The sequence below is a fragment of the Glandiceps talaboti genome, chromosome 10 (assembly GCF_964340395.1).
Source record: "Glandiceps talaboti chromosome 10, keGlaTala1.1, whole genome shotgun sequence".
Classification (NCBI taxonomy): domain Eukaryota; kingdom Metazoa; phylum Hemichordata; class Enteropneusta; family Spengelidae; genus Glandiceps; species Glandiceps talaboti.
In genome coordinates, this window is record NC_135558.1 from 12,974,405 (window position 1) to 13,085,437 (window position 111,033).

General features: G+C 36.0%; 6 protein-coding genes across 8 annotated transcripts; 4 read left to right on the forward strand and 2 right to left on the reverse strand.

The window, feature by feature from the left end:
- Positions 1 to 499: 499 nt before the first annotated feature.
- LOC144440608 (galactosylceramide sulfotransferase-like) lies at positions 500 to 2,985 on the reverse strand. Its single transcript, XM_078129994.1, has 3 exons — positions 2,961 to 2,985; positions 2,097 to 2,175; positions 500 to 1,541 (listed from the first exon to the last, which is right to left on the reverse strand). The coding sequence occupies exons 1-3, from the start codon at positions 2,983 to 2,985 to the stop codon at positions 500 to 502; spliced, it is 1,146 nt and encodes a 381-aa protein (XP_077986120.1).
- A 630-nt stretch (positions 2,986 to 3,615) lies between these two features.
- LOC144440609 (uncharacterized) lies at positions 3,616 to 16,764 on the forward strand. Its single transcript, XM_078129995.1, has 2 exons — positions 3,616 to 3,729; positions 16,402 to 16,764. Exons 1-2 carry the CDS (start codon positions 3,616 to 3,618, stop codon positions 16,762 to 16,764), a joined length of 477 nt encoding a protein of 158 aa, XP_077986121.1.
- Positions 16,765 to 18,474: 1,710 nt separating this feature from the next.
- On the forward strand, positions 18,475 to 18,936 carry LOC144440610 (uncharacterized). Its single transcript, XM_078129996.1, has one exon. It carries the CDS (start codon positions 18,475 to 18,477, stop codon positions 18,934 to 18,936), a length of 462 nt encoding a protein of 153 aa, XP_077986122.1.
- A 44-nt stretch (positions 18,937 to 18,980) lies between these two features.
- LOC144440611 (uncharacterized) lies at positions 18,981 to 19,343 on the forward strand. Its single transcript, XM_078129997.1, has one exon. The coding sequence runs from the start codon at positions 18,981 to 18,983 to the stop codon at positions 19,341 to 19,343; it is 363 nt and encodes a 120-aa protein (XP_077986123.1).
- Positions 19,344 to 19,859: 516 nt separating this feature from the next.
- LOC144440612 (uncharacterized) lies at positions 19,860 to 20,747 on the forward strand. Its single transcript, XM_078129998.1, has one exon. The coding sequence runs from the start codon at positions 19,860 to 19,862 to the stop codon at positions 20,745 to 20,747; it is 888 nt and encodes a 295-aa protein (XP_077986124.1).
- A 15,865-nt stretch (positions 20,748 to 36,612) lies between these two features.
- Positions 36,613 to 69,694, reverse strand: LOC144441128 (galactosylceramide sulfotransferase-like). 3 transcript variants are annotated; one of them, XR_013481227.1, is made up of 4 exons: positions 69,555 to 69,694; positions 69,153 to 69,262; positions 38,543 to 38,673; positions 36,613 to 38,067 (listed from the first exon to the last, which is right to left on the reverse strand). XR_013481227.1 is itself a non-coding variant. In XM_078130661.1 (3 exons), the coding sequence occupies exons 1-3, from the start codon at positions 69,588 to 69,590 to the stop codon at positions 37,023 to 37,025; spliced, it is 1,212 nt and encodes a 403-aa protein (XP_077986787.1). In that variant the 5' UTR covers positions 69,591 to 69,691; the 3' UTR covers positions 36,613 to 37,022. The 3 variants fall into 3 exon arrangements, 2 of the variants coding, with proteins under 2 accessions (XP_077986787.1, XP_077986786.1); XM_078130661.1 differs by lacking the exon at positions 69,153 to 69,262 and having other exon boundaries at positions 69,555 to 69,691; XM_078130660.1 differs by lacking the exons at positions 69,153 to 69,262; positions 69,555 to 69,694 and adding an exon at positions 45,941 to 46,081.
- Between the last annotated feature and the right edge of the window lie 41,339 nt (positions 69,695 to 111,033).

The following is a 111,033-nucleotide window of genomic DNA, read 5'->3' on the forward strand; positions in this document are numbered from 1 at the left end:
AATTTAGTGTACATGTGTTCCCTGCTATATACTGTACAAAGTATAGTCATTGTATACAGTGTGACAACTTGTTGAATCGTGTGTTTTGTGTCACAAAGGAACCGCCAATTTACAGACGCTCCCTTATTCTTACCATAGGGGCGCTGTTCCGCAGAATATCAAGGTTGGAAAAAACAAAAGTATTTAAAAACAAACAAACAAACAAACCCAGTATTTTTTATTTTGATATCGGAGCTGAAAATTTTGGTTGGTCGGGTAATGAGAAACATAAAAAATAGGGTCAGCCTTGGCAAAATACGTATACGACTAACGTTGTTTTCAGGAGGTAGTGAACATGAATTGTTAGATTTTGTAAAGATATGGACATTACGTAAAATAATGATGCACTCCTACTAGTTGAGGGATTTCGGCTTTAAACCATACTTGAATAGTCATAGTTCCGTGGTTGTTGGTACTTGTTCGTTGGCACTTTTCTGATAAATAGGTCACACTTATGTCTTCAATGCTGCCGTTCAGTTATCAATTTCATCCACTCTCTCGGCACTAAAATTGATTGTCTGCATTCCTTAGACGGTGCTGACCGTGGGATATTCAGTTGCTGACCATTCCCATCTGTTGCATTTGTACTTTTTATACAGTTATCACTAAAGTTCCTCAGCTGTGATCGAAATTCAGAAAGGTCAGATTGAAATGTTGGGCCATATTCTGCCACGCGTTTCCAAAGAGTCTTATTAAAGTTCAGGTAAAGAAGAAAATCAGCTCGATTCAATTGTCGAATCTTGTCCTTAACATCAGCGGAGTATTTACTGGGTTGTATCTTTCGTACATGTTGAGATATGTAAATAATATCTGTCATATTCCAGCAAAACAATTTCCTCATCAACAAAAGTGATTCATCGAAATATTCAGTTATTAACACCAAATCTAGTTCATTCTGCAATTTTTGAATTGTCTCATTAATGAATGTCTCGTTCGTATGCTTACTTCTTTGTAAACCAAGGTCTTGGAACTGTGTGTTGGTACCTGACTCAACTCGTTTGTATCGACTTGGATCACGGGCAAATTCAAGAAAGCAAGCATCATTAACCGTAGAATTAAGTTTATTTTTGAGACGACAGACACGTTTGCTCAAACCGAAATGCCAAAAGTAGGATTCAAATTGTGTTGCTGGATCCCGTAAAATTGTAATATATTTAGTATTTGGTGTCATGAACAAGTCTAAAGCAGTTTTATTAAATGTTAAATGAACTGTGGATATATTGAATATGAATCTACTAGTGTCATTAATGTCAACATTTATGGGTGGCCCGAACAGTTTCTTAGGACTGTCACGATTAATCGCAATGCTCCTGATATGACCGACTCGCAGATGATCTTTTCTGTTAAACATGAAAGACAAATTCCTGTTGTATCCATATCTGTCCAGTATTGTGGAAAGTGTCGTACTTCCTGTCTTATGAGTCTTCACGAAGACAAAGTTGTTGATTGGATGACATTGGTAGTTGACTGGATTACGTGGAGATTTTGTGATGGATTGCCATCTGAAAATAGATCACAATCAGAAAATGAAATTACAAGAACATAAAAGAGAAACAGAGCCAAAGGAACAGATTAATAGGCAGGGATAAAGAAAGTAGTGAGATAGTGAACTGATTTTATAAAGATATATAATGCTATTAAATAAGTTCATCCGGTCTGTAAAACAACGTTACTTACGAGCAACGTTTCGCCTGTTCAGGTGGACAGGCTTTGTCAAGCCATCACAACTACGCCACCTAGCGGTAAGTCTTGCAAAACGGAGAGTTTGATAAAGTATGTCGACCTACCCTACTATGTTATTTGAAAGGTTGGAAGACGTGACATAATCCAAATACATGTTCCACTATTATCAATGTTATGAACACATTTTTCTAATCTTTTAGGATAAAATTGCAACTCTAAAGCACATCGTACTATGAAACATTTCCACTACACGGTACGATCACCAACATTTGTTCATTATTTGCATTGTGCTTTTAATGTTGACACACACACACACACACACACACACACACACATATATATATATATATGCTTAAATTTAACATTAAACCAACCTTGTGACATTATTTCCATTTGTCCGTACAAAGGCCGGAAGCAATATGTAATCGGTTGGAAGTTTGTTGATGGAGAACCCTACGAAAATCGCAATAAGTACAGATGACAATAGAACCAAGCGGGACCATTTCTAGATGGAAAAATTACATGACTCAGTATATTAACTTACACAATTAAAGAGAAGGAACCCTATATATATATATATATATATATATATATATATATATATATATATATATATATATATATATATATATAGTTTTGGTAGTTCTGGAACTCTTTCTTGGTTGTAACTCGGAGTTTCACGCATCGTGCGATCATCAGACAACTGTTTTCTACTCGCTGGGTGTGCTGTATATATAGAGTGCAGACAATAGAAATATCATCACTATTGTCTATGTGTTGGTGGGTTGGTGCTGTGTGTGTGAAGGTGTTGGTTGTTATTGTGTGAGGTATTGGGTGCGGACAAGTAGGTGTTGGCGGGTAGTTACATGTCAAGCTTTGATGTTCCGTTAGTTAACGGGTTTAGTTTAGGTGATAGATGCTCTATTGAAGTTGGACAAATAAAACTTATTCTCGTGTCGGCATTTAGTTTTTTGATAAGCTAATTTTCTTAATGTGTCAATATCATTTGCATTGAATTAAGACAACAACAAACTTTAGTTATTCATTTATGGTGCGCTTATGATTTTTTCACCCAATCATTTGAGTATTGTACAATTTATGTTTTTAAGAATTCAAAATTGTCATAAACTATTGATTCAATTTAGAGAAGAGAACGGGCAAGCTGAAGGCAATGCAAGGAGCATCCATCTTCTCCCTGGCTGACTACTTTTAAAATGATTCTAAGTTAACTCCCTTACTTCCCTTAAGTCCAAGTGATCCCATCTTCAAGGTGGAGATATGAGAGTGATTTGAGTATAGTTACACGATGTACCAGCTAGATAAAGAGATCAGGGTAAACTTGGTGGAAAAGTAACACTGATGGAGAATTAACGTTAACGTTAGAGGTCAACCCATTTGTTACACTAGAGACCTTGGCACCCACCACTTTTGTTACAATAGCACTATGGATAATGCAAGTTCAAGAGTATGATTTCGATGTGCAACACAGACCGGATACAAACATTCGCCATGCGGACGTATTACGGGTATAAATTGTGGTTCCGATTACATTCAATTTTAAAATAGGTGGGGTATGCAGACTTTTTCTTTTATATTGTCTTTTAAAGTTGATGGCAGTTTCCGCACCCACTATTTCTTGCGAGACTTCACGATTTTCGCGATTTTATTATCATTTTTCTTGAATACCCCCCCCCAAAAATTAGGGTCGGTTTGGGATATTTCTCTATCTTGAGCTTTATTTGTATACAGGTCTACACCACATGGCACGACACAAATGTCACCATTCATTTGCAAGGTACTGTTTGGGATCGAGCCCAGATTACCGGTTGATAATGAATTAATACCACAGTTTGGTATGTCACACAACGCGAATTTATATTATTCTTAGAGGAAATGACACGGTGTCCCAATTTGGCTGTATCATTAGCGAAAGAGAATATAGAAAATGCACAAGGAAACATGAAAAAGAGATATGACAAATCCACACAAGTTGAGAATACATTTAAAGTAGGTGACATAGTATATCTTCACCATCCAGCTGTGAAGCCAGGTTACGCCAAAACATTTCACAGATCCTTTTGTGGACCGTATCACATTATGGAACACATTTCACAGATAAATTTTAAATTGCAACATGTCGAAGGCACAAAACCTTATGGGGAGTCGAGTTGTCAATTATTTGTTGTTTCTTTGATTACATGACATGAGACTCGTTTTGGCACACTGTCTGGAAGTTGCCGTCTGAGAAATGGACTCTAGATTGAATATTTCAATATTTGTTGGCGAATTCAGACAAAAATCTTCAGTAAATGACATCAACAGATATCTAAGATTAATGCTAGATCTAACTTAACTTGACTCGATCGGTGTTCGCCACTTGACTGCACTATGTATGTGGAATTGTATACATGACGTTAGTTAGTAGGTGCTACTTCTCGGCCCGACCCCTACCCGAAGGTATTCGGGAGTTACCATACAACTGCCGACAGCAGACCATGCATGAACGGTACATGTCTCAAACAGGGAAAGGAAACAACTAAATTGGATTAATAACATTTGGCACAGCATGTTGGAAGTACAGAGACATGTATTACATTCCATTATTTGAGAAGAACAGTTTTATGGCCACTTTAAATAATAGTTCATATCCACGGACAAATTTCCAGTTCCCCTGGCATTTCATGTTCACAGAAAGAGGCCATAAAGCTGATCTTATCAACCCTTGGTGTGTAATACAAGTCTCTGCTGTTCCAACATGCTTAGCCAAGTGCTATTAAACCAAACCATTTGTTTACTTTCCCTTTTTGTAACAGGTTCCGTTTGTCCACTGTCTGATGTCAGCAGTTATAGAAATCTCAGACCACTAAAAGAGTATTGTGACATGGTGTTTGCATATCAATACGACCGTACGTAGATGGACAGTTTTCTGAGACAACACAAGGATTTAGTTAATCTTGAACATGTTGAACTGAGTCCTCCTGATTCTGTCAAAGTTTCGATAAATTGCGTGTAACCAACGAAAGTCATGACAGTAATTTTCAAGCTCAATACTTTCTTAGATTGGCCACTTACGTGACTAAACGTTTTGCTTAGCTGTTGGAGAGTTTAGCCGTTTCAAGGTTGACACAATCGATCGCCTTGTACCTAGATAATCACTTGGCCATTAACTTGAAGTGATTTCGCAATATTTTGTATAAAAACAAGTTCAAATTACAATTTTGTCACCCCAACTTATTTCTTTCCCTGTTACAATTATGTGAGTTTGTCTAGAATACGTCCAATGTTTTTTTAATGTCACGGCCCATCATTTTCACATGAAGTTCACTTGTCCGTGGGGCGAACGGATTGATGATTTCACTTGTCGACACAAAGTTTACTTGCAACGGGCGTTGCTCAGCATGAATATTTTGAAGGCCAGTCTCAACCATCAACTAAACAGTGTTCGACATAAATATGCTAAAGAGGATCTTCATTAAGACATTATTACGTAATTTCCACCCAGTTTTAAGACTGAATACGCAGGATTAATAAGTTATACAATGGCGTAAACTTCACCAATCCAATTGATATTGGCTGATATTGGCTACTGCTAAAAATCATACTTATTCCACAACCAGTGTAGCTAGTAAGGAGAAGGATCTACTTAATAAGTTACACCTATATTGCATCTCATGGGTTAGAATACACGTCGCCACACTCGTAAATCTGTTAGGGTCAAACTAGTCTACTGAGTCCAAAAAGGTTAAATGGTCTTACCTGTCCTCTACACCTTCTTCGTACTGCTCTAAACATATACATATTGTTCCCTTATTATTATACCAGATTTAAACTGAATGCCTCCCGTAAGGGAATCACTAATTATGCAAATAACTCATTAAACTAAAACAAACTATGGTAACAGGCTTTGTTTTTTGGACAAGCGTGCTTTCTTAGATTAATGTATGTAAGAGTGTATGATACTGTTCAATGCAGTCTTAAAATATAGCCTAATTACCGAAAATCATTAATTATGCAAATTATTCATTAACACTGTAAGGTACATCAACTAACTTTATAGGACATACACAATTTGTTATGGTTAATGTATGTACTGAATTGTATTGAAATTGAAGCATGCAGTCGTAAGATATAGCCTAATTACCAAGAATAATTAATTATGCAAATTATTCATTAACACTGAAAGGTACACCAACAAGCTTTACAGGACATATGCGATTGTTATGGTTAACGTGTGTACTGAATTATATTGGAATTGAAGTATGTATTCTTAAGATATAGCCTAATTACCGAAAATCATTACTTATGCAAATTATTCATTAACACTGTACGGTGCATCAACAAACTTGATAGGACATACGTGTTTTCTTATGGTTAATGTATGTACTAAATTATGTTGAATTTGAAGTATGTATTCTTAAGATATAGCCTAATTATAAAAAATAATGAATTATGCAAATTATTCATTAACGCTGTAAGATACATCAACGAATTTTACAGGACAAATGTATGTTGTTATGTTGAACGAATATACTAAATTATATTGAAATTGAAGTATGCAATCTTAAGATATTGCGTAATTAGTTGATTTCATTAATATGCAAATTTCTCTAATTAAACATTAACAGATCTGGCTCAAAACCTAATCAGGTCTAGCTATTACCCTAAAGATTATATATCCCAAATTTCATTACAATTGAGCCAGCCAATTTCTAGACAATGATGACACAGACACACAGACAGACAGACAGACAGACAGACACACAGACATACATTCCCCTTTTAATACCTCCCGTACCCTTACGGGAGGTAAAAATAGTGGATTACGTTCACGTGTTCTGTCACCTTGTTCATGTAATTTCTTTTTGATGGTTAATTCTTTGTTTCTGCTTTTTTTAGTTATTCTCCATGGGAAACTGATTTCTAACATTGCGTTAAGGGGGTCTTAAACAACTAAGTTATTTCGATGTTCTAGTCGAACTCATTTATTGAAGGAATTCATGCAGCCCTCTACATAAAAACCGACCATAAAATTCGCGATCCTTTGAATGGACCGCACTGACGAGTATGTCCCATTGGTTCTCTTTAAACATTGAACGATAACTCTCTACATAAAATTTCAAGGCTGGACACAAACGTTCCTACCAATTATAGTCGAACTACAAAGACCTTTCGTACACTATCTTCGTCATTGTCATATGCTTGTCGGGCTTAACATAGACCGTGAGAATGGTACCAGGGACAAAAGATACGCATCATTTAATTTAATTATATATATAGGTCAACCACAGGCAGAAATAAACTTTAAGTTGCGATTTTGAGTTTTTATCACAAATGTGAGTAGTAGACCTTGTCAGCATGGGCATTTCTTGTGGGGTACCCATGGTTCAATCCTGGGACCTTTATTGTTTTACTCTTTATATCTATGACTTGACGGAAATAGCTACCTATCTACACTGCACAGTGCTGTCTAGTTTGAATTAGTTGTGGAGTGATCGAGGGTCCTCTATTTTGATTAGTTGGTTGACTGACAGCTATAAATGTTTTTTCTTCGTCAGTACTACTGATTTTATGTGTTGGCCCTTTAGAGGGTGGATGGGTGTTCGCTAAGTGTCCCGCTCCGCTGTGAGAAGGCACAATTATTACACCTGGGTAAAACCCTTTTAAATCACTTCTCATGCATATTCATATTTGATTAGCCAATCACTGCTGAGTGTAGATAACCCATCTAGTTTTAATAGCGAGATACCCTTGATAAGCCTGCATCATGTATTGTCTTTTCCCATTCCGAGATGGTGGGAACATACATGTACAGGGCCATACAACGATGAGATTTAGTATTCAACAAGAAATTAACATTGTATACCCTGCAATAGATATCTTCACCATCCAGCTGTGAAACCAGGTTACGCCAAAACATTTCACAGATCCTTTTGTGGACCGTATCACATTATGGAACACATTTCACTGATAAATTTTAAATTGCAACATGTCGAAGGCACAAAACCTTATGGGGAGTCGAGTTGTCAATTAGTTGTTGTTTCTTTGATTACATGACATGAGCCTCATTTTGGCACACTGTCTGGAAGTTGCCGTCTGAGAAATGGACTCTAGATTGAATATTTCAATATTTGTTGGCGAATTCAGACAAAAATCTTCAGTAAATGACATCAACAGATATCTAAGATTAATGCTAGATCTAACTTAACTTGACTCGATCGGTGTTCGCCACTTGACTGCACTATGTATGTGGAATTGTATACATGACGTTAGTTAGTAGGTGCTACTTCTCGGCCCGACCCCTACCCGAAGGTATTCGGGAGTTACCATACAACTGCCGACAGCAGACCATGCATGAACGGTACATGTCTCAAACAGGGAAAGGAAACAACTAAATTGGATTAATGACATTTGGCACAGCATGTTGGAAGTACAGAGACATGTATTACATTCCATTATTTGAGAAGAACATTTTTATGGCCAGTTTACATAATAGTTCATATTCAGAGACAAATTTCCAGTTCCCCTCGCAATTCATGTTCACAGAAAGAGGCCATAAAGCTGATCTTATCAACCCTTGGTGTGTAATATAAGTCTCTGCTGTTCCAACATGCTTAGCCAAGTGCTATTAAACCAAACCATTTGTTTACTTTCCCTTTTTGTAACAGGTTCCGTTTGTCCACTGTCTGATGTCAGCAGTTATAAAAATCTCAGACCACTAAAAGAGTATAAATACATTGTGACATGGTGTTTGCATATCAATACGACAGTACGTAGGACAGCGTAATGATGGACAGTTTTTTGACACAACACAAGGATTTAGTTAATCTTGAACATGTTGAACTGAGTCCTCCTGATTCTGTCAAAGTTTCGATAAATTGCGTGTAACCAACGAAAGTCATGACAGTAATTTTCAAGCTCAATACTTTCTTAGATTGGCCACTTACGTTTTGCTTAGCTGTTGGAGAGTTTAGCCGTTTCAAGGTTGACACAATCGATCGCCTTGTACCTAGATAATCACTTGGCCATTAACTTGAAGTGATTTCGCAACATTTTGTATAAAAACAAGTTCAAATTACAATTTTGTCACCCCAACTAATTTCTTTCCCTGTTACAATTATGTGAGTTTGTCTAGAATACGTCCAATGTTTTTCTTAATGTCACGGCCCATAATTATCACATGACGTTCACTTGTCTGTGGGGCGAACGGATTGATGTTTTCACTTGTCGACACAAAGTTTATTTGCAACGGGCGTCGCTCAGCGTGAATATTTTGAAGACCTGTCTCAACCATCAACTAATCACAGTGTTCGACATAAATATACTAACGAGAATCTTCATTAAGACATTATTGCGTAATTACCGCCCAGTTTTAAGACTTAATGCGCAGGATTAATAAGTTATACAATGGCGTAAACATCACCAAACTAATTGATATTGGCTGATATTGGCTACTGCTAAAAATCATACTTATTCCACAACCAGTGTACTTAATAAGTTACACCTATATTGCATCTCATGGGTTAGAATACACGCCGCCATACTCGTCAATCTGTTAGGGTCAAACTAGTCTACTGAGTCCAAAAAGGTTAAATGGCCTTACCTGTCCTCTACACCTTCTTAGTACTGCTCCAAACATACACATATTGTTCACGTACTATTTTAAAATAGTGGATTACGTTCACGTGTTCTGTCACCTTGTTCATGTAGTTCCTTTTTGATGGGTAATTCTTTGTTTCTGCTTTTTTAGTTATTCTCCATGGCAAACTAATTTCTAACATTGCGTTAAGGGGGTCTTAAACAACTAAACTATTTCGATATTCTAGTTGAACTCATATATTGAATGGATTCATGCAACCCTCTACATAAAAAGCGACCATACAATTCGCGATCCTTTGAATGGACCGCACTGACTTGAGTATGTCCCATTGGTACTCTTTTAACGGTGGACACAAAAGTTACTACCAATTATGGTCGAACTACAAAAACCTTTCGTACACTATCTTCGTCATTGACATATGCTTGTCGGTCTTAACAAACACCGTGAGAATGGTACCTGGGACAAAAGATACGCATCATTTAATTTAATTGTATATAGGTCAACAACAGGCAGACATAAAATTTAAGTTGAAAAATGCGATTTCGAGTTTTTATCACAAATGAGTAGTAGACCATGTCAGCATGGGCATTTCTTGTGGGGTACCCATGGTTCAATCCTGGGACCTTTATTGTTTTACTCTTTATATCTATGACTTGACGGAAATAGCTACCTATCTACACTGCACAGTGCTGTCTAGTTTGAATTAGTTGTGGAGTGATTGAGGGTCCTCTATTTTGATTAGTTGGTTGACTGACAGCTATGAACGTTTTTTCTTCGTCAGTACTACTGATTTTATGTGTTGTCCCTTTAGAGGGTGGATGGGTGTTCGCTAAGTGTCCGCTGTGAGAAGGCACAATTATTACACCTGGGTAAAACCCTTATAAATCACTTCCCATGCATATTGATATTTGATTAGCCAATCACTGCTGAGTGTAGATAACCCATCTAGTTTTAATAGAGAGATACCTCGATAAGCCTGCATCATGTATTGTCTTTTCCCATTCCGAGATGGTGGGAACATACATGTACAGGGCCATACGACGGTGAGATTTAGTATTCAACAAGAAATTAACATTTTATACACTGCAATAGATAGTAAATCCGGGCATATGGTAAAACCTCCACCTAGTTAGACAGGAGAGAATGTAATTAGAATAAAGTGTCCCTCCTCCTGGTACGCCCAATTCTTTTTGTTGAAATTTTGTTTCACTATTACAATATTCACTAGCCACTCTCAACTCAACAATAACACAAGTCAATTTGCTCAAAAGCTAGTAATTAAAGCATATACAGGGCCAAATACATTAGCTTTGGGTGGCCGATACCAATGATCATCATCATCAGACTACCCGCTATGGGAACTTGGTACATACAATAACCATAACAAAGCAATTGTGTTTGATGTACTTTTTAAAGCAGTTTTTAATTCTGATGCGTAATTTAAATAAATGATCATTTTGGTATTAGGCAATATTTTTAGAATGCAAGCATTAAATTTCAGATAATGTAGTACATGCATTGATGGTAACAACGTGCATGTGTTCTTCAAAGGGTGGGGAGTTAAAAGTTGTTTGATGTAGCTTATAACCTTAATGACATAATTAATGATTTGTCAATATCTTAAGTATGCAAGCCTCAATTTTCGCATAGTTTCATATACTTATTTATTTCCAATTAGCAGTGGGGGAGGGGGTTACATCATGTATGATAGCCATAACTCAGAAGTTGCCATGATAGGAACACAAATCTATGTAGAGGCATTCAATTTACATCTAGTATAGTATTGACCCACATGGAATGTAGTCTATGATTTCCGTGTCAGAAAAACGATATAACGTGGTCTGAAGAAAATCTTGTTGTTAAATTCCAATATTCTCAGTTATATGTCACCATGGAATCTCGCATTCTGATTGGTCAAGAGACCATCATAAGCCACATTAGTTTATTTTATACCATCAACCATATTCTTGGTTTGTTGTATCGTATGGTCACTGTATTAACCATTAACCAATGAAACCAAATCTCATAGACAACACAAACTCCAGATATAATGTCACCAGTCTTGAGTCACACCTTTGTGGCTACTCTCGTCTTTACGTCTAATGCTAACTATACACTACATACAAACTTGTTCTTATCTTATCTTATGTTCATTATCACACGAGCACTCAGGAATAGCTGACCAGACAAAAGATTTGGGGTTCGCTAATTACCTCTCCGAATGAGATGGTTACTTCTTTTACTTTTCTACTTCTACTGGCCTTTATTGTCCAAACGTATACTTTAAGAAAAGTCTACATTTCTATTTTTAAACAATGATGTCATAATACCTTCTATGCGATTGGATGTAAGTAAATGATGAAGTCATCGATGATAATTAGCTTAAAATGAGATCGTCAGCCAAATTAATGTATTCTTTGACAAAACAATGAAATTATTTTTACACTCAACTGATCAGAATATGTCAATGCCTAAGTTTCTCGTCAGTCAATCGATAAGAGCCATGATTAAAAGTATTTAGTTTGCAAGCTCAATTTTAGCAGTGATTTTAATATATATTTTTAGACAATGGGTCGAAATTGCTGCAATAGTAACTTTGTTTTGGTCTCTGACAATACAACAGTATTTCCTGTTCCCAAATTTAGTGTACATGTGTTTCCTGCTATATACTGTACAAAGTATAGTCATTGTATACAGTGTGACAACTTGTTGAATCGTGTGTTTTGTGTCACAAAGGAACCGCCAATTTACAGACGCTCCCTTATTCTTACCATAGGGGCGCTGTTCCGCAGAATATCAAGGTTGGAAAAAACAAAAGTATTTTTAAAAAAAACAACAAACAAACCCAGTATTTTTTATTTTGATATCGGAGCTGAAAATTTTGGTCGGTCGGGTAATGAGAAACAGAAAAAATAGGGTCAGCCTTGGCAAAATACGTATACGACTAACTTTGTTTTCAGGAGGTAGTGAACATGAATTGTTAGATTTTGTAAAGATATGGACATTACGTAATATAATGATGCACTCCTACTAGTTGAGGGATTCCGGCGTTAAACCGTACTTGAATAGTCATAGTTCCATGGTTGTTGGTACTTGTTCATTTGCACTTTTCTGATAAATTGGTAACACTTACGTCTTCAATGCTGCCGTTCGGTTATCAATTTCATCCACTCTCTCGGCACTAAAATTGATTGTCTGCATTCCTTAGACGGTGCTGACCGTGGGATATTCAGTTGCTGACCATACTCATCTGTTGCATTTGTACTTTTTATACAGTTATCACTAAAGTTCCTCAGCTGTGATCGAAATTCAGAAAGGTCAGATTGAAATGTTGGGCCATATTCTGCCACGCGTTTCCAAAGAGTCTTATTAAAGTTCAGGTAAAGAAGAAAATCAGCTCGATTCAATTGTCGAATCTTGTCCTTAACATCAGCGGAGTATTTACTGGTTTGTATCTTTCGTACATGTTGAGATATGTAAATAATATCTGTCATATTCCAGCAAAACAATTTCCTCATCAACAAAAGTGATTCATCGAAATATTCAGTTATTAACACCAAATCTAGTTCATTCTGCAATTTTTGAATTGTCTCATTAATGAATGTCTCGTTCGTATGCTTACTTCTTTGTAAACCAAGGTCTTGGAACTGTGTGTTGGTACCTGACTCAACTCGTTTGTATCGACTTGGATCACGGGCAAATTCAAGAAAGCAAGCATCATTAACCGTAGAATTAAGTTTATTTTTGAGACGACAGACACGTTTGCTCAAACCGAAATGCCAAAAGTAGGATTCAAATTGTGTTGCTGGATCCCGTAAAATTGTAATATATTTAGTATTTGGTGTCATGAACAAGTCTAAAGCAGTTTTATTAAATGTTAAATGAACTGTGGATATATTGAATATGAATCTACTAGTGTCATTAATGTCAACATTTATGGGTGGCCCGAACAGTTTCTTAGGACTGTCACGATTAATCGCAATGCTCCTGATATGACCGACTCGCAGATGATCTTTTCTGTTAAACATGAAAGACAAATTCCTGTTGTATCCATATCTGTCCAGTATTGTGGAAAGTGTCGTACTTCCTGTCTTATGAGTCTTCACGAAGACAAAGTTGTTGATTGGATGACATTGGTAGTTGACTGGATGACGTGGAGATTTTGTGATGGATTGCCATCTGAAAATAGATCACAATCAGAAAATGAAATTACAAGAACATAAAAGAGAAACAGAGCCAAAGGAACAGATTAATAGGCAGGGATAAAGAAAGTAGTGAGATAGTGAACTGATTTTATAAAGATATATAATGCTATTAAATAAGTTCATCCGGTCTGTAAAACAACGTTACTTACGAGCAACGTTTCGCCTGTTCAGGTGGACAGGCTTTGTCAAGCCATCACAACTACGCCACCTAGCGGTAAGTCTTGCAAAACGGAGAGTTTGATAAAGTATGTCGACCTACCCTACTATGTTATTTGAAAGGTTGGAAGACGTGACATAATCCAAATACATGTTCCATTATTATCAATGTTATGAACACATTTTTCTAATCTTTTAGGATAAAATTGCAACTCTAAAGCACATCGTACTATGAAACATTTCCACTACACGGTACGATCACCAACATTTGTTCATTATTTGCATTGTGCTTTTAATGTTGACACACACACACACACACACACACACACACACACACACACACACACACACACATATATATATTCTTAAATTTAACATTAAACAAACCTTGTGACATTATTTCCATTTGTCCGTACAAAGGCCGGAAGCAATATGTAATCGGTTGGAAGTTTGTTGATGGATAACCCTACGAAAAACGGAATAAGTACAGATGACAAAAGAACCAAGCGGGACCATTTCTAGATGGAAAAATTACATGACTCATTATATTAACTTACACAGTTAAAGAGAAGCAAACCTATATATATATATATATATATATATATATATATATATAAAACTCGGTGAGTATCAATCTGCTAAGACAGTGCTCTATACCGCAGTGGCAGAGCGCAATAGTTGACAGTGGCAGAGCGCAAAACTATATATATATATATATATATATATATATATATATATATATATATATATATATATATATATATATTAATATATATATATATATATATATATATATATACATGTATATATATATATATATATATATATATATATATATATATATATATATATATATATATATATATATATATATATATATATATAAATATAGCTCGGTGAGTATCAATCTGCTAAGACAGTGCTCTATACCGCAGTGGCAGAGCGTAATAGTTTTGGTAGTACTGGAACTCTTTCTTGGGTGTAACTCGGAGTTTCACGCATATTGCGATCATCAGACACTCTCTAAACTAAACCCGTTAACTAACGGAACATCTAAGCCCGACATGTAACAACCCGCCAACACCTACTTGTCCGTATTATTGCCTTATGACAGCTGAGTGTCTGATGATCGCAATATGCGTGAAACTCCGAGTTACACCCAAGAAAGAGTTCCAGTACTACCAAAACTATATATATATATATATATATATATATATATATATATATATATATATATATATATATATAGTTTGGTAGTACTGGAACTCTTTCTTGGTTGTAACTCGGAGTTTCACGCATTGTGCGATCATCAGTCAACTCTGGTGTCTACTCTCTGGGTGTGCTGTTTATATAGAGTGTAGACAATAGAAATATCATCACTATTGTCTGTGTTGGTGGGTTGGTGCTGTATGTGTGGAGGTGTTGGTTGTTATTGTGTGAGTTATTGGGTGCGGACAATATATATATTTGGTAGTTCTGGAACTCTTTCTTGGTTGTAACTCGGAATTTTACGCATCTTGCCATCATCAGACAACTGTTTTCTACTCTCTGGGTGTGCTGTATATATAGAGTGCAGACAATAGAAATTTCATCACTATTGTCTATGGGGGTGGGTTGGTGCTGTGTGTGTGAAGGTGTTGGTTTTTATTGTGTGAGGTATTTGGTGCGGACAAGTATGTGTTGGCGGGTTGTTACATGTCGGGCTTAGATGTTCCGTTAGTTAACGGGTTTAGTTTAGGTGATAAATGCTCTATTGAAGTTGGACAAATAAAACTTATTCTCGTGTCGGCATTTAGTTTTATTTGTCCATGGTAATATGGTAATATGGTAATAACTGATCATACAAATTTACCCTATTTATTGAAAATAAAATCGCCTAGTGGTAGAGTAGTGTTGCAGATGACAGAATACGATTGTTTGATATTCACAAGGTTTTGATGTGACACGAGGTCACTGTGAACTCTCAGCAGTCATAAGGCAATAATACTTAGAACAAATGTTTGTATTTCGCGAATAGTATTCTTCTGACATGACAACATTGAGAGTTGGTTTAAGATGAACAGTGTCAAATAATGACTTATTATAGTTATGGGGAGAACGATGACGTGATGACATTGATAAGCTAATTTTCTTATTTTGTCAATATCATTTGCATTGATTTAAGGCAACATCAAACTTTAGTTATTCATTTATGGTGCGCTTATGATTTTTTCACCCAATCTTTTGAGTATTGTATAATTTATGTTTTTAAGAATTCAAATTGGCATAAAGTGTGGATTCAATTTAGAGAAGAGAAGGGGCAAGCTGAAGGCAATATTAACGTTACAATAAAATAAAACCAAGGAGTACTGCAAGTGGTACTAACATAGGCAGTTATCACACATGTGATAGCCGTGACACAGTACAGGAAGAACAGACAAGATCTAACACAATTGAACAGGCTAGGAGTGGTTGCAGTGGCAAAGCTGAATGGATAGAAAGGAAATCCGGTGCCAATGATGTTTGCATTCAAACGTCAGCTGATAACAGCTTTGTACGGGGTCTCGAAAGTGGATCCTGTGCGAGTAGTAACAACAGTCATAGTTCCTGTAGTGAACATAATTTAGCTACGGTAACCAAGCTATTGATAGAACATAATAAACGTGCTGCATTACCACCGCAAAAATACCTACATTTGCAGGTGATCCCTTGAAGTATAAATCTTTTATTCGTGCCTTTAAGCATGGTATAGAGACCAATACAGAAGATTACGATGATCGCTTATATTGTTTGGAACAGTATACCCAAGGTGAACCCAAGGAAATAGAAAGTAGCTGTATACATATGGAACCAAAGGCTGGCTATGAAAGGGCCAGAAAACTATTGGATGATGAATATGGTAACCCATATCTTATGGCTACATCTTACACTAAGCAGGCAGAAGACTGGTCAGAAGTAAAGGCTGAAGATAAAGCTGCCCTCAAAGAGTTTGCACTGTTCTTGAACAAATGTGAAAATGCAATGAAGGGCGAGTTGCATTTAAGGGAACTTGATCATCACAAGAACCTACAGATGTTGGTGTATAAGTTATCAGATGAGAAGTAGATGGCGATCAAAAGCGTATGAAATAGTTCAAGTTAGACCAGTCCAGTTCAAAGACTTGGTAGAATTTGTCAACAGGGAAAAGAAGACAATGACACAAGAAGTGTTTGGTAACCTGAATGACGTACCTCAGAAAGAAAAAGGGAGTAAAACATAGTAAAAGGACAAACCATGATAGCAAGAAACACAATGCCTTTGCAGTGAGTACCAAGGCAGAAGCTACTGGTAGTGCCGTGAACACTAAGGTAGAAACCACTGGTGGTATACAGTGCCTGTGCTGTTTGGAGGGTACTCATGAAATACAGAACTGCAGGGTATTCGCAGACAAGACATACAAAGATAAAAAGCAAATAATGAGATCCAAGGGGCTTTGCTATGGTTGTCTGAAAAATGCTAAACACCTTGTTAAAGACTGTACAAACAAGTTAACTTGTGATACATGTGGGAAGAAACACCTAACCGTTCTACACTATGATGATGTTAAAGACAAGCTTGAGGATCAAGTGGTGTCAACTACAGTAAGGATGGTTGAATCCAATTGTTAGGCTATAGAGACCAGGCAGCTTATGTATAAAGCCAGTGATTATACCAGTTGGGCTGAAGTATAAAGCCACTGGACTGAGTGTTAAGACATATGCATTCATAGACAGTGGGAGTGATACTGTCTTCTGCACAGAATCTGTCAGACAACAGTTGAATGTTGGTGGAAAGAAGATGAAAGTAAGCTTACGCACTATAATAGGAAGCAAGATGACCGATAGTCGTGTTATCAAAGGCCTGGAAGTCACTGACCTTCAGGAAACTTATACCATTAAACTCCCAGCAACATACACTCAGGATGAAATTCCAGTAGCGAAGGATGATATATTGACCAAAGCTGATATAAAGGGTTACTCGTATCTGGAAAGGGTACACTTGCCTACAATAGATGCAGATATTGGACTGCTTATAGGTAATAATGTCCCCGAGGCCTTTGAACCTTGGGAGGTAATCAATAGTCAGGGGAATGGACGGTTTGCTGTTCGCACACAGTTGGGCTGGTCTGTAAATGGATCCCTAGTGGGGGCTGGTATCGATGATGAAGGATCACCGAGGCCAGCTTCTATCAATAGAATCCAGGTTGGGCCAGCAGTTGACCAGCAATTGACTGATTATTTCAATTGCGAGTATAGTGAGTATCTTATAGATGATAAGCCAGAAGACTCAATAGAAGATCAAAGGTTCATGAAACTTGTGGAAAGTGAAACAAAATATATTGATGGACACTATCAAGTTCCACTTCCATTTCGTAATGAGAAAGTTATAATGCCAAATAACAAGGCTGCAGTGGAGCATCGACTAGCTCAGCTGAAGAAACGGTTTAGTAGAGATGATAAGTATCGCACTGAGTATACAGCCTTCATAGAAGACATTGTAAAGAAGGGTTACGCTGAGAAGGTTCCACATGCAGAACTGGATGGAAGAATGGGAAAGATATGGTACCTCCCTCATCATGGAGTTTACCACCCCCAGAAGCAAAAGATAAGAGTGGTCTTAAATTGCAGCGCAGAATACCGAGGAATATCCCTGAACAGGGAATTGATGCAGGGACCTGATTTGACAAGTTCTTTGTTAGTACCACATGAGAGTACACATTTTTGGAGATACGTCTTCACCCAGTTGCTGTAATTATGCCTTGAAGAGATCTGCAGATGACAGAGTATAAAGAAAACTATGCATAGAAATTTCTCCGTTGATGATATGTTAAAAGCAGTACCAACTGTAACTGATGGAAAGACTTTGGCTGCAGGCCTGATAGATACCTGCAGGAAGGATGGTTTTAGACTCAGAAAATGGATTAGCAATATACGTCCTGTACTGGAATCCATCCCAGAAGATGAGAGAGCCAAGGAAATAAAGAATTTGGACTTAGAGCGAGACGACTTGCCCACTGAGCAAGCTCTGGGTACAAAGTGGAATGTGGTGTCAGATACTCTTGGTTTCAGCAATAGAATTAAAGAGAAACCGGCAACCAGACGTGGCATCCTTGGAGTGGTAAGCTCAGTGTACGACCCATTGGGTATGGCAGCACCTGCACTGCTGCCACCTAAGATTATGCTACAAGATTTGTGTAAATCAAAGTATGACTGGGATGATGAGATTCCTGCTAAGTATCAAAGACAGTGGGAAAGATGATTGAAAGACTTATCAAAGTTAGAAGAAAATTTCATGGTTCCTAGATGCCGGAAAACTTCAGTGAAATAGATACTGTTCAACTGCATCACTTCTCAGATGCGAGTGAATCTGGATATGGTGCCATGTCGTATTTCCGGTTGGTTGACAAGAATGATAATGTTCATTGTGCTTTTCTCATGGCCAAAGCTAGAGTGGCGCCTCTGAAGAAAATATCAATTCCATGTATGGAGTTAACAGCAGCTACAGTAGCAGTACGCTTAGATAGACTTATTAGACAGGAGTTGGAGTTAACAGTTAATGAATCTTTCTTTTGGACAGACAGTCGTACAGTCTTGCGGTATATAAATAATGAAACTACACGATTTCACACGTTCGTTGCTAACAGAATAGCAGTGATTCGAGGATGATCCGAACCAGGAAACTGACTACTGATAACCCAGCTGATGAGTGTTCCAGAAGACAGACAATGGACACGTTTCTCAAAAATGAGCGATGGCTCAGAGGTCCCAACTTCCTGTGGAATGCGCAGTGTAAATGGCCAACTGAAAACTGTGGTCACCAGTTGGATTTAGAAGACCCAGAAGTAAAGAGGAGCGTATTGGTACATAGCATATCATCTATGAGTGACGTACAGGACCCAGTACACAGATTGATCGAGTGCTACTCAAGTTGGTACCGGTTGAAGAAAGCTGTGGCCTGGATACTGAAAGTGGGTGAGGTGCTCCAGAAATAAAGACGACAGTAAAGTAAATAAGTTACAAGAGCTAACAGTTCATGACATAAGTTCAGCAGAGAATGCTATCATAAGGTTTGTTCAACGTGAAGCATTCAGCAGAGAAATAGAGAATTTGAAGGGAAGAAAAGATCACCATACTGATAGAAGGAAACCAAGAAACAGTCATATTTATAGATTGGATCCTTTCATGGGAGACGATAACTTACTACGTGTAGGAGGACGTTTCAGTTTGTCCATGATCTCTGAAGAATCAAAATATCCTGTAATCTTGCCAAAAAACAGTCATGTATCTACATTGATACTTTGTGAAATTCATGAGCATGGTCAGCATTTTGGGAGGTCATATATCCTGTCCAAGTTACGTGAGAAGTATTGGATCCCTAATGCCAACTCAGCAGCAAGGATGATGGTCAGTAAATGTGTTGTATGTAGACGTCAGCGAGCTAAACTTGGTGAACGAAAAATGGCTGATCTGCCAGCTGATCGACTACAGGCAAACAGACAACCATTTACTAGTGTGGGAGTGGACTACTTCGGTCCTATTGAAGTAACTGTAAAAAGAAGTACAGTCAAACGCTATGGTGTTATATACACCTGTTTGGCCATACGAGCCATTCATATTGAAATAGCAGATGCATTGAGCACAGATTCTTTCATTAACGCACTGAAAAGATTTCTTGCACGTAGAGGACCAGTGAAGACTATAAGATCCGACAACGGAACTAACTTCGTTGGTGCAAACCGAGTACTGCTAGAAGAGATGGATAAATGGAACCAGACCAAGATAAAGGAAACCTTGCTACAGGAAGGTATAGAATGGAAATTCAATCCACCTTATGGTTCCCATTTTGGTGGAGTGTGGGAGAGACAAATTCGTACTATTAGACAACTTCTACAAGTTATAGTGAAACAACAGAAGTTGACTGATGAAAGTCTGCGTACATTTCTGTGTGAAGTAGAGCATACGATAAACAGTCGTCCAATAACTGTGTCATCTGATGATACCAGAGATTTACAAGCATTGACACCCAACATGTTGTTTAATATGAAAGGAGCAGCACTGCCCCTGGATTAGAGAAGAGTGACTCATGCGCTACACAGAGATGGAAGCAAGTCCAGTACTTGTCCGAATTATTTTGGAAGAGGTGGACTAAGGAATATTTGCCTGCCTTGCAAGAGAGGCAGAAATGGCTCAAAGTCAAGAAGAACCTCAAGATTGGTGATATAGTGTTAGTGAAGGATGAAAATACCTCGCGGAATGCATGGCCGTTGGGTAGAATCGTCAAAGTTATGCCGGATAGTAAAGGTTTGGTGAGAAGAGTTATGGTGAAGACTAGAGCCTCTGTTTTAGAGAGACCATATGACAAGTTGTGTACACTATTAGAAGCAGAGTGCTAATGGTCTGATGGTGATGTGATACTGATGTACCTTTGGTATTGGTGTGTTATATTTGAGCAGTTGGGCCCATCAAACCCACTGTCTCCAGTAGAATGACAATTATCTGAAGTAGTGGATAACCTAGTGTTTGTTCTGGTTATGGAGTTCTGGTAATGATGGTTTGGAAGGGAGAGCATCATGCTTGGCAGCATGATATGACCGAGACAGGAGAGCATCATGCTTGGCAGCATGATACGACCGAGACGTGGTCTGGGCATGGTCGTGATGATGTCAGAAGATTTGAGAATTTCAAGCTCCAGGATTTCTGGAGTATGTCGTGTTCAAGTAGAATTAGATATGCAATTGTTTGAGTTTCTAGTCTACCTAAGTCACGTTCGGGAATGTAATTTGTTAATGCTGGCACTTGCAAAGCATAATTCATAGGCGTCTTAAGTATTAGTTGTGATGAAAATTGCACATTTATTTATGAACAATTTAGGGGCTGGTGTAGAGACGCCCGATTTCAAAGCTACTGTTCTAAGTATTCAGTTGATTAATTGTTACAGTGCCCTCTCTCGCGGTTATTTTTAGTTTATCAGGACAACATAGCGCTGATTTGAACTTGCCGTTGTGAGCAGCTCGGCGTATTTACCAGTTTTTACAGGGTTTATTGAGAGGCATGGTGACAGCAGGTGCTAGTATTAGGAAAACAAATGTTCTGGTCAGGAATAAACGTGTGTAATTCACAAGGGATTTCATGGTGTGTTCGCACGTGTTTTGATGGTTGGAACTCTTGAATGCTGGTATTTGGCAGTCAACGTGAGTATCATAGATCCTTGTCATTAACGGTAAATTCGATTCTATATTCGTGGGTGAAAGTTGCAGCGCCGTGTCTAAGTTAGGCATTCCACGTCTATAGACACCAATTCTAAAGTAAATTGTTATTGTCTCGAGTGACTCGATTGTTGCCGGTAGTTTAGTTTATTAATGTTTGACTGAACTAAACACCTACGTAACCATATGGAGTTCGTTTTATATTAATCCAATCAACAATTCAATGAAAAGGGTGATATGTGAGTATTAAGAATCAATAAATCAATTATGTAAACAATTGATCGTCGTAATATTGTGGCGAGAACGGACTGGCAATTGACTCCATTCATGGTGATCGATCGAAATTGGGGTTAAATTTATAGTTGAGGATGGCTCGAGAAGTGAAAGAGGTACTTTGGACGACAGTACTTCTATTTCTGGTGTTTGCGAAAATGACGAATTAAAATTAAAGTGTGTTGCCTCCCCCATCCCCCATAGGCATACATTGCGTAAACACCACTTCATGCATCCAAATCTTCACAGGCCTTTGTCTAAACGATACTTCACGTATCATTAAGTTTAATTAAGAAAGCGAAATTGCTTACAGTATCTGATTATAAAACACATTCTTTGGTCACAGTCTGTACTTAAAAATAAAGGGGTGGGGGCGGTAGAAGACATAAGTTTGTTCCGTCTATTTTACCATCTTCTCCAATGATAAATCGTGTCTAGGAATGGCTGAATTTTCATCAGGAATACTGATATCATAAATGAAGTTTGCTGATAATGTTTCGATTCAATTATCAATTATTTCGGTACTTTTATTGTGATCGAGCGCGTATATCACACAATTTACGACACTGTTTATTATTATTACATCGATTTAGACATAGAGAAGTGTTTTGTGCGAAATTCACGCCGGGGAGAGTGGCGGGGGGTTATACCTAGTCTTCAATCAAAGTAGATACCCCACCATCACTAGTACTGTTAAGACAAAATATCAATATTTCACTTTTAAGGAGTTACACGTGACCCACGTGACATTCAGCAAATTGTTTTGTTACTTGGGATGACTACCATCAAGTACTGAACTGTTCACGTAATTGGTTATTGTCAGTTTGTCACATAACTGAACGCAACAAAATGATGGTTCAAGTTTTAAAGCCGGCTTTTCATTGTAATGCAAACGAAGTTGTACAACATCCAACCTTATGTAACTCTTTTAAAGAATACAACAAACCAGTGCTAATAGCAGTATAAGGCCACTCATTGTTTGTTTAATACATGTAAGCATTGTCTTACAGTGCTTTGACAATAAAAATGATGGTTGAAATAACAGTTCTTTCCATCTATGTACGAAAGTCAGCGGCAAAATATGAAATAAGACATTTTGGCAATTTTTTCTTCCGTAAGGAAGAGATATATTTATGGGTGGAAGTCTGTGTGTCTGTGTTTTCTCCATAATGGCTTGCTGAATTCAAACAAAATTTTGAAGACGTATTCCATAGGGTAATGGCAAGACTTGATTAGTTTTGGTAAAAATCCTGTGTATATTAATTATTAATGAGCAATTTACATAATTAATGATTTTCGGTAGGCAGGCTATATCTAAAGAATGGACGCTTCAAATTCATTATAACTTAATACACACATTTGCGATACCAAAGCGCACCTGTCTTGAAAATATTATTAATGTAGCTTTTAGTTTTAATAAGATATTGGCATATTTTCGGTACATTGTACACACGATCGTCATGGACATTAAAGGATCTGTGTCATCGTTTTCTCCATAACGGCTTGCTCAATTCAAACGAAATTTTGAAGACGTATTCCGTAGGGTAATGGCAAGACTTGATTAGGTTTTGATAAAAAGCCATGAATATTAATGAGCAATTTACGTAATTAATGATTTTCGGTAATTAGGCTATATCTCAAGAATGCACGCTTCAAATTCATTATAACTTGGTACACACATTTGCGATATCAAAGCGCACCTGTCCTGAACATATTACTAATGTAGCTTTTAATTTTAATAAGTTATTGGCATATTTTCGATTGGCAACAAAAAAGTAAAAAATAGTTTCTCGTCAGGAAATGTCGTCTAAAGTGGTGCGACTTTATCACCATTTTCTAAACCACGACTGGCGCAATTCAAACGAAATTTATTGCATGTGTTCTGTAGGGTAGTGACAAGAACTGATTAGGTTTTGGTAAACATCCCAAGAATATTAACGAGAAATTTACATAATTAATGGTTTTCGGTAATTAGGCTATATCTCAAGAATACACACTTCAAATTCAATATAATTTTATACATGCATTTGCGATACCATAGCGCACTTGTCCTGAAAATAGTATTGATGTAGCTTCTAGTTTTAATAAATTATTGGCATATTTTTGTAGGCCACTAAAAAAGGAAAAAAATAGTTTCTCGTCAGGAAATGTTGTCTAATGTGGTACGACGATGCGCTTATTTTTTTTACATTCTCAACAAATGTCACAGTACATGTTGTGGTTGGCCAGGAGATCACTAACAGGAATGAGCAAATAACAATCAATGAGAAAAAATAACTTATTACATATGTTCTGTTGTATTCCAACAATTGTCTGTAGGAACGACAATCTCAAAACTTTGCCCTTACGGAAGACATTCAGTTTACATCTGGTTTAATGTTGGTTTCCTCGAGTTCTGGGTGTGGTCCTTCTATCCAATGTTTCACAACTTACAAGTTACATGAATCACTGTCATCCACAGAATGGGTCAGTAAATGCCATCACTAGTGAAGTCTCAAAGTGTTACTCTCATAAACACGAGTACATATTCAACGGCGACAATATAGACACCCAACACTGTTACAGAATTTATCCAAACGGTGACGACTGTGTGTTTTTTTTAGAATATAAATCCCCACTGTCGGGTGTGTACACGTGGCGTTGTCCTTACGACCTGAGCAAAATATCAAAACACCTTCATAAAACACGATGGTTTTCCGTTTGAATCATCGAGCACGTTGTAAAGCAAGGCAAAGAAGTGAGACTTACCGCTTTTCGCCACTTCAGCATACTGAAATCATTTGATGGTATTGACGGCAACAACCCCATTGAATTGCTTTCCAGTCGCTCTAAAACTACACTCTCTTGTTAATTAGCGAGCATTTATTAGGTTAACTACACTAGTTGAAATGCTACAAGACAATAATTGTTCAAATACGTGGGTTCATTTCAACTGTCACTTTGGAGATGCAAATTAGTGAAAACAACACGCAACAGCTGCATAGCTAATTGAATTGCCACGAGGCAGATTTTTTAGGGTCAGTTGTCATGTCAGTTGTGTATAAACAGAGAAACCGGTTACGTTGGCAACAGTGGCAGGTTACTGAGATTAAATCATCAGTATTTCTGACTATTTTCCATTGATAAAAAGATAAACAGCTATACTGCATGTAACATATCTATAATAATTATTATTATCATTTATTTTCAAGAGACCTATGAACGATTAAAATAAAAATACTGGTTATCATTTGAACCTTAGCAAAGTACTAGAATGTACAATAATTTATGTGCATCTAACTAGGTGGGTCAACTTTACTTGTTTTACCAGCAATGTCTTAATACTGTCAGTTCATGTGTACACAGTCGATATTATCCCACATAAGTTCATCAGGTCGAGTAAAACACAGCAGAAAATATCGTTCTTATTACACGACCAAGGCATCTGATCATTTATGAGTAACTTTTTACCTAGTTGTTCAGATTAACAGGCTTTGTCAAACTGTGCGTTTTGCTAGCTTTACCGCTAGACGGTGATGATGGTAGTTTGGGAATTGCTACAACCACGACCTCTAGTAGTTTGAGGTCGACATGAAATGCATGGTTACTTCCAATTCAAGCCAAGTTGTATGCGAGAATATATACCCTGGTTTTCCGTTCTATGCCATGGCAACACGTGTCTATGTCACTGGTAGGTGGAATATGAGTCAAAACGTCCAGATTTGCTAATATTATCCCCCTTTTGTTTTAAAATTTATCTTGTACAGGTATAATCGCATTATTCTCCAATGTTTTTCTTCGTTCAACCGGAAAATACTCGTGACAAAAAGGGTATCTCTACGAGTCACAGACTAATAAAGTAATTCTAAAACCTTATATCTAATAACGCTTATTTCATCGGACGATAGAAAATTGGTGAATAATATCTGAATATACAATAATTTATGATTAGAATATATATCTAAAGATGAAGTATTCTCATATTTTGAGATTTCCATTTTTATAGGTAATGATTGGGTCGGACATATTTCATATTTGTAGCAACTTAGGACGTCACTTGGTCGTATGGCCCGTGGAGAACTGTATTGCAAGGCCATTTTATGAGAAATGCAAGTATTACCCTAATTTGAACACTGAACATTACAAAATACAACATAAATTGTGTTGAATATTTCAATGCATTCTAGTATATTACTTAGCTGCGTGGATTATCTGTTTATTTTTATTTTGCAGTTCCACTAGTCTTTTCTAATATGGAGTAGACTTTTCAGTTGTGTTACCTATGTTTATTTTATTTTATTATTGTTTTTTTTTTTTGGGGGGGGGGGTGAATTTTTTATTTTTATTTTTGTTCTTTGTTAAATCGAAAGTACCTAAAGTATTAAGAAATCCCTTATCGGATCAGTTTTTAATTGATCACAAGAATTCCATGTACATGTATAATGTACAATGATGTTGATTGAACCTAATTTTTGAGGTGCAACACATAACAATTCTTTCCTTCTATATTTTATTTGTATTGTTGATTTGTCTCTGTGGCCGCTACATTATAAATGTATGCATAATTTCTCATGGTTATCGAGCTAGTCTTACCTACATTCAAAATGTCTATCATTGATTGTATCTCAATGTATTCTGATCTTAGGACCGTACCGAGAATCCGAGGTTGCATAGTTCTGATATTATATTATATTATATTATATTATATTATATTATATTATATTATATTATATTATATTCACTTAACGACATACCCCTAAATTAAGCATTTTTAAGTTAAAAAATGGTCCAATCTATATTAAATTTTAGTATATACAAAAAATATAACATGTCGTACCAGATACCCCCTAAATTAAGCCTTTTTAAGTTAAAAAAATGGCGTAACATCTGAGGGGCCAAAGGTCCATACATTTACATAACAATAGACTCAGCTGTGTATGACGATGAGTCATTCAATTCTAATGACCTTTAAGACAACCATTTGAACCAAGGCAAAAAATTAGGTTAATGTAAAATTACATTATTACATTGTTTGTTTTCTAGTTCTTATTCTTTATTCTTACGTCTTTTTTGGAATAGGAATAAGACCATTGGTTACTTGTAAATTAGTGGTTACCATTTCATATTTAAAATACATTCTGTTTGGAACTTTATGAGATGGAACCAAGCCATATGAAACAACATAAATTGTTAAGGGTTTTTGAGGAAGCTCTGTTATCATTCTTGCTGGAAGCCAGCTTTTAAATCCACCATCGGGTCCCTGAAATTCACCAACAGCAGCAGGACCATAGTTTGAATTTAATTTTTGAACTGAAGTTAACAATAAGATTTCATTCATTGGTACTTCTCGCCATTTTAATGTTTTTTCAGCAGCTTCCCGCCATTTTATTGTTTCGTTTTCAGCAGTTTTATAAAAAACAGACATCTGGTTTAACATATTCTGAATTTAAACTAGAAAGATCTTTAATGTCGTTGTTAATATCTTCCGCTGTTGATTGACTGAATAATCCAGTAAAGTCTTTTTGTTTAAATTCTTTTGTCATTGTACTTTTGTTAGTTATTTGGTTTTGTTCGTTGTCAGTGTGAAATGTTTGTATACATTTATATTTTTATTTGTTTAATATGAAACCCACTATCCAAATAGTTTCGTTATTGGTCGAGACTATACACTAGAGAACAAGCTAATTATTTTTTAAATGTGTTTTTATTTTTAAAAATATTTGACGCCAACGTAAACGCCACCAACTAAATTTCATATCTTTATATTTTTTATTCCATTTATCCCAAAACCGTTTAAGGATTTTATTCTGTGAAACTGTCTTTATTTTCAACTCTGGTACTTTAGCTGCTTCCCGATACTTTTTAAGTATAATAGAATTGCTTTTATGATAATGCTAAAGTTGAGTGATCGATATCGTGTTGGCTCTGTATGAACTTCATTGAGTGATGAAAATATTATAGTAACAGTTGATAAAAGATAATAATTGAGATTATACCTCTCAAAAACCTATTTATGTGATTTTTAGGATTAGAAATATTTTTAATTTTCACTTGTTCATAAAAGTTATTATTTAGTGATTTACTAATAGTACAGCAGTCAAAGCAGTGGAACCTTCCATAGATGTCACCACAAATGTTTTTACAAATATCGTCACGAGGTATATTAAATCGTCTACATATATTACAATATATAACATCATACATGTTCATGTCTGACATTGAATCACAACAATCAGAGCAATGAGATTTTCCAAAGAGTGTACCGCAAATGTTTGAACAATCACGGGTTGCTTTTTTCTGTTTACATAATTTACATACTTCCATTTTATATTTTTATATTTATATATATATTTAATACACTAATAATATTCCACCACCAGCTAAATAAAGGTATTGGTATATCTTCATATTGTTAGAAGGTTGATAATAATCAGCGAACTGAGGTTCATTTTTGAGACGTTCAGTATGAGGATGATATTCTTGATATAAATTTAAGTTTTCGTCAGTCATAATCAGATTCTGTCTCGCATGGATATCTATTTTTTTTGCTTTGCTATAAAATCCATTACTTGTTGTCTATGTTCTAACCATACTTCATGATCTTTATTGAATTTTTCCAAAGCTAAATCATGTCTCTTCAATTCTTTTTCGTGTTCTTTTTTGTGTCACCAGATAGTGTCTGGCCTATATAACCAGCTCCAACAAAGGCAGTTGCATTTAAAACTGCTCCACCAACCATCATCGCGATTGCTGCACCCATTATGTATGTATATCTAGATATAATTATAAATTTATCCTTTATAAGGATCAACTGGTAACATATTCCTTTGTTCTAACATATCTTTCTCCAATACTGCCCCACTCACAGCTATTGCAAGATAAGCAAACTTCTTGAATGAAACACTTGTTTTAGGACTGTCTGGAATAATAAAATCATAGTACGATTAAATTGTGTGCCTTCATTGTCCGGCTGTGGGGAAAACTCAATCGCCTCCATTGGCTCCATTGGCTCCTTCGATTCCTTTGGCTCCTTCGGCTCCATTGATTTTAATTTCTTTTTCTTTTTTGTTTCAGCTGATATTACTGCTAATTTTTCACCACATGCAACTCTACCTGGACTTTTATTGTTTATAGTCACAGTCTCTGCTTGTGTCTCTGCTTGAGTTTGTTCTGTATCACTCATTTTTACACTATATAACACAAAATATTTCTTTTCAACTTACTTTAATTTTGAAACTCTTTTCATTAAGTTAATTTTCAAGTTATTTTCAAGTTGTGTTCAAGAACTTGATAAAGAACTTGTTCAAGAACTTGTTCATGTTACTTAAATTATTCTTTTCAACTTTATTAAAGTCACTTAAGTTACTTTAATTTTTTGAAATTCTTTTTAACTTCCTTCAAGTTAATTTTCAAGTTGTTTTCAAGATCTTGTTCAACAACTTGATCAAGAACTTGTTCATGTTGACTTAAGTCATTCTTTTCAACTTTATTAAAGTCATTTAAGTCATTTTGTTTAGGGCAAGTATGAGTTGCAAAGTTAATGTTATTTAAAATAATGACACCACCACTTGTCAGTGCTAAAAGAGGACCATAACTGTATGCTAACTTTCCAGTAAATTGTTTGAATTGGTTCGTAACAAGAAAATTGTTCTTCAAGTCATCACTTAATTTATTCACATTATGCACTGGAAGCAAAAGTCCTACTAAAACTTACTAAGCCCAAATAAAACTCCATTTACAATGTTGTCACTTACGAGAGAACTGTAAGTGCTTTCATATAGCTTATAATACTTTTTAATTTCTTTATCACTCGCTTTTTCTATATACTCGAAAGTGATTATTTTTCCCAAGAAAGCTTTCGATTGTCCAGCAGCAATGATACATAGTAATCTTTCTCTGTACTTAGCTATTGGAGACACCTGTTCTGGCGTTACTGTTGCTGAATTTTGCTATATAATGTAAAAATATATCTTATTTTTTGAAAATACTAGATGATAACTAATGCAATGAATAACCATAAAATATCATTGATTAACATTATATCAAATCTATACTATAAGGTTGTCTTAATGTAAACACTAATTTACTGTTAGGAGTATCTTTTAATAGTTTGATATATCCACTAACTTCTTCTTTGCTTATTCCATCCCATAGTTTTCAATTATTTCTTTCACATCATTTTTACTTGGTGTGTAGTACATGTAGAGAACAAGCATGTCGGGCAGATTATGATTATGTAATCGAAGACATTCTTGTAATGCGTCTGTAACAGTTGCATAACGAACTCTGTTTTATCCGAACATGTCGGAGCACTGATAAGTATATTGAAAGGAGGTTCAAGCCAGATCATAATAAATTTATGATGAAAATATTTGCAGTTATTCTTTCTTGCGGGTTTGTAGCCTCTCGTTTAATTTCCAGTTGAACCCCATCTTTTGTATTCATGACCTTCAGACCATTACCATGAAACTTATTATCCTTAAAACTTGTCAAATCAATCAATAAACAGACAGTACTAACAAAAAGGAGGCCTCAGTTACTTCCTCTAGTTTATCAATTGCTATACCAGCATAGCAGCAGAACTCAGATGCCATGAAATAACGTGTGGCTTCTTCCCAAAACTTCCTAGAAGATAATCCCTGTGCATACACTTTATTTGCAATACCTTCTATCGTTATTGCGACAGAATTAATACTATGATTAAATAATAGTTCGGAGTCTAACGCATTTTGTAGCTGTGGTTTGCTGAATAATAAGAAAATCACTTTCAAGCTTCTACGTGGTATATTAATGTTTTCGTTAATAATTGTATCTGTACCAGAGAAGTTAATTGTTCTGAAATGTTGGATATGTTCGTAGAGAAAACTTTTACCACTGTTATAGTAACCCTTAATTTCACTAGCTAACTTTGAGTCTCTTATCGTCTCTCATATTCAAGTTGGATGTTTGTTAAAGTATAATCCCAACCATCCGTGTCTTCACTCACCAGGATTTGTTTAACTGGTGCAAGGGTAATCTCCCATTCGATATGACTACCTAAGTTCTAATGAGTAAAGTAGAAAAAAGAAGTAACAATAGAAAAATAGAAAGAAAATAATTCAGCTTCTCAAATATTGTTACTCCTGCCCCTATGGTAAATTGGTACATACATCAACCATAACAGAGCAATTGTGTTTGATATACTTTTTAAAGTAGTTTTTTTAATTGTGATGCATAATTCAAATAAATGATCATTTTGATATTAGGCAATCTTTTGAGTTGCAAGCTTTAAATTTCAGATAATTTAGTACATGCATTGATGGTAACGACGTGCATCAAAGGGTGGGGAGTTCAAAGTTGTTTAACTATGTAGCTTATAACCTTAATTGTTTCATTATATCACCTAATTTCTATTTTAAAACAATGATGTCACAATACATTCGATGCGATTGGATGTAAGTAAACGATGAAGTCATCGGTGACAATTAGCATAAAATGCGATCGTCAGCGAAAATCTAGCTTATCGTATAAACAAAGACAATAAGCTCTCATTCATGTATTCATTGACAAAACAATAAAATGATTTTAATTAAATGTTAATGATACATGCAATACATGGCAATTGTACAAAAAAGTTGATATAGCCACTTAAAAGAAAATAATTTGATAAGAAACTGAGTGATAATAAGCACATATCTAGAAAATAGTCTATGATAATTTTTAGTACTAGTAAGCATACTCAGAAGCAACACACTAATTTTAAATCAGAAAAACGTGTAAGTAGTTGCGGTCAGGTATCCGTATATATAATTGACAATGATCGTTGCAAAACACAAATGAGAAATATGAAAAAAAATTTCACGATGGAAATACCGTTACATCGATTAAGTGACTATTCAATAAGTATATTTCAATCATATAACAATGGCCATTCTTATACATATTGACGCAAATATACTTGTTATTCTCACATATCGCAATTAATGGATCCCTTTACAACATTTGAATTTAACACTGGAAATCTCATGATACAGGTACTTTCAAATATCTACTCAAAGCTTCGACACAAACAATGGTTACTTAAAGTTTCACCACATAAGAATTATCAATTCAACTCAATGATACCACAGCTTAATTGAAACAAAGTTTTATTTTAAGAAAAAGTCAACATTTATTAAACAATGATGTCATAATAACTTCTATGTGATTGGCTGTAAAGTAAACGATGACGTCATCGGTGATAATTAACTTAAAATGGGATCGTATGGGATCGTCAGCGAAATTCTCATTTATCTTATACACTAAGACAATATGCTCTCAGTAATCTATTCTTGACAAAGCAATGGAATATTGTTTACACTCAACTTATCACAATATGTCAATGCCTAGTTTTCTCGTCAGTCAATCTATAAGAGCCAGGATTAAAAGTATTAGTTTGGTAGCTCAATTTTAGAAGTGATTTTAATATATGTTTTTAGATAATGATTAGAAATTGCTGAAATAGTAACTGTTTTTGGTCTCTGACAACAACACAGTATATGGCCAGTTCCCAAATTTAGTGAACGTGTATTCCCTGCTGTATACTGTACAAACTATAGTAATTGTAATAGTGTGACAACTTAATTCAATCATGTGTTTAGTGTCACAAAGCAACCGCCAAATTACAGAAATGGGTGACCGTATTTTGTCATTACTTTTTCATGGCAACTATAGGTCGGTCGGTCGATTTTTAAAAAAAAGCAAAATAAAATCATCTTCTTCATTTTCTCTGCCTAGCCTTTTCTATCTTCTCTAAATAATTGGCATGTTCTCACTCTACTTGAATAACTTTCCTTATGAAAGAAATGCTCTGTTCGTGAACAGGTGCCGTCATCGCCGCCATGACTGTAGATGATGTCGACAGTCCAGATGCTTGCTTATTCTTGCCATAGGGGCGCTGTTCCGCAGAATATGAAGGTTGGAAACAACAAAACTATTTTTTAAAGAACTATTTATTTTGATGTCGGAACTGAAAATTTGGGTCGGTCGGGTAATGAGAAACAGAAAAATATACGGTCACCCTTGGCAAAAGTACGTATACGACCGACGTTGTTTTCACTAGGTAGTGAACATGAATTGCTAGATTTTATAAAGATATGGACATTACATAATATAATGATGCACTCCTACTAGTTCAAGGATTTTGGCGTTAAACCGTACTTGAATAGTCATAGTTCCATGGTTGTTGGTACTTGTTCATTTGCACTTTTCTGATAAATAGGTCACACTTATGTCTTCAATGCTGCCGTTCAGTTATCAATTTCATCCACTCTCTCGGCACTAAAATTGATTGTCTGCATTCCTTAGACGGTGCTGACCGTGGGATATTCAGTTGCTAACCCTTCCCATCTGTTGCATTTGTACTTGTTACACAGTTTTCACTGAAGTTCCTCAGTTCTGATCGAAATTCAGAAAGGTCAGATTGAAATGTTGGGCCATATTCTGCTACTCGTTCCAAGCGAGTCTTATTAAAGTTCAGGTAAAGAAGAAAATCAGCTCGATTCAATTGTCGAATCTTGTCATTTACATCAGCGGAGTACTTACTGGGTTGTTTCTTTCGTACATGTTGTGCCATGCAAATAGTATCTGTCATATTCCAGCAAAACAATTTTCTCATCAACAAAAGTTATTCATCGAAATATTCAGTTATTAACACCAAATCTAGTTCATTCTGCAGTCTTTGAATTGTCTCATTAATGAATGTCTCGTTCGTATGCTTACTTCTTGGTAAACCAAGGTCTTGGAACTGTGTGTTGGTACCTGACATAACACTTTTATATCGACCTGGATTACGGGCAAATTTAAGAAAGGAATCATCATTAACCGTAGACTTAAGTTTATTTTTGAGATGACACACATGTTTGTTCAAACCAAAAAAACAAAAGTAGGATTCAAATTGTGTTGCTGGATCCCGTAAAATTGTAATATATTTGGTATTTGGTGTCATGAACAAGTCTAAAGCAGTTTTATTAAATGTTAAATGAACTGTGGTTATATTAAATATGAATCTACTAGTGTCATTAATGTCAACATTTATTGGTGGCCCGAACAGTTTCTTAGGACTGTCACGATTAATCGCAATCTTCCTGATATGACCGACTCGCAGATGATCTTTTCTGTTAAACATGAAAGACAAGTTCCTGTTATATCCATATCTGTCCAGTATTGTGGAAAGTGTCGTACTTCCTGTCTTATGAGTCTTCACGAAGACAAAGTTGTTGATTGGATGAAATTGGCAGTTGACTGGATGACGTGGCGAATTTGTGATGGATTGCCATCTGAAAATATAGATCACAATCAGAAAATGAAATTGCAAGAACATAAAAGAGAGACCGAGCCAAAGGAACAGATTAATAGGCAATGATAAAGAAAGTAGTGAGATAGTGAACTGATTTTATAAAGATATATAATGCTATTAAATACGTTCATCCGTACTGTAATACAACATTATTTACGAGCAACGTTTCGCCTGTTCAGGTGGACAGGCTTTGTCAAGCCATCACAACTACGCCACCTAGAGGTAAATCTTGCAAAGCGGAGAGTTTGATAAAGTATGTCGACCTACCCTACTATCCTATTTGAAAGGTTGGAAGACATTATTATCAATGTTATAAACACAATTTTCTAATATCTTATTGTAAAATTGCAACTCTAAAGCACATCGTACTATGAAATATTTCCACTACACAGTACGATCACCAACATTTGTTCATTATTTGCATTGTGCCTTTAATTTAATCAACATGAATGTATGTATATTAATATATATAATAAAGGTATAAAAGTGTCTCTGTGAAGAGAACAGTGCTCAATGTAATATTAATAGCCGAGCAAAATGTACTTAAGATCAGAAATTAGCAGATCATAATTCATCTGAGCATCGAAGAAGCGCGAAACTGAGTTAAAGTGGGCATATGGATGAGGATATGGTATTTGTTTACCTCTGCAAATAAGAAAATAGATGTATAGAATGAAACTATGTCATAAAACTAAGTCTCTGGTCGATCAATACATACCACACTGCATCTATTAGCAACGTACGGCTGTATACAAGATTTCCGAGGTAAACAATCTTTTGAATAGGGCGCCATTGCAGATAGTTGTTCACGTGACAAGATGCGCAGGAACTGCCTTCGTCACAAATATAACGGGATCGCGTACTATGCGTTACGAAGCAAGACGAGACTACGTCGCAAATTTTTGGCATGCGCAGCAGACAGTTTATGACTTCCACAATGGCGGACTCAATGGAGGTAAGTCGAAGCAATCATCATATTACGTCGAACAAAATTGAGTATAATATGTCCACATGATGGAAACTCAGCCATGTAAAAAATCGTTACTCTAAGACATTTTGAATTAATGCAACGTACTTTATCCTCAGAAAAAGGGCCTTGTCAACAATACTGAGTAAACATACAGATGAACAGCATATAGCACTATTTAAAGGGAAGATTATTTCAGCCACCTTGCATATTGATAATTAGGTAACCTTGAGGAACGTATATTAGCATCCCAACTGTCAACGTCATCTAACGAGTAGTTTCCTTGTTCTATTTGTTGTTGAAAAAGTCACAGCTGTTGTGGTTAATTTGTATGCCTATAAAGGGTCATAATGTTTTAAACAAATCTCAATGTTGACACCCTTAGAAGCGAAACTTGAGATTGGCCTGCTAAGTGTTAAACGTGTTTAGACATAATTTGTGTATGAACGATGGACTCATCTTATCATGAACCATGCTTCATGAAATCTGAGACCAATTTCAGCTCAGAGCCTCTTGAATTTGTTTTTATAAAAAACAAACATACCATTTTATTACTTACTAAATACTTGCATATCACTGATTCGATCACTTTGCTTTGAGGAGAGTCACAGCTGAACACTGTGAAAGATCTCGACCACATAAAAAAGGCAAACGGTCTAGAGGATTTAATTTGAAGGTTATATTCATTCATTCATTCATTCATTCATTCATTCATTCATTCATTCATTCATTCATTCATTCATTCATTCATTCATTCATTCATTCATTCATTCATTCATTCATTCATTCATTCACTCACGGATACACACACACACACACACACACACACACACACAAATCGGATATAATGTACACTTCGCGATTTCCTTTTGGCTGCTACATTTACTGTCGCTTGTTATCTCATGAGCGCTCGTAACATACAAATAAACGACAGTAAACGTAACCGCCGAAAAGAAATCGCGAAGTGTACAATACATTGGTTTGAGCTTGGACACAAGCAATGCTGACTTTCGTTTCAACACATAAACAATATCAATTCAATTCAATAATATTGCAGACTAATTAAATACGAACAGAAACAATCGTTATACTAAATTTACTCCAGTACAGATATCCAGTACAGATTATTAATTATATACTTTAAGGATATTTTTTACATTTCTATTATTAAACAACGATGTCGTAATACCTCCACCTGATTGGATGTAAAGTAAACGATGACGTCATCGGTGATAATTAACATAAAATAGGATCGTCAGCGAAATTCTAATTTATCGTATACACTAAGAGAATATGCTCTCAGCAATCTACACTTTGACAAAACAATGAAATTATTTTTGCACTAAACTGATCACAGTAAGTGAATGCTTAGTTTTCTCACCAGTCACCCGATAAGAGCCAGGGTTGAAATGATTAGCCTGGTAGCGCACTTTTAGAAGTTAATTTAGTATATAGTATATAAACAACAGGTCAATATAGCTAAAATAGTAACTTTGTTTTGGTCTGTGACAATAGCACAACATTTCGAATTCCAAACTTGAATGTTCATAGTTCCAAGATTGTTGGTACTTGTGCTTTTCTGATAAATTGGTCACACAGTGTCTTCAGTGTTGTCGTTTTGTTATCAATTTCATCCACTCTTTCGTCACTAAAATTGCTTGTTTGCATTCCTTAGACGGTGATGACTGTGGGATATTCAGTTGACGACCCGCCTGATCTGATGCATTTGTACTTATTATACAGTTATCACTGAAGTTCCTCAGTTCTGATCGAAATTCAGAAAGGTCAGATTGAAATGTTGGGCCATATTCTGCCACGCGTTTCCAGAGAGTCTTATTAAAATTAAGGTAAAGAAGAAAATCAGCTCGATTCAATAGTCGAATCTTGTCATATACATCGGTGGAGTATTTACTGGGCTGTATCTGTCGTACATTTTGTGCTAAGTAAATAATATCCGTCATATTCCAGCAAAACAATTTTCTCATCAATAAAAGTGATTCATCGAAATACTCAGTTATTAACACAAAATCTAGTTCATTCTGAAGTTTTTGAATTGTCTCATTAATGAATGTCTCGTTTGTAAGCTTACTTCTTGGTAAACCAAGGTCTTGGAACTGTGTGTTGGTACCTGACATAACACTTTTGTATCGACCTGGATCACGAGCAAATTTAAGGAAGCACTCATCATTAAGCGTAGAATTAAGTTTATTTTTGAGACGACACACATGTTTGTTCAAACCAAACTTCCAAAAGTAGGATTCAAATTGTGTTGCTGGATCCCGTAAAATTGTAATATATTTGGTATTTGGTGTCATGAACAAGTCTAAAGCAGTTTTATTGAATGTTAAATGAACTGTGGATATATTAAAAATGAATCTACTAGTGTCATTAATGTCAACATTTATGGGTGGCGCGAACAGTTTCTTAGGACTGTCACGATTAATCGCAATCCTCCTTATATGACCGACTCGTAGATGATCTTTTCTGTTAAACATGAAAGACAAATTCCTGTTGTATCCATATCTGTCCAGTATCGTGGAAAGTGTCGTACTCCCTGTCTTATGTGTCTTCACGAACACAAAGTTGTTGATTGGATGACATATTAGGTAGTTGACTGTATGGCGTGGAGATTTTGTGATCGGTTGCCACCTGAAACATATCATCGATCATAATCAGAGAATGAAATTGGAAGAATAAAAAACAGAGACAGAGCCAAGTGTACATATTAATAGGCAGAGGAAAAGAAAGAAGAAATGTGAATTCATTTTATAGGGATAAATAATACCATGAAATACGTTCATCTCGTCTGTAAAACTATGTAACCAGGATAGTTCTTGTATCACGATCAAAGGTTACTGGGCTTGACAGGTCAACGCGGTAACGCCTGTAGAGGAACAGTTCGACAACATGTGTCGACCTAGCTTACCTGCATGTCTGGCCATGGTGACATAATCCACATATATATTCCATTATTAAATTACAACTCTAAACATATCTTAGTATGAAACAGCTCCACTTTACAGTACGATCACCAATATTTGCATTATCTTATTTATGATTGAATATTGATATGAATATACTTTAAATACTAATAAATGTACTTTAATACTTTAAATATTACAACCTTATGGTGTTGTTTTCATTTGTACGTAGAGGGGCCGGAAGCAAAATGTAATCGGTTGAAAGCTTGTTGATGATCAACCCTACGGAAAGCGCAATAAGTACAGATGACAATAGAACCAAGCTGGACCATTTCTAGAAGAAAAAATGAGGCTCAGTCTAAGAACTTTCATTTGGAGCGATAGATGGGAATTCCAAAAGGTACATGATTATATATGAGTTTTTGTCAATGTTGCTCGTTCAAAAGTTCAGTCGGGAACTTGTAGGGAAATGATATGATGACAATTATTGAGATGTGACGAAAGTTACGACAGTATTTAGGTGAACGAACTGTTTGTCATAGGGACCGATAGCTAGTGAAAGTAACCAGTTGGTTATTGCGGAGCATGTGCCGAGTTATGTGTCTTTAATAAACTAATTGAAGATTCAAGATTCGAAGAAATGAGCTTTTTAGGGAAAGGACTGTCAACATCACATCAAAGTTGTCTTATGGTTGAAAAGAATATTGAATTTCGCTTGTGTTATCAATAAAAGTGCATCTGATGATCAATCCAAATTATTGAATATTTGATACCATCGTCAGTGACATCAGTGCTGCTCACGGAATCTGCATACCTGTTTCTTTCGATGTTAAATTTGCAATAATTCAAATACCTTTTGTCTCACCTAAATAAAATAACTTTGTTTTGTACCAAATACTAACGATGAATAAACTGAAATCAAATAAATAATATGAGAAAGCATCAAGGGTAAATAGCATCATGGGTAACATAACTATCAACGAGAGCCACTGTAGACGTTCGAAAAGCATAGGTTACTAGTAACATTCTGTCAACGTCGTAAACCACGTGCTTCATCGTAAACAACACCATCGGAATTTTGTTGCTTCATCGATCAGCAGCAATGTGTGCTCTAGCTTGCAAGAATGTATTTTGTCAATCACACTTGTTTAGTACAACTGTATTGATTACTGCTATCAATATGGTTTTCGGTGTTAAAATAGCACCTCCTTAACTTTTGAAATCTGGTATAGAACCCCGATTACACTTGACATGTTTTCGGCCATTTGGGCATTTCCTGGGAGGGTTTATTGGAAAACCTCTGGTGATGACAGTACATTTACGGTACCACTATCTGTGTGACTGTCTCGACAACCTCTGAATATAACATGACTATGTCAGAAGTGGTTGAGCTAAACAATGTCCATAGCACCTACAATACAATTTGAAGGATATGACAATCAATACCATGATAAAAACCCAACCGTTTAGTAAATCGTTACTCTAAGATTTCTAAGACGTTTCCGAGTTTAATTTTGTTGACAAAGTCACAGTTGTCGTCGTCGTCGTCGGCGTCGGCGTCGTCGTCGTCGTCGTCGTCGTCGTTATTTGCATGATTAACATATTATGGTGATTTTGGTTACCATGGCAACAGATGTTCATAAAATGACCTCCTTTTTGAACTCAGCATACAAAACTACCCCAGGTAGGGTGGTTAATATTCCAATAAACCTGATTATTATAAAAAATATTATTTCTATATACTATTTTATAATTATTATTATTATTATTACAAGGGGTTTAAATATTATATAGTAATGGAAAATGTTGGGAGGACTTTAGAGGAATATCACTTATGGTTGTTGTGTAGGAGTTGTAAAGGGTGACGTTTTACACCCACATCTAATTGTTCAACATTTCCCATTCAAGCTTCAAGTCGTAACAATTGGGGGCTTGGTACTTGCCATGTATAAAAGTATAACAATATTATCTTATTTATGACTAAATTGGCACTAGCACTGCGGCCCAGCAAAGATCTCAATTGTCCAGTATTCCCTGAAGCATTTAAGCACTAATATTTGATTGACAGCTACGGTAGCGGTAGTGATGACTCAGATTTTCAGAAAAACCCCTTTGGTCTCTACTTACGATTTTTCAGACAGATTGGTGTGCATTTGAAAAAGTTGAACATGAGTTGAGCGAAGTTAAGTTGTCATAAATTAATGCTGCAAAGTTTAGTGAAAAGAATATCGATTTCAAGTTTTTCTGATATGAGCGCAGTAGTACTGACTGTGGTGAGTGTCCGTGGAACACATATCGCTGACCTGTTGATAGCATTATTTGCTGACGGGTATTAAACTAAAATATACAGAATAACTCGAAACTCTCGATTTTATTTGCCACACAACTTTCATGAAATTAAAGACTGATTTTCGTGAAAGCAAATGCTAGGTCAGTCTGTATGTATTACGTGTAATTTACTTGCAGAATAACGAAGTTAACGATCTGTATTTTTGTAGGTGTACATGGTAAAATGTGCCGGTTTACAAATTACAATGGTTTTCTTAATAAAAAGTGACAAATCTAAAGCCAAGAGATTTGTTACAAAACCCCTTTGGTCTTTATTTATGAATTTTCAGACCGATTGGTGCGCATTTGAAAAAGTTGAACATGAGCAAATTTCAGTTGTCATAAAAGAACACGGCCATTGTTTTTCTATGGGAAATCTGACAAAGTATTCGGAATTAAATGTCAAATTCGCACTCCTACAATCGCTTGATTTAATTTTTCTTAATCTTCACGTTACTTGCGATACAATTTTGGGATTTTAAGTCGTTTGAATCTCTTCTAAAATCGTATGGTTTTGATTTTATTTGATCTCATTCGAAAATGTGATGTCATTTTGCTGGCATGCCATAAAGTAGACTTGACCTGTGTCATAACTTCTGCTACTGTAAAACGTTGTAAGAATATTGTTTCATTTATTACAAATTGTACCTTCATGAATAGCTGATAAGATGTAATAATATATTAATCCGAATGCCAAAACGTACCTGAAATTATAAAATGTACCGCATACATGTGGAGAGCATGTGATATAGGTCATTCCAGGAATGATGATATTGTTACACTGTGTAACATTGTATCACATTCACAAGGTGTTTACGTGTGCATCTGCACAGCACGTGCGTACTAAAACAATGCAAATACAAGGTCACAACCTTGATGGAGACACAACTGTGAAGGTGTGGAAGGCTACTCATCCTCAACTATATCCAGCGGCATTGTGTTCAATTATAACGCAAATAATGGTTTCCTTGAATGCAACGTTGGATGGATATTTTGGTACACGAGTGTCAATGTTGTGTCAAACCGGACCTTATTATTCAAGACCTACATAATCGAATGTTACATCGCTTATCCATCACGACCATGTCATATATTCAACATGTGCATATACAATGTATATATATATATATATATATATATATATATATATATATATATATATATATATATATATATATATATATATATATATATATATGATTTACACTGTCAAGAAAGGAAAGTTGAACTTTGTTCATAGCAAAAGGTATGTAGAGCTGATGATTTCGTTAATGTACATGTTTGTAAATGTCAGCGCAACTGTAAAGGACAAGAATATGTCAAGATGGAGTTGTATTTTCATGCTGAGTAATTTGTATTAAATTGTAATTTCACACAGTATATCTTTATTTATGTGTTATGCTGTCATTATTGCTAACAGTTGCAGGCTTTTACATGTAATATTTAACAGAAAACAAGTGAAGGCCTGTAATTTTCTTCACATTCCCACACACCAGTTTGTTTATGTATGTACATGTAGTACCCTCCTTGCGCGTGACATGTTGTAATGTAGTCGGACCCGGCCCTTTGAAATTTGGGATCGTAATTGGACCTTGTAATCAGCACAGATCGTCTAACATACATGTTAAGCTTTTACAACCACTCAGTTTGTGACTTGTTGCATATTTTATTTGGAGTTAGAGTAACAAAATATGTGGTATTTTAATAGTAAACCCATTCATTTGTAGGTGTATGTCAGATGTTTTTTTTACTAAAACATGGCATTTGTAATGTAAACGTATTTTATGTTTCCATGGAAGCCACTCTCCAATTTTAGATAATCTGTCTTACAATGGATCGCCCCCCCCCTTTATAACCCAACAAAATTCAGATTCCTCCCCCCTCCACATGGTCAGAAATTTTCAAGGCCTCCCCTCCCACACACATTTATTTTTATAACATAAATATAGCCACACACATACACATGTGTACACATACATACATACATACATATACCTAAATAATACATACATACATACATACACATACATACATACATACATACATACATACATACATACATACATACATACATACATACATACATACATACATTGTCTCTAATGTAATTGCATGAACATGTTTACATTTGGAATCTCCAGATTTTACACAGACCTTAACATTATATTGAAGCTGAAAACAGGGTAATTAATGTTAGTTGTTTTTTATACAGGAACTTGTATATACATGTTTTGCACCCTCTTTTGTTAAAAGGCTGTCAAATTTTGACATGATTTTTATTATTTCAGTTTCACTCATGTTTTTTGGTTGATTTATTTTTTAAAGCTATACTCCTACCCTGTTGAAATTTACATGAATACATATACCAATATTATTTTTGTATAGTGTTTATAAAATTAATGGGTCTAAAGACAGACTACTGTACAGTCTTTTGCAAACAGCATATACAAATTTACATACAAAATAAAAAAAAATACATGTAAACTTTTAAAATAGGGCAACTCTGTCCTTTAAGCCAAACACTGACAGTCTTCTATGTATTCCAAGCAAATAAATACACACCATGGTAGCTATGATGCAGATCTATGGAAATAACAGGTAAAATGGTGGCCATTATTGTATATAATTATGTTTCAGTTTGCAACAATTCTTTTGTAATTAACTGTCTCTTTGTACAACTATTCATCAATTCTTCTGGTCTTCCATGTTGTTGCTCTCCGGCCTGATCTTGTATACATATAAAATTCTCTCTCACTGACACAGGTGACCAAAACTCCCTTTCCACTATATTTGAGTCAGATGAATCATTGTCACTGTCAGAATAAGTCAGTATCAGAGCTGGTTGAAAGAGTCGTCTTAATAAGGAACAGCGTAAAAAATCAGGCAGAGAAAGAAGAAGGTGGAAATGAAGCATGCAAACAAAATTCTACAGGCAGTGGTAAAGAACAAAGATAGAATTACTGAAACCATACCTAAGTTTATAAGTTCCCAGAATTATCTACAGAAATCTGCAATAAAACTGAACATGGATGATGTCAACCTTTATGGATTCAAGCTGAGATGTAGTTCAAGATAGTTCTAAACGTTTATTTAAAAGATTAAAATTCACTTCAGGACAGTTCAACATGCCATCAGCCGATGTCGAGTATGATAAATAGTGCAATGCTTTGAAATTGTCCATAGACTATGTCATACTCATGTTGCAGTGATTTTGGGCTATCTATATTACGCAGTCTCTTCCTGTGCTCATTTTACAGTTGGTTTAATAGTTTAACAATGGGCCCGGGCGAGATAAGCAACTCAACACACACTTAAGTTATTAAAAAGACATTGGGTATCTCAAAATGTGTTTTCATCATTTTTATATTTATATATAATCCCATGAAATCAATGTTAGTTTTACGTCATAATGCTCTGAGTATGATTCCGCGGACTAATACAAATTCGAGCCGGTAGGCGAGAATTTGTAGTCCGCGGAATCATACGAGGAGCATTATGACGTAAAACTAACATTGATTTCATGGAATTATATATTTATCACATAAGTAAGTATTTCCCTGTATTTTTCTAAAATTATAAATCGTATTTTACGAATACTGCATCATTCCATCGCACTATATTCTTCATCGCGTATTAAAAAATGGCGACTGACGGCTATGCAAATTACATAATCGCGTGACCTGTCGCGAGGTCAAGCTTACCATATGTATGGTATCGGTCATACTGTTGTGTGGTTTCTCAACCAAAATTATCGGTTATAAACTTGCGATGTACATGTAATATCGAATTTAGTTTAAAACGTAAGTAGAATTGTCTGAATACGACTTTTGTGCCGTCATTTTAATAATATTTTCTCGGGTTGTGTAAGTTCGGAGATCTGAGCTGGACGGAAAATCGGAAGTATTATAATAAGCTTGCCAGCTGATACATCGATAATCTACGTGATTTTTAAATAGAATAAAATGTATCAAATAAAAATAAAAGTACTTCTACGTATCAAACTCATGCCATCCAAGGATATATGTAACGTAATGTATGCATTTACATTTTGAAAGCACATAATTATTACGATAAACTTGATCGTAGCGTAGGGTTGGCAGAAACACTCAAACAGTACGGAGAAAAAATAGTTCGGTAGAACAGGGGTGATATGCTCTGAAATCACCCCCTGTTTGACGTCACACAGTAGAAGATATGCACGTATTTATGTGATAAGTAAAAAAAAAACATCACAAAATTTCAAGTCCCCCCCCCTCAACCATCCTCCAAATTTTCAAGCCCCCCCCCCTCAATTCCACCGACCCCACTGCCCGTTATTTGTGAATGCAGCCTAATGGCATGCGTATAACTGTCTGCAGACACACATTTTCTATGTAATTTTTATTGAAAATGCATAAAATACATAAGATCTGCTGTAGTCCGGTGCGTAGTTTCAGAGGGAGTAATTCGGAACTCTAGTCTGACAAATGTCCTCCAAGGTCATGTTCATAATCTACACCCGGCACGTACAAGTTACATCTGCAAGCAGGACTAGATATGATCACACGTGTACATTTCCCAGTCATTTTTTTCTGAGATTTTGTGCAATTTTTCATAACAGTAGATTTTTGTTATAAAATGGTGACTATGGTATAAAAGTACAATACATTACCAACTTCTGTATAAAATGTATTTTATAGTGAAACCACTAACCACTTTATTACATCGCTAAAACAAAACTGCATAATGAAGAGCTGAAGAAATGAACCACTTCTACATGTCACCAAAATAAAAAATAAAATTAAAAAAAACAACAGCGGAGCTATTCTGACCGATAGGTCGCTTGTTTTAAAGTAAATATGCTTAATTTATGGGTATGTCGTTTCACTGGTCTCGTACCCGCATATTTATTACTACTATATATAACCACGGTTGTATATACATTGAGCTGTTGTTTAGTGAATTAACTGCTGTGTTGACCACATTGACAGCTATATTCATAGCCACGAATTGGGCATTCTAACAACATTATTTGTAGGAAACAAAATCTAATGCCTCAGGCCTTTCAGAAGGCATTCAGTTTAAATGTGTATATTCTTTGTGATAGGCAGGATTAATAATGATGATGTACATAACACAAACTAACTGCTAACAACCAGTGTAGCTAGTATGGCAAAGGACCAATGTACAATTACACATATATCATTATATAGATAGAAAGACACACCCCATACTCATAAGTCTGCTAGGGACGAAATACTCAATTGAATCCAGAACGGTTTAAATGGCCTTACCTGTCTTTCACGCCTTATACGTACTGCTGTAAACAACTTCATATGGTTCACTTATTACTATAAACTAGTGGATAACGTTCACGAGTTCCGTCACCTTGTTCACGTAGTTTCTGTTTGATGGGTTTCTGCTTTTTAATCATGCTTCATGCCAAACTGATTTAATGCATTGCGTTAAGGGGTCTTCAACAACTAAACTATTTTGGTATCGTAGTTGTATTCATTTATCAAATAGATTATGGTATACGATATCTGAAGTGTTTCTAACGTGGCTACACAGGGAACCTTGTACATCCTAGCCCTAGGGTGTACATCATATTGCTACAATAACCTAGTGCTAGGAAGAAGAGCACAGCCATGTACCAACTGTGAGCCACAAAGCCCCGTTACAGAGTTTTTTTTCCACAGCCCTGGTTGTGAAAAATATGCCTGTTGCATGGATGTGGAATACCACCTCTGTGGCACCACTATTTTGCACATCCCAGTGCCATAATTGTGTACTGCTCATCTTGCACACAGTTGTACACATCTATGTATTAAGAGCTATGGTGGAATAATATCCTGTAGTACCCATCTTAAGATTGTTCATATTCGACTTGGATATAGTTCACACAGATGGCACATGGTGGAATAATACCCTACAGCTCTTGTTCATACCCGACTAGCATAGCTCACACAGCTGGGTCATTCACATACATAGAACAGGGTTGTGCATATATATATATGTATTTGTATCAGTCCAATGGCACCATGGGGCTGTACCAGGTATGTGTACAATATCCCTGTAACATCAGTGGCCAACCCACTAGGTGTAACATACCTAGATTTGATAGATGTGTAACTGTTGTGGCAACATCAATATAACATGGATTTTAAACATAACAATGCAGCATAGGTTTTTGTAACATTCCATCACAAACGTTTCCCCACAGCCATGTACCAGCTATGCTAGCAGATAGTTGTAACCTATGTATTTCCTATAGCCATGCACGAGCTATGTCAACACTACTCTAACAGCTGTTTTTCCCACAGCCAGTCGGATATGATTACAATCTGTATATTCTTTGTGATAGGCAGGGTTAATAACGATGATGTACATAACATAAACTAACTGCTAACAACCAGTGTAGCTCGTATGGCAAAGGACTAATGAAGAATTACACGTATATTGATTCATTACATAGATAGGAAGACACACCCCATACTCATACGTCTGCTAGGGACGAAATACTCAATTGAATCCAGAACGGTTTAAATGGCATTACCTGTCTTTCACACCTTATACGTACTGCTGTAAACATCTGCATATGGTTCACTTATTACTATAAACTAGTGGATAACGTTCACGTGTTCCGTCACCTTGTTCACGTAGTTTCTGTTTGATGGGTAATTCTTTGTTTCTACTTTTTAATCATGCTTCAAGCCAAACTGATTTAATGCATTGCGATAAGGGGTCTTCAACAACTAAACTATTTTGGTATCGTAGTCATATTCATTTATCAAATAGATTATGATGTACGATATCTGAAGTGTTTCTAACGTGGCTACACCTACGTACTGCTGTAAACATATTGTTCACTTATTATTATAAAATAGTGGATAACGTACAGGTGTTCTGTCACCTTTTTCATGTAGTTCCTTTTCTGAAGGGTGATTCTTTGTTTCTGCTTTCTTAAGTATGCTTCATGCCAAACTGATTTCAAACATTGCGTTAGGGGGTCTTCAACAACTCAACTACATTTTTGTATTTCGATATTTTAATCGTACTCATTTAATAGATTATGATATGCGATATCTGAAGTGTTTCTAATATAGCTACATAGGGAATCCTGTACATCCTAGCCCTAGGGTGTGTACATCCTAATGCTGCAATATCCTAGTGCTAGGAAGAAGAGCGCAATCATGTATCAACTGTGAGCCTCACAGCCCCATTACATAGTATATTGTTCCACAACCGCGGTATATGGTTGTGAAAAATGCCTGTTGCAAGGATATGTAATACCACCGCTGTGCCACGACTGTTTTGCACATCCCAGCGCCATAGTTGTGTACTGTCCACCTTGCATACAGTTATACTCATCTATGTAAAAAAGAGCTATCATGGTGGAATAATATCCTGTAGCACCCCTCTTGTTCATATCCGACTAGTATATAGCTCACACATGTGTATATAGCTCACACATATTTTTCACAACCAGGGCTGTGGAAAAAATATACTCTGTAACGGGGCTTTGAGGCTCACAGTTGATACATGGCTGTGCTCTTCTTCCTAGCACTAGGTTATTGTAGCAATATGATGTACACCCTAGGGCTAGGATGTACAAGGTTCCCTGTGTAGCCACGTTAGAAACACTTCAGATATCGTATACCATAATCTATTTGATAAATGAATACAACTACGATACCAAAATAGTTTAGTTGTTGAAGACCCCTTAACGCAATGCATTAAATCAGTTTGGCATGAAGCATGATTAAAAAGCAGAAACCCATCAAACAGAAACTACGTGAACAAGGTGACGGAACTCGTGAACGTTATCCACTAGTTTATAGTAATAAGTGAACCATATGAAGTTGTTTACAGCAGTACGTATAAGGCGTGAAAGACAGGTAAGGCCATTTAAACCGTTCTGGATTCAATTGAGTATTTCGTCCCTAGCAGACTTATGAGTATGGGGTGTGTCTTTCTATCTATATAATGATATATGTGTAATTGTACATTGGTCCTTTGCCATACTAGCTACACTGGTTGTTAGCAGTTTGTTTGTGTTATGTACATCATCATTATTAATCCTGCCTATCACAAAGAATATACACATTTAAACTGAATGCCTTCTGAAAGGCCTGAGGCATTAGATTTTGTTTCCTACAAATAATGTTGTTAGAATGCCCAATTCGTGGCTATGAATATAGCTGTCAATGTGGTCAACACAGCAGTTAATTCACTAAACAACAGCTCAATGTATATACAACCGTGGTTATATATAGTAGTAATAAATATGCGGGTACGAGACCAGTGAAACGACATACCCATAAATTAAGCATATTTACTTTAAAACAAGCGACCTATCGGTCAGAATAGCTCCGCTGTTGTTTTTTTAATTTTATTTTTTATTTTGGTGACATGTAGAAGTGGTTCATTTCTTCAGCTCTTCATTATGCAGTTTTGTTTTAGCGATGTAATAAAGTGGTTAGTGGTTTCACTATAAAATACATTTTATACAGAAGTTGGTAATGTATTGTACTTTTATACCATAGTCACCATTTTATAACAAAAATCTACTGTTATGAAAAATTGCACAAAATCTCAGAAAAAAATGACTGGGAAATGTACACGTGTGATCATATCTAGTCCTGCTTGCAGACGTAACTTGTACGTGCCGGGTGTAGATTATGAACATGACCTTGGAGGACATTTGTCAGACTAGAGTTCCGAATTACTCCCTCTGAAACTACGCACCGGACTACAGCAGATCTTATGTATTTTATGCATTTTCAATAAAAATTACATAGAAAATGTGTGTCTGCAGACAGTTATACGCATGCCATTAGGCTGCATTCACAAATAACGGGCAGTGGGGTCGGTGGAATTGAGGGGGGGGGGGCTTGAAAATTTGGAGGATGGTTGAGGGGGGGGACTTGAAATTTTGTGATGGTTTTTTTTTACTTATCACATAAATACGTGCATATCTTCTACTGTGTGACGTCAAACAGGGGGTGATTTCAGAGCATATCACCCCTGTTCTACCGAACTATTTTTTCTCCGTACTGTTTGAGTGTTTCTGCCAACCCTACGCTACGATCAAGTTTATCGTAATAATTATGTGCTTTCAAAATGTAAATGCATACATTACGTTACATATATCCTTGGATGGCATGAGTTTGATACGTAGAAGTACTTTTATTTTTATTTGATACATTTTATTCTATTTAAAAATCACGTAGATTATCGATGTATCAGCTGGCAAGCTTATTATAATACTTCCGATTTTCCGTCCAGCTCAGATCTCCGAACTTACACAACCCGAGAAAATATTATTAAAATGACGGCACAAAAGTCGTATTCAGACAATTCTACTTACGTTTTAAACTAAATTCGATATTACATGTACATCGCAAGTTTATAACCGATAATTTTGGTTGAGAAACCACACAACAGTATGACCGATACCATACATATGGTAAGCTTGACCTCGCGACAGGTCACGCGATTATGTAATTTGCATAGCCGTCAGTCGCCATTTTTTAATACGCGATGAAGAATATAGTGCGATGGAATGATGCAGTATTCGTAAAATACGATTTATAATTTTAGAAAAATACAGGGAAATACTTACTTATGTGATAAATATATAATTCCATGAAATCAATGTTAGTTTTACGTCATAATGCTCCTCGTATGATTCCGCGGACTACAAATTCTCGCCTACCGGCTCGAATTTGTATTAGTCCGCGGAATCATACTCAGAGCATTATGACGTAAAACTAACATTGATTTCATGGGATTATATATAAATATAAAAATGATGAAAACACATTTTGAGATACCCAATGTCTTTTTAATAACTTAAGTGTGTGTTGAGTTGCTTATCTCGCCCGGGCCCATTGTTAAACTATTAAACCAACTGTAAAATGAGCACAGGAAGAGACTGCATAATATAGATAGCCCAAAATCACTGCAACATGAGTATGACATAGTCTATGGACAATTTCAAAGCATTGCACTATTTATCATACTCGACATCAGCTGATGGCATGTTGAACTGTCCTCAAGTGAATTTTAATCCTTTAAATAAACGTTTAGAACTATCTTGAACTACATCTCAGCTTGAATCCATAAAGGTTGACATCATCCATGTTCAGTTTTATTGCAGATTTCTGTAGATAATTCTGGGAACTTATAAACTTAGGTATGATTTCAGTAATTCTATCTTTGTCTTTACCAATGCCTGTAGAATTTTGTTTGCATGCTTCATTTCCACCTTCTTCTTTCTCTGCCTGATTTTTTACGCTGTTCCTTATTAAGACGACTCTTTCAACCAGCTCTGATACTGACTTATTCTGACAGTGACAATGATTCATCTTACTCAGATATAGTGGAAAGGGAGTTTTGGTCACCTGTGTCAGTGAGAGAGAAATTTATATGTATACAAGATCAGGCCGGAGAGCAACAACATGGAAGACCAGAAGAATTGATGAATAGTTGTACAAAGAGAGAGTCAATTACAAAAGAATTGTTGCAAACTGAAACATAATTATATACAATAATGGCCACAATTTTACCTGTTATTTCCATGGATCTGCATCATAGCTACCATGGTGTGTATTTATTTGCTTGGAATACATAGAAGACTGTCAGTGTTTGGCTTAAAGGACAGAGTTGCCCTATTTTAAAAGTTTACATGTACTTTTTTTATATTTGGAATGCAAATTTCTATATGCTGTTTGCAAAAGACTGTACAGTAGTCTGTCTTTAGACCCATTAATTTTAAAAACACTATACAAAAATAATATTGGTATATGTATTCATGTAAATTTTAACAGGGTAGGAGTATAGCTTTAAAAAATAAATCAACCAAAAAACATGAGTGAAACTGAAATACTAAAAATCATGTCAAAATTTGACAGCCTTTTAACAAAAAAGGGTGCAAAACATGTATATACAAGTTCCTGTATAAAAAACAACTAACATTAATTACCCTGTTTTCAGCTTCAATATAATGTTAAGGTCTGTGTAAAATCTGGAGATTGTAACGGGGCTTTGAGGCTCACAGTTGGTACATGGCTGTGCTCTTCTCCCTAGCACTAGGTTATTGTAGCAATATGATGTACACCCTAGGGCTAGGATGTACAAGGTCCCCTGTGTAGCCACGTTAGAAACACTTCAGATATCGTACATCATAATCTATTTGATAAACGAATATGACTACGATACCAAAATAGTTTAGTTGTTGAAGACCCCTTATCGCAATGCATTAAATCAGTTTGGCTTGAAGCATGATTAAAAAGCAGAAACAAAGAATTACCCTTCAAACAGAAACTACGTGAACAAGGTGACGGAACTCGTGAACGTTATCCACTAGTTTATAGTAATAAGTGAACCATATGCAGATGTTTACAGCAGTACGTATAAGGCGTGAAAGACAGGTGAGGCCATTTAAACCGTTCTGGATTCAATTGAGTATTTCGTCCCTAGCAGACGTATGAGTATGGGGTGTGTCTTCCTATCTATGTAATGATATATGTGTAATTGTACATTGGTACGAGCTACACTGGTTGTTAGCAGTTAGTTTGTGTTATGTACATCATCATTATTAATCCTGCCTATCACAAAGAATATGCTAATATACGTTCCTCAAGGTTACCTAATTATCAATATGCAAGGTGGCTGAAATAATCTTCCCTTTAAATAGTGCTATATGCTGTTCATCTGTATGTTTACTCAGTACTGTTGACAAGGCCCTTTTTCTGAGGATAAAGTACGTTGCATTAATTCAAAATGTCTTAGAGTAACGATTTTTTACATGGCTGAGTTTCCATCATGTGGACATATTATACTAAATTTTGTTCGACGTAATATGATGATTGCTTCGACTTACCTCCATTGAGTCCGCCATTGTGGAAGTCATAAACTGTCTGCTGCGCATGCCAAAAATTTGCGACGTAGTCTCGTCTTGTTTCATAACGCATAGTACGCGATCCCGTTATATTTGTGACGAAGGCAGTTCCTGCGCATCTTGTCACGTGAACAACTATCTGCAATGGCGCCCGATTCAAAAGATTGTTTACCGCGGAAATCTTGTATACAGCCGTACGTTGCTAATAGATGCAGTGTGGTATGTATTGATCGACCAGAGACTTAGTTTTATGATATAGTTTCATTCTACACATTTATTTTCTTATTTGCAGAGGTAAACAAATACCATATCCTCATCCATATGCCCACTTTAACTCAGTTTCAGGCTTCTTCGATCCTCAGATGAATTATGATCTGCTAATTTCTGATCTTAAGTACATTTTGCTCGGCTATTAATATTGCATTGAGCACTGTTCTCTTCACAGAGACACTTTTATACCTTCATTATATATATTAATATACATACATTCATGTTGATTAAATTAAAGGCACAATGCAAATAATGAACAAATGTTGGTGATCGTACTGTGTAGTGGAAATGTTTCATAGTATGATGTGCTTTAGAGTTGCAATTTTACAATAAAATATTAGAAAATTGTGTTTATAACATTGATAATAATGGAACGTGTATTTTGATTATGTCGTGTCTTCCAACCTTTCAAATATCATAGTAGGGTAGGTCGACATAGTTTATCAAACTCTCCGTTTTGCAAGATTTACCGCTAGGTGGCGTAGTTGTGATGGCTTGAGAAAGCCTGTCCGCCTGAACAGGCGAAACGTTGCTCGTAAGTAATGTTGTTTTACAGACCGGATGAACGTATTTAATAGCATTATTTATAAAAATCAGTTCACAATCTCGCTACTTTCTTTATCATTGCCTATTAATCTGTTCCTTTGGCTTTGTCTCTCTTTTATGTTCTTGTAATTTCATTTTCTGATGGTCATCTATATTTTCAGATGGCAATCCATCACAAATTCTCCAAGTCATCCAGTCAACTACCAATGTCATCCAATCAACAACTTTGTCTTCGTGAAGACTCATAAGACAGGAAGTACGACACTTTCCACAATACTGGACAGATATGGATATAACAGGAATTTGTCTTTCATGTTTAACAGAAAAGATCCTCTGCGAGTCGGTCATATCAGGAAGATTGCAATTAATCGTGACAGTCCTAAGAAACTGCTCGCGCCACCCATAAATGTTGACATTAATGACACTAGTAGATTCATATTTAATATATCCACAGTTCATTTAACATTCAATAAAACTGCTTTAGACTTGTTCTTGACACCAAATACTAAATATATTACAATTTTACGAGATCCAGCAACACAATTTGAATCCTACTTTTGGTTTTTTGATTTGAACAAACATGTGTGTCATCTCAAAAATAAACTTAATTCTACGCTTAATGATGATTGCTTTCTTAAATTTGCCCGTAATCCAGGTCGATATAAAAGTGTTATGTCAGGTACCAACACACAGTTCCGAGACCTTGGTTTACCAAGAAGTAAGCATACGACCGAGACATTCATTAATGAGACAATTCAAAAACTGCAGATTGAACTAGATTTCGTGTTAATAACTGAGTATTTCGATGAATCACTTTTGTTGATGAGAAAATTGTTTTGCTGGAATATGACAGATATTATTTACTTAGCACAAAATGTACGAAAGAAACAACCCAGTAAATACTCCGCTTATGTAAATGACAAGATTCGACAATTGAATCGAGCTGATTTTCTTCTTTACCTGAACTTTAATAAGACTCTCTGGAAACGAGTGGCAGAATATGGCCCAACATTTCAATCTGACCTTTCTGAATTTCGATCAGAACTGAGGAACTTCACTGATAACTGTATAACAAATACAAATACAACAGATCGGAGGGGTCGTAAACTGAATATTCCACGGTCGTCACCGTCTAAGGAATGCAGACAATCAATTTTAGTGACGAAAGCGTGGATGAAATTGATAACCGAGAGGTAGCATTGAAGACATAAGTGTGACCAATTTATCAGAAAAGTGCAAATGAACAAGTGCCATGAAACTATAAACATTAAAGTATGGTTTAACGCCAAAGTCACCTTCAACAAACAACGTCGGTTGTGTACGTACTTTTGCCAGGGTGATCCTATTACTTTCCCTGCCCTTGATTTTCTGCAGAATAGCGTCCCCTATGGCAAGAAATGCAAGTGTCTGGACTGTCGACGTCATCTACTGTCAAGACGGCGTTTCAGCGATAAGCTTGTAAATTTTACTAGTGCAAATTTTCCCTCAGCCTCTATTTACTAGTATACACTACCAGTCGAAGTTCTCTTACACAGTGTTGTAGAAAGTTAACAACACTACATCTTCTTTATCCTCCATTATCGGCTTGCAGAAGGCACTGTTCACTGTTTGCCAACTCGAAGGGGTCACGTGAGAAACACTTTACAGTGCACATTGCCTGTTCTTACGCCAGGCCAGAAAGGCAGTTCAGTTACCTGACCATACAATTAATATCACGTGCCAACTTTAGGGTGCTTACAAATACAGGCTTAGTAATTAATTTCAGTATTTCATTAGGCGATACCCAGCAGTACTTTCAGCGCTTTGATTTTATTAAAAATAGGGTCAATCCTATCTGAAATTTGACGGTTGCTTTGTGACACGAAACACATAATTCAACAAGTTGTCACACTGTATACAACGATTATATATAAATTTGGAACTCGAAATGTTGTTTTTTTGTCACACACCAAAAAATGTTACTATTTCGGCAATGTCGACTCATTGTATAAAATAAAATATAATTATATTAAATACACTTCTAAAACTGGGCTACCAGACTGATAGTTTTAACACTGGCTCTTAATAAAAACAATAATAATCTTTCATGTATACTGGCTAGCTCTTTTAAGTATATAAACACTTATTTCCCAAGATGTCCACTGAGGGCAAGCACTCTTATCGGTTTACTGACCAGAAACTATTAACATATTGCGATCAGCTGAGTGTAAAAATAATGTGATTGTTATGTTATGGAATAGATTACTGAGAGCATATTGTCTTAGTGTATACGAGTTATTTCACTGACGATCTCATTTTAAGTTAATTATCACCGATGACATCATCGTTTACTGTCCATCCAATCACATGGAAGGTATTATGACACCATTGTTTAATGATATAAATGTACATACTTTCTTAAAGTATATAAAGTATATATTTAATCATCTGTACTGGATATCTGTACTGGAGTAGATATCCTATAACGACTGTTTCTGTTCGCACTCAATTAATCTGCGATATTGTGGATTTGAATTCATATTGGTCATGTGAAGAATCGAAAGTCAACATCGTTTATGTCCAAGCTTTGAGTAGTTATTTTAACGTACATGCGCGATGGGATTTCCATTATTAAATCTAATTTCTTTTTAATGGTATTTTCCATTATTACATAATTTATATATTACTCGTTTGTGTTTCAAACGTTTGTGTTTGACGATTATAGGAATACTTGACCCCGATTACTTACACACTTTTCTGAATTAAAAATTAGTGTCTTGCTTCTGAGTATGCTTACTAAAAAAATTGTTATAGGCTATTTTCTAGATAAATGCGTTTATTATAATTCAGTTTCTTAGCAAATTGTTTTCTTTCAGGTGGCTTTATATATTTTCTTGTACAATTACCAAATATTACATGCATCATCAACCTTTTCCTTTAATTTTCTAAAGGGAACTATGTACTATATATACTCAATGACAAAATATGGCACCACCTGTCTTCGTCATTCACATATTAGATTGTTCACTCTGATTTTGAGAGCTGTTTATTTGAGAACAATTTTACTGTAACTTTTTCTTTGTTGTCAGTTATTTTATTGTCAGTTTATTCACTGATAGTTTCAAGTTTTAATAAAACACTTTACATGGTGTCAGGATATCGGTTAACGAATTCAGAGTTTTCGAAAGTTTCATTATGTTACTATATACTTTTCTATATGATCTCTTTTATTTATGTTATCACCTTCTATCTCCGATCCCCATATTTTCATGTTTCTGTTCTCTTATTACTCAGCTTAGTCGCATGCAAATCTGATTAAAATCCGATGTAGATGTCGGCTAATCGTTCATTGCTATTTTTCGTTATTTTGCCTGAATTGACATTCTTGGTACATGTTTACATTTTTTATCCTGAACGCCTCCTCAAGAAGGTCAATTCAGGCAAAATAACGAGGGTAAAATGGCAATGAGCGATTAGCCGATATCTATATCAGATTTTAATCAGATTGAGTCGCATGCTAGCAGAAAAACATTGGTTCCATCGTCCACATTATGGCATAGCCTTCCATATTCTTTATTGGTAATTTCCTAATTAGTTGCCGAGGGCAACTTCTCAGACAATATTTCTATATTTACTATTATGACATCATGTTTTGATAATAGAAATGTTGACAATTTTCATAAAGTAAAAGTTTGGACAATAAAGGCCAGTAGAAGTAGAAAAACCATCTCATTCAGAGAGGTAACGAGCGAACCTCAAATCTTTTGTCCGAGTGCTCGTGTGATCCTGTACAAGATCGCAAGTTTGTGTGTAGTGTATAGTTAGCATTAGACATAAAGAAGAGAATAGCGGCAAAGGTGTGAATCTAGACCGGTGACATATCTGAGAATTGAGGCTTGCATACTTAAGATATTTACAAATCATTAATTATTAAATGAACCATTAGGGTTATAAGCTGCATCAACAGACTTTGAACCCCCCCCCCCCCACACACACACCCTTTGAAGGACACTTGCATATATTTACCATCAATGCATGTAAAAAATTATCTGAAATTTAAAGCTTGCATTCAAACGATATTGCCTAATTATCAAAATTATAATTTATGCAAATTACACATCCCAATTAAAAACTGTTTTAAAAAGTACATCAAACGCATATGCTTTGTTATGGTTGATGTACACAGTGAACTTTGCATACACCTGTAACATTCAGGTACATGACTGTGGGAAATACCACTGTTACATCAGTGTTGACATAACTCGTGCATGGCTATAGGAAATACATAGGTTACAACTATATACTAACTTAGCTGGTACATGGCTGTGGGGAAAAGTTTGACTCGGTATGCTACACCTAGTGTGTTGGCCCTTTGCTGTTACAAGGATATTGTACACATACCTGGTACAGCCAGTGGACTGATACAGCTATATATATGATATATGCACAACTCTGTCCTAGGTATGTGAATGTTCCAGCTGTGTGAGCTACGCTAGTCGGGTATGAACAAGAGCTGTAGGGTATTATTCCATCTTGTTCATATACACTTGTTCGTATACACTAAGACAATATGCTCTCAGTAATCTATTCCATAACATAACAATCACATTATTTTTACACTCAGCTGATCGCAATATGTTAATAGTTTCTGGTCAGTAAACCGATAAGAGTGCTTGCCCTCAGTGGACATCTTGGGAAATAAGTGTTTATATACTTAAAAGAGCTAGCCAGTATAAATGAAAGATTATTATTGTTTTTATTAAGAGCCAGTGTTAAAACTATCAGTCTGGTAGCCCAGTTTTAGAAGTGTATTTAATATAATTATATTTTATTTTATACAATGAGTCGACATTGCCGAAATAGTAACATTTTTTGGTGTGTGACAAAAAAACAACATTTCGAGTTCCAAATTTATATATAATCGCTGTATACAGTGTGACAACTTGTTGAATTATGTGTTTCGTGTCACAAAGCAACCGTCAAATTTCAGATAGGATTGACCCTATTTTTAATAAAATCAAAGCGCTGAAAGTACTGCTGGGTATCGCCTAATGAAATACTGAAATTAATTACTAAGCCTGTATTTGTAAGCACCCTAAAGTTGGCACGTGATATTAATTGTATGGTCAGGTAACTGAACTGCTTTTCTGGCCTGGCGTAAGAACAGGCAATGTGCACTGTAAAGTGTTTCTCACGTGACCCCTTCGAGTTGGCAAACAGTGAACAGTGCCTTCTGCAAGCCGATAATGGAGGATAAAGAAGATGTAGTGTTGTTTACTTTCTACAACACTGTGTAAGAGAACTTCGACTGGTAGTGTATACTAGTAAATAGAGGCTGAGGGAAAATGTGCACTAGTAAAATTTACAAGCTTATCGCTGAAACGCCGTCTTGACAGTAGATGACGTCGACAGTCCAGACACTTGCATTTCTTGCCATAGGGGACGCTATTCTGCAGAAAATCAAGGGCAGGGAAAGTAATAGGATCACCCTTTAATGTTTATAGTTTCATGGCACTTGTTCATTTGAATTTTTCTGATGAATATGTCACACTTATGTCTTCAATGCTGCCGTTCAGTTATCAATTTCATCCACGCTCTCGTCACTAAAATTGATTGTCTGCATTCCTTAGACGGTGACGACCGTGGAATATTCAGTTTACGACCCCTCCGATCTGTTGTATTTGTATTTGTTATACAGTTATCAGTGAAGTTCCTCAGTTCTGATCGAAATTCAGAAAGGTCAGATTGAAATGTTGGGCCATATTCTGCCACTCGTTTCCAGAGAGTCTTATTAAAGTTCAGGTAAAGAAGAAAATCAGCTCGATTCAATTGTCGAATCTTGTCATTTACATCAGCGGAGTATTTACTGGGTTGTTTCTTTCGTACATTTTGTGCTAAGTAAATAATATCTGTCATATTCCAGCAAAACAATTTTCTCATCAACAAAAGTGATTCATCGAAATACTCAGTTATTAACACGAAATCTAGTTCAATCTGCAGTTTTTGAATTGTCTCATTAATGAATGTCTCGGTCGTATGCTTACTTCTTGGTAAACCAAGGTCTCGGAACTGTGTGTTGGTACCTGACATAACACTTTTATATCGACCTGGATTACGGGCAAATTTAAGAAAGCAATCATCATTAAGCGTAGAATTAAGTTTATTTTTGAGATGACACACATGTTTGTTCAAACCAAACTTCCAAAAGTAGGATTCAAATTGTGTTGCTGGATCTCGTAAAATTGTAATATATTTAGTATTTGGTGTCATGAACAAGTCTAAAGCAGTTTTCTTGAATGTTAAATGAACTGTGGATATATTAAAAATGAATCTACGAGTGTCATTAATGTCAACATTTATTGGTGGCGCGAACAGTTTCTTAGGACTGTCACGATTAATCGCAATCTTCCTGATATGACCGACTCGCAGAGGATCTTTTCTGTTAAACATGAAAGACAAATTCCTGTTATATCCATATCTGTCCAGTATTGTGGAAAGGGTCGTACTTCCTGTCTTATGAGTCTTCACGAAGACAAAGTTGTTGATTGGATGACATTGGTAGTTGACTGGATGATGTGGAGATTTTGTGATCGGTTGCCACCTGAAACATATCATCGATCATAATCAGAGAATGAAATTGCATAAAAAACAGACAGCGCCAAATGTACAGATTAATAGGCAGAGAAAAAGATAAAAGAAAGGTGAATTACTTTTATAGGGATAAAGAATACCATGAAATACGTTCATCCCGTCTGTAAAACGATGTAATCAGGATAGTTCTTGTATTACGATCAAAGGTTAACAAATCCAATTTATTAAACAAACGATCTGAATTAATATCAAAGTGCCGACATCAAAATAGATATGTACTGACCAAATTCCACTGTGGCGCCCATATCACGTGAAATGGAACCTTAGAATTTTTGAACCTTAATAGTAGAACATCACTGACTGTACCGTTAGTCGTCCGATGATTGCGAAAGCATGAAACACTGTGTAACGGCTCCTAGTGTATCTTACTTGATACTGTACTATTATTAGTGTTATTGGTATATATATATATATATATATATATATATATATATATATATATATATATATATATATATATATATATATATATATATATATATATATATATATATATATATATATATACATAAAAATGAAAGAAGACGAGTCTGATATTACATAGTGGAATTACACTACGGACCGTTTCACCCGAAGGATCGTCAGGTGTAATAGTGTGGTTTAATAGTATACATCCTGCTTTATGTACATAACTTATGTGTGTTCACTGACGGCTGTGTGTACACAAAAAGATTGACAACAAAGGTTACGTATTATTAAGTAAGAACTTGTTAGCGTGCCGGCATTTACTGATTAATTCAGTTCTGCTGTTCAAGTTCGTTGATTTGTCGGCAGTTATGATAAAATATTTTTCCCAGAGGCATAGTTGACATCGTTTGGTAACGTTAGAGTATGAGGAAGCCTGCTTGAGAACTGACCAGTGTACGTCGTAATTAGTGTTGCTGTCTTTTAGGTGCCAAATGTATTTACTGAGCGCAGTGTCTTTCTTCTTGTGATCAAGTTTAAATGAAGACTTGTGGTTGTTAAACCTGCTTTTGAATTCTGTGTCACTAACGCCTATGTATGATTTGTGATCTTGGTTAGTGGTAACTGTTGCTTTGTAAACAACGCTTTTTATGAGGCATTTTCCTGCGAGAGGGCACTCCTTTGGTTTTCTGCAGTTCGAAAGCCACGTTCGAAAAGCATAGGTTACTAGCAATATTCTGTCAACGTCGTAGACCAGAAGTGCTTCATCGTAAACAACACCATTGGGATTGTGTTGCTATAGCAGCAATGTGTGCTCTGGCTTGCAAGAATGTATTTTGTCAAAGGAAAAGTCCAGTCAGACTTGTTTAGTACAACTGTATTGATTACTGCTATCAATATGGTTTTCGATGTTAAAATAGCACCTCCTTAACTTAAGAAATCTGGTATAGAACCCCGACTACACTTGACATGTTTTCTGCCATTTGGGCATTTCCTGGGAGGGTTTATTGGAAAAAGCCCTGGTGATGACCGTACATTTCCGGTACCACTATCTGTGTGACTGTCTCGACAACCTCTGAATATACAATGACTATGTCAGAACTGTTTGAGCTAAACTATGTTCATAGCACTTGCAATAAAATATGTATGATATGACAATCAATATCGTGATAAAAACCCAACCGTTTAGCAAATCGTTACTCTAAGATTTCTAAGAGGTTTCCGAGTTTCATTTTGTTGACAAAGTCACAGTTGTATAACAGCCCATTTTGTTTTGAACAAATATCAAACAGTCCTCGAAACGAAACTTCAGATTGGCCTGACAAAATATATTTTAGTTAAGATTCGGTAAAATGTTCCCCGTTTTTAGACATACTTTGTGTATAATTATAAACGATTGACACATCCTGTCATGAACAGTGCTTCTGATGAAGGAGATGGGGAATGGGTTTTGAGGCCTTAGTAAAAGAATTAGTTTTTTATCTACTGATCTCACCCCTAATGTGTTGATTTATCATACATGTACAAAGTATTAAACTGTTACTTTGCATAGCTATAGTACGAACTACATGTCTTATCAAAGATTACTTTTCAGTCTTTCACTTTTTCTCTGATACCTGTGACCATCACCAAGTTTAATACATGTTACCAGGCTACATGTGAAACCCCTTTTCTCTTGCTATTGTTTTACACCATAAACTACCAAGAAAGAAATATATTCCAATGTGAACACAATATTAATCGGATTCTCAGAGAATATATATTATGTGAATGACTGATAAACAAAGTTATAAAGACAGATTTATTTGTTGATGATCTAGTAGCCAGGACTTCTATAGTACTGACAGACGGTGCAAAGTTATGAGGAAAATTAGATTTTACATCTCCCCTGGAGTATCTACTACCCACATTGAGTGACTGTATACTGCGAGTACAGTTTTGTCAGCATATCATGATATTACATTTCCTTGCTGTATTAGAATGCATTTGTTTTCAAGGCTATCACGTTGCCAGCAATATACTGGACAACATAGCTAATAGTGAGTGAATTGAATTAGTAATCTAGTTTAGAAACTGCTGTAGTACAGAAAACATTTTTATGACATTTTTTAATTTCTATTTTGAAACCAACGACATTTATCACATTTCATTATTCAAAAGCTTTCAAAAATATTTTGGTGAAAATTAGCAGTGTAGTCAATGAATGGGGGGTGGGGGTGGGGGTGGGTGGAGTTTTGAGTCAGTGCCAATTATGAACAGGACAAACAAGTGCCTTGAGGAGTGCAAACGAGTACATGTATGGAAAGCCGCAGTTGTGTTAAGTCTAAAGAGAACAATACATTGACTATATGATGTTAACACATCTTTATATGATGTAAACAATCCATTATATGATGCAAGTACATCATTATGTGTGACAGTTATTGACATGGGTTTACAAGTATATTATGTCCATTTATAATATTGTACTTGATAATTAGCTTAATTAATCAATATTAATAGTTCACTCAATCTAAGAGATATCCTAGAACTCTTGGTTACTAAAACATGAATATTTTGTATGTCCGTGAACAGACAATCATACTTCTCATAGGGTTCCTATCTAAAGAGCTTTATACATGTGAAACAATGGATTTCGGTTAGCAATTTACCAGATACACTTAAAACTACTGAAAATGTAACATGTAAAATTAACTATGCAGTGTGTGGTATTATGCTTTGACAATAGAGTGTCTTTTGCAAGAACAAAAAGAGCGTTTCTTGTCAACAGATGGGGGGGGGGGTCATTGCGGGTTTTTTTTGTCAGAGGGGGGGGGGTGGATTGTTTTGTGGATGAATTTCAGGGGGGTCACTATTTTTAAGTACAACATGAACAAAAAGTCACCAGCCCACCCCCTGCCGTAAAAACTGATTGCTCCTTAAAATGTTTTAGACATAATTTGTATATCATTATGAACTATTGACTCATCAACAGTCCTTCTGAATCATCGAATTTGAGACCAATTTGCTTGGAACCTCTTGGGTTTAGTTTTTAAAAACCAAACATACATACATACATACATACATACATACATACATACATACATACATACATACATACATGCACACTCACATACATACATACATACATACATACATACATACATACATAATACATACATACATGCATGCATGCATACATACATACATACATTGAAATTCGTTCATTCATTCATTCATTCATTCATTCATTCATTCATTCATTGATTGATTTAAACACAACACACATAAACACACACTCAGGCAGATATTTGACCATGACTTTATACAGCACTACTGAACAGTGGGTTAGCTACTCTAAAATGATTTTGACCAGTATTCAACACATCCCCAGATGTCAAATGGTTCAACCATTAACAAATTTATCAGGGTTACCTTAGCGTTATCATGCCTCTTTTGAATTCATAGGTCAAAACCATAGATTTTTGTTCCTACACACATCATTGTTGGAATGCAAAATTTTGAGTTATAGCTATTATGCATGATGTGCACTTAATCGGAAAATTAATTTTATCAAACTACACTAAATTTTACATTGTTTATTAAAATATTGCCTAATTATTGAAAAGTCTTAAGATTATATAAACTACATCGACAAGCTTTAAAGGACATATGCACTTCTTTACCATCAGTGCATGTGATCTAAATTATCTGAAATTTAAAGCTTGTATTATTTTAAAGATATTGTATAATTATTACATTTGTGGTTGTTTATGCAAATTACACATCACAATTAAAAACTACAAAGATCAACATTAAACATTTCTGCTTTTTTATGGTTGATGTATATGGCAAATTATATGAAATTTGGAGTTTGCATTTCTAGACATGATATAATTACCAAAAGCCATTAATTATGCAAATTACTTATAACTATCAAAATTATGCAAATGACATTACTGTGCACTGTCCCATACCCCTCCCTTCAATGGGGGCCACAGAGTTGATATCAGACATTCGCTACTTTTTTAGAATGCATATTTAACATACAACATCTGTGGCGTTATTAATAATTATTCGTTTATTGATAAAATACACTGCCTCAATTCTGAAATATATTCCGTAAAATTACAACTATGTACAATTCCACCAAAAAAAGCTAATGTATTACATTAGTAGTTGGTATGTCAACCAGCGACAAAAGTTCCTTTACATATCTTCCAAAAAAATGTTGAATCGATATGGCCCCCACTGAAGACAACACTACCTTGGAAAGTTTGGACAGTTGGACTGAAAGTTGTGGAGGTCGACTTGGTTATGGCAGCGCTGCGTAGGAGCTTGTGTGTCGCACCCCTCGAAATATTTTGTACTTGTAATGATAACATTCAATGCTGTCATGAATAGTATATATTAAAACCAGTTGCTTCAGGTAGCCATTTTCTTTGCAAATTTTCCCTGTCCAAAGCCATAACTCAGACATTCATGAACAGATCTCATTCAAAGTTTCGACAACTAACTTTTACTGGGATTTTTAGTAGTAGAAATCGACTGATTCTTACCTTCAGGATTGTCGATGTTACTTGCCCCCATGTTGAATATGCAATGGACGCTGGGAAAATCAGGACTTCGTGTTCGTCGCAATATAGACTTGGCTTGTAACTAAACGACTTGTACCAGGTGCTATGTAGAATTTTCCCGCAACTTGTATTTTTGTATTTGTCACTTTTTCGATCGTGCTCTAGACTAATATTTGTTACCTACCCCTGATCTTTGCTACTTCCTAAGAAATTCTGAAGTAACTTGCAATGATTCAAAGCCCTTATGACACATATACATGTATAAATGTTCATGGTTATATATCAAATACAAACGATAGCTAAACTGAAAGCAAAGGTAAAATAACCATCAATGAGAGTTGCTGTAGATTTTTGGAAAGCATACGTTACTATGCAATACTTTGACAAAGGAAAAGTCCAGGCAGACTTGGTTGGTACAAATGCATCGATCACTGCTAGCTATCAAAATGATTCTGGGGATAAAATAGCATCCCTGTAACTTTGAAATCTTGTAGAGAACCCCATTGCACTAGACATGTTTTCGGCAATTTGGGCATTTCCTGCAAAGGTTTATTGGAAAACCTCTGGTGATGACAGTACATTTATCACTATATGTTTGACTGTCTGGAAAATCTCTGAATATACCATGACCATATCAGAACGGTTTGAACTAAGCAATCATAGTTTTACTTCCAACAAAATTTAGTATAATATGTCCACAAGATGGAAACTTAGCCATATAAAAAATCGTTACTCTAAGACATCTTGAATTAATGCAACGTACTTTATCCTCAGAAAAAGGGCCTTGTCAACAGTACTGAGTAAACATACAGATGAACAGCATATAACATAATTTAAAAGGGAAAATTATTTTAGCCACTTAAGGTTACCTTGAGGCATGTATATTAGCATCTCAACCAACTTTCATCATATCGTCTAACGAGCAGTTTCCATGTTCTATTTTGTTGTTGACAAAGTCACAGTTGTTGTTCATTTGCATGCCTATAAAGGGTCATCATATTTTGAACAAATCGGAATGTAGACACTCTTAGAAATGACACTTGAGATTGGCCTGCTAAGTGGCTTTTGAGTTTCAACGTTTTTATTTTAGATATAATTTGACTCAAATTTGAGACCAATTTTCTGAGAACCTCTTGCGTTTTTTTTTTAGAAAACCGAAATACTATTTTATTACTTTGTTGATTTGCTATCACTGATTCGATCACTTTTCTTTGAAGAAAGTCACAACTGAACGCTGAACAATCTCCACCGCAAAAGGCAAATGGTCTATAAGTTTTTGAAGGTTACATACATACATACATTCATTCATTTATTCGTTCATTCATTCATTCGATCATGTACACATACACACACATTTTACCATGACAATAGCGCTACAGAACCGTGGGTTGGCTGTGGTAAAATGATTGTGACTGATATATCCCCTACATCGACAGATATAAAATGGTTCAACCCCTTACAAATTTATCGAGTTTACCTAAAGTAGCGTTATCATGCGTCTTTTGAGTATGGGCAAAACCATAGAAATTTGTTCCTACACACATTGTTGGATCATAAAGTTATGAGTTATAGCTATTAAACATAATGTACGATTTCTATGCTCACTTTGACAAGAAGAAATTAGACCCCCTTACACCTTGATACTGATCTCATATAATCACATTTTACTACCATAGAGTCTGATGTAAGCAAGTGTTCTGCGAGTGTAAATAAATGCAAAGCAGCAGGTCCGGACAATATTCAATCTCGAGCCCTTCGTCATTGCACTTACCAACTGTCACCTCTCTTTCTCAGTGTATTGTGCCACAATGTTTCAAGAAATCTATTATAATTCCTGTGCCAAAGAATCCCCTGTCAAGTGTCTGAATGACTATAGACTGGTTACACTTACATCTGCCATCACAAAAGGCTTCGAACGTGTAATCTTGCATCAAGTCTGTACTGTCAAGAACTTTTGATTCCTATCAGTTCGCCTACCGTGCCAACCACTCTGTCAAAGATGTTGTATCTTTTGCACTTCACTCAGTATTAACTCATCTAGACAAATGCAATTCCTATGTACGAATGCGCTTTGTCGATTTCAGCTCTGCATTTAATACCTTTATAACTTTGAAGTTGGTCATATATTAAGCTATCTGATCAAGGAATCGGTTATTCTATGTGCAAGTGGATTTTAAGTTTTTTTGTATGTTAAGCCACAAACTGTCAAAATTAATGGCCATGTTTCTTCTTCAATAGAGCTAAATACAGGTGCGCCTCAAGGTTGTACATGTGTTTTAATGTATTCTATTTTTACCTACGATCGTACTCCTTTGTATGCTAATAATGTTACTGTTAAGTTTGCCAATGATCGGCGATCACAAAGTTACCGTATGTAGCAACACTGCTGGAGCTGTCAGTGTTTTCGCTAAAGTAAAATACGCATATATAATAAGTAGATTGTTTAGAAACAGGTTCTGGAGAGGAATATGATATCCACACATAGCCAAATAATATAAGTACAGCTACTCACACTTTACTGACATAAGGTTCATATAGCCTTATACAGGCTTTCCTACTTTCCATACATATTGGCACAAACTTGGTATTGACCTTCATATGATTATTCAAATAGGAAGAGAAAGGACATGGTTAGTAAAGATAACGTTGTATTAAGTTCGTAATACGTTACGTAGGGCAGGCGTATCCTAATACGTTCCTGATTACTGTCTTTGTAAGTCCGATGAGACGTTCCCAAAATCCTCCAAACCACGGGGCTCGTTGAGGGATAAATGTCAACTGTACTCATTATTTGCGAGGTATGTCTTCACGTCTGGAGATTCGCAAAGTTTACCTAGTTCAGTAGAAGCTGACTGGAATGTCGTGGTATTGTCTGATACCATTTTGCTTGGTACTGACCGTCTTGCCACGAATCTGTGAAACGCTTTCAAGAACGCCCTTGTTGACAAATCTGGGGTTAATTCCAAATGGATGGCACGTCTCACAGCTTACTTATCTGAATATCGATTCAATGCTCATGTCTGCTGGTCTGACAAAGGGGCTATTCAACCATTCAAAATCTCTTTATTTTGCAATCCACTACAACTTTGAAGAAAGGAGTTGAAAGTTCTATTGCGTTTTTGTTGGCTGAGGCCCTCAATACGGTTGAGCGACAAAGGTTGTGATATATGGTGGTGTTAATGGTAACATTATTATTATTTTAAAGAGTATGAATTGTCATGTTAAGTCCTGTGTGAGGATCGCAAATAGGTGCACTGACTAGCTACTTTAAATATCAAATCAGTGTCTGTCAAGGATATTTGATAAGTCCTTTCCTTTTTCAGTAATTTGAACACAGAGGTATTCAACTTACACCCGATTTGGTCGAATTTTTCAATCTATTGTTTGCTGACGATGTTGCCTTGTTTCTCAGATAGAATTGGTGATCTTCAGAGATTATTGTTAAATGTTTTAAGTAGTTATTTTAACTGTGGAAAATATGTGTAAATTTGTGTAACGCAAAAAAGTTGGAGAATATCAAGCCACTACCTTTCCAGAACCTGTTTCTAAATAATCTACTTATTCTATATTCGTATTTTGCTTTAGCGAAATCACTGACAGCTACGGCAGTGGTGATACATATGGTAACTAGGTGATCGCCAATAGTAGGGCTCTCAAAAACCGTGACGACAAAACCAGCCTTGAATCAAAGCTTTAGTATCACCTGACCTTTCTTACGAATGCTTGAGCATGACAATGCGACATTTCCGGAGAAAACAGCGAGGATCGCGGGACTAATAGATATCTGTCCAGAAACAGAGTCTGTCGGGAAACTGCGAAAGTGAGTGTAGAGTGTTACATCCCAGCCTAAGTGATTTCCTAACTACACGCCAAATTGAAATCCGTACGATTTATGGAACACATATTAGCTAGAGACTCCAATTTTGGCACAAATAATGGATATAAACTAACAATTTAGTCTTCAAAATGTTGTGTTGCGTCGAGCAAAATGAACCCACTTTGTCAGCCACGGCAAATTGAACACATACACCACGTACATACCCATAATGATGAACTTGAGAACTTGCAAGGTCAGATAGAAATCTGCACGAAATATAGACCACATTTGGTAGAGACACCAAATTTTGCACAGATAATGGATTGTAAACTGAAATTTTAGTGTTGTGCTGTCTTGTTTCAAACATGAGAACCCACCTTGACGACCAGACAATGGTCGACGCAGACACAACATAGACACACACAACTTGCAAATTTCCTGTTGTGACGTTTCTTCAATATAAATGCGCACTAACCCACTGTATGTGCTGGTGAATACATAAAAAAATGTTAACGTGCAGATTTTGTTAAAACATGATTTTCAGAAATACATTATTGCTTGACTTACCAGTCTCCCCTCCACTGTCTATGGTTTAAGTAACACATGGCGAACATAATGGCTGTTTAAAACATACTTTTTCAACAACCAGTGTAGCTAGTACAGGACAAAGGATTTACGTACAATTACACCTATGGCATTACATAAGTAGGAAGTCACACCGCCATACTCTGTTAGGGACGAAATTTTCAATTGAATCCAGAACGGTTAAATGGCCTTACCTGTCGTATACACCTTCCACTTGCTGCTGCAGACATCCTGATATTGTTCACTTATATAACAGTGGATAACGTTCACATGTGGTGCCAGTTAGTCCATGTAGTTCCTTTCTGATGGGTAATTATTTGTTTAGGTTTTGAAGCATGCTTAGAGGCTAACTGATTTCAAACATTGCGTTAAGGGGTCTTCAAAAACTAAACTATTTCGTGGTGACCCTATAACGAATGACAGAAAATGAATGACAGCATTTCCAGTATGTAAACAGTGGAATGACACCCTTTTCTACATTCAGTTAGTTTAATGACATACCCTGCACTGTTAAACAATTGGAATGACAGCCGCCACTCTATAGCATAAGTGAAATGACAGCATTTACAATGCTTTGAAACTGGAATGACGGCATCTCTAGTATGTAAATGGTGGAATGACACCTTTTTCTACATTCATTTTGTTGAATGACACCCCCTGCACTGTTAAACAAGTGGAATAACAGCAGCCACTCTATAGCATAAGTGGAATGACAGCATTTTCAATGCTTTGAAAATGGAATGATAGCATGTCCAGTATGTATACAGTGGAATGACATCCTTTGCTACATTTAGGTAGTTGAATGACACCCCCTGCACTGTTAAACAAGTGGAATGACAGCCGCAAATGTATAGCATAAATGGAATGACAGCCTATTCAAAGGTTGGAAACTAGAATGACAGCATGTCCAGTATGTATACAGTGGAATGAAATACTTTTCTACATTCGGTTAGTTGAATGACACACTCTGTGCTGTTAAGCAAGTGGAATGACAGCTGCCACTCTATAGCATAAGTGGAATGACAGCCGCCAGCCGCCATATCCATGCGGATATGAGAATAATCAGCCTATAAACACAGACAAGTAAGACATTTCTTACTTTCTGTGTTACAAATGATGCAGTCACCAAGGTGTGAAAAATACCACATAAAGGTTCTCCAATGGCAATATGTTGTGATTGTGTACACAGTAGCTACTAAGACAGCCTACACTTACTAGCATGCAAACCATATACATGCTCTCTGGTAGGTTGCCTATTTTGTACACTGAGATATGTAAAACCTTAATAAATTGTAAAGAGGGAAATTTACTGGTATACATTTATAATAATTGCACTTTCATTTTCTGCCCACATGGTCGCATCGATTTCAAGATAATGAAGTATTAAAATGTCTTTGAGAAAAGAACAATGTAGACGACTATTAATTACAATAATGACAAATACTGGACTATTTATAAAGACGAAGTGTGAACTGACAACAGCTGATGCTATACATTGATATTCACATGTACACAGTACAGTACGTGTGAATTACAAGGCAAACACGATGCTGCAGACTTCTGACTAGCATTCTTCAGCGTCGTCAAAAAAGTATAACAGCCTCATATACCTTTTTATAAATTGTTGACGTTGTGTCCGATCATTAGTTTTCTGTTCAATTTTACTCTGAAAACACTTTTACTTAGTAGTTTGACATCGTACATAGCACGACGATGTAAACACGTAATTTCCAAAATGGCGGGCAGTGACGTCACAAACTATCGCGAGGTCTCACGTATCACGAGATTTCGTCTAAACGCGATGCGTATGTGTGGAAATACGCAACTTTTTAGAGTTTTGAAACTGCAGTTGTCTTTGGATATTTAGTTTGATTGAAACAACTTTAGCTTTTCTTAGAAAACTAATCAAAAACTGATTGAAAAAAATCGATGTGCAAAGATTGAGATTAGAATTATAAATCTGTAGAGAAAGAAAAGTTGGTTTTATCTTTTTCATTGACAACTTTGCTCATACTCCATGTACTTTGAGTGCACCATTAATTTATTCATGAATATTAATTACGTAAATTAGCATGAATATTAATTAGCGACCGGGACTACTCTTAAGCTTAGCAGAACCCTGCACACTAACATCGTAAATGTTACCGTTCATATATCAACTCCATCCACTTTCGTCAGTACAATTCCTCAGTTGGTAATGGCTGTGCGATATTCAGTCGACGTGCTCACCTCATCTTTCATATGGCAAACGTAATAACAGAGAATTTATGAAAGACGCACAGCGAATATTTACAGAGGGGCCTTAGACCATTACCAACCTATGTGTACACTTAGTGATAACAGATAAAGTTAAGAGACAAAATAGTGGAAATAAAACACACTAGTCATTAATAGTATCGTCCTTAATGAGTAAAGTAGAAAAAAGAAGTAACAATATAAAAATAGAAAGAAAATAATTGAGCTTCTTAAATATTGTTACTCCTGCCCCTATGGTAAATTGGTACATACATCAACCATAACAGAGCAATTGTGTTTGATATACTTTTTAAAGTAGTTTTTTTAATTGTGATGCATAATTCAAATAAATGATCATATTGATATTAGGCAATATTTTGAGATTGAAAGCTTTACATTTCAGATAATTTAGTACATACATTGATGGTAACGACGTGCATCAAAGGGTAGGAATTCAAAGTTGTTTAACTATGTAGCTTATAACCTTAATTGTTTCATTATATCACCTAATTTCTATTTTTGAACAATGATGTCACAATACCTTCGATGCGATCGGATGTAAGTAAACGATGAAGTCATTGGTGATAATTAGCATAAAATGCGATCGGCAGCGAAATTCTAGCTTATCGCATACACAAAGACAATAAGCTCTCATTCATGTATTCATTGACAAAACAGTGAAATCATTTTTACACTCAACTGATCACAGTCTTCTTGTCAGTCAACCGATGAGTCAGGAGTTAATACCCTAAGTCTGGTAGCTCAATTTCGTACGTGAATATAATAAACGTTTTAGACAAAGGGCTGAAATTGTCGAAATATTGAAATATTGGTCTGTGGCACGTTCCCCTTCTTCAAGAGAAGTTGCCCCCGGCAACTAATTATGGAAATAAAAAAAAAGAAAATAGAAGAGGTGACATAATGTGCACGACGAAACCATTTTTGTTTCTGCTAGCATGCAACTAAACTAACATGCAAATATGGGGAAATATAACTCCCTAATATTAGTCAAATACTGGTATATAGAAATAACGATTAATACACATATATTTTTAAATAATGAAAGTGTCGAAAACGTCTGAATTCATTAACCGATATCCGAACACCATGTGAAGTGTTTTATGAAAACTTGAAACTATCAGTGAATAAACTGGAAGTAAAATATCTGGTAGCAAAGAAAGAGTTACAGTAAATATTTTCTCTCAATCAAAGTGAGAAGAAATCTAACATATCAACATTAATAATAAAGTGACGTGGTTCCATAGCTTTTTTTAACGGGGTACAGCACATAGTTCCGGTAGGAAATCCAAAGGAAAAGTTAATGATACATGCTATACATGGCAATTGTACAAAAAAGTTGATATAGCCATTTCAAAGAAAATAATTTGATAAGAAACTGAGTGATAATAAACACATATCTAGAAAATAGTCTATGATAATTTGTAGTTAAGAAAATGTCAACATTTATTAAACAATGATGTCATAATAACTTCTATGTGATTGGATATAAAGTAAACGATGACGTCATCAGTGATAATTAACTTAAAATGGGATCGTCAGCGAAATTCTAATTTAGCTTATACACTAAGACAATATGCTCTTAGTAATCTATTCTTCGACAAAGCAATGGAATATTGTTTACACTCAACTGATCACAATATGTCAATGCGTAGTTTTCTCGTCAGTCAGACGATAACAGCCAGGGATTAAAGGTATTAGTTTGGTAGCTCAATTTTAGAAGTGATTTTAATATACATTTTTAGACAACGGGTAGAAATTGTTGAAATAGGAACTTTGGTTTTTGGTCTCTGACAGAAACACAGTATTGGGCCAGTTCCCAAATTAAGTGAACGTATATTCCCTGTTATATACTGTACAAACTATAGTAATTGTAATAGTGTGACAACTTAAGTTCAATAATGTGTTTTGTGTCACAAAACAACCGCCAAATTACAGAAAGGGGTGACCGTATTTTGTCATTACTTTTTCATGGCAACTATTGGTTGGTCGGCCGATTTTTTAAAAAAAGTAAAATAAAATAATTTTCTTCATTTTCTCTGCCTCTTCTTTTCAATCTTCTCTAAATAATTGGCGTGTTCTCACTCCTACTTAAATAACTTTCCTCATGAAAGAAATGCTCTGTTCGTGAACAGGTGCCGTCATCGCCGCCATGACTGTAGATGATGTCGACAGTCCAGATGCTTACTTAGGGGCGCTGTTCCGCAGAATATGAAGGTTGGAAACAACAAAACATTTTTTTAAAGAACTATTTTTTTTTTATTTTGATGTTGGAGCTGAAAATTTGGGTCGGTCGGGTTATGAGAAACAGAAAAAAATAGGGTCACCCTTGGCAAAAGTACGTATACGACCGACGTTGTTTTCACGAGGTAGTGAACATGAATTGCTAGATTTTATAAAGATATGGACATTACGTAATATAATGATGCACTCCTACTAGTTGAGGGATTTCGGCGTTAAACCATACTTGAATAGTCATAGTTCCATGGTTGTTGGTACTTGTTCATTTGCACTTTTCTGATAAATTGGTCACACTTACGTCTTCAAAGCTGCCGTTCGGTTATCAATTTCATCCACTCTCTCGGCACTAAAATTGATTGTCTGCATTCCTGAGACGGTGCTGACCGTGGGATATTCAGTTGCTGACCCTTCCCATCTGTTGCATTTGTACTTGTTACACAGTTATCATTGAAGTTCCTCAGTTCTGATCGAAATTCAGAAAGGTCAGATTGAAATGTTGGGCCATATTCTGCCACGCGTTCCCAGAGAGTCTTATTAAAGTTCTGGTAAAGAAGAAAATCAGCTCGATTCAATTGTCGAATCTTGTCATTTACATCAGCGGAGTACTTACTGGGTTGTTTCTTTCATACATGTTGTGCCATGTAAATAGTATCTCTCATATTCCAGGAAAACAATTTTCTCATCAACAAAAGTGATTCATCGAAATACTCAGTTATTAACACGAAATCTAGTTCATTCTGCAGTTTTTGAATTGTCTCATTAATGAATGTCTCGTTCGTATGCTTACTTCTTGGTAAACCAAGGTCTCGGAACTGTGTGTTGGTACCTGACATAACACTTTTATATCGACCTGGATTACGGGCAAATTTAAGAAAGCAATCATCATTAAGCGTAGAATTAAGTTTATTTTTGAGATGACACACATGTTTGTTCAAACCAAAAAACCAAAAGTAGGATTCAAATTGTGTTGCTGGATCTCGTAAAATTGTAATATATTTAGTATTTGGTGTCATGAACAAGTCTAAAGCAGTTTTATTAAATGTTAAATGAACTGTGGATATATTAAATATGAATCTACTAGTGTCATTAATGTCAACATTTATGGGTGGCGCGAACAGTTTCTTAGGACTGTCACGATTAATCGCAATCCTCCTGATGTGACCGACACGTCCTCGATCTTTTCTGTTAAACATGAAAGACAAGTTCCTGTATATCTGTCCAGTATCGTTGAAAGTGTCGTACTCCCTGTCTTATGTGTCTTCACGAACACAAAGTTGTTGATTGGATGACATTGGTAGTTGAATGGATGATGTGGAGATTTTGTGATCGGTTGCCACCTGAAACATATCATCGATCATAATCAGAAAATGCTTCATGATATCTGAGACCAATTTCAGCTCAGAGCCTCTTGAATTTGGTTTTATAAAAAACAAACATACCATTTTATTACTTACTAAATTATTGACTTGCATATCACTGATTCGATCACTTTGCTTTGAGGAGAGTCACAGCTGAACACTGAAAGATCTCGACCACATAAAAAAGGCAAACGGTCTAGAGGATTTAATTTGAAGGCTATATTCATTCATTCATTCATTCATTCATTCATTCATTCATTCATTCATTCATTCATTCATTCATTCATTCATTCATTCATTCATTCATTCATTCATTCATTCATGTACTCACGGACACACACACACACACACACACACAAATCGGATATAATGTACACTTCGCGATTTCTTTTTGGCTGTTACATATACTGTCGCTTGATATCTCATGAGCGCTCGTAACATACAAATAAACGACAGTAAACATAACCGCCGAAAAGATTCAATAATATCGCAGACTAATTAAATACGAACATAAACAATCGTTATACTAAATTTACTCCAGTACAGATATCCAGTACAGATTATTAATTATATAATTTAAGGATATATTTACATTTCTTTATTAAACAATGATGTCGTAATACCTCCCACGTGATTGGATGTAAAGTAAACGATGACGTCATCGGTGATAATTAACATAAAATTGGATCGTCAGCGAAATTCTAATTTATCGTATACACTAAGAGAATATGCTCTCAGTAATCTACTCTTTGACAAAACAATGAGATTATCTTAACACTAAACTGATCACAGTAAGTGAATGCTTAGTTTTCTCGTCAGTCACCCGATAAGAGCCAGGGTTGAAATGATTAGTCTGGTAGCTCACTTTTAGAAGTTAATTTAGTATATAGTATATAAACAACAGGTCAAAATGGCTGAAATAGTAACTTTGTTTTGGTCTGTGACAATAACACAACATTTCGAATTCCAAATTAAGTGTATGACCCGTACTTGAATGTTCATAGTTCCAAGATTGTTGGTACTTGTGCTTTTCTGATAAATTGGTCACACAGTGTCTTCAGTGTTGCCGTTTTGTTATCAATTCCATCCACTCTTTCGTCACTAAAATTGCTTGTTTGCATTCCTTAGACGGTGATGACTGTGGGATATTCAGTTGACGACCCGCCTGATCTGATGCATTTGTACTTATTATACAGTTATCACTGAAGTTCCTCAGTTCTGATCGAAATTCAGAAAGGTCAGATTGAAATGTTGGACCATATTCTGCCACACGTTTCCAGAGAGTCTTATTAAAATTAAGGTATAGATGAAAATCAGCTCGATTCAATAGTCGAATCTTGTCATATATATCGGTGGAGTATTTACTGGGCTGTGTCTGTCGTACATTTTGTGCTAGGTAAACAATATCCGTCATATTCCAGCAAAACAATTTTCTCATCAACAAAAGTGATTCATCGAAATACTCAGTTATTAACACCAAATCTAGTTCATTCTGAAGTTTTTGAATTGTCTCATTAATGCATGTCTCGTTTGTAAGCTTACCTCTTGGTAAACCAAGGTCTTGGAACTGTGTGTTGGTACCTGACATAACACTTTTGTATCGACCTGGATCACGAGCAAATTTAAGAAAGCACTCATCATTAAGCGTAGAATTAAGTTTATTTTTGAGACGACACACATGTTCGTTCAAACCAAACTTCCAAAAGTAGGATTCAAATTGTGTTGCTGGATCCCGTAAAATTGTAATATATTTAGTATTTGGTGTCATGAACAAGTCTAAAGCAGTTTTATTGAATGTTAAATGAACTGTGGATATATTAAAGATGAATCTACTTGTGTCATTAATGTCAACATTTATGGGTGGCGCGAACAGTTTCTTAGGACTGTCACGATTAATCACAATCTTCCTGATATGACCGACTCGCAGAGGATCTTTTCTGTTAAACATGAAAGACAAATTCCTGTTGTATCCATATCTGTCCAGTATTGTGGAAAGTGTCGTACTTCCTGTCTTATGTGTCTTCACGAACACAAAGTTGTTGATTGGATAACATTGGTAGTTGACTGGATGATGTGGAGATTTTGTGATTGGTTGCCACCTGAAAATAGAGATCACAATCAGAAAATGAAATTGCAAGAACATAAAAGAGAGACAGGGCCAAAGGAACAGATTAACAGGCAATGATAAAGAAAGTAGCGAGATAGTGAACTGACTTTATAAAGATATATAATGCTATTAAATACGTTCATCCGGTCTGTAAAACAACATTACTTACGAGCAACGTTTCGCCTGTTCAGGTGGACAGGCTTTGTCAAGCCATCTCAACTACGCCACCTAGCGGTAAATCTTGCAAAGCGGACAGTTTGATAAAGTATGTCGACCTACCCTACTATGATATTTGAAAGGTTGGAAGACGTGACAAAATCAAATTACATGTTCAATTATTATCAATGTTATAAACACAATTTTCTAATTTTTTAGTGTAAATTGCAACTCTAAAGCACATCGTACTATGAAACATTTCCACTACACAGTACGATCACCAACATTTGTTCATTATTTGCATTGTGCTTTTAATGTTGACATGAATGTACGTATATTAACACACACACACACACACACACACACACACATATATATATATATATATATGTGTGTGTGTGTGTGTGTGTGTGTGTGTACGAAGGTGTGAAGGTGTCTCTGTGGAGAGAACAGTGCTCAAAGCAATTTTAAAAGCCGAGCAAAATATACTTAAGATCAGAAATTAGCAGATCATAATTTATCTGCGGATCGAAGTAGCGTGAAACTGAGTTAAGGCTCAATATGTCCTAATGTATAATCTTTAGCAAATATATATACATATCAGGAAAGAACTTACCCTAAATTAAACTAAATAGTTGAACTAGAAATGCTAAACCAACCTTGTGACATTATTTCCATTTGTCCGTGCAAATGCCGGAAGCAAAATGTAATCGGTTGAAAGTTTGTTGAGGGTTAACCCTACGAAAAACGCAATAAGTACAGATGACAAAAGAACCAAGCTGGACCAGTTCTAGAGGGAAAAATAACATGACTCAGTATATTAACTTATACAATTAAAGAGAAGCAACCCTGAGAACAACGCCTTCAAGAACATCACCGGAAGTAAATCAGAAAGTATCAGAAAAGACATAACTAAAACCTTCAAAGCCATGGGGTTAAAAATAACCACACTCACCAATCTGAAAACCGTCAACTTTCTAGACATAACGCTCAACCTCAACAACGGTAAATATTACCCTTACAGAAAACCCAACGACAACCCCATGTACATACACACGCAGTCTAACCACCCACCCAGCATCATCAAGAACATATCGTCAGCCATCGGCCGTAGAATTTCCGACATATCATCCGACGAACACATCTTCAACCAGGCAGCCCCACTGTACCAAAATGCACTAAAAACCAGCGGCCACAAAGAGAACATCACGTACACCAGCACCCCGACGCAGAAAAACAAGAAAAACAGAAATAGAAACACCATCTGGTTTAACCCACCATACAGCAAAAACGTAGCCACCAATGTAGGCAAACGATTCCTCAACCTAATCGCAAAACATTTCCCAGCAGACTCTAAGTTACACAAAATATTCAACAGAAACAATGTCAAAGTCAGTTATAGCTGCATGCCAAACATGGCTACCATAATCAAAGCGCATAATGCCACCATCTCCAACAGCGAAACTAAACCCACTCAAAAACCTTGTAATTGCAGACAGAAAGACACCTGTCCTTTGAACGGCGAATGCCAAACGGAAAACATCGTATACCAAGCCATTGTCCATGGAAAACAAACAAAAGTATATATCGGTCTAACAGAGAACAACTTCAAACAGAGATACGCCAACCACAAACAGTCATTCAAACATGAAAAACACGAAAACAGCACAGAACTATCAAAACACATTTGGAAACTGAAAAGAAACAATGAGCCTTTTTCCGTATCCTGGTCCATCAGCAAGACAGCCCAAGCATACACCAATAAAACAAAACGATGCAATTAATTCTCCATCAGTGTTACTTTTTCACTAATTTTACTCTGATCTCTTTACCTTGCTGGTACATCATGTAACTATACTCAAATAACTCTCATATCTCTACATTGTACATGGGATCACTTGGACTTTAGGGAATTAGCTCTGGCTACATACAATATCCATGGTTAACTTGGAATCATTTTAGAAGTAGCCAGCCAGGGAGCAGATGGATGCTCCTTGCATTGCCTTCAGCTTGCTCCCTTCTCTTCTCTGAAGGGAATCCATACTTTATGCCAATTTTGAATTCTTAAAATCATAAATTATGCAATACTCAAATGATTGGGTGATAAAATCATTAGCGCGCCATAAATGAATAACTAAAGTTAGTTGTTGCCTTAATTCAATGCAAATGATATTGACAAAATACGAAAAGTAGCTTATCAATGTCATCACATCATCGTTCTCCCCATAACTATAATTAGTTATTATTTACATAATAGTTTATGTTCACGGACTAATTTCCAGTTCCCTAGACATTTCATGTACACATAGAGAGGTCATATAGCCGATCTTATTAAACCTTGGTGTGTAATACAAGTCTCTGCTGTTCCAACATGCTGAGCCAAGTGTTATTAAATAATTCATTTGTTTACTTCCCCTTTTTGTAACAGGTTCCGTTTGTCTACGGTCTGATGTCAGCAGTTGTAGAAACCTCAGACCACTAAAAGAGTATAAATACATCGTGACATGGTATTTGCATATCAATACGACAGTACGTACGACAGCGTAATGATGGACAGTTTTCGGAGACAACACAAGGATTTAGTTAATCTTAAACATGTTGAACTGAGTCCTCCTGATTCTGTCAAAGTATCGACAGATTGCGTGTAACCAACGAAAGTCATGACAGTAATTTTCAAGCTTAATACTTTCTTAGATTAGCAAATTACGTGACTAAACGTTTTGCTTAGCTGTTGGAGAGTTCAACCGTTGTAAGGTTGACACAATCGATCGCCTTTTACCTAGATGCATGTAATCACTAGCACATTAACTTGAAGTGATTTCGCAACATTTCGTTTAAAAACACGTTCCAATTACAATTTTGTCACCCCAACTAATTTCTATCCCTGTTACAATTATGTGAGTTTGTCTAGAATACGTCCAATGTTTTTTTTAATGTCACGGCCCATCATTTTCACATGAAGTTCACTTGGCCCTGGGGCGAACGGATTGACGTGGCTCAGCGTGAATTTTTGAAGGCCTGTCTCAACCATCAACTGAACACAGTGTTCGACATAAATATACTAACGAGGATCTTCAGTAAGACATTATTGCGTAATTACTACCCAGTTTTAAGACTGAATACGCAGGATTAATAAGTTATAACAATGGCGTAAACATCACCAAACTAATTGATATTGGCTACTGCTAAAAATCATAGTTATTCCACAACCAGTGTAGCTAGAATGGCGAAGGATCTACTTAATAAGTTAATTACACCTATATTGCATCTCATGGGTTAGAACACACGCCGCCATACTCGTAAATCTGTTACGGGGTCAAACTAGTCTACTGAATCCAAAAAGGATAAATGGTCTTACCTGTCCTCTACACCTTCTTCGTACTGCTGTAAACATCTGCATATTGTTCACTTATTATTATATAATAGTGGATTACCTTCACGTGTTCTGTCACCTTGTTGATGTAGTTCTTTTTTGATAAATGATGGGTAATTCTTTGTTTCTGCTGATTTCTAACATTGCGTTAAGGGGTCTTCAACAACTAAACTATTTCGATATTCTAGTCGTACTCATTTATTGAATGGATTCAGGCATCTACATAACAAAAGACACATGCCAACAGTTAGCGATCCTTTGAATTGACCGCACTGACCTGGTCACATCCTTTGGTTCTATTTTAAATATTGAACAATAACTCTCTACATAAAGGCTCAAGGCTGGACACAAAAGTTCCTACCAATTAATAGTCGAACTACAAAGACCCTTTCGTATACTATCTTTATAGTCGAACTACAAAGACCCTTTCGTATACTATCTTCGTCATAGTCATATGCTTATCGGTCTTAACAAGGACAAGTGGCGCACACAGCCTTTGGCACTTATACAACCAAACTCAAACCTGTAACCGTTTACTCAGCATACAAAAAATGTATATAGAGGACACATTTATTGCACACCACACGGTAATTGCTTTTTTTATCAAGCTATTTGCTCCCAGTGTATTTACGATAGCTTTTAAGCGAACATATACGGCAGGTTAAAGAAACCGTACCTGGGACAAAAGATACGCATCAATTAATTTAGTTATATATAGGTCAACCACAGGCAGAAATCAAGCTTAAGTTGAAAAAAAAATGTGATTTTGAGTTTTTATCACAAATGAGTACATGTAGTAGAGCATGTCAGCATGGTCATTTCCCAGTACCCCACGGTTCAATCCTGGGACCTTTACTTTTCACTCTTTATATCAATAACTTGACGGAAATAGTTACTTACCTATCTACACTGCGTAGTGGTGTCTACTTTGAATTAGTTGTGGAGTGGTCGAGGGTCCTCTGTTTTGATTATTGGTTGACTGACAGTTATTAAAGTTTTTTCCCCTGTACCTCGCTCGAGATCTTCATGAGGGGAAGGCTTCGTCAGTACTACTGATTTTATGTGTTGGCCCTTTAAAGGGTGGGTGGGTGTTCGCTAAGTGTGCCGCTCCGCTGTTGAGAAGGCACAATTATTACACCTGGGTAAATAACCTCTCATGCATATTCATATTTGATTATCCAATCACTGCTTACTGTAGATAGCCCATCTAGTTTTAATCGCGAGATACACTCGATAAGCCTGCATCATGTATTGTCTTTTCCCATTCCGAGATGGTGGGAACATACACGTACAGGGCCATACGACGATGAGATTTAGTATTCAACAAGAAAATAACATTTTATACCCTGCAATAGATAGTAAATCCGGGCATATGGTAAAACCCCCGCCTAGTGAGACAGGAGAGATTGTAATTAGAATACAATGTCCCTCCCTCAGGCACGCCCAATTCTTTTTGGTGAAAGATATATTTCACTATTACAATATTCACTAGCCACTCTCATGTCAACAATAACACAAGTCAATTTGCTCAAAAGACAATAATTCAAGCTTATACACTGCCAAATTCATTAGCGTTGGGTGGCCGACACCAATGATCATCATCATCAGAGTACCCGCTATGGGAAATTGGTACATACATTAACCATAACAAAGCAATTGTGTTTGATATACTTTTTAAAGTAGTTTTTAATTGTGATGCGTAATTTAAATAAATGATCATTTTGGTATTATTATTATTATTATTATTATTATTATTATTATTATTATTATTATTATTATTATTATTTTAATTTCTTAGAAAACGCACTACACATACGTCACAGTGCGATGTACAGAAACTCTAACAAGAATATGCAAAATTTAAAAATACACATTGCAAGTGGTAGGGTAAAGAACACACAGTCCTGAGGTGAAATAAATGTACAGCAAAGCAAAAAAACGAATCACTGATAATACATATTAAAAAGATAGGTTTTCAAACCGCGTTTAAAAGACTCAACATTCCTTTAGGCAATATTTTTAGAATACAAGCATTAAATTTCAGATAATGTAGTACATGCATTGATGGTAACGACGTGCATGTGTCCTTCAAAGGGTGGGGAGTTAAAAGTTGTTTGATTTAGCTTATAACCTTAATGGTCCATGATATTATTAATGATTTGTCAATATCTTAAGCATGCAAGCCTCAATTTTCGCATAGTTTCATGTACTTATTTTCCAATTAGGAGGGGGGGTGTTATATCATGTACGATAGCCATAACTCAGAAAATTGCCATGGTAGAAACACAAATCTATAAAGAGGCATTCAATTTACATCTGGTATATTATTGACCCACAAGGAATCTAGTCTAGGATTTTCATACATATCAGAAAAACAATATAACGTATGATTGGACTGAAGAAAATTCCAATATTCTCAGTTATATGTCACCATGGAATCTCGCATTCTGATTGGTCAAGAGACCGTCATAAGCCACATTTATTTTATACCATCAACCATATTTTTGGTTTGTTGTATCGCATGGTCACTGCATTAACCATTGAAACCAAATCTCATAAACAACACAAACTCCAGATATAATGTTACCAGTCTTGATTCACACCTTTGTGACTACTCTCGTCTTTGCGTCTAATGCTAACTATACACTACATACAAACTTGTTCTTATCTTATCTTATGTTCATTATCACACGACCACTCAGGAATAGCTGAACAGACAAAAGATTTGAGGTTCGCTAATTACTTCTCCGAATGAGATGGTTACTTCTTTTACTTTTCTACTTCTACTGGTCTTTATTGTCCAAACGTTTACTTTAAGAATAGTCTACATTTCTATTTTTAAACAATGATGTCATAATACCCTCTTCTTTGCGATTGGATGTAAGTAAACGATGAAGTCATTGGTGATAATTAGCTTAAAATGAGATCGTCAGCTAAATTAATGTATTCTTTAACAAAACAATGACATTATTTTTACACTCAACTGATCACAATATGTCAATGCCTAGATTTAGTCAGTCAATCGATAAGAGCCAGGATTAAAAGTATTAGTTTGGTAGCTCAATGTTAGAAGTGATTTTAATAAATATTTTTAGACAATGGGTCGAAACTGCTGAAATAGTAACTTGTTTTGGTCTCTGACGATAACACAGTATTTCCTGTTCCCAAATTTAGTACACATTTATTCCCTGCTATATACTGTACAAAGTATAGTCATTGTAAACAGTGTGACAACCGCCAAATTACAGATAGCGGTGACCGTATTTTATCATTACTTTTTCATGGCAACAATGGGTCGGTCGGGCGGTCGATTTAAAAAAAAAAAGTTTTAAAAAATCATCTTCTTCATGTTCTCTGCCTCTCCTTTTCCATCTTCTCTAAATAATTGGCATGTTCTCACTCCTACTTGAATAACTTTCGACATCTACATCGGATTTTAATCAGATTGGCATGCGACTAAGCTGAGTAATAAGAGAAAAGAAACATGAAAATATGGGGATCGGAGATAGAAGGTGACAACATAAATAAAAGAGATCATATAGAAAAGTATATAGTAACATAATGAAACTTTCGAAAACCTCTGAATTCGTTAACCGATATCCTGACACCATGTAAAGTGTTTTATTAAAACTTGAAACTATCAGTGAATAAACTGACAATAAAATAACTGACAACAAAGAAAAAGTTACAGTAAAATTGTTCTCAAATAAACAGCTCTCAAAATCAGAGTGAACAATCTAATATGTGAATGATGGTGCCATATTTTGTCATTGAGTATATATAGTACATAGTTCCCTTTAGGAAATTAAAGCAAAAAGTTGATGATGCATGTAATATTTGGTAATTGTATAAGAAAATATATAAAGCCACCTGAAAGAAAACAATTTGCTAAGAAACTGAATGATAATAAACGCATTTATCTAGAAAATAGCCTATAACAATTTTGTTAGTAAGCATACTCAGAAGCAAGACACTAATTTTTAATTCAGAAAAGCGTGTAAGTAGTTGCGGTCAGGTATAATTGTCAATAATCGTTGCAAAACACAAATGAGAAATATGCAAAAAAAATTTACGATGCAAGTAATCGGGGTCAAGTAATCGGGGTCAAGTATTCCTATAATCGTTAAACACAAACTTTTGAAACACAAACGAGTAATATATAAATTCTGTAATGTAAAAAGAAATTAGATTTAATAATGGAAATCCCATCGCACATGTACTTTAAAATAACTACTCAAAGCTTGGACATAAACGATGTTGACTTTCGATTCTTCACATGAACAATATGAATTCAAATCCACAATATCGCAGATTAATTAAATACGAACAGAAACAGTCGTTATAGGATATCTACTCCAGTACAGATATCCAGTACAGATGATTAAATATAAACTTTATATACTTTAAGAAAGTATGTACATTTATATCATTAAACAATGATGTCATAATACCTTCGATGTGATTGGATGGACAGTAAACGATGATGTCATTGGTGATAATTAACTTAAAATGAGATCGTCAGCGAAAAAACTTATCGTATACACTAAGACAATATGCTCTCAGTAATCTATTCAATAACAAAACAATCACATTATTTTTACACTCAACTGATCACAATATGTTAATAGTTTTCTGGTCAGTAAACCGATAAGAGTGCTGGCCCTCATTGGACATCTTGGGAAATAAGTGTTTATATACTTAAAAGAGCTAGCCAGTATAAATGAAAGATTATTATTGTTTTTATTAAGAGCCAGTGTTAAAACTATCAGTCTGGTAGCCTAGTTTTAGAAGTGTATTTAATATAATTATATTTTATTTTATACAATGAGTCTACATTGCCGAAATAGTAACATTTTTTGGTGTGTGACAATAAAACAACATTTCGAGTTCCAAATTTAGATATAATCGTTGTATACAGTGTGACAACTTGTTGAATTATGTGTTTTGTGTCACAAAGCAACCGTCAAATTTCAGATAGGATTGACCCTATTTTTAAAAAAATCAAAGCGCTGAAAGTACTGCTGGGTATCGCGTAATGAAATACTGAAATTAATTACTAAGCCTGTATTTGTAAGCACCCTAAAGTTGGCACGTGATATTGGCTAGCGTCAGCAAGAAGTTTCCATTCACAGGAAGCTGTTCAGGTGTTTTTTTTATTGTTCGACCTATACCATTTTCCCCCTTCTTGGAAGTAACCTCACCTACAAATTAATTGTATGGTCAGGTAACTGAACTGCTTTTCTGGCCTGGCGTAAGAACAGTCAATGTGCACTGTAAAGTGTTTCTCACGTGACCCCTTCGAGTTGGCAAACAGTGAACAGTGCCTTCTGCAAGCCGATAATGGAGGATAAAGAAGATGTAGTGTTGTTTACTTTCTACAACACTGTGTAAGAGAACTTCGACTGGTAGTGTATACTAGTAAATAGAGGCTGAGGGAAAATGTGCACTAGTAAAATTTACAAGCTTATCGCTGAAACGCCGTCTTGACAGTAGATGACGTCGACAGTCCAGACACTTGCATTTCTTGCCATAGGGGACGCTATTCTGCAGAAAATCAAGGGCAGGGAAAGTAATAGGATCACCCTGGCAAAAGTACGTACACAACCGACGTTGTTTGTTGAAGGTGACTTTGGCGTTAAACCATACTTTAATGTTTATAGTTTCATGGCACTTGTTCATTTGCACTTTTCTGATGAATATGTCACACTTATGTCTTCAATGCTGCCTCTTGGTTATCAATTTCATCCACGCTTTCGTCACTAAAATTGATTGTCTGCATTCCTTAGACGGTGACGACCGTGGAATATTCAGTTGACGACCCCTCCGATCTGTTGTATTTGTATTTGTTATACAGTTATCAGTGAAGTTCCTCAGTTCTGATCGAAATTCAGAAAGGTCAGATTGAAATGTTGGGCCATATTCTGCCACTCGTTTCCAGAGAGTCTTATTAAAGTTCAGGTAAAGAAGAAAATCAGCTCGATTCAATTGTCGAATCTTGTCATGTACATAAGCGGAGTATTTACTGGGTTGTTTCTTTCGTACATTTTGTGCTAAGTAAATAATATCTGTCATATTCCAGCAAAACAATTTTCTCATCAACAAAAGTGATTCATCGAAATATTCAGTTATTAACACGAAATCTAGTTCATTCTGCAGTTTTTGAATTGTCTCATTAATGAATGTCTCGTTCGTATGCTTACTTCTTGGTAAACCAAGGTCTCGAAACTGTGTGTTGGTACCTGACATAACACTTTTATATCGACCTGGATCACGGGCAAATTTAAGAAAGCAAGCATCATTAAGCGTAGAATTAAGTTTATTTTTGAGATGACACACATGTTTGTTCAAACCAAAAAACCAAAAGTAGGATTCAAATTGTGTTGCTGGATCTCGTAAAATTGTAATATATTTAGTATTTGGTGTCATGAACAAGTCTAAAGCAGTTTTATTGAATGTTAAATGAACTGTGGATATATTAAAAATGAATCTACTAGTGTCATTAATGTCAACATTTATGGGTGGCCCGAACAGTTTCTTAGGACTGTCACGATTAATCGCAATCCTCCTGATATGACCGACACGTCCTTGATCTTTTCTGTTAAACATGAAAGACAAGTTCCTGTTGTATCCATATCTGTCCAGTATCGTGGAAAGTGTCGTACTTCCTGTCTTATGTGTCTTCACGAACACAAAGTTGTTGATTGGATGACATTGGTAGTTGGCTGGATGATGTGGAGATTTTGTGATCGGTTGCCACCTGAAACATATCATCGATCATAATCAGAGAAAGAACTTGCAAGAATAACAAAAACAGAGAGTCAGATGTACAGATTAATAGGCAGAGAAAAAGAAAAAAAGAAAGGGGTATTCATTTTATAGGGATAAAGAATACCATGAAATACGTTCATCCCGTCTGTAAAACGATGTAATCAGGATAGTTCTTGTATTACGATCAAAGGTTACTGGGCTTGACACGTTAACGCGACGCCCCCTTGAGGTAACGCCTGTAAAGGAACAGTTTGACAACATATGTCGACCTTGCTTACCTGTCTGTCTGGCCATGGTGATATATGAATGTTTGGATGACGTGACATAATCAACATATATATTCCATTACTAAATTACAACTCTAAACATATCTTAGTATAAAACATCTCCACTGTACAGCACGATCACCAATATTTGCATTATCTTTTTTATGATTGAATATTGATATGAATATACGTATATTACATACGAACATACATACATACATACATACATACATACATACATACATACATACATACATACATACATACATACATACATACAGATATATATATATATACAGTTGAAAACTCATCCAAATAACATAAATTAATTGAGGAAAGTATTAAAAATAACACGTGTAGGATTCGAACCAATATCATTAAAATCCGATGTAGATGTCGGTTAATCGCTACATACATACATACATACATACATACATACATACATACATACATACAGATATATATATATATATATATATATATATATATATATATATATATATATATATATATATATATATATATATGGTGTGTTTGTGTGTGTGTGTGTGTATATATATATATATATATATATATATATATATATATATATATATATATATATATATATATACAGTTGAAAACTCATCCAAATAACATATAAATTAATTGAGGAAAGAAAAATAACACGTGTAGGATTCGAACCAATCTCATTAAAATCCGATGTAGATGTCGACTAATCGTTCATTGCTATTTTACCTTCGTTATTTTGCCTGAATTGACCTTCGTGGTACATGTTTACGTTTTTATCCTGATCGCCCCCCTCTACATCTGAACTGGCGCCCATGCCCACGCCGTTCTGCATAGAGAATACCCTTAAATGGAATAAAAAGTAGAACTAGAAATACTTTAAATATTACAACCTGATGGTGTTGTTTCCATTTGTACGAAGAAAGGCCGGAAGCAAAATGTAATCGGTTGAAAGCTTGTTGATGATCAACCCTACGGAAAACGCAATAAGTACAGATGATAATAGAACCAAGCTGGACCATTTCTAGAAGGAAAAATGAGGCTCAGTCTAAGAACTTTCATTTGGAGCGATAGATGGGAATTCGAAAAGGTACATGATTATATATGATTTTTTGTCTATGTTGCTCGTACAAAAGTTCAGTCGGGAACTTGTTGGGAAATAAAACGGTGACAATTATTGAGATGTTGTAAGAATATTGTTTCATTTATTACAAATTGTACTTTCATGAATAGCTGATAACATGTAATAATATATTAATCCGAATGCAAAAACGTACCTGAAATTATGAAATGTACGGCATACATGTGGAGAGCATGTGATATAGGTCATTCCAGGCATGATGATATTGTTACACTGTGTAACATTGTATCACACTCACAAGGTGTTTACGTGTGCATCTGCACAGCGCGTGCGTACTAAAACAATGCAAATAAAAGTTCACAACCTTGATGGAGACACAACTGTGAAATCATAGATAATTTATCAATATTCCCCTGAAAATGGAAGGTATGGAAGGCTACTCATCCTCAACTATATCCAGCGGCATTGTGTTCAATCATATAATGCAAATAATGGTTTCCTTGAATGCAACTTTGGATGGATATTTTGGTACATGAGTGTCAATGTTGTGTCAAACCGGACCTTATTACTCAAAGACCTACATTATCGAATGTTACATCGCTTATCCATCATCCATGTTTCTGTAATGTCGTTGTCCTTGCGTGTGACGGCTGCTTGGTAGATTACGGATTTCTGTAGGCAATTTTCGTTGAGCGGGCATGTTTTCTTTTGCCGACAGTTGCATGTTTTATTGGCATTGGTGCTGTTTACGGTGGTGTTGGTGCGTTCGTGTGAAATAAGGATGCGTTTGTTGTGGTTGTTGATGACATGCTTGATGTTATTCATGCAGCTGTAACTGATTTTAACGGTGTTGCGGTTGAAGATTTTTCTGAGTTTATGCTCTTTGTGGAAGTGTTTGTCTACAAGGCTGAGGAATCTGTGTCCGATGTTGGTGCTAACATTTTTGCTGAACAACGACATTACAGAAACATACATCGGGCTCACAGAAAACGAGTTTAAGACAAGGTACAGAAACCACACAGCATCATTCCGACACACTAAACATAGGAACTCTACGGAACTCAGCAAACATATCTGGACCCTCAAGGATAAAAACATCGACCACTCCATTTCCTGGCGACCACTTTCATCCCACCCAACCTACAATAGCGCAAGCAAGAAGTGCAATTTATGCCTCAAAGAAAAGTTCTTTATTATCTGCCGACCCGAACTATCCACATTAAATAAACGAAATGAACTTGTATCCTCTTGTCGCCATCGAAATAAAACATTGTTGTGTAACACCTGACCCATCGCACACATAATTGACACCTTTTGTACAAACAAAAGCACCACTCAACACCCTAGGTAAAACCCGCCTTACACCACACGATGTATACGAGGTATATTCAGTACATCAACATCTCCTGACGAGTGATTTACTCACGAAACAGGCTTGTAGAGACGAAAAACCCGACTTGATTATCTTCTACCCTCAACATATATATATATATATATATATATATATATATATATATATATATATATATATATATGCACATGTAGTACATAAACTTATGATTTACACTGCCAAGAAAGGAAAGTTGAACTTTGTTCATAGCAAAAGGTATGTAGAGCTGATCACTTCGTTAATGTACATGTTTGTAAATGTCAGCGCAACTGAAAAGGACAAGAATATGTCAAGATGGGGTTGTATTTTCATGCTGTGTAATCTATATTAAATTGTAATTTCACACAGTATATCATTATTTGTGTGTTATGCTGTCATTATTGCTAACGGTTGCAGGCTTTTACATGTAATATTTAACAGAAAACTAGCGAAGGCCTGGATTTTTCTTCACATTCCCACACACCAGTTTGTTTATGTATGTACATGTAGCACCCTCCTTGCACATGTTGTAATGTAGTCGGACCCGGCCCTTCAAAATTTGGGATTGTAATTGAACCTTGTCATTAACACAGATCTTCTGACATACATGTTAAACTTTTACGACCACTCAGTTTGTGACTCGTTGCATATTTTATTTGGACTTACAGTAATAAAATATGTGTTATTTTAATAGGAACCCCATTCATTTGTAGGTGTATGTCAGATAATTTTTTTTACTAAAACATGGCATTTGTAATGTAAGCGTATTTTATGTTTCCATGGAAGCCACTCTCCAATTTTAGGTAAGCTGTCATACAATGGATAGCACTAGTACATATATGCCAAAAGTAAGGAATTTTTTTTGTAAAAAAATTTTGTTTTTTGAATTTTATATTAATTTTGCCAAATAATGCATAATATGGTGATTTAGGTTACCATGGCAACAGATGTTCCTAAAATGATAACTATTTTTGAATAAAATACCCAATATAGGGTGGGCAATATGCAAATAAACTATGTTATAATTAAATTATTTTCCAGATGTGTAGGTGTTTAACCAACACAATATTTTTAGTCTACTCTATGTTTCCATGGAAACAGTTGTCCTATTTTAGGCAATTTGTGTTACAACAGATAGCCCAATCTCATACATGTCAAAAACAAGGAAACATTTTCATTAATTTTTATTTTTTTACAATGTTTGATGTCAAATTATGGAAAAATCATCCACATATTATGGTGATTTTGGTTACCATGGCAACGGATGTTAATAAAATGACCCCATTTTCCAAACTCAGCATACAAATTATCCCAGGTAGGGTGGTTAATATTCAAATAAACTCGATTATTATAAGAATTATTATTATTATGTAATATTATTTAATTATCATTATATTATTTTATTATTTTATTTGTGTTCTTCAAAAGCTTTTTGATGTAGCTTTTAGTTTTAAAGAGTTATAATGAGTTTTAATGAGGATGATTAATAATTTCCATTAACTTGGCTATAAATTGCACACTTCAAATTCAAAATATTAATTTGTTCATACATCAACCATAACTATGCACACAGGCTCTTAAATGTTTGTTGATGTAACTTTACTTGTAATGCTTTGTGAGCATGCTTCATTACAAACTGATTTCAAACATTGCGTTAAGGGGTCTTCAACAACTAAATTATTTCGATATTCTAGCCGTACTCATTAATTGAATCGATTAATGGCATACGATATCTGATGTGTTTCTAACATAGCTTGTGCATCCTAACACTAGCCATATCCTCGTGCTAGGAAGAGCACAGCCACTCACTAAATTGTAACTTCACATCTGGATAATCTAGAAGCTTTATCTCAATAAATCATGACTGTATTTACACGGGTTCAAACTCGCAGAGCCATTTCGGCCCCAGCTCATATTTCATATCATTAGTCTCTGCCAAGTGACGAAAAAAAGTACAAAATGTGCAGTTTGAAAATAAATACATGTTTGCTAAACTAGTAACCATCCAAAGTGCGTTCAAGCCCGCTAAAGGTTATTTTGTCTCCATTGGTTTCTTACAAGTATATTTAACACGACCAAACCAAAATTTAGAAAATTGAATATTGTCTGTCTAAATTAGGAGTTAAGAGCCTGAATTGTGCAATGGTCATTCACAATGATTTAAAAATTTTAAGTACACGGAAATCGTCTAGAGAAACGCGAGAAAGTCAGACAAATAAGGCGAAAATATAATTATGTGTTTCCCATAACTTTGCCTTAGAAAATAGGGTAGGTGGGGCAGGATTTTGTTTTATTTCATTTCATCATTTTCAGTGTTTTGTGAAAAATATTGCCCTTCGTCCCAAAACCAAACGAAATGTCGATCAGAATACTCCTTCTGTGATAGTTTCATGAAATATGTACTGCCATCACTGGGAAAAGAAAACAGACCTACATTAAGGTCCAGAAGACAACGAATTTCTTATGTTTTTGTTTTAAATGTTTAAAAAAATGTTTAGGGTTTGTCTAATTATTGTTTTAACTCTACAGGCAATGCCTAACTATGACTATCAGAATCCATGTAGAATAGAGACTGTGCGCGCGATGGAAGGTAAATATTCACTTGCATAAATGATTTTCACCTTAAGTACGAATTTATTTCCATTGATGGATGTATTTGTACACTATCAATTACACTATGTCCCATTAAGGTGGTTGTGTGGGCTAGGATGTCAGGTGAATTTTATCAATAAAACTATGTAAATCCACTCATACATTTATATTTAGACACACTGGAGTCGGAACTAGCAAAGGGCATACCGTCAATAAGCAGTAAACACAGCCACAAACTTTGACCAACTAAGAGTAATTGACATTTTGCGGGGGAGTCCGATGTGCCCTCTCCTATAACTTCCTGAGTAACACACACACACAGGGAGTGTGAGAGTCTGCCGTAAAGGATATTTTCGCTTTCACCACATCATATTTTAATCAGATTGAAAAATATCGATCAAGCATACGTTTTTATTGAATCTTTATGGACATCGTAATGGCCAAGTGATTTTTACCTAGCACTAGGGAAGGTTATGTTATACGTCTGTCTGTCTGTCTGTCTGTGTCTGTCTGTCTGTCTGTCTGGCTGTCGGTATGTATGTACATTTGTATGTATGTATGTATGTATGTATGTAATATGTATGTATGTATGTATGTATGTATGTATGTATGTTTGTATGTATGTATGTATGTATGTATGTATGTATGTCTGTCTGTCTGTCTGTCTGTCTGTCTGTCTGTCTGTCTGTCTGTCTGTCTGTCTGTATGTATGTATGTATGTATGTATGTATGTATGTATGTATGTATGTATGTATGTATGTATGTATATGTGTGTGTGTGTGTGTGCGTGTCCATCTGGATGTGGACACGATATCTCAAAAAACTACTGCATCGATTCTGATGACACTTGGTACACATATTCCATATGGTAATGACAAGAACTAATTAGTCATTTTCATAATTAATTGTTTTTAGTAATTAGGCTATATATTAAGAATGCATACTTCAAATTCATATAATAATTTGTCAATATGATAAACGTAGTTATTATATAGGAATTTACTGGCAATACGATATATATAATGTTAACAAAACTCACTTCATACACATCGAGGAATGGATAGTCCCATATATTCGATAATGGCGCACAGAACATTAGAGATAAAGTTACTAAGACAAGTAATATCGTACAAGTAATATCAGTACATACAAAACAGCCTGTTAATGACTTTACCGAGGCTATGAGAGAGTCTAAATGTTTCCTTATGGAATGTACATAGTTAGTTAGGAAATACATATATTTTTTACTACAAATATGGTCACAATTCTGGCAAAGTTGATACTATCATGAATACGTGCATGTCGGAAAGTCGGAAAATCACTATTGGTTTCACTGATCGGTCTGATTTCTTCAGTCAATGATATGATACTTGTCAATCAAAGAGTTCTGTCCAAATTCATCCAGTCGTGGAATACCGGACGAGATGGACGTTGTCTCTGGACTGAATAGGACGACACTGACATATCCACAGAGCAACAGTGACGTGTTCTGATGTAATTGAATTTACTTCAATAAATACTTGTGTTACTATGTGTGTGACGAAGTTAAAGATTGATATATAACCACGGTTGCGTACACATTGAGCTGTTGTCTAGCGAACTAACTGTTGTGATGATCATGTTGACGGCTATATTCGTAGCCACGAATTGTGCATTCTAACAATATCATTTGTAGGAAAGAAAATCTAATGCTTCTGCCCTTTCAGAAGGCATTCAATTTAAATCTATATATTCTTTGTGATAGGCAGGATTAATAACGATGATGTACATAACGCAAACTAACTGCTAACAACCAGTGTAGCTCGTATGGCAAAGGACCAATGTACAATTACACATATATCATTACTTAGCTATAGATAGGAAGACACACCCCATACTCATACGTCTGCTAGGGACGAAATACTCAGTTGAATCCAGAATGGTATAAATGGTCTTACCTGTCCTGTACACCTTCTACGTACTGCCGTAAACATCTGCATATATATTGTTCACTTATTACTATAAAATAGTGGATAATGTTTACGTGTTCTGTCACCTTGTTCATGTAGTTCCTTTTTTGAAGGGCGATCCTTTGTTTAAATATGCTTCATGCCAAACTGATTTAATACATTGCGTTAAGGGGTCTTCATCAACTAAAGTATTTCGATATTGTAGTCGTATTCATTTATCAAATAGATTATGATATACGATATCTGAAGTGTTTCTTACGTGGCTACACAGGTAACCTTGTACATCCTAGTCCTAGGGTGTGTACATCCTAATGCTGCAATATCCTAGTGCTAGGAAGAAGAGCACAGCCATGTACCAACTGTGAGCCTCAAAGCCCCGTTACAGAGTATATTTTTTCCACAGCCCTTGTTGTGAAAAATATGCCTGTTGCAAGGATGTGGAATACCACCTCTGTGTCACGACTGTTTTGCACATCCCAGTACCATAATTGTGTACTGCTCACCTTACACACAATTGTGCACATCTACGTATTAAGAGCTATGGTGGAATAATATCCTGTAGTACCCATCTTAAAGGTTGTTCATATCCGACTAGGATATAGCTCACACAGATGGCACATAGTGGAATAATACCCTACAGCTCTTGTTCATACCCGACTAGCGTAGCTCACACAGCTGGATCAATCACATACATAGGACAGGGTTGTGCATATATATGTAGCTGTATCAGTCCAATGGCACCATGGGGCTGTACCAGGTATGTGTACAATATCCCTGTAACAGCAGTGGCCAACCCACTTGGTGTAATATACCTAGATATGATAGATGTGTAACTTTTGTGGCAACATCAATATAACATGGATTTTAAAAATAACAATGCAGCATAGGTTTTTGTAACATTCCATCACAAACGTTTCCCCACAGCCATGTACCAGCTATGCTAGCAAATAGTTGTAATATATGCATTTCCTATAGCCAAACACGAGCTATGTCAATGCTGCTGTAACAGTGGTATTCCCACAGCCATGTGCCAACTGTGTGAGCTATTCTAGTCTGATCTGGAGACAGTCTGATTCCATAATATTCTGGTTGGAACATTGAAATCAAGCCGAGATAATATGTAAGAACTATTACATATACTATTAGCACATTGTATGTTACACCTAATGTGTTGGCCAGAGCTGTTACGGGATATTGCACGCATAGCTGGTACAGCTCCCGTGACTCCACTGAGCTGGTACAGCTGTGTGCACAACCCTGTCCTATGTTTGTGAATGTTACAGGGGTGTGCAAGGTTCATTGTGTACATCAACCATAACAAAGAACATTCGTTTGATGTACTTTTTAAAACAGTTTTTAATTGCGGTGTAATTTCCATAAGTAATAATTTTGATAATTAGGTAATATTGTTAGAATGCACGCCTTAAATTTCAGATAATTTTGTACATGCATTGATGGTAAATAAGTGCAAGTGTCCTTCAAAGGGTGGGGTAGTTCAAAGTTTGTTGATATAGATTATAACCCTAATAGTTCATTGAATAATTAATGATTTGTCAATATCTTAAGTATGCAAGCCTCAATTCTCAGATATGTCACCAGTCTAGATTCACACCTTTGTCGCTACTCTCTTCTTTACGTCTAATGCTAACTATACACTACACACAAACTTGCTCATGTACAGGATCACACGAGCACTCGGACAAAGATTTGAGGTTCGCTAGTTACCTCTCCGAATGAGATGGTTACCTTTTTTTATTTTTTCTACTTCTACTGGCCTTTATTGTCCAAACTTCTACTTTAAGAAAAGTGCCAACATTTATATAATTAAAACATGATGTCATAATAGTAAATATTGAAATATTGTCTGAGAAGTTGCCCGCAACTAATCAGGAAATTAACAATAAAGAATATTGAAGGCGATGCCATAATGTGGAAGATGGAACCAACGTTTTTTCTCTCCTAGCATGCGACTAAGCTATGTAATAAGAGAAAAGAAACATGAAAACATGAGGATCGGAAATATAAGCTGATAACATAAATAAAAGAATAACATAGAAAAGTATATAGTAACATAATGAAACTGTCGAAAACCGATATCCTAACACCATGTAAAGTGTTTCATGAAAACTTGAAACTATCAGTTAATAAACTAACTGGCAACAAAGAAAAAGTTACAGTAAAATTGTTCTTAAATAAACGGCTCTCAAAATCAAAGTGAACAATCTAATATGTGAATGACGATGACGGGTGGTGCCAGATTTTGTCGTTGAGTATATATAGTACATAGTTCCCTTTAGGAAATTAAAGCAAAAAGTTGATGATGCATGTAATATTTGGTAATTGTACAAGAAAATATATAAAGCCACCTGAAAGAAAACAATTTGCTAAGAAACTGAATTATAATAAACGCATTTATCTAGAAAATAGCCTATAACAATTTTTTTTAGTAAGCATACTCAGAAGCATGACACTAATTTTTAATTCAGAAAAACGTGTAAGTAAGTAGTTGGGGTCAAGTATTCCTATAATCGTCAAACACAACGTTTGAAACACAAACGAGTAATATATAAATTCTGTCATGATGGAAAATATCATTAAAAGAAATTCGATTTAACAATGGAAATCCCATCGCACATGTACTTTAAAATAACTACTCAAAGCTTGAACATAAACTATGCTGACTTTCGTTTCATCACATAAACAATATGAATAAAAATCATTTGCAAATATAACTTGTGTATACTAATATCATAAATATGAGTTTCTATCTCACAAAATGAAACACATTTACATTACAAATTTACAATGTTTAAACTCGTTTTAGAAAAAAATGCAATTTTACAGTGTTGTATTTATGTACTTTTAGAAAAATGCAAGGGGCTGTTTTGTTTGTAATGTTTTTACTTTGTTACTTGACATAAACATAAAGAGATATATGTTGTGATTAAATTTTTTTTTAGAGTATTCCTTCTATCTGATAGCACACTGCAACATTTACATACATAACTTTTTTTTGAATGCAGGTCTTGTTCTGCTAACTTCAATATTTCGTAGTACAGTACATTTCAATGTAAAATGTGGATAATATTATGAATTTCACTTTTGCAAAAATTACGAAAACAGTTACAACATGATTGAAAATAGAATTTGAGCACTTCCTGATTGAAGTAAACACTTTTAATTTATATTTCATATTCTCTATGTACCTGTGAAGGATAAAACATATTGATATTATCAATTTTGTTTTTGTTTATATCCCTCGCAAAAGACGCACCGTTTCGGAGCTTCAGTTCATATAATATGCTGTTTCGGCAATCTGTTTTACTGTCCCGCAAACGCCACAATGTACTGCAACATGCGAAATATATATCTCACCACAAGAGGGCAGCAGGTGGTATCAAGCGTCGAGAGATAATTCATGGGTCACATGTTCGATTTGAAGCGTCCCGATTGGTTAATTCGATGCCGTGTCCTACCCCTCTGTATTACAAGTTTAAGCAAGGAATGCGTTTGAGCTCGAGCTCGAGCACGGCAAGCAGCGCGTCACACATCGGCGCAGCGCATCAGCTGTCGCGAGCGAACTAAGCGTCAAATTTTGCATGCACCATGATCATGTTCCATTAAATCATTACAGACAAAATATATCCATATAGTTTCTTTTCCTTTATTCTTTTTTGGAGTCTTCAATATTTATATAAACTTTTTCCGCGATTATTAAAAATGTTTCATTTTTTAAAAGACCGGAAAGTGTACAAATACATACCCAAAATAACAAATATGTGTAGACATGTATAATGAGTTTATTAAAATAAACTACAAATAAAGAAGTAAGTATGTAAACGTTACTCATAGCTAACTTGGGCCTTTATTACCTGGATAATATTATCATTTATGGGTTTCACCAGAATTGTTGCCTCATGCCCCTGGTCTAAGTCGACACATTACCACGAAAAATTGGTTCATTGGTGACAGTTTCTGTGTTGAGAAAACATCATCGTTGTAGAAATACTCGAAGCAAATCCCGAATCTCTCAAAATCAGGAAACCCTGTGTTGAAAGAAATGGCTAAGTCGTCATCTTTGAATTTTCCTATCCCAAATTTCTTGGCTTCCATGTCACAATTGTTGCTTCGCAAGATACTGTTTTCTGTTTGCAGTTTATCGTTTAACGACTGTAGTTCTGCCACGTTCCGTTGACACTCTTGGAGTTTCGTTAACAATCTGTCAACTTCCCGTTTGAGGAAGGAAATAATGGCGTCTGCATTTTCCCTTTTTTTGGGTACTCACGGTTGTGGTTGACGTGGAAGCTGCGGTAGCTTCTGGACTTCTAGGCACTGTGGTTACGGGTGATTCTAGCTCTGGCATAAATGTCTCTGGTGTAATTATTGTCCTGATCTTTGGTGGCTTTCTCGGCATAGGTTGCCTTGACGTCTTCTTGCCTGCTGTCTTCTTGCCTCCGGCAAAATGAACACTGCATATTCGTGTGTTTTTCGAATCCAACTTCGCATTGTCGTTTCTCATTAGCTGGAAATAACGCTTCTTCAAGGTTTTCTCCTTGGGTATGCGGTAAAATTGCACATTTTTGGTATTTTTTGAACTATTATGGCAGCGTGGAACACAGCAGTGCTTCATACCTGTACATTGAGTGTAACATCATAACATGTGTAAAGACGCTATACCCTCAGGGGACGCACACACGGAAGAACATCGCCCTCCCGGTTGAAAATATAAAGGAGAATTCAATAATATCGCAGATTAATTGAGCGCGAACAGAAACAGTCGTTATAGGATATATACTCCCGTACAGATATCCAGTACGGATGATTGAATATATACTTTAAGAAAGTATGTACATTTATATGTACATTTATATTATTAAACAATGATGTGATAATACCTTCCATGTGATTGGATGTACAGTAAACGATGACGTCATCGGTGATAATTAACTTAAAATGAGATCGTCAGCGAAAAAACTTATCGTATACACTAAGACAATATGCTCTCAGTAATCTATTCCATAACAAAACAATCACATTATTTTTACACTCAACTGATCGCAATATGTTAATACCTAGTTTTCTGGTCAGTAAACCGATAAGAGTGCTGGCCCTCATTGGACATCTTGGGAAATAAGTGTTTATATACTTAAAAGAACTAGCCAGTATAAATGAAAGATTATTATTGTTTTTATTAAGAGCAAGTGTTAAAACGATCAGTCTGGTAGTCTAATTTTAGAAGTGCATTTAATCACAGGCTCACCACTATTTTTATGCAATTAGTTGAAATTGCCGAAATAGTACCTTTTTTTGGTCTGTGACAATAAAACAACATTTCGAGTTCCAAATTTAGTATATTCCCTGCTGCATACTGTACAAAATATAATCGTTGTATACAGTGTGTCAACTTGTTGAAATGCGTGTTTCGTGTCACAATGTTCATAGTTCCATGGTACTTTTTTATTTGCCCTTTTCTGATAAATTGATTTTCTGATTAAACTGGTCACACTTACGTCTTCAATGCTGCCGTTCGGTTATCAATTTCAACCACTCTCTCGTCACTAAAATTGCACTGGTGTCTGTATGCTGAGTGTGAATGTACCCGTCGAAGACATTGGAGTTAATTCCTGACTTGTTTTGGCTCATTTTGGGTTGGTTTTGGCTAGTTTAGGGTAGTTTATTATTGGTCGTTGGCTTGTTCTAGACGGAAATACCAGACTTTGGCTCATTTGGGTCGTAGCAAAATTTATCAAAGACCTGCACATACAAATTATAATCATGCAATGTACATGTAGAGTTCAATTTGTTGTGACTATAATAATACATATAATGTGTGTGTTGTGCTGATAAAGGTAGTCTGTAAGGTACGTCGTGACAGGGCGCCCTCACACATCGGCCAACCCTTAGTGATATAAAGACGTCGGTGAGGGCGAAACGTCACGACGTATCTTACAGTCTAACTTGCAGGGAAAATCGTCCAATACTTTTTCAATATAGTCTAGTTAAAGGTTTAGCGTTAATAGGCATTTCAATATATAACTGACACCTAAGTTACGGTTTGACGATATTTTTTTGAAGTTTACGAAAAATGTAGAAATTGGCTATTCCAGATGACTAAAATACCAGGCTCGTGGTTATTCTCGTGTAATTATACTGAAAGTCCTTGAGTCTCTCTGGCATGGTCCATCATACATACATAGTCGAATTATTGTTTTAACTCTACAGGCAATGCATAACTAAGACTATCAGAATCCATGTAGAATAGAGAGACTGCTATGAAAGGTAATATACATTCACGTGCATAAATGCTTAACGTAAACACATTTCTCAACGTAAGAGTTTTCCACAATAGAGGCCAGAAAAAAAGTAGTTCGAGACGGGGTGCTGTTCCAGAAGAACCTGGGTTGAGAATGAATTACCATCTAGATTTGGAAAGTAAACTGTCGTTTCATACATCTTGATCTGTCGAGTTATTCCAGGGTGCTACGTGTGTTCTCCGTACGAGAGTGATAGTTGTGTGAACGTATATTATACCCCAGATATATACATCGTTAGTGTTATCAGGTACAGGCTTGCAAAAAGTAGTTTTTCAGTGGGCGGGCAATTTTTTCGATCGGTAGCGGGAGGGGAGTAAACAAGGAGGAATTGCGGCGGGGAAATCCTGATGTTGATACACAGTGAGAGGGGAAACACGGAATTGTGGCAGGGGATGGGGGAGCGCACATTGTGTACGTCAAAATGAATTGTTGGCATAACTTATAACAAGTTTTCGGGTGGGGGTAAAGCATTCATAAATGGGTGGGCAGTAGGCTGGCATGCAAGTTGAAGCCCAGTGGGAGGGAGGTAGGAAGGACCCATAACCTTCACCACCAGTGGGAGGGTACATAAGAACAGCTAAACACCCTACACAATTTGTAGGGGTAATAATATTAAAAACATCATTTTTGGTCACAACATATAATTAATGAAAAACCACAAATCTGCCCCGTTGGCTGCAACTGGAATAGAGAGAACGACATTCGACAATATTTTACCCGATCGAGTGAATATTAATAATTTAAAAGTACGGGAATTAATACACATTCACTATGTCAACTAAGGACGTCAGATATCTGCATTGAAGGAGGTAAAATAAACACTGACTACCCCTCCATCACTACTAGCAACTGCCTTAAGGTCAAGTATTCTTTGTCAATGCAACACTGTAAATACCCAAGAACTCTCGTCAACATCTGGGCACAGAAAAAGTGTGTCACTGAACTAGCCATTACGGTGTACATACACAACAGATCTTGAGTTCCGACCAGATCAATGCGACATTATGTTTCTGTCCAAAGGTAACGATATAGACTTTTACTGCCAACCATAGGTTAAAACAGGAAGTTGCAACATCACTAGTACTACTACAACACTTATATGAAATCATCGCCAATTGCAGACCTCAAATTGTACTTAGTACACCTGGTGATTTTCAAAATGATTGTTGATAGCAATATACTAGTAATTTATTTGTGGTATTTTCCAGTCGCTTATAAGAATAGTTAAGATTACATTTACAATCAATATAAATATAAACATATCAAATTAAGGGAAAATGACTACTGGTCATAAGGACAGACAGCTAGCGAAAGCTGCTGGTCCTTACGAAAAACTGCTGCGCCATACTCAACGCAGTTCCCATTCATTCTCGCATTAGTTCTGTTAATCATTGAATGTATTCATGTCATGCAAATTACAAATACAAATACATAGATTGTGGAAAATATGAATGAATCGTTCATCTAAATTATCTGAAAATCTCAACGAGATCAGAGTCTTCGCCTGCCCCACTGTTTGATTCACTAAATTCTGAATCACGTGATCCAAGTCAGATTCATTGTCTGTGTCAACAACACCTCAAGGTAGAAGCAACAACATTGAATGCATCATGAAGTTGAGATTGTTTGTCAGCCCTTGAAGGTTGGTCTACGACTACGATGGATGTTAAACGGCTACTCTTTGACCTTCTGTTTGAGCATAAGCTACAAGATTTGAATGACGAAAGTTCGCTAACCCCACGACAAATGGACACTAGAATTTACCAGAGATGTACTTGATGATACCAGTACTTTGTGAGCAGACAGCTGGCATGGCCGTATGCACTGCGACACGGCTTGCAGTACATCTTCTCGCTGTAGTACATTAACCCGTTAGTAATTTTGTCTGCCAAGAAGTTGTGTTTTTGTTTTGTTCCGATGTTTAACAAAGCAAACGCTATAATTCCTGTGACGTTAACGCAAATAATTAGACGGAAGCGAAGCAAATATTAGTCGCTAAGTTGGATGGATTTTCTGCTAAATTACGCCTTACTACCTACCAAAAAAATCGGACATTTCCTAACTCCGACATTAATTACAAATAGAGCCTTCAGGACTCAAATAATGTTCACAGGTATCACGTCAAAATCGCCAAAAGTAGCAACGCATTTTTTGAAACGGGAAGTACGCTGACATTTTGCTCACGTTTTCAGCTCTATCTTGTCTATTAGAGTTTGCCCAGCAGGAAGTATAACGTTTCTTTCCCGTTAAACATCGGAACAAAAAAACCCACAAAAACAGAAGAAAACACCCTCAAAATCACAACAAACGCTACAGTCATTGCCGCTTAAAACGATCTTCTTCAATTCTTGTATTCTTTCTGCTGTGTTGGCGTCTTCCTTGTCTGTCTTTTTCTCTTACTTCTTCGGAGGCTCATAGCCGCCTTATAATCACTACATACATTTGTACTTAAAAACACAGCGTGGAACTGTCTCAAACACGTTAACAGTTTCGTATACTTCGAACATTAATTAAACCTTTACAGTGATTATGGCAGAGATATGCTGCGAAAGATGAGTCTGAATGTCTAAGACGTTCTGATTAGTCAAGACACAAATAATTAGAGAAATTCAACCGATCGTGTGATTTCCAACAATAAAAAAGTAAATGCTGTACGCTACACCAGACTAGATATCAACATTGACAACAACACTTAGAGCTAGCTCCGACGCTTGACAGGTTGATTTCACGTACTTCCTTAGGAAATATCTTTGAATAAATATTATTATTCACTCCAAATTTCAATTGTCACAAGGACCGACAAGTTGTTGTAATTTGGAAATATGTTGGTCTCTGACCAACGGACAGGCGTTAATTTTGCATGCGGCTGAATTTATCATGAATACAAATGGCTTTGCTAAATTATTAACTGCATTCAAACTGACCAGCTCGCAGAGAAGATAATGTGTGTGTGTGTGTGGGGGGGGGGGATTTTGGGGCCTTGAAATAAATTGAAGGTTCAAAGGGAGGGGCATGAATTTGTGATGGTCTAAAAGGGGGGGGGGCGAAACATTTTGCTCATTATTTGAGCCAAATTAAACCCCAGGAGCGGTCGTTTACCGTGATAAAAAATTCTAAAACCTCTATTCAGGGATGAGTTGGGTGACAGCAATGCGAATGTATTTGTGTATGCCTTCCTCTGTCTGTCTCTTTATTTCTCTCTCTAGTCTCTGTCACGGTATCTCTGTCTCTCTCTGTCTCTCTTTTTTCTCTTTGGAGAGGTTTTTGAACATTCAAACCTTACCAGGAGCAGTCGTGTGTCTACCAGAATATCCAAAAAAGTGTAGGTAATATAGCCATACAGATGTATAATAATGTATTGACTCGAGTAAAATTGGGGTATTGAAGACAATTTTCAAGTACTCTATGGCTTCCAATAATGTGTATGGTTTGAAATTTTATGCCATTAAATGGCCTCCTACATGTCCTTATATTTTTGGTTACAAAGTGCTTACTGTGGGAGGGAGGACACCCCTCTCACACTAGCTATCATGGGGATGCTGTTTCTGCACAGAATCAAGATTGAAAGATAAAACCCTGCTAACTAAGTATCGCTAAGTACAGCCCAATGTGAGACCTTTTTCGTAAAGCCCAGATATATTTGTATAGAAATCTCTCATTGTTATGTATGGACGCTAGCGCTGAAGTTGATTTCCACTGTTAGTTTAATGTAGCATACCATACTGTACATCTCTGAAGTGGAGCTGGTGGGGGTTGGGGAGGGGTATTGTATAATTACACATTCAAATATGTGGGGGGCTACAAAAAATCCTGGGTTCATTTCGAGTGGGGGGCATGAAATGTTTTGAAAGCGCGAAGGGGGGGGGGTGCGAAAATTTGTTTGACCAAACAATTTCTCCCCAGCCGTAGCCGCTATTTTAACAACCCATAACTTATTTAGCCTTCTGCTAATGCATATAATGCATAAAGCCAGTCAAGGTTTTGCAATAAATCTCTGTCGATGATTGATATTAGAGGTACACCATTTAATTTCGGGGGGTGGGGGAGGATTTTCGAAAAAAAACATTTGTTGTACCCCTACTTGCCAAAAAAAAAGAATTTGCTGTCTACTTACTTCGGAAAATATTGCTGTCGTGGTTGAAAAAATTATTGTTGGGTCCAACCCCTCCCCCCCAATCAAATGGTTTACCCTTAATGTGAATTTTGAACTTGTATACAACAATGTACATGTACATGTGTAACTACGTCTGTATTGTTACAAGTTAAAGATTGAAAGATTTCCTTCTGTTGTAAAGTTCAATATCTTGAGTTTTTGGAAAATACATGATAGTGACGTTCTTGGAAACACGGGAATAAACACTGGAAATGGTTTAGTAACACTACAAACGACTCCCATGTCAGTTAGAATTGACATCACCCTAAGTTGTTGCAATTTACTTCAACACATGAGTGAAGTATCCAGGTTATTAACATGAAACACCATATACATTTTGGACACAAATCGACAATGCTAATGTCAACTAGAGCGTTTCGTACAGCGTGGCTTATTCTACTTTTATTTGGTATAATTGGCCTTGTCGTCACGGTTTGGTATGGCACCATTGAAGATATGGAATGGAGAATTGTGAAAAATAGCCACCCTGGACCTCGACCAAATCAAGCATATTTCGAAAGAAACCCACACATGAGAATTTTTTCACCGACTTCTAAATACATCGCTGTTGGAAAAGAAGACAATCAGATTGAGTCGCCATGCGAATGTGCGAACAAGTCGATAACTGACAAGTTGAATTCTACGTCAAAACTACGGCGTGAACGTGAATTGACAGAGTGGAATAGACAGCATAGGCAATCCAGCGATCCGTTGATGATGTGTGAAGCCTTTACACCACTACGATATCCTGCAGGTGGTGTTGCCGTTCAACCACTCAAGTCAACACGTCTACATGGTCTACAATTGCACGTCGCTATCGCTGATTTCCTGCCCGAAGATCAACAGTTTCAGATTTTGATGAGGTGTCAAGATTCTAAGGGAGTCTTGGTTTTAAGTGAAATGAATGATAACGCGAACGTTTGGATCAATGGGAATGACTCTACCGAAATGACTATCACAGCTACCAAGGATGGACTACAGGCGATCAATACAGTTTTGGCAAATTTAAACTATAAAAGCACAGTTTATGATATCAATACAAGAGATATAATATATATCACAATGTTAAATTTTGATATCGCTATACACGTTCACATAAAAAAAACCGAAGTACCAACGTTGTACGACCCAGGCCCTTCCGGTGATATCAACTCATTGGTAACTATTATCACAAAAACGTTTGAACGGTATGGTTCACTCAAAACACTAATTTCTAGCATACATAAATTTTATCCAAATATGACCATCATTGTCGCCGACGATTCCGAGTTTCCTGAAAAAATTAGCATTCCTAATGTGAAGCATTACATTATGCCTTTTGCAGAAGGGTGGTTTGCTGGTAGAAATTTAGCACTCAGTCAGGTAAGAACCAAGTACTTCGTTTGGGTAGATGACGACTTTGTGTTCACTAAAGGAACTCGCCTTGAAAATTTCCTCGAAAAATTCAAACATCCAAACCTGACAATCGACGTTGTAGGTGGGACATTTGGAGACGGAAAAGGTAAACGCAAAAAGTCCACCAATTGCTTCGGTTGTCGTACAATTGAAGTTACTAATAACTATGAAAATAATGATGGCGACTGTTTGGTTCTCATGAATAACAAGAAATACCATGCTGTAAAAGAATTTCCCAAATGTTTCTTCGCTGATGGCACTACAAATTTTTTCATGGCCCGAACCAGTACAACCAGGAGCGTTGGATTTGACCCAGTTTATGACAGAGTTGGACATATAGAATTCCACATCGATGGATTGGGAAAACTGCGTATGATGGGATGTACAGACGTGAACATTTTACATAAGAAAGTTACGAATAAAAAGTACATAAAATATCGGGGACTTGGACGACAATTCAACAAAAACCGAAGTTCGTGCAACTTACACACACTATTCAAGAACAATTTGAAGTGCTTTAATTTCTAGTTAAATTTCTCTGGACAATTCTCGAATACTTTCTAACATCATAATTAATGTTCCATTTCAACTAAACGTAAATTGCCCTATTTCAATTCCTCAAAAATTTCCACTGTATTTTAACAACATTAGGCAACATTTTGAGGCAATTCATGACACTGTTATGATTTGGTTTTAGACGATCGGAAGCAAAATTGAAAATAATTTAGAGTGGACACCATGTTGTTTAGAAAAAACGCTATTCATAGTTGTTTGTATGGAACAAAAAACAGTGATATATTCATTTAGCATCAAAGACAAGTAGGAAATAGTCATAAAAGTGTCAACATTCTTTCGTTTGAAGTTGTGTGATTTCTTATTTCATTTAATAAATGCAGTTCTGGTGTGTGTTTTTTTCTACTTGGAGAACAGAGTAGCCTATGAAATATCCACCAGTATTGATACATAGACATTGAATGTTGTATTACACTTCTCGTGACTCTACCAGTGACCTGCTTTGGTAGGGGTGAGCAGCCAATACTCCCACCCAACCCCAGACTCCATTTTAGACCTATTCTGACAAAAAAAACCACACCCCATTTTAGACCATTACATGTTTTAAGACGATCCAATTTTTCACCAAAATACATTTGAGGTAGTTCCATATAAATGAAATTGTAGATTTAGTTTTCACTGTATTTTGACCCTTACAAGGCAACATTTTTGGGGCAATTCATGGCACATTTATGATTTGGTTTAGACAAACAGAAGCAAAACTAATGTAGAGTGGGCCCCATGTTATAGACTCTTCAGCACGAAAAGAACTGACCCAATTTTGGGTCCAAGGGCTCGTAAATGCACCTCAAAGGGCAGTACATGTGTATATAGTCAAATAGGGGGATCGCTTGTTACAGTTAATATATAGGATGTTTGTCAGTGAGCGCCAGCAAGTTTATGTATTAATTTATTGCATTTCTGTATTTAGTAATTAAACTAATTTGCCACCTCTTGCCAACACCGTCAAGGAAGAAATGAAAACCTGGCCACTGGTAAATTACAAGATCCTACGCAGCGATACACGGTAAAAAAGTCGACCTCCACAAATTCCGGTCCAACTTTCCAAGGTAGCACTAGCACTGCCTACAGTGACCGACATTGAAGGCGGTGGTGTAGTAATATATCAACGATGCGTAGCTAGTTTGTCAGGGGGGGGGGTCTTTCCTTACATGAGTATAGGTATATGTGCCTCCCTTTGGGGTGCGCTTACTAGCCCTTTATTTGATCTAAAGTTAGGATTTTTTCGAGCTGAAGAGTATAAAACGGGGCCCACTTATTTTTAACATTATTTTTTATTTTTGCTTGGTCTAAAATGTCGTCCATTTACCTTTACCAAATCATAACTGCCATTAATTACCCCCAAAATGTTGCCTCAAAGGGAAAATGTATTTAGGTCTAAACTCATCTTTTAGAAACCTGTAATGGTCTAAAATGGAGTATGATTTTTGGTCAAAGTGGGCCCTCTGGGGCTTCTAGCACTGGCCACACACCCCTACCAGAGCGGGCCACTGGTACTGCCCCCGGGAAGTTGTGGTCAATTGATGTACTGCCAGATAGAATCAAATAGGAAGTACTTATTTTGAATTGTTGTAATTACAACGCACACTAGATAACGAGAGAAATATTTGTTTTTCATTAAAACTTGTGCACGTTTTTATTGCTCAACGCTACCTCTAGCAAATTGAAGAGGGGCGTCATCAAGGAATTACTCACAACTTAGACTGAAGAGGGGCATCACCCTGGAATTACCTCACAGCTGAGAAAGTGCAAAATTTGTAAAGCAATAGACGTTGAATATGAATACCATTTCATGTCAATTTGTCAAAAATACGATTTATCTTTGAGAACTGGGATTCCTCCAGCATCATCACATTTGGAACCAAATTCCAATAAATTTAAATCATTGATGTGTACAAATATTGTGATTTATTCTGTAAATTTGTATAAAATTAAGGTCTGATAAAAAAATTGGACACAATACTTTTAAATTAGTTCTATTGGGGCACCATAATAATCATCCTAAAGTCGTACAACGTCCGTCTGCCAAATCCATACTAGGTTATCTTGTTTGTGATCTTGTTTATTAAAGCATATAACCTGTGAACAGATCCAACTAACACATCTGGTCTTCACACACTTCATTTCACGTGATTGATAGATATTAGCCATGACAACTGATTAGATAAAGTGGGAATTACATTGATAAATACTGACAAATGTACGAAAACAGGGTGTGCGAGTAAACAATTCGACACTAACAAAATACATAGGATAATTTATTTAAAAAAATATTCAAATAGTCCTTGTCAAATTAAGGCCAAAATTACTAAGCTTGAGACTGACATTTGGTTAGATAGGTCATGTCGACTGTTTTCACCGACTTCTAAATACATCGCTGTTGGAAAAGAAGACAATCAGATTGAGTCGCCATGCGAATGTGCGAACAAGTCGATAACTGACAAGTTGAATTCTCCGTCAAAACTACGGCGTGAACGTGAATTGACAGAGTGGAATAGACAGCATAGGCAATCCAGCGATCCGTTGATGATGTGTGAAGCCTTTACACCACTACGATATCCTGCAGGTGGTGTTACCGTTCAACCACTCAAGTCAACACGTCTACATGGTCTACAATTGCACGTCGCTATCACTGATTTCCTGCCCGAAGATCAACAGTTTCAGATTTTGATGAGGTGTCAAGATTCCAAAGGAGTCTTGGTTTTAAGTAAAATGAATGATAACGCGAACGTTTGGATCAATGGGAATGACTCTACCGAAATGACTATCACAGCTACCAAGGATGGACTACAGGCGATCAATACAGTTTTGGCAAATTTAAACTATAAAAGCACAGTTTATGATATCAATACAAGAGATATAATCTATATCACAATGTTAAATTTTGATATCGCTATACACGTTCACATAAACAAAAACGAAGTACCAACGTTGTACGACCCAGGCCCTTCCGGTGATATCAACTCATTGGTAACTATTATCACAAAAACGTTTGAACGGTATGATTCGCTCAAAGCACTAATTTCTAGCATACATAAATTTTATCCAAATATGACCATCATTGTCGCCGACGATTCCGAGTTTCCTGAAAAAATTAGTATTCCTAATGTAAAGCATTACATTATGCCTTTTGCAGAAGGGTGGTTTGCTGGTAGAAATTTAGCACTCAGTCAGGTAAGAACCAAGTACTTCGTTTGGGTAGATGACGACTTTGTGTTCACTAAAGGAACTCGCCTTGAAAATTTCCTCGAAAAATTCAAACATCCAAACCGACGTTGTAGGTGGGACGTTTGGAGACGCGAAAGGTAAACGCAATAAGTCCACCAATTGCTTCGGTTGTCGTACACTTGAAGTTACTAATAACTATGAAAATGATAACGGCGACTGTTTGGTTCTCAAGAGGAACAAGAAATACCATGCTGTAAAAGAATTTCCCAAATGTTTCTTCGCTGATGGCACTATAAATTTTTTCATGGCCCGAACCAGTACAACCAGGAGCGTTGGTTTTGACCCAGTTTACGACAGAGTTGGACACATAGAATTCCACATCGATGGATTGGGAAAACTGCGTATGATGGGATGTACAGACGTGAACATTTTGCATAAGAAAGTTACGAATAAAAAGTACATAAAATATCGGGGACTTGGACGAAAATTCAACAAAAACCGAAGTTCGTGCAATTTACACACACTATTCAAAAACAATTTGAAGTGCT

Coding starts and splice junctions, on each gene's coding strand:
- LOC144440612 (XM_078129998.1), top strand. CDS start 19,860: ATGGGAGACGATAACTTACTACGTGTAGGAGGACGTTTCAGTTTGTCC.
- LOC144440611 (XM_078129997.1), top strand. CDS start 18,981: ATGCCGGAAAACTTCAGTGAAATAGATACTGTTCAACTGCATCACTTC.
- LOC144440610 (XM_078129996.1), top strand. CDS start 18,475: ATGCATAGAAATTTCTCCGTTGATGATATGTTAAAAGCAGTACCAACT.
- LOC144440609 (XM_078129995.1), top strand. CDS start 3,616: ATGACACGGTGTCCCAATTTGGCTGTATCATTAGCGAAAGAGAATATA. Junction 3,730..16,401: donor AAGTTGAGAATACATTTAAA/GTAGGTGACATA, acceptor CGTGCCTTTAAG/CATGGTATAGAGACCAATAC.
- LOC144440608 (XM_078129994.1), bottom strand. CDS start 2,985: ATGGGATCACTTGGACTTAAGGGAA. Junction 2,176..2,960: donor ATCACTTGGACTTAAGGGAA/GTAAGGGAGTTA, acceptor CGATTTTCGTAG/GGTTCTCCATCAACAAACTT. Junction 1,542..2,096: donor AATGGAAATAATGTCACAAG/GTTGGTTTAATG, acceptor ATCTATTTTCAG/ATGGCAATCCATCACAAAAT.
- LOC144441128 (XM_078130660.1), bottom strand. CDS start 45,982: ATGAAGTTGTTTACAGCAGTACGTATAAGGCGTGAAAGACAG. Junction 38,674..45,940: donor GTATAAGGCGTGAAAGACAG/GTAAGGCCATTT, acceptor TTTTTCTTCTAG/AAATGGTCCAGCTTGGTTCT. Junction 38,068..38,542: donor AATGAAAACAACACCATAAG/GTTGTAATATTT, acceptor GATATGTTTCAG/GTGGCAACCGATCACAAAAT.